Source organism: Jatropha curcas, chromosome 11 (assembly GCF_041381405.1).
Source record: "Jatropha curcas cultivar XTBG-Jc1 chromosome 11, XTBG_Jcur_1.0, whole genome shotgun sequence".
In the NCBI taxonomy this organism is placed as follows: Eukaryota; Viridiplantae; Streptophyta; class Magnoliopsida; order Malpighiales; family Euphorbiaceae; genus Jatropha; species Jatropha curcas.
Window position 1 is genome coordinate 12,578,446 of NC_143161.1, and position 144,179 is coordinate 12,722,624.

The following is a 144,179-nucleotide window of genomic DNA, read 5'->3' on the forward strand; positions in this document are numbered from 1 at the left end:
TTTGGAACTGGAACCATCGGTTTTGAAACTAGAACCGGTGGTTCCAGAAGCATGGCAACCCCTAGTTATAAAGGGTAAACAACTTTTAAATGCTACACAAATCACTTTTTCTTTTCGAAATATCATTTTCAATGTTTTCATTTTCAGTAGTTTAGTGCAATTATTTAGCACTAAAATTTGTTACTCTCATGAAAAGTGCTTCCATGAAATTCACATAATAATTAAGGTTTGAGTTGTCAAATCTTTATATGCATATGATCATCATACCAAATCCTTGCAACTAAATGTATAAAAATTCTATTTTAATTTATTTATGAGTAGATCCATACTAGCCCTTCTCTTAACTCACAAAGTTGATGAAAACAACTATGGTCGAGAGGATTCGAACTCGAAAACTCTCACTCTTCACATAGTGAGAAAACTAACCAGATCACCACCTGAATGGCTCTATTTAAGTATTAATTATAGTGATAAAATGACAAATATATTACGTTTCACCCCAAATTGGGTGATCGGGGGTGTAGAATATACCCCAAATAAAGTGTAAGTGTTCTCATACCAACCATTTGTATTATATTTTAGTTCCTCAATTTTAACTAAGAATATTTTAAGTTACTTTATTCTAAATTGAAGAATTGAAATATTGCTTAAAAATTTTTGGGTACAGAAAAATTTATAGAGTAGAAGTATATAATACTTCTACTTCTGCTTCAGAAAAAGTATATTACACTTTTTTAAAAAAATTAAATGTAGTCAAAATAAAGAAAATAAAAAATTTAAAACCATCTATTTATTTTTTTTTTTTGAAAAAGTAAAAATTTCTAATATAAAATTTTTTAAAATATAAAAAGGATTCCAATATATTTTCTTCTCTATTTTTCCTTTTCCTATTTTAGGAAGACAAGGTTGTAAAGTGTAAAGGTAAACACAGTATATAAGAGAATGAGGAACTTGGATGCTGTTATGGAACCATTGAGATGATATGCTTTATTGAGTTCCAGGTCACTTAATGCTTATCTTTTAATTGTTTGGTGAAGGTAGCTTTTGAAATGGTACTTTTCAACTTTTGTGTTGGTGGTATCATACTCATGCTAAAGAAAGAAAAAGATGTAGCTTCAAAATTTGATGAATGGAAGATTTTTTGCTTAGTTGAAAGGTGAGCCTTTTTGCATCGATGAGGATATTTTGTGTAAATACTGTGCGTGTATGAACACCATCCATATACCTTTACATTGTGGCTCAAATGATAACGTAAACTGAGCATGTGGAAAGAACTCTCGGGTTCAATCCTTAAATACAGAAACAACGAAGAGCCTTAACTGTGACTAAATTTTGAGCCGGACTTAGTCAAATCTTGGTAATAGGTCCGGATACCGGTGGTTTTGCACCAAAAGAAAAACACCAAGTGTATACTTTCCCATACCTTATTTGGAGGTTTTGCACAAAAAAAAAAAAAAAAAAAAAATTCAACCCATCCCTAAATTTAATGCTACTTTTCTGTATAAACTACCTGTAATGCTACTTTTTATATACTTAATTTATTTTTATATAATGAAAGTGGTCTCAAGTTAAAATTCAACCCATCCCTAAATTTAATCCTTCAGTCCCTAATTTATAAATGCAAATTCTTAAAAACCTAATAGGCACCCCAAAAGAAAATTAAGTTATTATTCAATCTCCAACCCTTGCCCTCAACCCCAAATCAATATCTATATACAAATATAATGAATAATCATAAAAAATTATATTTTATTATTAGGTAAAATAAGAAATGAGAAGATGATCTGAATTGATAATGGTAATCAATTTAGCTATAGTGGCAGTATTACTTATTTAGCATATTAGAGAAAGGAATATGTGCACATACATACAAATTCTTAAAACTCCAAAAAGTGACACAAAACAAAAATATATAATTCCAATTTTTTTCCAATTTCATAAACACTATTTTTTTTCAAGTTAAACAGATTAGAATATGAGAGAAAAAAAAATATTAAGAAAATTAAAAATGTTTAATCATTAAGTAGCCATCTATTTATTTCAAGAGAAGTATATATGTCTCTTATTAAATTAAAGTGATCGTAATTAAAAATTATTTCGGTAAAAAGAAAATAAAAAATAAAAAAATATTATTAAGAGTAAAACTTATTTTAAAACTCAACATATAATAAGAAATAAATTATATTAAAAAGTACCAATTTAAATTTTAAAAATCAATCCATTCTTCAACTGAATTGTCCATAATTTAATGAAATGTAATATTGATGAAAAAAAAGGGCTAAAATCAAGTCAATAAATGAAAATTACGAAGTAAATCATGCTATGATCCAAATATTGACAGTTAATGAGTTTATTCAAGTATTTTATTTTTCTACTGTTCTAAGTTGTAAACTTAAAATAAATAAATAATTAATTAATTAATAAAAGAAGTTACATAAACGTTCTATTCTCCTCAAATAAATCATCAATTTTCCCTACAACCATACAAAAAATATATATATATATATATAATTTTTTTTATTTCGCTCTTAAATAAAATATTATTCTATTTGAAATTTTATTTTTTAAAAAATTATATTCAATCAAATCATACTTTCTTATTTATCTTGCTGCTAAATAAAATATTTTAAATTATAATCAAAATTAAATTAAATATTTAAAAATAAAATATCAAAATTTTCAAATATCTCGTTATCATATATATTTACTAAAATTAAATTTAAAAAATATAAAATTTTAACTTTTAAATATCTTAATTATCTATATGCTAATTAATAAAAAAGATTACAGAAAAGAAATGTTCTATCCTCTTCAAATAAATCTAAATAAAATATTTTAAATTATAATCAAAATAAAATTAAAAATTTTAAAAATAAAATATATAAATTTTTGAATTTCTCATCGTCGAATATATCGAATATTTTTTTTTTCTTATTTATCTTGCTGCTAAATAAAATATTTTAAATTATAATCAAAATAAAATTAAATATTTAAAAATAAAATATCAAAATTTTCAAATATCTCATTATCATATATATTTACTAAAAATAAATTTAAAAAATATAAAATTTTAACTTTTAAATATCTTAATTATCTATATGTTAATTAATAAAAAAGATTACAGAAAAGAAATGTTCTATCCTATCCAAATAAATCTAAATAAAATATTTTAAATTATAATCAAAATAAAATTAAAAATTTTAAAAATAAAATATATAAATTTTTGAATTTCTCCTCGTCAAATATATCGAATATATTTAAAAAAGATAAAATTTTAAATTTTAAACTTCTTAATTATCTATATGTTAACTAATAAAAAAAAGATTATATAAAAAAACATTCTATCCTCTCCAAATAAACTAACAATTTTTCCTACAACCATATAAAAAAATATAATTTTTTCTTTTTTATCTCTCTCCTAAATAGAATATTATATTTATTCAATTTAAAACTTTATTTTTTAAAAAAATATCCAACCGAATTATACAAATGTAAAGAAAAAAAGAATATACTTTCTTCTCTTTTTATCTCTCCCCTAAATAAAATATTTTAAATTATAATCAAAATATTTAGAAAATAAAATATAAAAATTTTCAAATATCTCATTATCATATATATTTATTAAAGAATTCTTAATTATCCATATGTATTTATTTAAAAAATAAGTTTTATAAATTATATTCAATGATCAACTAATAAAGTGTAATTTTCTAATTGCGGCTATTTTATAATATTGCAAATTTCATTACGAGCGATATTGAAAATCTCATTATTCCCTTCTATTTTCACATTTATATATAGTATAGATTTTCTGTTATATTTATATTACGCTGTAGAAAATTTGATTTTTGAAATAATAAAATGAATAATGTAAAAATACAATTAGAGTGGGAAATGAAAATAGTCAACAAGCATAAGTGGTTTTCTCTTAGTGTTAATTTTCTTTTTCCTCCTTAAGGTTTTTGTCATACTTTTTTTTCAGAAAAGGTTTTTGTCATATTTAAAATCATTGAATGTGTTATTATCTCATATTAACTTTTTTTAATTAATATGTTATGTGAATTTTAAGTATGTCTTAGTCTTAGGCTAGAACAATTTTCACTATGAAAATTATGATTAATTTCAGTAATTTAATAATTATCATTTAAAGAAAAGGACTGCACCATATTACGCGGTCCATAATATTCTTGTACTCATTTAAATTTTATAAATTGAAAAAAGAGGGAGGAGGAGAAAGTTTTTATAAATAGGCATGGCCATTTTTTCAGGTTTTGGAACCGGAATCGGAACCAGGGGCGGTTCAGTTTTGGTTTCAAGTTTTGAGAAACTGTGAATCTTCGGTTTCAAGAACCGACAGTTTTTTCAACCGGTTAGAATCGGCGGCTTCACCGGTGGTTCCAGCAGAATTTTTTTACTTTTTTAAAAGTTTTTGTGAAATCTCCAAATTAACCATCCTAACAATTATATGACGACTAGTTTTTAAGGGTATTTATGGAAAGTTGATTTTTTGAATTTACTATAAATACTCATTATTTTTATCTATCCTCACACAAAGTTCTCTCCACTATTCTCTACTCTCCAATCTTTCTGAGCTCTCTCATTTATAATTGTTCAAATTATTGTCAAATAATTTCTCCAAAGTCCAATATCTAATTATTGTCCAAGCCTTTAAAAAAAAAGTTCAAGCCTTTTTTTAAACTTTTATCTTAAAGCTTTTTTTAATTATTTTATAAATATTAAAATTTTCAATTTACAACAAAAAAATGTTCGTTAATTTTTTTTTTATAATTATGCGATTCGCTAGAAAATTAATCTGAGAACCAGCCGAAACTGTCGGTTTTTGAATCGTAATCAGAGCCGTAACCATTCGGTTTCAAATCGTAATTAGAACCGTCAGTTTTTGGTTCGGTTCTAGTTCCATATTTTTTTGAACTGGAACCGTCGGTTTTGAAACTAGAACCGTTGCTTCCAGAAACATGGCAACCCCTAGTTATAAAGGGTAAACAATTTTTAAATGCTACACAAATCACTTTTTCTTTTTGAAATATCATTTTCAATGTTTTCATTTTCAGTAGTTTAGTGCAATTATTTAGCACTAAAATTTGTTACTCTCATGAAAAGTGCTTCCATGAAATTCACATAATAATTAAGGTTTGAGTTGGCAAATCTTTATATGCATGTGATCATCATTCCAAGTCCTTGCAACTAAATGTATAAAATCTCTATTTTAATTTATTTATGAGTAGATTCATACTGATCCTTCTCTTAACTCACGAAGTTGATGAAAACAACTGTGGTCGAGAGGACTCGAATTTGAGAACTCTCACTCCTTACACAGTGAGAAAACTAACCAGACCACCACCTGAATGACTCTATTTAAGTATTAATTATAGTGATAAAATGACAAATATATTACGTTTCACCCCAAATTGGGTGATCGGGGGTGTGGTAAGCCAAAATTTAAATTTCTTCCTAACTTTCTATGCTTCTCCACTTTCTCCAGCTTTCCAAACAAGGGGAAATTAGAATATAGCCCAAATAAAGTGTAAGTGTTCTCATACCAACAATTTGTATTATATTTTAGTTCCTCAATTTTAACTAAGAATATTTTAAGTTACTTTATTCTAAATTGAAGAATTGAAATATTGCTTAAAAATTTTTGGGTACAGAAAAATTTATAGAGTAGAAGTATATAATACTTCTACTTCTGCTTCAGAAAAAGTATATTACACTTTTTTAAAAAAATTAAATGTAGTCAAAATAAAGAAAATAAAAAAATTTAAAACCATCTATTTATTTTTTTTTTTTTTGAAAAAGTAAAAATTTCTAATATAAAATTTTTTAAAATATAAAAAGGATTCCGATATATTTTCTTCTCTATTTTTCCTTTTCCTATTTTAGGAAGACAAGGTTGTAAAGTGTAAAGGTAAACACAGTATATAAGAGAATGAGGAACTTGGATGCTGTTATGGAACCATTGAGATGATATGCTTTATTGAGTTCCAGGTCACTTAATGCTTATCTTTTAATTGTTTGGTGAAGGTAGCTTTTGAAATGGTACTTTTCAACTTTTGTGTTGGTGGTATCATACTCATGCTAAAGAAAGAAAAAGATGTAAGCTTCAAAATTTGATGAATGGAAGATTTTTTGCTTAGTTGAAAGGTGAGCCTTTTTGCATCAATGTGGATATTTAGTATAAAAACCAAATGTATACTTATATGTTGTGGCTCAATTGATAATACAGACCGAATATATAGGAAGAGCTCTTGGATTCAATCCCCATTGAACACAGGAAGGATGAAGAGTCTTAACTGTGATTAAACTTCGAACCAAATTTAGTCGGATTGAGTATGTAGGTTGTAGCTCAATTGCATGTTATTGTTGCTCATTTTTACTTGTTGCTCACACTCGCTGTTATTAGTATTTTTATAATATTAAATATTAATTATAATTTCCATTTTATAATGTTAAAACATGATTTCATATTAAAATTAATATGAATACAATGACTAATTAATAAAATAATAGTTAAATACATAAACATACACAAAAAGAAAAAAATCTATAGTTATCCATATCTATATTTCTATTAATCGGTGGATTATAAGCTTGATTAAGGGAAAAAGGATTTTGGAAAGGTCATATTATTTTAAGAATTTACATATTTATCTATAAAATAATATACTAATTAATTAATTATTATAAAATAGGTAAATGAATAATCTAATGAAAAATTTTAAAAAATGAAATACTTGATTCTAAAATTTTTAGAAAAAGAGAAAAATAAAATGTTGAAAAGAAGAGGGCGAAGTCGAGGTTTGAGAGTTCTTCTTTCTTTTAGCTTTATATAAATCGTAATCGTAATTTAGCAATTTAGGTACGGATATCTATATAATATATAGTTATTAATTATTCAGAATTTTTTAAAAAATATAAATTTGATAAGTCTCGTTACCATAGCGTAGTAGAAACAACACATGCCCAAGGAATTCTGGCTAGCCCAAATCTTAGGCAATTTGAATTCAACACTTGGATGAGCTATAGGGTAAGTCCTGTTCCACAATCAATACGGACTACACCAAAAAGTCAAATATAGCTTAATATATAAGAACATCCTGAAATTTATAAGTCTTTACAATTTCACCATATTTTTACTTTTTTATCAATTTTTTTTCCAATTTTAACCGTTTGTAGTAATAACACCTCAATTGCAATTAACAGTGAAATTGTAAATAAATAAAAAAATTATTTTTCAGATCGTCCCGACTTTGATAAAAATTAAACAAAATAAAAATTTTAAAAAAAATTTCCATTGTACTAAACAAATAATTTTGCACATTAAATTTTAATTTTTAAAATAAATTTGATAATTAATAATTTAATAATATAGATTTCTATAACTTATCAAAAAAAATTTCAATTATTGCATAAAAATTAAATTAATAAAAATACAAAAATTAAACTAATGAAATATAATTTCTAGTTACGATGTTTTGTTTATACCATCTATATTTTAAGAATGAAAATTCTAATTTTTGGATTGATAATATATTCAATTTATTGTTCATTTAATAAAAAGTAAATAAGTAACTTTTTAACTATTTTAATTGCATATATAATAAATATCATATTTTTAAATCTATAAATGTGCTATCCATTAGATTCGATTATAATTTGACATTCAAAGAACATTTGATATTTTATTTTTTTATCATTAATTTTTTAAAAAATGAAAATTATTTTTTATTTGTAATTCCATCCTTATTTGCAATTTTGAGAGTGCTATTGTTATAAAAGTCGAAATTAGAATAAAATTGACAAAACAATCAAATAGGGCGAAATTGTAGAAATCCGTAACATTCAGGATATTATGATACATTAGATCTTCCTAATCAGCAACTTGAAAAGAGTTTTTCAAATATTTATATCACTTGTGTTTTCCATATTTAAAAAAAAAAAAAAAAATTGATGTTTTGATTTCAATGTCCTCATAAAAATTTTAGTTATGAAACTTAACTTTTTATTTTTACATTATCTCATTAATTTTAAGAATACAAATTGATAAAACTTCTAGTTGTTAGCTATCAAAAATTAAGGATCGAGAGAATTGAGAAAATGAAAATATCTTTTTTTTTTTTGTTTTACTCATTTTTTATGTTTGATTTAATTAGTCTTTAGATGACAAAATGAAAATATCAAACGGAACCAAAATTTTAATTTTTTCTATTGAAACTCAAAACTCATATGAACACTTATATATATATATATATTCCTAGAAAGTGATATATCATTGTTATTATAAAATATACCATATAAATTAATAAATTTATTATATAAAAATTTTGTAGTAAATTTATTTAATTACACATTGTAGATTAACGCACGACAATCTTCTTTATCTTTGCCAATTGTCCATCTTGTTTCTCCATAAATGTTGAGAGCGTTGTAACTGAGTTGATAAATGATTATATGTATCCGCTATATTTTCAGTTACTTCATTGTTCACTGTGTCTTCATCCTCCACTTTTTAAACTACACAACCATGTGTCCATTTATAATTATATAGTAATAAAAAATATATATATGATTATTACTATTAATTTTTCGTATTTCTATTGTCAAATAGTTATGTCTATATTTTAAATGCAATAAATTATAGCTGAGATATAATATTTACGAATCAATACAACAGAAAACAAACAAAAAGTTCAATACCCTAATCATAAGTGGGCAATGTAAACAACAAACACAAACAAATAAACAAGTCGAAAAATTAGAATTGAAACTTGTGTAATTTTTTTAAAACTAAAAAAAAAAAAAAAAGAAATATCCAAAAAAAATACCTGAACAAGGTCTCCTTTTTCAAAGTTGAAGTTTATTCCTGCATCGAAAACAAAGTGCAATTATTTATTTAATCTTTAAATTTAATCCTCCATCAAAAACAAAGATAAGATGTAATGCCAAATAAAAAAAAAAAAAGAGAAAAATAAGAAAAATAAGAAAAAGTGAAAACAAAGAGTTATTAACCGAAGCCCATGTAAGTCAATTGCACTTCATATCAGGAAGAAGCAATTGTTATTTTTATCCAGTACAGAACAAATACAACGCCATATATAAAAAAAAAAAAAAAAAAAACAAGAAAATACATAAATTTATTAGATCTTGTAAAGAATGACTACTTCAAAACCAAAAATCCATCATAGTTGCATTTTCACTCAAACAAAACAACAAAGACAAGATAATGCTTATCTATCGAGTACAAAAGATAAATTTTTGAAACTGAAAATATGAAAAAATAAAAAATAAAAAAAAAAAAACGAAAGAAAACGCTTAGCTTAACAACGCTGATTCGAAATGTAATAAACTGGACAACTCACTCCTTCTCTAAAAAGAATTCTTCATAGTTCATGATTTTGAAGGTTGAGAAGGATACTCATTTGAGATGGAAGTGAAACTTGAGAGAAGAGAGGAGAGAATGGTGGTGGATGAAGTAATTTGGGAAAGTGAAATGTGGATGGATAGTTAAAATTGTAATTTCATAACAAACAGTAAATTTTTACACCAACTTTAGCTCATTTTCCTTCCGATTTGGAAAGTAAAGAGGAGAGAGTAAAATAAATTTTATTGTACACTCTTTCCAAAACAATTAAGTTTTTCAATTCGGTTGGTTTTTTGCTGAACCCCTGTAATAACTCCACCTGACCGTTTGAACGAGTAAAGGGTGGCTCTTACGTGATTTATTTAAGCAAAACAAAACAAATAAAAGAGGTAGAAATTAGGAAATGTCCAAAATATTTATTAAAAAAAAAAAAAAAAGAAAAATAATTGTCTTAAATATGTAAATTATTGTTTGGGTGGCATCCATTGTAATATAGCTTTCTTCTCAAAAATAAAAAATAAAAAATAAAGCTAATGTTAAGCTGTGTTCAACGAGGAAGTTGATATTTTGTCCCACCAACTACAGAGAGAGACTACAGTACAGCTACCGTACACATGTCCACACGCGTTTCCCCTTAGCCCAAAACCTCATCGATTACAGTGATGATTCTCTCCAAAACAAGAAAAACCTTACCTTCCTTCTTAGCTCTTCATGATTCTCAATTTTGTGGCTCTCATTTAACGTATTTTTCAAATTTAACCATCAAAAACCCAACTGAAAAAGGAGTTTCAAAAACAAATATTAGATTTCCCATATATAAAAAGAATAGTCAAAAAAAAAAAACTTTCAATTTATTTTTTTATTTTATTATAATTTTTTGAAATAATTTTAAGAATTTTTATTAAATTAATTTAATTTTTCAATACTATTATTTATTATTATTATAATTATTATTATTATTATTATTTATTTAAGATACAAATCTAAAAAATAATTTTAAAAAATTTGAAATAAGTCACCTAATTTCAATCCAAAACCCGAACAAATCAAAAGTAACAGTTCCAAAATCATCTTAGAAACTGTAAAAAACAGTTCGATTTCGGTTTTATATTTTCTATGATTGGAACTGACAACAGTTTTAAAATTATGATAATGTCTACAAAAATCCTTTAATTAATTATAAGACTATACAGTAAAATTTAGTGTTCACCATGATCATTTTAATTTTATAAAATTATTTTTAAGATAAAAAAAAAACATATGATTACAACAAAATTCTCTTACTTATCAGAAATATTGACGAGAATGCTTTATATGAATTATCTAATAAACAATTTACATATATATACATGTGCATGAATCTATATATGTTGATGAAAATTGGCAAGTTTGATTAATTATAATCATTTTTTATTAGACAAAAAGAGTCTTTTTCAAAACTTATTTTTAGAATATTTAGCAAAATAAAAAAAAATCACTAGAAAGAGGCGTTTCTTTTTTTAGGAAAAAAAAAATTGTAACTTGTACCTATTAAATTATATCTATAGTCTAATCCAACCCTAACCGACTTAGATGTCATTTAAGTCCATTTTTCTTAAGTTTATAGTCAATTATATATAATAAGCTAGCTTTCGATTAGATAAAAGAAAACAAAAAAAAAAAAAAAAAAAAAAAGAAAAACAACATTTTTTTGAATAAGTCAAAGATAGATTTATCCACATTGAAGATATTTTTGTCCCATTTGAGAAAATTTTGATTTTTGTAACTAAATAATTGAGTTTTGATTTGATAGTACAATAATTTGAATATTTAATAATGAATTCTATAGTTTAGATGTTCATATCAGCGGATAGTTAATTACTGCGGCGGATAAATGTTAAATAATATTCAAATCAGTTAGCAATTAATGCGAAAAGCTTGAATAACTGATGAAATTAGCATAAGCTTACTATTAGATGTTCGGTATCAATCAATTATTAGATGTATGAACCAGTTGAACCAAATCCATTCTTAACCGTCTTTCCATTAAATTTAGCATAATTTTCAATTAATCAAACATAAAATATGGGTAAAAGGTAAAAAAATTAGCATAAATTATTATTCATATTTAATAAATATATGAAACTAAAAAAATAATTTGTCTTTTAAATAATATGTAAGCTTTGAAGTAATTAGTTTATATATAAAATAATAATTAATTCGAAGGAAATAAATTATTTATTATGATGTCATAATAGTACTATTTTATTTTTTTATTTTTTTGTAATTTTGTTGACAAAAAGGGCATTGGAAAAGAAAACCCAAAAATAGTTGGACTTATTACGGCTGAAAATCGAAACGAGCAGACGGCTTCATCTTCTTCACATATAGTGCGCTGACCCATCTTTCTTTGTGGTCCATGTATGAATCTGGTCGAGGGTCATTTTTCACAGACATATACATGCAAATATTAAACTCTTCTAATTCTTTTTCTTATGCAGAAAACTTACATAATGCAATATAAAGAAAATTAAGTGTTACCGTCCAAACAATGGCTAAACAGCTGTCTTTAATGTAATTAATTTTTAATTACTCGTTGATTAGCGATTATGATTACCCATTTTGACTTAAACTTCATTATTTTATGTCGACCCTTGATTTCTTATTTCTTTGTTGGGTTGTTACAAGTTTCAGGCTGTGTTTTTGTAAGGGTGGTGGGGTCTATTGCAAATCTTGGCTGTGATGGTGCGGTCAGGTTTTTTGTCTATTTATCTCTTTCGCTTGGGTTTTGTCTTTGCGTTAAATATAAATTTATAGTTGCTAGTCTAATCAGTAATCAGTATTTTATAAGTTTGGCTTACGTATAATCTGGACTCAAAAAGTCTCTAAATTTGTCTGTAGATTTGATTGGTTGGTTCAATTTGATTTGGAGTTTTGGTGTGCTTATGAGTTAATAGCCACTAATTATTGTATAATAGTAAATACCCATTTGATGTTTTTAATTGTATGTTGTAATTAGGATATGGGTTGATTAAATTTCAAGTTTTTTAATGCTAATTTGTTGGGTATGTCAATGGCTTACAGGAATATGTATGAGTAGGACTATATAAGGTTGGTTGTTTCATATGAAAATGACAATTTGATTTTCATTGAAAGTAGAAAATGATTTATTGAATTTTCAATTATATCGTGCTAGACTGTTTTTGTATAAGAAAATACAGATGTGGGAGGAGGACCATTTAGTTTATTCCTTTATTGCAAGTTGAGGTTGTGGATGTGTATGTCAATATGTCCATGCTTTTTCCGTCTTTTATATTTGGTCTTTAACATGAATCTTCTTTGTGTTTGGCGTCAGAAACCAGCCTATCTTTGGAGCTGTTTTCTTCTTTTTTTTTTTTTTTTCTAATTTTTTAATAGGTTCTAATCTATGCCTCTTATTTAAATACTAATCTCCTAGGAAGGAGACAGTCCAATGACTCTGCCTGTAACTGAAGGACTTGTACTTTGAATAACTTCTGTATAATTGCTGATAGAACCTCCATTTTTGCCTTGATTTTAAGGCAATGAGGGCAAAGAGAGGAAAGCGCTCTGAGGTATGTTTTCATGCTTCTTTATATTGGCTTTACTTCTATTTCTGTTGCTTTAATTAGTGATGATTTGTTGATCCTTATTTTGGAGAGTTGCTTTTGATTGCAGGCCTTTTGGCCTTCCCTTGTCATGAAGAAATGGTTGAACATAAAACCTAAGGTGTATGATTTTAGTGAAGATGAGTACACTGAAACTGAGAGTGAAGATGATGGTACAATTCAAGCGTGGCTACCATAATCAATTTGTTCTTGATGCTTCTTGTGCTTGATCATGTTTTCTGCTATTTTTTACAGCTTGCTCTCTTAAAGATGAACGAGTTAATGTTAGCGAGGACCCTGCTTATATTACACAAGGGAACCAATCTTCATTCCCGAGTCAAATCTCAGGCAATAATCTTCTATGTCCATTGTTGAATCCACTTGTATTAAATTCATTTAAGTTCAAAAGCATATTTAGCTCTTAGAAGCTCAAAAAAATAATTAAAAAAAAAAAGATGTCTTCCTCTTCACTAGTTGTTCCCTTGTGATTTATATTGTTTAACTTCTCTACAACGCATCTGTTGATCTCCCTAATTTGACCTTTTAAGATTTTGTTACAACCTCTGATTGGCAATTTAATTTCTTAATTCTAACATTGCCTAAATCTGTTATAACATCATAATATTACTGATATTTTGTTCTCTATGTGAATCTTGGAAACATAAGAAATATTTGCTTAAAGAGGAGAGAATTTGAAGTTTTTCTAAACACACTTCTATGCTCCAAGTAATAGCTAAGAGAGTTTTTTATTCAATTATCTTGATAAATTCGAAACACCATCTTCTGATCTTGTCAGATAATATTTTTGATCCCCAATTATTATTTTAATTGTGAGGTTTCGAATTTTTATATCCAGATGCAGTCTCTAAGGGCTATTCAGTGAGACACAGGCGAGGAAAATCTGAAACTCTCCGTGCCCAGTATATAAATACTAAGGATGTGAGGTTTGGCTGTAATCTGCATATTTGTTTAAGTATATAAGTTCCGCATATTTCTTCAAATATAGTCTAAAGTTACCATTTAAGTAAAATTTTGAAATTTGGTTGTCTTGTAGGGTGATGATAGGCACATGGAATGTTGCTGGAAGACATCCATATGAGGATCTTGAGATAGATGATTGGCTTTGCACAGAAGAACCAGCAGATATATATATCATTGGGTTAGTATTTTCTAAATTTTTTTTGTTCTAAATGATACTAGGGAAAAAAAAAAAAAAAATATGTCCACCTATCCATTGGATTTACTGCTTTTTTCCTGAATCTCTGGGCCTGTGTCTGTCTTCCCCTGATGCATTTGCTTTGCGTTCTTGTCTGTACTGTGTGATTGCTTGTGTGAGCTTTTGTTTCTCCGATGTTATGTTTATAGAATCTTGAGCTTTGCTGATATTTCATTCAAGAAGAAAGAAGTTGGAACTTCTGTTCAACTAATTGAAGATTGTATACAGAACATGATAAATTGAGATCCAAAGGATCTTTGAAATATAAATAGAAATTGTTGAGACTCTAATGATCTCAAGTTATCATAAACATATTTGTGGAGTATTTATTAATGGAACCTTGTCAAAGGATTTTTCTAGGAGAGGGTTGAACTATTTAAGTTTTGACTTTATTGCTTATCATTTTCTGTCATCATCTATCCTTCCAAGAATCCCATAACAATTGTTTAAGAGTAACCATAGGCTCATAGCTGATAGAAAGTCTGAAGCTTTGATGAATCATAACCATCCAAATGGTGCTTTGCTTATGATTCAGTTCTGTTAGAGGTAAGTATCATCCTAGTCTGTGTTATGCATGTGATTTGCTGTTTTCCAGTGAGCTGCATACAGTTGGGATGCCAGAATACTATTTATACGCCTTCATTTTACCCCTAATATCATCCAAAAGTTGTCCTGGCTGCATCACAATTCTCTAAAAAAGGTTAGCTTGTGCTCCAATTTCCCATTTTCCGGAGTCTGAAGGCAAACAGCCTGAAACAACATTTATCATCTACTGTATTCCACACCTTCAAACAATTATCCAATATTTCAATATTTGGACAAGCAGATTTGATGGTTGATTTTTCACATTTATAGTCATATTTTTGGATTTTCATATGCTTCGTCTATCTAAAAGTTAAACCAAATATAGAGGGTTGTGTTTATGATTTGCAGCAATTCAAATTGCTGTCTGAGTGGATTACAGTGTTTTTCCCTCTTTGCCATAGTATCGGCTTTTAAGTAGCAAAGGAATTTCTGATGGCTAATAAGTTTCTACCTTCTATACGAGGTTTTAATATTTCATTTCTATTCATCAAAATTTAATATTTTATTTGTATTTTTCCTAACAGTTTCCAGGAGGTAGTACCTTTGAATGCTGGAAATGTACTGGGAGCAGAAAGTAACAGGCCAATTCCGAAATGGGAGTCAATCATTAGAAGAACTCTCAACAAATCTGCACAACCTGAAACCAAACACAAATGTTACAGTGCTCCACCCTCTCCGGTACTAAGGACTTCTTCTGTTGCTGATGAACTTGCAGATGAGGTTGATGGTCTGCCATTGGAAATGATGAGTAAGGAATATGCAGAAACTGCTGATGGTTTTGATTTTGAAAGAATTGAAAATAGTAAAGTATTCGACATTCGAAAAAATTTGCATTTGAAGAGAATATATGGAATTGACTGTGATGGTAGATTAGACTGGCCTGAACATCCATTAGATGCAACCCCACAAGTAATCTCTTCCAATTCCAGGCTGCGAAGGGTATTCAGCAGTTCTGCAAGGATGGGCTTTAATTGGTCTGAGGATCCTTCAGTATTTAGTCCTCATAATTTTGCAATAAACGTCAATGGACTAAGAAGATCTCACCACAGTTATGGGAACCTAGGATCAATGTGGGTAGAGCAGCAAGGAAAGCCTGAAGTTCCTAAAGTTCCTGAAGTTCTTGAAGTTCCTGAGGTTCTTAATTCTTTCTCTGATCCATTTGATGAGTCATCTGAAGAGGAAGATGATGACATTTTCCCAGAAGTACCAACGGAAGAAAATAATAATGGATTCATTAAGGACAATGGAATATCACGTCCCAAGTATGTACGTATTGTTAGCAAGCAAATGGTTGGGATATATGTATCAATTTGGGTGCGAAAGAGGTTAAGGAGACATATAAACAATTTGAAGGTCTCTCCAGTTGGAGTTGGTCTAATGGGCTACATGGGAAACAAGGTAATTGCTTTCTTCATTCTTGTTGTCCAACAGCATATTTGCAAAGATATCACATCCTCAATATAGTAAATAAAAAGTGGAAGTGGTGGTGCTCATATAAATTTTTGGCAACAAAATAATTAAATAAACAGTGAACCCTAAAATGTAAAGAAGCGATTTAACAATAATCTCTGGAATTATTGCTGTAATATTGCTGTAATATCATCAAACAATCAGGTTGCTTCACTATATGGTGGTGTCCTAATTTACTGCTTATGGTGAGAAAATGTGTTACAATTTATCCTTCACATTATAATGTGTTGCAATATGATTGGATGAAGATATAATTACATAATATTTAAAGAAGATAAAATATTAATACATTTTTAACTGATAATTAACTGAACGCGTTTTCCTTTCATTACCATATGTCTCATTGAGGGAAGCTGATGCAGGGTTCTGTTTCTGTTAGCATGTCTCTTTTCCAGTCAAGGCTGTGCTTTGTTTGTTCTCATCTGACCTCAGGTCAAAAAGATGGGGCTGAACAAAGGCGAAATGCTGATGTCTATGAAATCATAAGGCGTACCCGTTTTTCATCTGTCTTTGACACAGATCAACCACAGACAATACCATCTCATGAGTAAGCAATCTTTGGATAAGTTTCAATATGCTTAACATGCATTTCTTCATTTGGGCTTTACCATGTTCGCAGCTTTATGTTTTTTAATTCAACTAAATATTTTGTTAGAAATTGCATGGCGACATGTGTCTGTATAGTATATGTTATGTATTAAAATATCACCGATTAATTTAGTTACCACCAAAATGGGCTGCTATAATAAGCCAAGACTTAGGAAGCCTTAAGCCCAAAGTTGGAGGTCAAAGCCCACATTCTAGAATACTCCACAATTCTCCACACATGAGATGTAATGAAAATATCTTACCTAACTCTAGAATGTTCCTTGTAATCTAGACCGTCCATTTTTGTAAGCAAATCTTAGCCGTACATTGAGGAGGTGGAAATGCCTATAAATACCACCCCTCTCAATTGTAAACACCAAGCAAACACAAAGCAAAAACCAAGTAAAAACCAAGTAAGTAATCCTTTCCTTAAGCTTTGTGAATGTTTGCTTCTTATTAATACAATTATATTTGGTGTTTTGTGTTAGTATTATTTTGGTTGCCTTTTCCGTTATTATTTTTGGTATTATAAATTATTAATCAATCTTGGAGTTTATTGCTGCGCTGATATCCAACAAGTGGTATCAGAGCATTAATCCCAATAAGTGGTATCAGAGCATTAATCCCAACAAGTGGTATCAGAGCCTGGTTGTGGTGGTAGTTGTTGTAGTCGTGGTATTTTGTGGTGTTCATTTACAAGTGTAGAGTATCGTTACTCTGCTGGAATTAACAGTCGGGGACTGTTGTTGAAGCAAGATTCACAAGCAAGGATTGTGATCTTGATTGGTCAAGGACCGTTGTGCATTGGTTAGTGTCAGGAACACCAATATCTCATGGCGGATTTTTCTGGAGTTGCTAATAGCATCGAGAAGCTAAATAGCAACAATTACGAGAACTGAAGTATCCGTATGAGATATTATCTCATAGGTCAAGACTTATGGGATATCGTCAGAGGAGATAATACTACACCACCAATTGGGCATGCGAAAGCTTTGAAAGAGTGGGAGACAAAATGCGGGAAGGCGATGTATGTGCTGACAGTTGCAGTAGAAGATGAGCAGATGCAACGGATCAAGTCGGCTAAAACACCAAAGGAAGCATGGGACATTCTCAAGTCTGCTTTCGCCAAAAAGAACGAAGCAAAATTGCAACGGCTCGAAAATGAGTTATTCTCAATCTCGCAACAGAACCTCACTGTAAGTCAATACTTTTCTAAAGTAAAATCTTTATGTGAGGAGATTTCGAAATTAGATCCAGACAACGAGATCAACGAGACCAGGATGAGGAGGATCATCATCCATGGTCTAAGACCTGAATTTAAGGGTCTTGTGACTGCTACTCGTGGTTGGGCTACACAACCAACCTTAGACGAGTTAGAGAATATCTTGTCCAATGAAGAGACTTTAGACGAAAAAATGTCTAAAGTAGCTTTGAAGGATGATGAGAAAGCTCTCTTTGCTAAAAAGAGGGGATGGTGGAAAAGAAAGGAGCAATCAACAAGGATGGAGAAAGCAAAAGTGGAGACCATCACAGCAAGGGAGAGCAAGGCCAGGACAAAGGAAAGACGACTGGCGAGAAAGTGATTGTTGCTATAAGTGCAACAAAAGAGGACATTTTGCCCGAGAATGTCGAAGCAGACGAGTAGAAGGAAACACACATCAACCCAGAACGAGCAACAAAGTGAAGAGGAATGAGATATTCACAATTTCTTTGTTCAGGAGGAAGAAAATTCACCACAGAAGCCAGTAAAGATGATGATGAAAGGATCCGAGCAGGAGTCGTCATTAATATCTGTAAGTGATAGAATCAACTATGATGATGATTGGATAGTTGATTCTGGAAGTTCTAATCACATGACTGGAAACAAGGAGAAATTATCAGATGTATCCGATTACGATGGAGGTCGTGTTGTAGTTACAGCAAATAACACGAGATTGCCAATAGTTCATATTGGAAAGACAACCATTGTTTCTCCCTCCAGTAAGGAGAAAATGGAGTTATAGATGGTTTACCATGTGCCAAGGATGAAGACAAACTTGCTCTCTGTATCACAAATAGCAAGTGCAGGTAATTATGTGGTGTTCGGTCCTGATAATGTGAAGGTTTATCGTAACCTTAAATTAATCGGAGATCCAGTTATGGAAGGACGGCGAGTAGAATCAATATACGTCATGTCAGCACAAAAAGCCTATGTTGACAGAACAAGAAAGAGTGAGACAGCTGACTTGTGGCACGCTCGTCGAGGACACGTTAGTTATCACAAGCTTAAGGTGATGATGAAGAAGTCCATGCTTAAAGGTCTTCCTCAGTTGGAATGCCGATAAGACACTATATGTGCTGGATGCCAGTATGGAAAAGCTCACCAACTTCCCTTTGAAGAGTCAAAACATAGAGCTAAGGTGCCATTGGAGTTAATACATTCAGATGTTCTTGGACGGATCAAGCAACCTACAAACAGTGATATGAGGTACATGATTACTTTCATCGATGACTACTCGAGATATGTTTGGGTAGATTTCATGGTAGAGAAGTCGGAAGCTTTTGAAAAATTCAAAGCTTTCAAGAACAAAGTTGAGAAAGAAGTCGGAAATAAAATTAGATGCCTTCGCACCGACAATGGTGGAGAGTACAAGTCTGACGAATTCACTAAATATTGCCAAGAGCAAGGCATTCGAAGACAATTCACATGTCCAAGAACACCGCAGTAAAATGGAGTTGCTGAGAGAAAGAATCGACACCTAGTGGAGATTTGCAGGAGTTTGCTCCATGTGAAAAATGTGCCAGCTAGATTTTGGGCAGAGTGCATGAAGACAGTTGTGTACGTCACCAATAGACTACCTCAAGCAAGACTGGAGTTTACATCTCCATTCCAGAAACTGTGGAACATTAAACCAACTGTAAGTCATTTTCGCGTTTTTGGATGCGTGTGTTATGTCTTCGTTCTGGATGAACTTTGAAGCAAGTTTGACAAAAAGGCACTTCGCTGCATATTCGTTGGTTATGATGAGCAAAGAAAAGGCTGGAGATGTTGTGATCCTACAACTAACAAGTGTCATATTTCACGAAATGTGGTCTTTGATGAGACATCATCTTGGTGGTAATCTGAAGCAACTCTGCTACCAGACTCAAAAGAAATTCAAGAAAAAGTTGAAAAGAAGATAGGAGAGGGAGAGTTCATCCCAGAGAAAGGTCAAGGAGAGCCATCCAGAGTTCAAGAGAAATCGAAGAGCCCATGGAAGATAGGTGCATACGAACAACAGCAGCCAAGTCAAGAAGAACAAGATCCAGATTATCCTCCACTTCGGCGATCAGGTCGAGAAAGAAGGCCTAATCCAAAATATGCAAATGCTGCTATAGCAGAGATAAAGGAGCCAACAACTTATGAAGAAGCATCAAAGAAGATGGAGTGGACTACTGCGATGGAAGAAGAAATTGCTGCTTTGGAGGAAAATCAAACATGGGAATTAGTGCCAAAACCAAGAGATGTGAAACCCATCTCTTGCAAATGGGTCTACAAAATCAAAACTCGCCCAGATGGATCAATTGAGCGATACAAAACAAGACTGGTTGCTCGTGGATTTTCTCAGCAGTATGGCTTGGACTATGATGAGACATTTAGTCCAGTTGCCAAGATCACGACTGTGCGAGTATTACTAGCTTTAGCAGCTAGTAAGTCATGGCCTTTGTGGCAGATGGATGTGAAGAATGCATGCTTACATGGTGAAGTTGATCGTGAAATCTACATGGAGCAACCACCAGGGTTCAGAAGTCGTGAAAATCCTAACTATGTGTGCAAGCTAAGGAAAGCTCTCTATGGTCTAAAACAAGCACCGAGGGCCTGGTATGGCAAGATTGCAAAATTCCTTGTCAAGAATGGATATGTTATGGCACTAGCAGACTCCAGTTTATTTGTAAAAGATCGGGAAGGAAGACTAGCTATAGTGCTAGTATACATTGATGATTTAATAGTCACTAGCGACAACATCGAAGAGATTCAACTCATCTGAGAGAATTTGGCTACTCGTTTCAAGATGAAAGAGAAAGCTCAGGCATTTCCTTGGATTGGAGATAGAAGAAGCCAAGGAAGGTTTGTACCTCGGACAACAGAAGTATGCAAGAGATCTTCTGAAGAGGTTTGGAATGATGGAATGCAAGCCGATATCTACTCCAATGGCTGCTAATGTCAACCTGTGTGCTCATGAAGGGAATGATCTCGAAGATGCTACTATGTATAGAAAACTAGTGGGAAGCCTAATCTATCTCACTATGACACGGCCAGACATTTCCTTTGCAGTTGGAGTAGTCAGCTGATTTATGCAGAAGCCTAAGAAACCTCACTTGGAAGCAGTTCGAAGAATATTGAGATATGTCAAAAGTACAATCGATTATGGGATCTTTTACAAGAGAGGTGAAATTATCAAGTTGGAAGGATATTGCGATGCTGATTATGCAGGAGATCACGACACTCGGCGCTCGACAACAGGCTATGCATTTAGTCTTGGTTCAGGAGTAATTTCTTGGTGCAGTAAGAGACAACCTACAGTGTCACTTTCCACAACAGAAGCTGAGTATCGAGAAGCAGCAACAGCAGCTCAGGAAAGTGTTTGGTTGTCACAGCTTATGAACGATCTGCATCAACCCATTGACTATCCAATTCCGTTAAATTGTGATAATCGTTCAGCTATACAAATGGCTGAGAATCCGGTGTTTCATGCGAGAACAAAACACGTGGAGGTTCACTATCACTTTATCAGAGAGAAGGTTCTACAAGGAGAGATTAAAATGAAATATATCAAGACGGAGGATCAACCAGCCGATATCTTTACAAAGAGTTTAAACGCAAATAAATATGAAGATTTTCGCCAACAGTTGGGAATGATGAAGTAAGAGAAATTAATCGTTGAGGGAGAGTATTAAAATATCACCGATTAATTTAGTTACCACCAAAATGGGTTGCTATAATAAGCCAAGACTTAGGAAGCCTTAAGCCCAAAGTTGGAGGTCCAAGCCCACATTTTAGAATACTCCACAATTCTCCACACATGAGATGTAATGAAAATATCTTACCTAACTCTAGAATGTTCCTTGTAATCTAGACCGTCCATTTTTGTAAACAAATCTTAGCCGTACATTGAGGAGGTGGAAATGCCTATAAATACCACCCCTCTTCTCAATTGTAAACACCAAGCAAACACAAAGGCAAAACCAAGTAAAAACCAAGTAAGTAATCTTTTCCTTAAGCTTTGTGAATGTTTGCTTCTTATTAATACAATCATATTTGGTGTTTTGTGTTAGTATTATTTTGATTGCCTTTCCCGTTCTTATTTTTGGTATTATAAATTATTAATCAATTTTGGAGTTTATTGCTGCGCTGATATCCAACAAGTGGTATCAGAGCATTAATCCCAATAAGTGGTATCAGAGCATTAATCCCAACATTATGATTATAAATTCATACTAGGCCTTCTATTATAATATTCTCATGAATTTTGTTTCCATATACTTGAGATAGTTTCATGGGCTTCATCCCCATTCTGAAGATCTAATGTTGCTGATATTTTTGTCGCATGGATAGGAAGAGTGATTCAGAGCACTGATAAAATAGAATTGCATATCTGTGAGATGATGAAGTTTCGTCAAGTATACAATGTCCATCATAGATATAAACCTATCCTATGAAGTAAAAAGACTGAAGTATAACTTAATTGAAGGATAAAAAGTTCAAATGCAGAATCAATACATTGACTTGGTACAAAGAAAAGGGAAGAGTTTCAGATGTTCACCCATAAAAACTTTCAAGAATTATTGTGTGATAAAAAACAATTATTTTCTGATCATGTCTGTATGCTTTGCTGGTAATTTAATTCTTTTTGTCCCTCTAATAATTGTGTCTTTAATTTACTGACAGATGAACTTGTAATTGGATGCTTTTTCTATGCAGTCAGATATTCTGGTTTGGAGATTTGAATTATCGTCTCAATATGTTGGACACAGATATAAGGAAACTTGTTGCTCTGAAGCAATGGGATGAACTCATCAACAATGATCAGGTGAGAATGAGGTCCATAATTTTCTATGTTGGATACATTTTCTGTCATCTTTTGCTAGCTTTCTAAACAACATCGTGAATGATATCCTATGGCAGCTAAGCAAAGAGCTTCGCAATGGGCATGTATTTGAGGGATGGAAAGAGGGAGTGATAAACTTTCCCCCCACTTACAAGTATGAGATAAACACTGACAGATATGTTGGGGAGAACCCAAAAGAAGGGGAGAAGAAAAGATCTCCAGCATGGTAAGTTTACCGTGTGCTTTTTGATTGAAATGATATTGGCAGGAAGAACTTAAAATAGAAATTTTCACATCTTGTATGTTTCTTGATTGGCTCATTACGTACTCGACATCATATGTGCAGGTGTGATCGAATACTTTGGTTAGGAAGAGGTATAAAACAACTTTCTTACAATCGGACAGAGATAATGCTGTCAGATCATCGGCCAGTTAGTTCTATGTTTTTGGTTGAGGTTGAAGTCCTCGATAGTCGGAAGTTGCAAAAGGCACTCAATGTCAATAGTTCAGCAGTACATCCTGTAAATTTCCTAGTCGAAGGGGAATGATAACGTATCAGATATATGGTAAAGCAACATTTAAACCATGAAGTTTAAGGATATATGAACTTAATTAAAAAAAAGATAGTGATAAATGCTAGAACCTAGTAGAGTTCGTTAGGGCCCAAATGCCAATAACGTAAACTTCAGTTCGTAGTTTGTACAACTTCAGTTATAAAGAACATGACGAGCTTGCTGTTGAATACATCTTACTGATCATATGTAATTGTCTTTCAAGCAGGGAATTGCAGATCACTTACACAGATAGAAGTAATCTTATTTAATCAAATACCCCTTGACATGCTGTTCGGAAACACCTGCGACAAGAGACCAGCGTTCAAGAAACATTCAGAAGCTTGCTTTCAATCTTGCACTTTTGAGATGCAAGCAGGAATAGGAAATTACTTGTAAAATATTGAGTTATTTTACACCCTTTTCTTTTTCTGGTTTTTGTTGATATTACTTCAATTATATATAGAAGTGTGTGGGTTTTGCTAGTCACCAATGAATGTACATAGACAGGATTAGATTCCATATTTTGGACTTTGAACTTAATTTTTGAGCCAAATAAATGAAAGAGGGCTTCAAAAGATAAGATATTGAAGGTGTGTTTACTTGTAGAAAACTAGAGTAGTTTATTAAAATTATTTTTTAAGAAAACTAAAAGATAGAGTTTTATGTTTAAATTAGCCGGTTTTTTATTTGGAAAACTAGAAAATAAGGCCCTGTTTGTCATAGTTGTTTATTTTGAGTTTTCTATTTATTAGAGATGTGAAATGGTTTTTAGTTTTTGATTACTTTTTTTTTAAAACTATTTTTTTCTAAAATTTAATTTTCTTTTGTTTTTTTGGTTCATAATATGAAAAATTCTTCTAATCATCAAATATCTCTCTTATTAAGTCATTAAAAATTTTAGTTAATAATAAATTTTCTAAAATTCCAAAGTTTCAGATGAAATAATCAAAAATATTTTGCAATTGAATTTTAAATTTTCACTATTATAGTAACTATTGATTATTATATTGAATAAAAACATAATACTCAAATATTATAATAATAAATAAATAATACTAAATGACATTAGATTTATATAGATAGAGAAAATAATAATAAATATAAAAATAATACTAAGTAAAGAAGAGATAGAAAAAAAAAAAAAGCTAAGAATTTAAATATAGATAAAAATATATGCTTGTATATTTTGGATAAATAAATGACATTAGATTTATATAGATAGAGAAAATAATAGTAACAATAACAGAAAACACAAAACATAATTTTGTAAACTACGATTTGTGGTTTCATAAAATTTATTTTTTGTTTTCAAAACAGTTTTCTCAAAAATAAAGAAAAAAAAAATTAAATAAGTTTAAACAAACAGGTTTTGTTTATTAAAAAAAACGAAAATAGAAAACAAAAGCATCAAAATTTAACTAACTAAAATATGGAAAACAACTGTAGTTGAGCAAAATACATGTATTCCACCTTACATCACACTTGAGCAAAATACATGATACTATAGATGCCTAGGTTTTGACATGGTTAATACTTGAAACCTGACGATGAAAACGGATCATTCTCTCCAAGTTGATGCTCAGAAATAAAGAAATCTTTTTAGAGTTGGCCGATTTAGCTTGTTGGGTGTGTTTTTAGGCCTTAAATTGAGTATGGTAGTCTTATGTGGAGAAAAACAAGCAATGTCGTTTGCTTCCATGCCTAAACGGCACAAGAGAATGAATCCAATGTCTTTTGGCACATCCCAAGCTCTTAATGTCATTAGGTTCCAAGTGAGAATCGGGGTTTTGAATTCTAGGTTGAGTTTAATTTGAAAGTTGATGATTTTCAAATTGAGATTGAGAATTGGGGATTAGGGGAAATCCTAATTCAGTTAGAGAATTAAGAATTTATATATATATATATATATATATATATATATATATATATATATATATATATTTTTTTTTTTTTTTTTTTTTAATTTAATCCATTGAGAGGTTCAACAGGTGTCTCAAAATTTATAGTTACCCACCCGCTTTCTTTTTTACTTAGAACCAAGCCTCTATCAAAACACTATAAGCCATGAAATCTTGCTGTGGTGGAACCTTTAAGCTTCAAAGAAGTAACAAAGCATGAAGAACAGTGAAATATAATGAAGTACGAGTTTGGTTGGTTGTCAACAAACCTGATGGGAAAAATGCTATTGGAGTAAAATGAGTACATAGGCTTAATTTAAATCTAGATTAGTCTATTAACAAGCCTAAAGCCTTTGGATCAGACTTGTCGTGAAAGGCTACTAATAGCAACTCGGGGCAAAACTTGCATGATACTTTCGTTCCTCTATAAAACATGAAAACTGAAAATATGCCAAGTTTGCATGTGAAAAGCTACTAAAAATAATAATTTGCTAGTTGTTTCTATTTATGTGGACGGTATGTCAATTACATGTAGCAATCCAAATTTAATTTTTGATTTCAAGAAAGAGATGAAGGAGATATTTGAAACGTCAAACATTAAGCTCGTGAAATATTTTTCTTGGGATGTAAATAATCAAATCCTCAAATGATATTTTCATTTTCCAAGAAAGTATGCTCAAGAGTTGTCGAAAAAATTCAGAACGGAAAACAGTAAGCTATCGAGAACTCTGTTGAAATCAGAAATTGTCAAGGGCAGATGAGGGATGATAAAGCTAATGCTTCCTATTTTGGAAGTCTAATTAGAAGTTTACATTATTGGACAACTTCTAATCTTGATTTATTATTTGCTATGAGTTATTTTATCAAGATCTACGTAAGCACCAAGTAAAATCAGTTGAAAAAAGCACCACTGATTATGTATTTTCTATAAATTGTAGAGTTTTTTCTTGGATGTCTAGAAAGCAACACTTGATAGCTCAATTAAGAGCAGAGGGAGAGTCTGTTGGTGATGCTACTACTATTAATCAAGGTAGACAATCAGTTAGTGGCTACGTCCTTAACTTTAAGTCTATGCCATCCTAAGATGCTGCTAAATGGAATGATCTTATCGATGTCCATGAATGATATATTGATAAATCATAGATTGAACTGAATACAGTTTAATATGGCTCAATAAAGCATATAAAAGTAAAATATCATGCTATTAGGCAAGCTAAAAAAAAAAAAAAAAATGCAAAGTGTGTCTTATATAACAATTCAAGTTATCAACCAGTTGATTGAGAAAGTTTGTATAAAAGGATTAATTTAATTAAGAAAAGCACGTAAGGAAGAGTGTTAGAATTGCATTTATGTTTCCTTAACTCATAAAAGAAAAAGTTAAAATTTTGAGAGTAAGATGCAATACATTAGTTTTATGGTTTGAAAAGAAAAGGTATATGTATATGTTTGGTTTTATAGTACTAATGTTAGGTTCAATTACTATCTTTTTGAAATAGCTTGTAAACTTTAATATAAATAGCATTCTCACAAAGCTAAATGCAGTGAGTTCTATTCAAAAGAAGTTCTATTTTTCTTGGTTTTCTATCTATTTTTCTATCTGTAAGGTTAAAATAGTAGACTGTTCTCATTCTTTATATCCAGATTGAGCCAAATAAAAGTTACAAAATTAGGTTAAATTAGTTGTACCAACTTTCAGAAAGGAATTTTCTTGAGGTTCAAGTTTGGTTTGAAAAACATGCAAAGAACATAAAAAAAACGGTACAAGAAATCACAATCAAGGGTTGATCATGTACTTAATTATAATTACAAATTATCAGAATGTTGTTAAGAGACTCCTCTCAGATAAGAACCAATTCTAACCCATCTTCTCTTTACTTTGCCATACCCTACTGGTGTAAAATATTCTTGCAATTTATGAAATGGATTTCAAGAGAACAATACTGGTTTTATTACTAGCTTTAGCTTTGCAGAAAGGCACCAAAACTCATGGAGATAGTGAGCTTCTGGTTCTTGATTATTACAAAGAAAGTTGCCCTTTCGCACAAGAGATTGTTAGATATCATGTTGAGCTTGCTGCTCTTGAAAATCCTCGAATGGCTGCTGCTCTGCTCCGCTTGCATTTTCATGATTGTTTTGTTATGGTTAGGCCTCTTTGTTACTATCTTTCTTAATAATTTATTTCTGTTAGTCATATTCATGTCTTGTTGAAAAAAACATTCTATTGGAAATATATATTATGAAAATTTTATTATTTTCCATATAAATGTGACATATTTTAAGATGTTTTGTAAAACTAATTGAAATTGTTGTTTTGCATATTCAAATATTATTGTTTAATATATTATTTTAGAGTTTTATGATTAAAAAATGTGCATTCAACTTAAAATAATTTTAGTAACTCTTGGTAAACATTATTTAGGGCAGTAACTGTAAGTGACCCAAATCGAGTTGAGCTATGTTGAATTTGAATTTAGCTCTCATTAAAGGTGTATTTGAACTTGATCTTGCTCATTTGCAGTTTATAGCTAAAAAGAATTGTGATCCGTTTACAAGATACTGAGACATTGCTAATTCGTTTGTGTGATATTTAAATTAGGGTTGTGACGCATCAGTTCTTCTGGATAGCAACGGAGACATAGTTAGTGAGAAGCAAGCAGGACCTAACCTAAATTCGTTGCATGGATTTGAAGTGATTGATAAGATCAAATATAGTTTGGAAGAAGCATGCCCACTTACTGTCTCTTGTGCTGATATTCTCGCCATGGCTGCTCGTGATGCTGTTGCTTCAGTATGTACTGTTCATCATACCTCCTCCATATTTTCACATTATATATACAAATCTATATATTATTTTAGCTTTTTAGTTACGCAAAATAAAGGGAGTAATTTTATTTTAAATAATAAATACATAACCCAAGCTGAAGCTGGATTTTGAAGCTAAAGAGACTCGAGTTTAAATTTAAAAATAATCACTAGTTTAAACTTATGCAATTCATTTTGATTCATGAATCAGTTCATTTTAAAATATATTAGTCAATTCGTCGATAATCTTATGAGTCAGACTATTTATTGCCTAGGCATATGACGAATAAATACATACCTTATTTAGACAAGTATTTTTCCTGCAAAAAATAAAGTTGATTAGGGATTTTCATATGAATTAACATTGACTATTTTACAAATGTTTTACATTTCTAGCAATTGAGGCAAATTTAATTATATTTTATATTGTTGGTAATTGAATGTTAATAATGGGCATTTGACGAAAGAGAGGAGGTCCAAGATGGGAAGTCTGGCTAGGCAGGAAGGACTCCTTGAAAGCTAGCTTTGGTGGTGCCAATAAGTTTATACCTACTCCAAATTCCTCCTTGGAAATTCTCATTGCCAACTTTAAACAGCAGGGGCTAGACATAACAGACTTGGTTGCTTTATCAGGTAAACTGTAATCAAGGAACTATATATATATATATATATATATATAACATAAAATATAAAATAAATAAATAAAGATACAAAATATTTCTATCTATATGTAAATATTTGTTATTATATTGATGTAAACATATAATGTATATAAAATATACAAATTCAGTTTGATTTGATTATTTTAATTTTTTTAAAACTAATAAAAAAATCAAATAAATTGATATTAAATAAAAAAAATATGTTTTGTATTAATTATTTCAGTTCAAAACGAAAATGGTTAGTATAGTGCAGAATATGGGTTTAGCCTTGTCATGAAATTCAACCATTACCAAAAAGACTAAATTCCTAAAAAGAAAAAAAAGAAAAAAAAGGACTAAAACTAACAATTTGAGTAATTATCACTCAATATTTGGGTCTATTCAGCAAAATTAGTTGTTTTGATAATTATTAGCTATTTTAGTAGCTTTTTATAAAATGCTAAAGATTAAATGTTAAATGTTATATGGATTCATTTTTATAAAATGCTATTTTAACCTTTAAAAATTAGTTCAAAACAATATATTATGAAATACTATAAAAATAGCGTTTAGCTTTTTGACAAAAGCTATTGCCAAACACAGCCTTTTTACTCCAACCGATATTATCGGTTTCTAACAGTATCAATTAACTAACAGATTAACTAATTAATCCAATTTTTTAAAAAAAGGTTCAACATTTGCTCACTTTAATAACAAAAATGTTCTGTACACAGGTAGTCACACAATGGGAAAGGCAAGGTGCTTAAGCTTTAGGCAGAGAGTTTATGAAGTGAACCCAGAAGAAAACTATGACAAATACAAGAGATATACTACATTTAGAAGAATCCTACGGTCCATATGTCCAAGATCAGGAAGAGATGATCAATTGGCACCGCTTGATTATAATACTCCAGCTAGATTTGACAATCATTATTTCATAAACATTCTTGAAGGAAGAGGTTTGTTAGGATCTGACAATGTATTGGTCAAAGAAGATGATGAAGGCGAGATAATAAAACAAGTATGGGGTTATGCCTCTAATCAACAACTTTTCTTTGATTCCTTTGTCAATTCTATAGTCAAAATGGGAAATATAAATGTACTTACCGGAAATGAAGGACAGATCAGAGAAAATTGTAGGTTTGTTAATGCTTAACACAAAGTTCGGTCTATTTTTTTATTTTAGTGTTTCGCCCAAAAAATATTTGTAATTAAGTACATGTACTCATTGAAATTTGATTAAGCGATTGTGACAGATTTGTTAATCCAGAAAGCTGAGTCAGTCTTATGGGGGACCCATTGTTATATGCTGACAGCTTATGTGGATACAATAAGTCCACATCACCCAAATCTTAAATCACTTTGATTTTTACTCTTCATTTTGTGTTTCCACATTTAGGGTTTAAATGGTTTGGTGAATAGAAAATCTAATTTTGTTCTGAAGGCTTTTACACCTGAACATTTTATTTTGTTGGGAATATATATGTAGTGCCAACGAGGTATAAACCAAAGTAATGTTGGTGATTTGGGGTCTTTTGATTTTATAATTCTCAAGGAAGATGAAATTTGGAGAAGACAAAAAGTAGAAGATAGGTGCATATTCTTGCCTACAAGGCGTTTGTCAAATTGCTAGAACTAATTCCAGTATTGAGTACACGATTTCCTTCAAAGAGGGATCAATGCAATGTGTTTTAGTTTTCCAAATTTACTCTTGAAGACAAAATTTCATTCAAAGAAGGGGTAATTATTAGGATTCTATTATGATTAAAATGGATTTAATTGAAATTGAAATTGAATTATTGATTGATGGCAGTTGTGTTGATTAGTTTCTTTATTGGATATGATGTGACAATACTAAGTTGGGTGTAAATAAGAAATTATGCAATTGATGTACAATTCTATGGTCATTTTCGTCATTAATGCTCTCCTGCCGTTTTCTCCACGTGAATCCTATCTTTTCGTCTCTTTCACTTTCTTTTCTTTTCCATGTCTTTCCCTTATTTTCTATTCTATTTTCTCACCCAACAAACAGCATAGACTTAACTATCTTTTGTGCAATTCCTAGCATATCTTTAACTATCTTTGATAATGTCAAGAAGTAGAGACTTAATGTTGCCACTTCGCCCTACTTCTTGATGACTATATATGATTCAGTCTTAACAAGCTATGATTGTGAATATAGTTAAAGAGTTAGAACTAGTTGCTAAGGGACTAAACCAATCAAAAATCTTCAAACTTTGCGACTTGTGATAATTACACTCTAAATCTAATTTAACCCTTCAAATACCCAATTGCAACTTTTTGACACGATTACACCCTAATTTAAAATTGATCAAAATTAATGAATAAAATACATTAAATGTCAATCCCACATTTTATATTTGAGTTAACTTAATCCAAGAAATAAGTTGATTAAACAATATAAAATATCATATCCTAAACTTTTCGGGTTGTAACAAATTCCAAACATTTTTTATCGAATTGAATGAAATATGATTTTCGAAATCGCATTCCAAAACAACTTTAATCTCCAACAAATCAATCTTAACTTTCTATTATAGTTGCAGCTTGGATTGATTATGACAAATTTATTATCATAATTGCACTCTAATTGAAATTATATCAAATTTTCTATCACAATAGCACTCTAAATTGAAAATTTATCTCATTTGACTTGAAGCCCTAGATTATTAGAGAAGAATAGTATTATAGAGGGATGAAGCCCGAAATAAAGCAAAACACTTTTCATTGGCTTCATAAATAAGGTTTATGGCGAGAGAGAGGAGAGAGAAATTGGAGGCATTTAGGAGAGAGATGGAGAAAATAACTAACAATTGATGAATGGGAGAAAGATTAGAATGGATAGTTTAAAGAGAAATACACCATTTCACTTAACCAAGACCTAAGGTTAAACTAACCGAATACACTGAGGTGGAATCTGAAATTTTTATTTTTTATTTAATAAATTTACTATAATTTGAATTTATAATATCTGAAGGGGTTAAGATTATTTCAGAATGCACCCTTTTTTCCACTAATATAAGATTTGCACATTAAATAAGATTAAAAATATATATATAAATTTAGGTTGAGATTGCGGTAAAAAAATTTTGTATAATTTGAATTCAGATGCAATAATGACAGTCTACTTGCAATAGTTTGAATTTAAAATGCAACTGTGACAAAATTAAAATTAGGATGTCTTGGTGTTAAAGTCATTCTGGGATGCAATTGTTACATCCTGAGAAGTTAGAGAGTATTTTAAATGCTTTAGCTAACCCATTCCTCAAGTTAAGTTAATTCAAGTATGAACTAAATTATCAAGCAAATACAAAATTTTGCAGGTAGTTTTAATTGTACCATAAATTCGACTTTCTTTTCCTAATATCTTTTGACTTCAATTTTTTATTTATAATAGCACCCTAATTTCAAATTGTATGCATAAAATATTATTTTTGTTGAATTTGTGTACTCTCTCTCATGGTTAGATTAACCGAAAACTCACCGTTTAACAACACTCTAACTAATATTGGTTAGAAATTTAAAGTCATAAAAAGCCAAGTAAAATAATAAATTTTAGTTAGTTATAAACATAAAATATTAGTTTAGGTATTTGTTTTGCCATCTTTTAAGCATGAAATTTTAGTTAGGGTATACTGAAATTATACTTAAAGATCTCTTATAAAAATAGATTTTATTTATTTATTTTTAAGGAATCATTACTTGTTGTTAATATTGTATAAATAAATAAAAAGTATTTTATTTTTAAGATGAATATGTTATTTTTTTATTTAAATATTTATATAAATAAATATATATATTTATTAAAAAATAATATTTTATTCATTAAATTGGGTATAAATTGAAATTAGGATGTTATTATAATAGTTCAGGATACTAAGAGAAGAAAGTTAGATTTAGATTACAATTAAAACTAACTGCAAAGTTTGGAGTTTTTTTAATGATTTAGCTTCGAGTATGAGTCGTGGAACCCATATTTAACGGTCCATTCGTCCCATTTTGTTTACTTGTTATTCTTCTATTAATGTACCAAAATATTTGCAAGATTTCTAAATTCTTATATGGAACCAATTATTTTTCCCATGACAACCTTTATGATCCTTCATTAAATAAATAACTTTTATTAATATCATAACGAGTTAAGGATAAAAAGGATAAAAAAATTTTTATTAATGAAATTCTTAATATACGTGTTTTGTCAAAGCATACAAAAAAAAAAAAAAAAAAAAAAGGATGAAAGGAGTATTTTGTTCATGGAAAATATATAATTTTATCTCAACATTGTGGCATAATTGACTACTTTGTCCTTACATTTAAAAAATTACATTATTTTAAAAATTACATTTTAATGGATCCAAACTATAAGAATAAAATAGTGCAATTTTAAATATAAAGACGAAATAATTAATTATATCAAAATATAAAGTCAAAAATGTAATTGTTTCCCTTTTAGTCATATGTATATAAGGTTAATCATGTAATTTTATTAGCATTAATGACTTAAATCTCAAATAATAAACAGAAAAATGATTTCATTTAACGAACTCAAACTACAAGGATAAAATAGTATAATTTTTAAAATTACAAAAATAAAACAGTTGATTATATCAAAGAAAATGAGGACAAAAATATAATTTTTCCCTTATTCATTAACTTTGACTAATTTCAAATTAGGATACAATTGTGACAAAAAAAAATTCAAATTAAGGTATCTAAGGGATTAAGCTGGATTTAGGGTGCAATTGTTAAGAGATGTAAAATTCCAAAATTTTTGGATGGTTTAGCCTTGCCAAGGCTACAAACATTGCCATATACTTCTTGGGAGAAATGACACGAGCACCGGTTGTTAGCTATTATTTGGCAAGTTCAACAAGCATACATGAGACTATAAATTGATGAAGGATTAGAAGATATTCAACTTGGTATATGATTAAATGCGTCTATTTTGTAATTTCTTAAGGGATTGATGTCCTCACTCTATCTCTTGCAAATAGAGGCGGGCATCATGTTGATTTGGTCCAAAACAAACTAAATCAATGAATGAATCAAATTGTTATATAGAAAAAAAAATCAAAACTAAGCCAAACCAGTCAGAAGCTGGTGTCTTAACTGTCTAACTGTTGTTCATGTATGGTTTGAGAGATCAGAGGCTGGTGTGTCTAACTGTCTACCATGTGCGAGTTAGGATATAAGAATAAGTCTCTCTCCAATTCCTATCCTTGCCTCTCGTAAGGAAAGCTGCATACTGAATAAAAAACAGTGTGTTTCTGCTGTGGATTTAAATTTACTTACTCACCAAAATGAAATGATTGTGATTGTGCCTTTGTGAGCTCGTCTAAGAATCTGACAATGGTTTGCGAGCTCAGTTGTGTAATATGGACAGCACACAAATACCACCATTTTACTTGCAGGAACTCAATGCAATCGATGTCTTCCAAAGCTTGGAGGAACTCAAATTGAGCCGAAGCAGAATTTAGATTAACAACCATGCATACATTCAAGGGTCAATTTCACCTTTTGACCAAGTAAAATTTTAACCAAGTCTGAAAGGTTAGAGTAATCACATATTATCACATGTTCATGCAAAGATTAGACTATGTGGACCATCAAGATCCTATACTTGTATAAATCATGCAGCAACTAGACAGTCTAGATTCATACATCACATGAAAACAAGAGAAACTAAATGTGAAATGAAGCAGCAAAAGGAAAAAGACATCATAGAAGAAAATGAGAAGAAACAAAACAATTTAACAATGGACATAAGTAGAAGTAAATTTCACATCCTTTAAATGAGACATCCGTTTTAGTTTCACTTCTTTTCTTTTCTTCCCATTTGCTTCACATAATTCCATTTCTTTTCATTCTTTTCCCTTGCATCTTTTAGTACCCAAACTAAGTGAAAATGTTCTCTGAGTTTAGGAAGGTCCTAATCTAACTCTGGTTTACTCACTGTTTGCAACATTGGCTCTGCATTTTGTGGCAATCAGTTGCTTAAATGCAGAGGATGGAGAAGAAGTGGGACTGTTTCCTTCTTTAGACTATGGCTTCCTCATAAATGTAATGTGGACTAATAATAAATTTTCTTTGGTTTAGTCATTTCTGCAGGGCCTTGGAGTTCTATCCTGACCATACAGTTTCACCTAAAAAGCTTCAAGTTTTTGCAGGAATTTAAAATACTAATCATGAACCAGAAATATAATCCTGTCTTAATCAAGCATTAATCGATTAACCAGAATTTTCAGTATGCAGTATCCTTCATTGTTCTTTCCTTTATTTTTATTTTTATTTTTTGTTTTCTACAGAATCTTTCATTTTAATATAATGGGTTGAGAAACATTAGATTCGCCCTCTAGACCAACATAACAGTAATTTCATCAAAAATCAACTTGCAATTCATCAATTAACCGAAGGCTATCCAAAGTATCTAATGAAGAATTTTAAATAATACACAAAAGAAAAAATAAAATTCCAACTTAGAACGCTTCCAAAATAAAGCGATTATACTTGCATGAATCCATTATATTTCTCAAACATTATTAAATTAGAATATGCACAAGAAAGGATGCATATAAGGCCAATACTTCATAAGCAAGCCTATAATAGTTATTCCAAATATTCCGTATAATTTTACCTAACCTCAAAGCTCAATACTATACAGATTCTAAACAAGCAAAAAAGTAATATATTGCAAGACATTTCCAACCTTGTTAAGAAGCAGCAGCTTTGATAGCCTTTTGCAACTCACTTTCCAGATCAGTTGCCCGATCTGCAGGCTTCTTTGGTTCTGCTCGCCCATTACCTTCATTTTTTTTGCTCCTCCATTGTTCAAACTCTCCCAACCTATCAGTTGAAGCTGGCACCACATTCTTTACAACACCATTACTCACTCCACGCGATGTCTTTGCTGAGACTCCAACTCTCATTTCTTCTAAGCACCTCCGCATATCCTTATTTTCCCTCTCTATTTTGTCTAAATCCCTTCTCATCCAAAAACACATTCCTTTCAATAACTCCAAATCACCTGCACTATTATTCTCATTTTCTTTTATTTCCTCAACCTTATCAACCCTCTCTATCCCAATCTTATTTACTATCAAATAAGGCCTCTTTATCCCCCAATCATCAGGCAAATTCACACTCCACCTCAGATTCACCTTTACCCTTTTACTTAAAGGCAAAATTGTCCTTGCCTTGACAGCAACTCCACTCAAAATACCAACTTTCTTAGCATCTCTCCACACTAATTGCCTATCTGCAAAAAACCCAATTCCAATATCACTCGGGTTAGCATTTGCGGACCTTTCTTTATCTTTGCTAGTAAATGGCTCCAATTTCACTTCTTGCCAACCCAATGGCACATCTGGAGCAAAACCATTTACGAACTCAGAATTTGAAGACGAGCTATAGTCCAAATTGGACTCAGATACCAAGTGGGTCCCAGAATCAGAATCAGGGTTAGGGTTTGAAGAGGGAGATGTTCTTTTGTGAAGAGAGAAATGACCAAAGTTGGGCTTAAAATGAAGAGAGAAAGTAGGGATGACAACATTAGGGCTTGAATTAGAAAGAGAGAAATTAGCAGAGAAAACCAGAGGGGAATTTTGAGGAGAGCCAAAGAGGCCTAATCCTGATTTAAGAGATAGAGAAATTGGAGAAAAGAAAGCATCTGTAGTAGATGATGGATTGTAGGTGAATTTGAGAGAAGGACCAGAAGGAAAATTGGTGGCAACAGAGAAGGAGAAATCTGAAAATGAGTTTGCAGCGGTGGAGAAGATAGAAGTGAAAGGCTGGTCGAACATTGAAATGGGTATTTTGGCTTTTAAGCGAGGATTATCTTCATCTTGAAGATTGAGGGAGAGCTTCATTTTTTTCAAAAAAAAGTTCTCGCTCTTTCTATTAACAATCAGGAGGTGGAAGAGAAAGCGGCCAAAGAGAAAGGAATTGAATTATGCATTCAGATGTAGAATGAAGCTTACGATTTGTCTGGTCCCATTCGGTTTCTACAAACGAGTGGTTGAGATTGAGTTTAATCTAAAATGAGTGAATATAGTTATCACTCACAAGTCGAAAAGATGATTTTGATTTTGGAGTTTTTGCAAAATTAAATATATCTTCTTTACTACAGAGCAAATCCTATTGAGCTTTGAATCATGAAAATCAAAATTTAAAAAAAATAAAGTGTTGATTGATGTTTTGGGTGTATATAAAAACTAATCCAAATACCCCGTTTTTCGCCGGTGTTTATATATTTTTTAAATGGCTAAACGTTTCTAAATATTCTCGATTTGATGACCTGTAACACTAAAATGAACTCACTCCCAAACACTCAATTTTAAACTATAATTGCAACTTCAATTAAAATTAACATTAAAATATAATAAATGTAGGACCCATATGAGTTAATTAACCCACCTTGGATAGGTTAACTAAAACGCACCGTTCAGGAATAGGAGAAGTTTAACCCGTCTCCGCAAGCCGATGATTCCATATTATTTAGAGTCCATTGCTATTGGTTCTTCTGGAGCCATAGATCGGGGAGCCTTTGTCTCTGCCTCTGCTGGTAATGGCGGCCCTAATGGCCTTACAGTAACCAAAATAGCACCTTGCGTTACAACAGTTGGCGCTGGAACCCTTGATAGGGATTTTCCCGCTAATGTGAAGCTTGGAAATGGAAAAGTGATTCCTGGTATGAGTGTTTATGGTGGGCCAGGACTCCAGGTAAATTGTATCCCGTAATTTAAGGAAAATAATTAATTCAGTTTTGACCAAACTAATTAAATCATTATTCCAGTTTGGCAATATCAATTAGTGGTCCCTAGTTTACCTCCATCCATTTTCTCCAGATTTTTCCATTAAAACTTTTTAAAAAAATTAAAATACCCTAACACATAAGAAGAGAAAATAATTAATTCGTCCCTGAGGTTTAACCAAACTAACTAAGTCATCCATGTAGTTTAACAATATTAATTAATGATACTTGAGGTTTACTTCCGTTAAATCATTTGATCATTCTGTTTATTTTCTCTTGATTTTTCTGTTAAAACCTTAAAAAAAGACTAAAGTATCGTTATACTTAAGAAGAAAAATACTAAACTAACTTAGGTTATTTGCTTTATAACGGAATGACAGTTAAGTCTTAACAAATTTATAACTGAAATTTTGCAAAAACAATGTTTTGTTTTCCTAAAATATTCTTACTATTCCTATGGTCCTATCTTCGTTTCATTAGTTGTAGTTTGTAATGGAATATGTAAAATAACTTGTTCTCTTGAATGTTGATATCTAAAATTAAATGCCTATTATTTTTATTGAAATTAACTCGATGTATATTTTTCTTTTTTTCATCTTTTTGCGAGCGGCTCAAAACAGTAAAGTGACACATTATGTTGATCATTTTTTTTTTTTTTGGGGGTAAATATCAAATAATCAATGTATACCCTGACTCTTCGTTTTCCCTTCACGACAAATGAAAATTCTAAACTAAGTTAGTTTAATCTTTTTCTTATTAAATCTCATGTATTTTAGTCTTTTTTTTAAGGTTTTAATGAAAAAATCTGGAAAAAATAGACGGAATGACCAAATGGTTTGACAGGGGTAAACCTCAGGATTATTAATTAATATTGTTAAACTACAGGGATGACTTAATTAATTTGATCAAACCTCAGAGACGAATTAATTATTTTCTCTTCCGAAGTGTCAGGATATTTTAGTTTTTTTTTTAAGGTTTTAACGGAAAAATCTGAAGAAAATAGACGGAAGAACAAAGTGATTTCACGGATGTAAATTAGAGACTATTAATTAATATTACCAAACTGCAGGAAAGATTTAGTTAGTTTAGTCAAATCTCAGAGACAAGTTAATTATTTTCCCTCTAATTTATTCTCGTAGTGAAGGTAGATGGTTACTCTAGTTAATTATGTTTAGAAGGTTATTTAGATCCTAAACTTGTTAAAGGCAAAATAGTGATATGCGACGGAGGAATAAATTCAAGAGCAGCTAAAGGTAATGTTGTTAATGGTAATGATTTTAGCTAATGGGGTTTAAGATGTGAACGTTTAGTTGCAGATTTTCATGTATTGCCTCCAGGTTCAAACTCCTAATCACGAAGAAGAGCTATGGAGGAGAGGGAGAGGAATCGTTGAAGAAGAGAGGGTTGGCCTTTGGGTTAGAAAAACTAGACCGTGCCGTTTAAAACAAACCAAAGTTTGGTTTAGTTAACTTCAGTGGGTCCCGCCTTATTATATTTTAATGTCAATTATGACCAAATTTGTAATTAAGGTGCAACTTCTATGCAATTTTAAAATTGGAGTGTCTGAGAGGGATTAAGTTATTTTAGGGTGCAATTGTTATAAATAAGTCTGTCAATATGAGAGTATGTGGAATGGTTTAAAATTTTTTAAATAAATATTATTATTGAATTATGTTATTATTTTTTAAAAGTTTTTGATTTTTGAATAAAAATTATAATATTAGTTCTATTTATTTTATTTTTAAAAATCAAATTATCTTAGATCTAAAAAATGTTGAGTGTTTAAAGGAAAAAACGTATAACACACTCATCTCTTATTTATTCTATTTGGATGATTGTAATTGTGAAATTGAAATAGATTGTGAATTTAAATTTGAGTTTTAAATGTAAAATAATCACTAGTATGTCAAATATTGAGATATAATATTTATTTTCTATCAAATATAATTATCTTTTTCGTGTGGTAAAAAATAGGATGTTTTATTTAGATGCAAAAAAGAAAAAAGAAAAAAAAAAAAGAATAGGCTAAAGATGAAAAATGGAAGTTTCTTGTCTCCATGCAATGATAAATTTGTCTCTCTTTGAAAAATGAAGAGGCTAAAGAAACTTATTTTTATTTGAAGAGAGGATTCTTCAACCTCAGCACTTGTTGTTCGATCAATAGCTTTTCAATAATCTTCATATTGTTGTTATAAACATACCACATTGCATTCATAAATTAAATGCAAAGCATCTACCACTAATCAAACACAACATCAAACATCTTCAACTCCAACAATTTTTATTAAACGTCATAAAACCTAAACCTAATAAACACATATAATGCAAAACCTAATCTAACAAATACAGATTATATACAAACTTAACATATTATATACAAACTTTGATTGGAGAGTAGGAGAGTGGGACGCTTGAAAAACAAAATCAGTATAAATATACAAGAGGTAGATATATTTATATAGATATAGATAAGAAAAATTTTAAAAATTGTAATTATTTAAATGTAATTATATTTAAAAGTAAGTAGATTAAATTTGAATTTATTAAATTCGATTTTCAAATAGAATTCTAATATGAATATAATATGATTAAAGTTTAAAAGCAAGTAGATTAAATTTGAATTTGTTAAACTCGATTTTCAAATTGAATTCTAATATGAATATAACACTTCAAAATTTTTATTGTTAGTTTTTAAATTTAGGAAATATCCACTCAAAATGTAGAAAAATAAGAAGAAAACTAAAAAATTCCTTAGAAAAAGAAAAATAAATAAGGACACTGCAAACCATTATTTCGGTTTCTTTTCTTTCTTTGCTGCTACTAGAGCCGATGAAAGCTTGGTTTTTGTAATTCCATTGTTTTCTCTTCAATTCATGGACAATTTAAGGATGGCAACTTTTCAATTTAAATTTGCTAAAAATCAACTTAATGAAACATATCAAATAAATAAGGATTTTTCTTATAAAATCAGTTCGATTCCGAATTTTTCTTATAAAATGTTGACTTTTTTAAAATTTGGGCCTGGGCCTACTAATTTTTTAGTTTTTGGACCTATTTTTTTCGAAACCCAAAGTCCTAATATATTAATTAAAATAATTAAATTGCCTAATTTTAAAGACATGTGAAAAATATAACATAACTTATTGTAACTAATTAATGTATTTTAGTATTAAATTTAGTCATATTTTATTCTTTTTGTTTAAAATTATTTATTAATTTCTTATTCTTTTTGTAAAAGCCAAATTTGAACTATTTTCTATTTGATATCAAAGTTGTTTTTAACCTATACTTTTAATTTTATTTAATAAATATATCTAAAAATATTATATATAAAAAATCAGTTGAACCGTATTGAATCCAATCAAACCTTTTGATTTAGTGAACTCCTACCTTCACCGGTTCACTAACCGGTCCGATTCTCAGAACACTGCTTAGAAGAGATATTAAGGCATTTGAGTATTTTCACCTTGATTTAACAGAAAATACCCTACAAATTGGACAGAGGGACTACTTAGGTTAACAGATGCAAATGTCGTGTAGGCTCTGGATATTTGTCTAAAACGCAATGACTAAAATAATTTCGTCAAACCTAAAGGACTAAATAATTAATTTTCTAAAAATATTTTATATTTATTAACAGAGAAATTACTATCTCTGTTCTCTTTATATAGAGAAACTTTCTATATGTTTTGTGAACAAATTAAAGTTATACTACCTGTTTTGTGAATTTACTATGTCGAAAGGAATAATGCATTTTATGGATTTTAAAAGTCTCTTTAGAAGTGTTGAAAAAGTTTGATTTGAGTGTTTTCAGTATAGAATAAAAAATGACAAAAATTAATCTTATTGAATTGAATTAATTCATCAATTTCAAAAAATCAAAACAATTTTTAAAGTTAAATTGGCTGAAAAAAGATTAAAATTGACATTTAAATCTTTTTAAAATAAATTTAGAGATTCGATTAGCTAAAATGATTAACTATAATTTTTTTAATCTTTCTTAATAAATTTAGGTGTTAAATTGGTCTTTCATTCCTAGAAATAAAAGTCAATTTGGCCCATAAACTTGTTTAGTGAGATCAGGTCAAATTTGACCTTTTAGGCCAATTTAACCATTGAATTTGTTTAAAATAATTAAAAATGTCAGATTTAATTTTTTAGGCCAATCTAATTCCTGAACTTATTTTAAAATTTTTACAAATTAATGAATTGATTCAATTTCATAGGATTGACTTTTCCTTTTTTTTTTTTTTTTACTAAATACATCATTTCAAACTTTTAACACTTTTGAATTGAAGTTTAAATCCATAAAAGTGTCATTTTTCTAACACAATAAATTTACACATGCAGTATTACTTTAATATGTTCAACATGAGAAATACATGGATTACATATCAATTTTCAAAATGTCCAAATTATATATTATATAAACTCAAAATCATCGGTTAAGATAAAGAGGATATAACATACTTCATATATGATTTTCCTTTATTTCATATTTAATTAATTTTTTGATAAATTATACAACTCGATCTTAACTATAATCTTAAATGTCTATAATACAATGAAGAATCAATAGCTAAATTAACCCAAAATATTAAACTTGATCTTTTTAATCATTTTAAACAAGTTTAATACATAAATTGACTTAAAATCTTAAATCTGATCTTTTTAATTATTTGAAAGGTTCAAGAGTTAAAGTGGCCAAAATAGTCAAATATGACATTTTTTATCTTGCTAAACAGACTCAGAGGCTAAATTGACCTTATTCCTTCATTCCTATATTCAATCATTTTTATCATTGTGTATATAGGAATAAGAAAAAATTATAAAGTGTCCCCATATTATGTCAAAATTAACTATTTTGTCCCTATATTTTTTAATTTGATTCCATCCAATTATTCTGTCCTTTTGTCAATATTTTTTATTTTTTTCATTAAAAGCTTATGAAGGATACAAATACTTATAACTCCCTATTAAATTTGCATTTTCTACCACAAAAATCCAAATTCAATAGGAAAATCTCTTTAAAATTAAATTGTAAACACCAAGTGTCAAGAAACTAACCCGTTTGGCAAGTGAAGCGGCCACCATATTTGAAGTAGCAATTGATAGAAACAAAACAGAAGATTCATATTATCATAAAACATAATCCCTCAACCTGTCTATCCAAAACCCTCATTAAATTCGCAAAAAGAATTGATTACACTTTATTCAAAAACATGAAAAAGCTGTAATTAATTAATTGCCTAAAGCAATCGTACGAAAACCCAAACAAAAGCCCATCGGCAACAACATTTTCACCATTGTTAGCTCCAGAATGTCAAGGTGGTTTCGGTGGCAGAGGGGAGAGAGAAAGAAAAGAAGAAAGGGAAAGAACACAAGAGTATATCGGTCTTTTCCTTTAAATTTAATAGTAAAAATCTAAAATATTGACAGAAGTGTTGACGCGTGTTTTTTATGCCCCGCCTGATCCAATGATGATACGAGGATGAATGGGTCAATACCATCTAGAAGTCTTTTAATCCAAGGATTTAAACAAAAATAATAATAATAAACAAATAAATAAATAAAAGTAAAAAATAAAAATAAAAATAAAATTGCATCACAGCAGCTGTGTGATGCAGCTGTGCAGCATAAAAATATAAAATTAAAAAAAAAAAAAAGGAAAAAAGGAAAAACGCGTAGCTACAGTAGCTGTGCTACTGTAGCACGCGTTCCCCTAACTTAAAAAATAAAAAAAATAATAATAATAAATAAAAAATAAAAAAAAAAAGAGAAAAGAGGAAAAACGCGTAGCTACAGTAGCTGTCCTTCTGTAGCACGCGTTCCCCTAAAAAAAATAAAAAATAAAAAATAAAAAAATCTGCTACAGTGCACTGCTACGGTGTTTTGTACTGCACTGCTACAGTGCAATGCTACAGCACTGCTACAATGCTTTTGTACTACACTGCTACAGTGCTTTGTACTACACTGCTACAGTGTCCCAACCTCTATAAATAACCCTCTCTCTCACAATTTTCACACACTACACTTCTACACCACACTTCTACACTACACAATCTACAATCTATAATTTCTATTACACTTCATAATACTTAAATTTCTTTTCAAAAATTCTTATGAATTAATTTTGAAAAGAGATTGCTATTAGATATTAATTTTAGGTGAATTAAAAATATAAAAAAGAGAAAATAGCAAAAATAAATATAAAGAAACTCACTTAAATCCTTGGATTTAAAGCTTCTAGGAGATTAAAAAGACTTTTGATCCATTCATAATCCTCAATCTGAGTATCAGGTAATTTTCTTAACATTTTTTTACATATTCTTGTATTTTTATTATTTTTATGCTTTTAGTAATTTATATTTCTTTAAATTATAGTCTATTTATATTTGGTCATTTTATATTTTCCTAAGTTATATTTAAGTTGTATTCTTTTTACGCACTGTTTATTACTATTCATCATACTGATTATATATTTATCCGTAAGAATTTTATTATTTTTTTGGTTGAATGCAAAAATTAAAATTAAAAAATTAAAATATGAGTTAAATATTGAGTAATAATTATGAATGGTTTTATTTTTATTAGTTTATGGACTTAATTTTTCATTCGATTTATATATTTTTAGATCCGGTTTAATTATGTGTTTATTTATTTCATGTGTTTATTTATTTGGACTTTACAATTTATGTTTAAAATAAAAAATAAAATTAAATTTGTAGATTTATTAATAATTTGCATATTCAGAAAATAAAAATAATTATAATGCTTAGAATTAAGTTTGTAAATTTATTTATGTTTAAAATTAATTTACATGTTTATTAATAATAATTTGTATATTTAGTGTTAAATAATAATTATGTGTGATTTTATTTTTGTAATTTTTGTATTTAATTTTGAATCGGTTTATATAATTTTTTGGATTCGGTTTGTCGCCGCCTTGAACCATAAGGCAAGAGCGGGTTATTTATTTATTCCATTTAATATTTTTGATTTGGTTTGTCGCCCGCCTTGAACCATAAGGCAAGAGCGGGTCTTTTATTTATTTGGTTGAATTGCTTTGATTTAATTGGTTTAAATTGAATAATTGTTATGTGATAATTAGATTTGTTTGGGACGATTAAATAATTTTCCAAATAGGAACTCGGTCCGATTTATTTGGATTGGGTTTAAATAAATAAATAATTTGGCTTTTCTAACTAAAATAAATTAGAAATCATAGGTTAATAATAGAGGCCGGTTTTTCGGGCGTCGGCTTCCAACGGGCCGGCGTACCCAATTCCCTTACCCAGAATCACATTGGTGTGCCTGACCAGTATTTTAAAATAATTTGGCCTTAAAACAAAATTGGGTTTAAAATGAAGTCATTTTTATAAAAACGGTCCCATTGCCTAAACAATGGGTGGCGACTCAAAATTGTTTATAAGACCGATTTATCGGCACCATATCCAAATAAAAAATATTTTATCCAAAAACCACAAAAAAAAAGATGTTTTCGGGTCCTTCGGGGGGATTTTCGGCGAAAATTTTCGCCGAAAATCCCCCCGAAGGACCCGAAAACATCCCTTTTTGTGGTTTTTGATGAAATGTTTTTATTTGGATGCGGTGCCGAAAAATCGGTCTTATAAACAATTTTGAGTCGCCACCCATTGTTTAGGCAATGGGACTGTTTTTATAAAAATGACTTCATTTTAAACCCAATTTAGTTTTAAGGCCAAATTATTTTAAAAAAGACTGGTCAGGCGCATCAATGCAATTCTGGGTAAGGGAATTGGGTACGTCGGCCAGTTGGAAGCCGACGCTCGGAAAAACCGGCCTCTATTAACCTATGATTTCTAATTTATTTTAGTTAGAAAAGTCAAATTATTTATTTATTTAAACCCAACCCAAATGAATCGGACCGAGTTCCTATTTGAAAAATTATTTAATCGTCCCAAACAAATCTAATTATCACATAGCAATCATTCAAATTAAAGCAATTAAATCAAAGCAATTAAACCAAATAAATAAAAAGACCCGCTCTTGCCTTATGGTTAAAGGCGGGTAACAAACCGAATCAAAAATATTAAATGGAATAAATAAATAACCCGCTCTTGCCTTATGGTTAAAGGCGGGCAACAAACCGAAGAATAAATCAAATAAATAAAAGACCTGCTCTTGCCTTATGGTTCAAGGCGGGCGACAAACCGAATCCAAAAATTATATAAATCGATTCAAAATTAAATAAAAAAAATTACAAATGCAAAATCACATATAATTATCATTTAACACTAAATATACAGATTATTATTAATAAACATGCGAATTAATTTTAAACATAAATAAATTTACAAACTTAATTCTAAGCATTATAATTATTTTTATTTTCCGAATATGTAAATTATTAATGAATCTACAGATTTAATTTTATTTTAAACATAAATTATAAAATTCAAATAAATAAACACATAAAATAAATAAATACATAATTAAACCGGATCCAAAAAAATATATACAAAAATCGAACGAAAAATTAAATCCATAAACGAATAAAAATAAAACATACATAGTTATTACTTAATATTTAACTCATATTTTAATTTTAATTTTTTTTAATTTTTTATTTTAATTTCATTTTTTACATTCAACCACAAAATAATAAAATTTATACGGATAAATATATTAATCAGTATGATGAATAGTAATAAACAGTGCGTAAAAAGAATACAACTTAAATATAACTTAAGAAAATATAAAATGACCAAATATAAATAGACAATAATTTAAAGAAACATAAATTAATAAAAGCATAAAAATAATAAAAATACAAGAATGTAAAAAAAATGTTAAGAAAATTACCTGATACTCAGATTGAGGGTTGTGAATGGATCAAATGTCTTTTTTATCTCCTAAAAGCTTTAAATCCAAGGATTTAAGTGATTTTTTTTATATTTATTTTTTGTTATTTTTTCTCTTTTTATATTTTAATTCACCTAAAATTAATATCTAATAGCAATTTCTCTTCAAAATTAATTCATAAGAATTTTTTAGGAGAGAAATTTGAATATTATGAAATATAGTAAAAATTATAGATTATAATTTTTTTAGTAGTATAGTGTTGAGAGAGATAGAGGGCGAGAGAGAGTGGGCGAGAGAGTTGAGAGAGTGTGTTATTATAGGGGTTGGGACACTGTAGCAGTGTAGTACAAAGCACTGTAGCAGTGCTGTAGCATTGCACTGTAGCAGTGTAGTACAAAACACTGTAGCAGTGCACTGTTACAGCACTGATACAGTGTTTTGTACTACACTGCTACAGTGCTTTGTACTACACTGCTATAGTGTCCCAACCCCTATAATAACACACTCTCTCAACTCTCTCGCCCACTCTCTCTCGCCCTCTATCTCTCTCAACACTATACTACTAAAAAAATTATAATCTATAATTTTTACTATATTTCATAATATTCAAATTTCTCTCCTAAAAAATTCTTATGAATTAATTTTGAAGAGAAATTGCTATTAGATATTAATTTTAGGTGAATTAAAATATAAAAAGAGAGAAAATAACAAAAAATAAATATAAAAAAAATCACTTAAATCCTTGGATTTAAAGCTTTTAGGAGATAAAAAAGACATTTGATCCATTCACAACCCTCAATCTGAGTATCAGGTAATTTTCTTAACATTTTTTTTACATTTTTGTATTTTTATTATTTTTATGCTTTTATTAATTTATGTTTCTTTAAATTATTGTCTATTTATATTTGGTCATTTTATATTTTCTTAAGTTATATTTAAGTTGTATTCTTTTTACGCACTGTTTATTACTATTCATCATACTGATTAATATATTTATCCATATAAATTTTATTATTTTGTGGTTGAATGTAAAAAATGAAATTAAAATAAAAAATTAAAAAAAATTAAAATTAAAATATGAGTTAAATATTAAGTAATAACTATGTATGTTTTATTTTTATTCGTTTATGGATTTAATTTTTCGTTCGATTTTTGTATATATTTTTTTGGATCCGGTTTAATTATGTATTTATTTATTTTATGTGTTTATTTATTTGAATTTTATAATTTATGTTTAAAATAAAATTAAATCTGTAGATTCATTAATAATTTACATATTCGGAAAATAAAAATAATTATAATGCTTAGAATTAAGTTTGTAAATTTATTTATGTTTAAAATTAATTCGCATGTTTATTAATAATAATCTGTATATTTAGTGTTAAATGATAATTATATGTGATTTTGCTTTTGTAATTTTTTTTATTTAATTTTGAATCGATTTATATAATTTTTGGATTCGGTTTGTAGCCCGCCTTGAACCATAAGGCAAGAGCAAGTCTTTTATTTATTTGATTTATTCTTCGGTTTGTTGCCCGCCTTTAACCATAAGGCAAGAGCGGGTTATTTATTTATTCCATTTAATATTTTTGATTCGGTTTGTTACCCGCCTTTAACCATAAGGCAAGAGCGGGTCTTTTTATTTATTTGGTTTAATTGCTTTGATTTAATTGCTTTAATTTGAATGATTGCTATGTGATAATTAGATTTGTTTGGGACGATTAAATAATTTTTCAAATAGGAACTCGGTCCGATTCATTTGGGTTGGGTTTAAATAAATAAATAATTTGGCTTTTCTAACTAAAATAAATTAGAAATCATAGGTTAATAGAGGCCGGTTTTTCCGGGCGTCGGCTTCCAACGGGCCGACGTACCCAATTCCCTTACCCAGAATTGCATTGATTCGCCTGACCAGTCTTTTTTAAAATAATTTGGCCTTAAAACTAAATTGGGTTTAAAATGAAGTCATTTTTATAAAAACGGTCCCATTGCCTAAACAATGGGTGGCGACTCAAAATTGTTTATAAGAACGATTTTTCGGCACCGCATCCAAATAAAAACATTTCATCAAAAACCACAAAAAGGGATGTTTTCGGGTCCTTCGGGGGGATTTTCGGCGAAAACAGATTGGCGACTCTGCTGGGGATACAACCACTAGTCCCCGATTATTTTTAATAATTAGTTGGTTGTGATTAGGAATTAACTCTAAAAACCTATGTCTTCTAAAATTGTAAATAAATTTGGTTAGAAAGCCGTTGGAAAATTTTTAATCGTCCTTGTTTGTTTATTCGCTTTCCTTTTCCTTTATAGGATTTTTGCATTCATTCGCATTTCTCTCTTCTCACCTCATTCTACCCATGCTACCCTTCGGTACTGGTGTTAAGTTTGACGGTGGATCTAGCCTAAACCATGCGATTTAGGTGCATCCATCCGAGAATTAACATTACTACCAACCGCAAGCCTAGTACCTTAAAGGTGCGTCAAAAGGAGTAGGCCCAACAAAGCCTGAATCCTGTTTGCGGAACCCAGACTTTGTTAAGCCCAATAAGACTAAAGCCAGTGCATATAGTTGAAAAACCTTAGTTACTTCCCCTAAGGTGTACCCGATTCTGTTTGCTGTTGTTATGCCACATTCATTTCCGAGAGTTTATATCGTCAATCTCAAAACCCCCTGTTGGTTGTCGAGATTAGACCAATTCCTAGGAAACAGATGTCGAAATTTATACCAATGGAATCCGTGTGTGGGAGAAATAAGGTTAGAAGGCATGCATTTCCCAACTCCCGTTCCCCTGTATGATATAAATTGTACATATGTTGTGACATTCATGCATCATGTAATACTTTTTGTTTCAGCCATTCATTAATAAGAGCTAATTTTCAGTATGGATGTATGACCTCAATTTTGAGAGTGGACCTCTAATTCGTTTTGAATAATATAATGCAATCGTTTATAGTGAATTGATACCTAAAAAAAAAGAGAGCTATAAGGGGGGTTGAGATTCCTTTGAATTTTCACATATCCCGCATTATTTGAAAATAAGCGTGAGATTGCAAAAAAAAAAAAAAATTGTAATTAATCAAAATAAGATCCTGCTTGGGACCATTTGTTCCAAGGCAAAAAGTAAGGACACAAAAAAAATTTTTCCGCTTGGAAATTCTTTCATTCCAAGGCAAAAATTAGGGACTTGAGAGAAAATAGCCGACTGTAAAATCCAAAAGGAATGGTCGACGACAGATAATGCCAGAAATGTTTTAGTGCAAAGTAAATAATTGCTATGTTATTCATGCTGAATTTTAGGTCCAATCATAATAAAACAAGATCTTATTTCCATACTGATCATTAGCACATTAGATTTGCATTTCTCATCCATGTGCCTATATTCTTCATGCATATAAGTGCAAAGACAGAAAAAAGGCAAAGCACCATTCACATCGTCTTCTCAAACAAGAGAAGTAGATGCCTTACAGCAAACACAGGAGAATTTGCATATCACAGTTTTTGACATGGGACAACAACTGCACACGATCCAGGCAAACCAAGCATGCATGGAATGGAAGTGGATGAGATATTTCCAAAAAAATAAAAAAAATAAAAAAAAAATAAATAAAAAAAATAAAAAAATAAAAAAAAATAAAAAAATCTTTTTTACTCTGTCACCTTCAGGTTCGGGAGGCCTAGGGATTTTCTGTCCTTTGTTTTTCATTTCTTTTTAATTTCTTGTGTGTTTTATGCATGTGCATTTTGTATTTTATGCGTGTATTCTCCCACGATGAAGACATTGTGTCTTTCAAGTGTGGAAGAGAACTATATTTTCATTTCATTTCACTTATAAAAAAAAATCGATTGACAAAAAATAATAATAAAAAAAAAAACTTTGACAAAAAAAAAAAAAAGGGTCAACTTCTTTGCCTTAGTCCAATGTTTTAGTCTCTACATGTTGATTGGTTCGTATTTTGCTTGTTGAGATAGAAGTCTTGAATAATATACCATGATTAAGAGATTTAAATGCTTTTATGAACTTAGTTATTAAGATATGACATATAAAATATTTCTTTGCAAATATTAATCTTTAATTTATCTTTGACTTTAGAGAAACATGAATCCTAACTTAAATGAAGAATAGGAAGGAAAGGGAAACTAAAGTCATAATACTTGTATGTTTCAAGTCAATAAAGGATGAGGGTATTTTGAAAAACAAAAAAAAAATAGTAAGATGGAGGGAATAATAGAAATCTGTTCTAAAACGAAGTGGTACGGAGCATAAAATGCAACCACTTACTATTTACATTCCCACACCTCTCCATATAAAAAAAAAGAAAAATGTGGTATGGAGCATAAAATGCAACCACTTTGTGAAAAAGAAATAGGTTACCTAAAAATACCTTGAGATAAGAAGTAATACATAGTGTGCCAAAATTGTCCTAAATACTTCCCATTCTACATTCTAAGGAAGGAGGATTGCCTACCTCATATTTTGAATGACTAGATTTTATATAACTATATTGAAATTTTAGATGTCATATTCATTTATACCACTTGGTTCATAAACACTTCAATCTCTTATCTTTGGTAGATTACTTAAGAAATCTAAATCAACGAGCAAAAATAAACATGATCAACATGGGTTCAAAAAAAAAAATGTTTTTGCTTAGGGACAAGCAAAGAACTAAGTGTGGAGGAATTGATAGCCTCGGGCAAATTTTGTTATGCTATTTTCATATGATTTGCATGACTGCATGTTGTTTTTATTGTTGTTTTTATACATTTTGTGTTTGCTCGTGTTGTTATTTTAAAGTGATTATAGGAATACAATTTGAAAAAAAAAAAAAAAACAAAAAAATGCGTAAATTTTTGTCCTTAGCTAAATAATCCACTTTAATGTGCTTTCATTTCTTAATCCAAGGCAAGCCCAAGTGCTAATCCAGCAAATAATTTCAAAAAAGATTTTGTTATTGTCTTTTGATTGTCTTCAAGAATCAATAAAGAGAAAACTGCTGGAATTATTCATTGAAAAAAAAAATAATAATAATAAAATTTCAAAAAAAATTTCAAAAAAAAGAGCAGCTGCAGCAGTCATCACTTTGGTTGGATCATCAAACACCGATGGTCATCACCAGCTGGCTGGCATTTGCTTTCGGTGGTGACAAATGACGTCTAGATAAAGCGGTGGACCACTCTTGCAGTAGATGGGCATTTATGCCCGCATTAACTGGACCACTCTCGCAGGTGAGTCGGATGCCTCCTTTTTATTTCTGTGGCTTTGGTTAGCTTTCATTTTTATGGCCTTTTATCCATTTTGGAATAAAGTAGATGGCCATTTATGCCCGCGTTAACAAGGTGGACCACTCTTGTGAATGAGTGGTATGCCTCCTTTTGTGGTTTTGTTTTCTCTGTGCATGAACAAAGCAAATAAAAAAAAAATCAAAAAAAAAAAAAAAAAAGAGAGAAAAGGGTAGCGGTGGAAACATCCAGAGATGCAGCACATGGACAAGTGGTATCCTAAAAAAGCTGAATAAAACAAAGTCCCAAAAAAAAAATCAAAATCAATCAATTTGGAGTCGGTGTGCGGCTCGCCACACAAGGGGCAAAATCACCAAATCTACCAAATTACCCTCTAGCAGGTAAGTTTTCTTTCAACACCACATTAGGAAGGGTATACCTGAAAATTAACTAAAATTTTTTTAAAAAAAAAAGAAAAAAAATGAAAATGATAATAAAGTTTTCAAGGTATACTTCAAAGATAATATTTTTGGTCCCGAGACGGAATTCCAGACTGGGGGCAAAAATTAAATCTTTTGTCCTGATGCAAAATTCCAAATGTCAAAAAATTCATGATGCATGGGGGCATGTGATGCTCCAACATCTAACAAAGGCAAGATCTGTTTGTACACAGAAATTGCTCTTTTCTTTTGAAAATGTTTTCAGGTCAAGCAGTGATGGAGTATTACGAAGTTGTTTGGATCCTTTTCTCGGTTCATGATGATGTATTGCGAAGCGGATCGAGTCAATCCTTGATCGAGTCAATGATGGTGTATTTCGAAGTTGACTCAAATCCTGATTAGTGATGCTGTATTGCGAAGCTAATTAGGACAATTTCAGTGACCGAACAGTGATGATGTATTGCGAAGCTGTTTGGACTCTCTTCCCGGTCAATGATGGTGTATTGCGAAGTTGACCAGGGCAACCAAAATCTCGATTAGTGATGATGTATTGCGAAGCTGATCGAGTCAATCCTTTTCCTGATTAGTGATGATGTATTGCGAAGCTGATCAGGACCATCTTAATGACCAACCAGTGATGGTTTCTCGAAGCCGTTAGGTCCCACCAAGCAGTGATGATGCTGTTTGAGTTTTCTCCTCCCGATCAATGATGATGTATTGCGAAGTTGATCGAGTCAATCCCTTTCCTGATTAGTGATGATGTATTGCGAAGCTAATCAGGACAATCTCAATGACCAACTAGTGATGGTCTCTCAAAGCCGTTAGGTCCCACCAAGCAGTGATGATGTATTGCGAAGCTGGGTCCCTTTCTTGATCAGTGATGGTGTATTGCGAAGTTGATCAAGACATTCTCCATACTAAAAACTCCGAAGCCGATTAAACTGAGCTGAGGAGAAATTGCTCTTCTCGACAGAACCCTTGAACGTGGCCAGATGACTGCCAATGCTTAGAACGCTAAAGTAGTTCGACTGGAGCCTTTAGGTCTTTTCAACAACAAAATCCTCCCTAACTGATCAAACTGAGCTGAAGAGGTGGACAACAAAGCCGATCAAACCGTGCTTTGGATTCTTTTCAAAATCCCCTGAAGCCGACTACACCGAGCTAAAGAGGTAAACAACCAAGCCGACTATGCCGTGCTTTGGTCTCTTTTCAAACTCTCTGAAGCCGACTACGCCGAGCTGAGGAAGTAAACAACCAAGCCGACTATGCTGTGCTTTGGTCTCTTTTTAAACTCTCTGAAGCCAACTACGCCGAGCGGAGGAAGTAAACAACCAAGCCGACTACACCGTGCTTTGGTCTCTTTTCAAACTCTCTGAAGCCGACTACGCCGAGCTGAGGAAGTAAACAACCAAGCCGACTACACCGTGCTTTGGTCTCTTTTCAAACATTCTCAGAAGCCGACTATGCCGAGCTGAAGAGAAATTGCTCTTTCTTTTGAAAATGTTTTCAAGTCAATTCAACAAAACCTTGAAACTGGAGCCTTCAGGCCGATCAAACCGAGCCTCGGAGGTATCTTTAAAGCCAATCAAACCGAGCTTTGGAGAGATCACAAATTCGACAAAATCCTCTAAAGCCAATCAAACCGAACTTTGGAGATGATCACAGATTCAACGGGAGCCGACAAAGCCGATCAAACTGAGCTAAGGAGGTGACCAGATGATCAAGTCCAACCAAAATCCTTCAAGCCAATCCGACCGAGCTTCGGAGGTGTCTTCAAAGCCAATCAAACCGAGTTTTGAAGATGATTACCAGATTGAAGGCGCGTCAGTGGATCACTTTAACATTAATCGTTTATACAATTAATGCTAAAGTGTGGGGGCAAACTGTTGATGCGTGTTTTTTATGCCCCGCCTGATCCAATGATGATACGAGGATGAATGGGTCAATACCATCTAGAAGTCTTTTAATCCAAGGATTTAAACAAAAATAATAATAATAAACAAATAAATAAATAAAAGTAAAAAATAAAAATAAAAATAAAATTGCATCACAGCTGCATCACAGCAGCTGTGTGATGCAGCTGTGCAGCATAAAAATATAAAATTAAAAAAAAAAAAAGGAAAAAAGGAAAAACGCGTAGCTACAGTAGCTGTGCTACTGTAGCACGCGTTCCCCTAACTTAAAAAATAAAAAAAAATAATAATAAATAAAAAATAAAAAAAATAAAAAAAAAAGAGAAAAGAGGAAAAACGCGTAGCTACAGTAGCTGTCCTTCTGTAGCACGCGTTCCCCTAAAAAAATAAAAAATAAAAAATAAAAAAATCTGCTACAGTGCACTGCTACAGTGTTTTGTACTGCACTGCTACAGTGCAATGCTACAGCACTGTACACCACACTTCTACACTACACAATCTATAATTTCTATTACACTTCATAATATTTAAATTTCTTTTCAAAAATTCTTATGAATTAATTTTGAAAAGAGATTGCTATTAGATATTAAATTTAGGTGAATTAAAAATATAAAAAAGAGAAAATAGCAAAAATAAATATAAAGAAAACTCACTTAAATCCTTGGATTTAAAGCTTCTAGGAGATTAAAAAGACTTTTGATCCATTCATAATCCTCAATCTGAGTACTAGGTAATTTTCTTAACATTTTTTTTACATATTCTTGTATTTTTATTATTTTTATGCTTTTAGTAATTTATATTTCTTTAAATTATAGTCTATTTATATTTGGTCATTTTATATTTTCCTAAGTTATATTTAAGTTGTATTCTTTTTACGCACTGTTTATTACTATTCATCATACTGATTATATATTTATCCGTAAGAATTTTATTATTTTTTTGGTTGAATGCAAAAATTAAAATTAAAAAATTAAAATATGAGTTAAATATTGAGTAATAATTATGAATGGTTTTATTTTTATTAGTTTATGGACTTAATTTTTCATTCGATTTATATATTTTTAGATCCGGTTTAATTATGTGTTTATTTATTTCATGTGTTTATTTATTTGGACTTTACAATTTATGTTTAAAATAAAAAAATAAAATTAAATTTGTAGATTTATTAATAATTTGCATATTCAGAAAATAAAAATAATTATAATGCTTAGAATTAAGTTTGTAAATTTATTTATGTTTAAAATTAATTTACATGTTTATTAATAATAATTTGTATATTTAGTGTTAAATAATAATTATGTGTGATTTTATTTTTGTAATTTTTGTATTTAATTTTGAATCGGTTTATATAATTTTTTGGATTCGGTTTGTCGCCCGCCTTGAACCATAAGGCAAGAGCGGGTTATTTATTTATTCCATTTAATATTTTTGATTTGGTTTGTCGCCCGCCTTGAACCATAAGGCAAGAGCGGGTCTTTTATTTATTTGGTTGAATTGCTTTGATTTAATTGGTTTAAATTGAATAATTGTTATGTGATAATTAGATTTGTTTGGGACGATTAAATAATTTTCCAAATAGGAACTCGGTCCGATTTATTTGGGTTGGGTTTAAATAAATAAATAATTTGGCTTTTCTAACTAAAATAAATTAGAAATCATAGGTTAATAATAGAGGCCGGTTTTTCGGGCGTCGGCTTCCATCGGGCCGGCGTACCCAATTCCCTTACCCAGAATCACATTGGTGTGCCTGACCAGTATTTTAAAATAATTTGGCCTTAAAACAAAATTGGGTTTAAAATGAAGTCATTTTTATAAAAACGGTCCCATTGCCTAAACAATGGGTGGCGACTCAAAATTGTTTATAAGACCGATTTATCGGCACTATATCCAAATAAAAAATATTTTATCCAAAAATCACAAAAAAAAAAGATGTTTTCGGGTCCTTCGGGGGGATTTTCGGCGAAAACAAGAAGGACATAACAGTTGGACGGAATCAAAATATAATAAAAAGTATTGTATTTTAAAAAATATGGGAATAAAGTAGTTAATTTTGGTGTAATAGCGGAATATGTTTATAAGTTTCCATAAAAATAATGAAGTTGATTGGTTTGTTGTGGACATTTAATTTAACTTGATCAGATCTTCTTATGTTTCCATCTTCGGCTTCCATATGACAGTAATGATTTTTTAATGTAATGAAATAAGATGGTTTCCTAAACTAATATTCACAAATTATATTAAATTTTTTACTCTTTCTTTCTATGCAAATTCCTATTGTTGTAATTGATGAAACTCGAAATTCAGTGACGCACCCAACCCAAATAATTAGGAGCCAAAAGATAATTCTATTTAATTGTAGGAAACAAAACTAAATTTTTTTAAAAAAAATTTTCAAACTGAAAATTTAAAATTTTAATAATTTGGGTCTAACTCTCTGTGTCGTCCTTGTAGAAATTAATATCGTAAAATTAATCAAAATTTTATACCCTTATATCTCATAATGTTTGTTCTGATTTGACTTGCATACAGATTTAAAAAATTTTAAATAATATAATTTTTACTTTTTTTCCCTAATATACCTTATGTTACTATTAAGGAATAAAATATTTATCATAAATATGTATTAAGAATAGGATCCCGTTAATATTGGAATCACCACATATTTCCTTAAATTGTATATAGAAAGTCTTCATCTCTTTGTATAAATTGATGTACATAGCTTTACTGTAAAGATACAAAAAAACCATTACAGAATACAAACTATTAGGTCTTCATCCTAATCTTCTATTTTTATTTCTCATTATCATTATCATTTCTTATTATGGTATCAGAGCAAGAATCCACAAAGTTGGTTGCCATGGATTCAACCAATCCTTATTATGTTCATCATTCAGACCAACCAGGACACATGTTGGTATCAACTAAATTAAATGGTGTCAACTATCAATCCTGGAAAATAGCGATGATTCACGCACTCAGAGCAAAGAAGAAACTTGGATTTGTTGATGGCACGCTGGAAATGCCATCACCAGAAAAAAATCCGTCCGAATTCGAATTATGGAATCAATATAATTCCTTGATCCTCACATGGTTAAGTCACTCCATTGAGCCAGAAATTGCAGCACGAACAGTTCATGCAAAGACAGCTCGTCAAGTTTGGGAAGACCTCCGCGACCAATTCGGTCAAAAGAATGCACCAGCTATTTTTCGAATTCAAAAGGCGATAGCAACAATGTCACAAGGAACGATGTCAGTGGCTTCATACTACATCAAACTCAAGGCATTTTGGGATGAAATCGAATTATATCGTTCACCCATAGTCTGCAATCAAACTAAAGAGCATCAAATTGAGAAAGAAGAAGATAAGTTAATGCAATTTCTCATGGGATTGAATGACTCATTCAAAACAACAAGATCCAACATTCTAGTCATGAATCCCTTGCCTAATGTTCGACAAGCATACTCCCTTGTTGTACAAGAAGAAACACAGCAGCAGATGAACTCAGACCATGGGGAAAACTTTTCAATTGCAGCAGCAGTACAAGGCCAAACTTCCAACTGGAAGCAATCGAAAAGTAAGTTCTGTGAACATTGTAATAGATCTGGTCATACCATAGATGAATGTCGAACTTTGAAGTATCATTGCACACACTGCGATAAAGACGGACACACGGAAGATAGGTGTCGAATAAAGAAAGGGACATGGAGCTCAAATGGACGTAATGGCCAACCACAACGAAGCAAAAAGAATTTAAAAGGTTCCTATCCGTCAGCAAATATGGCAGAATCTTCTCGAATGCCACATGGCAGCAATGAATCCAATGGGAATCTTGTGCAAGGCCTCACTGCTGAACAAATACAACAATTGGCTAGAGCTGTTGCCTTGATCAACAATGATTCTAGTAAAAGTGAAGCATTTGTAAACGCTACAGGTCTGTCCACTTATAGTTCATCCATTAATTATGCTTTTATTAAACCATGGATTTTGGATAGTGGATCCACTGATCATGTTACATCAGAAACACAATCTTTAACGCAGACCTCTTCATCATCCATACCACATATTAACCTGCCCACAGGCTCAACTGCTGCCATTACATCTACAGGCACAATTGAACTTAATAACGATATCACTCTCAAAAATGTCCTTTGTGTACCTTCCTTTAATCTTAATCTCATATCTGCTAGCAAGATAACCAATGAACTAAATTGTTGTGTTCTTCTTTTTCTGCATGGTTGCATTTTGCAGGACTTGGCTACGGGGAAGATGATTGGCTCGGGTTAACAACACGGAGGCTTGTATTACATATCCCCTCAAAAGAACCAAGCACATGCTTTTCAAATTTCTGCTGATTCTAATTTATGGCACAAGCGTCTCGGACATCCTTCTCCGGCGCGTTTGCAACTTGCATCATCATTGTTATCTATCAATAAAAATTTAATTCTCAATCATAATTGTTGTGATATCTGTCCTAAAGCTAAACAGACAAGGTTACCCTTTCCATCAAGCACAATAAAAACTCGTTCTCCATTCAATCTTTTGCATTGTGATATATGGGGCCCTCATAAAACACCAACTCATTTTGGAAAACGTTTTTTTCTCACCATTGTCGATGACTACACTAGGTGCACATGGTTGTTCCTTATGAATCACAAATCTGAAACACAATCCCTCTTAGAATCCTTCATCACTTTTGCGCAAAATCAATTCAATACTTCCATCAAAACCGTTCGTGTTGACAACGGGTTAGAATTTCTTTCCATGCGCAATTTCTTTCTTAAAAATGGTATTGAGTTTCAACGTACTTGTGTCTATACTCCTCAACAAAATGGAGTAGTAGAGCGTAAGCACAGACATATTTTAAATACAGCACGAGCACTCTTATTTCAATCTCATTTACCATTAGAATTTTGGGGGGAATGTGTTTTAACTGCAGCATATATAATTAACCGATTGCCATCACCTCTGCTAAAAAATAAATCCCCATTTGAGCTACTATATAATCAGCCACCTTCTCTATCTCACCTAAAAGTTTTCGGTTGTTTATGCTACGCAACCATTGTCTCACCCAAACAAAAATTTGATCCCCGAGCTCGACAATGTGTCTTCATTGGTTACCCACACAATCAAAAAGGGTATAAGCTCTTTGACATAGACAATGGAACTTTTTTCACAAGTAGAGACGTCACTTTCCATGAAAATATTTTTCCCTTTTACAAACAGATTACTCCAAAACCATTACCGCCTTCACCAATAATTTTACCCACCTCTGACATTGATATACCAGAACCAAGACTAGAAATTTCAACCCTTCACAATGACTCTGAAAATTCAACTGCCCTACTTCCTTCTTCTACCCAAGAAATTCCAGCAGAACCCACACCTAATGTCCGTCGTTCTAGCCGCACAACTAAACCACCCTCATGGCTTCAAGATTACGTGGTGGGAACTCAAGCCAATCATTCAACCGCTGTCCAAGAATGGCCAAATGGAACCAGGTATCCCATTCAAAATTATCTTTCTAATTCTCGTTTTTCTCCTACACATAGTACATATCTTGCTAATATTACAGGCTCCAAAGAACCTAGCACTTATGCTCAAGCTATCCTTGATCCAAAATGGAAGCAAGCAATGGATGAAGAACTCACAGCCCTACAATTAAATCAAACATGGACATTGACATCTTTACCTGCTGGGCACAAACCCATCGGTTGCAAATGGGTATATAAAATTAAATACAAATCAGATGGTAGTATTGAAAGATATAAAGCGCGCCTTGTCGCAAAAGGGTACACTCAAATTGAAGGTGTCGATTATTGCGAAACATTTTCTCCAACAGCAAAACTCAACTCTCAGATGTCTCCTTACAGTCGCAGCTGCTCGAAATTGGTTCCTTCACCAGTTAGACGTGCAAAATGCTTTTTTACATGGCAACTTGCACGAAATTATATACATGGAATTGCCACCAGGGCATCGTCGACAGGGGGAGAATATTGTATGTCGACTCAACAAATCTCTGTATGGTCTCAAACAGGCCTCTCGGACATGGTTTTCGACATTTTCCCATGTGATTAAATCTGCAGGATACCAGCAATCCAAAGCAGACTATTCTTTATTCACAAAACAGCATGGCTCATCATTCACTGCTATTTTGATTTATGTGGATGACATTCTTTTAACAGGAAATGATCTCAAAGAAATGCAACACCTCAAAGAATGCCTACTGAAACAATTTCGTATCAAGGATCTAGGAGACTTGAAATATTTCTTAGGCATTGAATTTTCACGTTCCAAAGTTGGCATTTACATGTCTCAGAGAAAATATGCACTTGATATTTTACAGGATGCGGGACTCACAGGTGCTCGCCCAGATAAATTCCCAATGGAACAACATCTAAAGCTAACACCGGATGATGGTGAATTGTTAAAAGACCCAACCAAATACAGGCGCCTTGTAGGGCGGTTAATTTATCTCACGGTAACTCGGCCTGACATAGTGTTTTCTGTAAGAACATTAAGCCAGTATATGCAAGCCCCACGGCGACCTCATTGGGATGCAGCAATCCGCATCTTGAAGTATATTAAAGGATCACCAGGACAAGGATTGTTATTGCCATCAAAGAATAATCTTACACTGAAAGCTTATTGTGACTCAGACTGGGGAGGTTGTCAAATAACTCGAAGATCAGTGTCTGGGTATTGCATTTTCCTTGGATCTTCTATTATTTCATGGAAATCAAAGAAGCAGGCAAATGTGTCAAGGTCATCAGCAGAAGCCGAGTATCGCGCGATGGCTAATACATGTTTGGAAATTGTTTGGCTACGATATATATTACAAGACTTGAAAGTGCCATGTGATTTGCCTACTACACTCCTTTGTGACAATCAGGCGGCCTTGCACATAGCAGCAAATCCAGTTTTCCATGAGCGCACAAAGCACATTGAAATTGACTGCCACATCGTGCAAGAAAAATTACAAGCTGGGATTGTAAAGCCTTCGTATGTGCCTACACAATATCAACTCGCAGATATTTTTACGAAAGCATTGGGCAAGGAACGTTTTCTGATACTTCGACACAAGTTGGGGGTTCATGATCTTCACCTTCCAACTTGAGGGGGAGTATTAAGGAATAAAATATTTATCATAAATATGTATTAAGAATAGGATCCCGTTAATATTGGAATCACCACATATTTCCTTAAATTGTATATAGAAAGTCTTCATCTCTTTGTATAAATTGATGTACATAGCTTTACTGTAAAGATACAAAAAAATCATTACAGAATACAAACTATTAGGTCTTCATCCTAATCTTCTATTTTTATTTCTCATTATCATTATCATTTCTTATTAGTTACTATCCATTAAAATTAAATGATATATAGAGAATAATTTCCAAAATTGATCGAACTATAATCAAACATTTTGACTAAAGTTTTCTTGGAAGATTGGTTGAGATTTCAATTTTGTTTATATTAAGATTTAACTAATGATAATGTGGTAGTTTGAATATTATATCCGTTGACAAAGAAGTATATTAAATAAGGGTAAAAAAAAAAAAATTATTTACTTTTAAAAGAGGAGACATAATAATAATTTGAGACGGATGAAAAATAAAATTATAATAAAATTAACGAAAAAAAAGAAGTTTTTGTAAAGTAGTTTTTGAAATAATATAAATTAGTTTTTGTAATTTCATAATTAACTAAAAAAAAGATGAAACTGAAGTGGAATTTATCTCTTCAAAATGTTGAATTTGAGGCCATGACAAAATTTATCAATAATCATGTATAATTTGTCTCTTATGTTTAAATTATATCTTCCAAATTCCATCAATCCAAATAAACTCCAAGGTTGTTCAGATTAATAATATGTGAAATCTATTGTTTTTGTGAAATGAAATGTTAAATCCATAGAACTTTATATTCAATCGTTAGTTAAAAAAAAACAAAATCTATAGTTTTGAAGGGAATTAAAAATAAAATTAAATAGTTTAAATTTAATTATTAATAACATAATGATAGAATTGAAATGGAATTTTTCTCTCTAAATGGAATATACAACCGCTCGTAAAATGTGAAATCTATGGATTTTATAAAATCATGGGATGTAAATATATGGAATTTCACTTTCGGTTGTTTGGATAAAGAGAAACCCTATAAATTTAAACAGTATTTTTAAATGAATTAAGTGATTTAAATTCAATTATGAATAAACAATGATAGAATTGAAATAGTATTACTATATATTTTTTATGTTATTCTTCTTCTTCTCTCTCTTTTTCTTTGTTGAATGTATAATTTAAATGTGCGATTTATTTACAGAAAATAGTTTTTGTTATCTATTTTTTGTTTTTTTAAAAATTCTTAAAATATAAAAACTAAAAAAATATAAAAATAGAAGACGCATTTACTTTATCAATAACAGATTTAGTACCCTAACTATAAGAAATTAAATTAAATAAAATTAACCAATACCCTAACTATTAATTAGTTCTCTAACATCTATGTATATTATCCATTGCTTACACAGGTCTATCATGTGTGCATGTCCATCTAGTTTGAATGGAAATTAATTTATACAAAAAATTTATGGTTTTGATACAATTTTTTGCAAAAAAAAAAAAAAAAAAAAAAAAAAAAAAAAAGGGGAAAAGAGAGAAGAACAAAGTTGGGTGTTGATACAATCCCAAATTGATTAGTCTTATACAGATGAAAAAGAAATTCAAAAGTTTTAATTATATTTTAAAATTTCAATTCAAATCAACTTCAAAAGATTATTTTTATTTTAATCTTTCAATTCCAAAGATGATTCTTAAATAAAAATTTATTTTAAATACTAAAATGATAATTGTAAGATATATTTTGTTAGCTTAACCAATTATCTGTTTATAAATATTGAATATTAAAAATTCTTTTTCTAAGCAATTAGCTACCTATAGAAAACTCAAGAAAAAGGTATAAAACTTAGAAATTTGTGAAAGAGAAGTATAAATACTAAATAGGGGGATCCCCACGTCAGCTTTTTTTAAATATTTTTTGCTTCAGGATTATATAAATATATAGATAAAAGATAATATTTAAATTCAAAAATTTTAAAATTATTTTCATAATTTTCATAATTAAAAGAAATAAAATATTCTAAAACTAATTTAGAAACTTTTTATTTTAAGATTTTTAAATATGTACTTATTTATTTATAATAATAATAACAATTTTTATCATTTTGTAAAATTATTTAAAAATAGATGTTACTATTATAAATGTATCATTATGTAATAAAAAATTAATTACATATTAAAGTATAAGATAAAATTAAAAAAAGTAAAAACATTTAATTAAGTTGTTTAAAAATTTCTTATGATTTTCAATAAAAATATTTCTTTTCTTCAATGGAAACATGAATTTTGTTATAAAAGAGAATTATGGAAAACAATTTAAACCTATTCTCTTAATCTTAGTTTAATTTTGAACTGCAAAACTGTTTTCTTATTTTACAAATTAAAAGGTAATATATTTCAGCACAAAACTCTATTTTCTAATTTTCTTAGGAATTTTTTTCTAAAAAGTACACTAGTTTTTTATAAGTAAACAATCTTGAAGGGTGTATAATCAGTCAATTCAATGTCATATCAAGCCAAAAACTAAAATTGAACCACATTTTTCTGAATTAAATTGAATTGAATTGAACTTATTTGATTTGATTTTAGTTTTTAGGAAAAATTTATGACAGCTTATTTTCGCAAGTGTACGAAATCGCTACAAGTAATATAGAGTGAGTAGAGTATCGTATCCACAGGGATTGTATACCAAGTACCAAAATTATGTTATCTTGTTATTATTTAAACGATAAATGAGAAAATTGTTTATAGAAATTAAATTCAACAAGTAAAAATAAGAAGTTAAGCAAGCAATTATTGATTAAAGAAATCAAGGAAGTAAAACTACTAGGGGTTTTGATTTCACTTAACTCTATCCAATTTATTTCATTAGTTCATTGATCAATTTAATTATTCAAGTAGGGGAAACAACCCAAAAATCACTAACAAGCTCTCCCGATGTATTGTTAGCTATTTTAACCCCGTCTAATTACCTATCTTCCAATAGCGCAATCAAACATGAATTAAATCATTAAGTTTTACGGTTTGTTTTGTGAATTCATAACCTAAGGTCATTAACTTATGAAAACCCCCCATGAGTCAAACCATATAGCTTCCGCATCAAGTTATTATTCTCATGTGTTTTATTAACCTTTTCATATCAAAGATCCTTCTTCCGATAGTGATAATTGAAATAAATCAATCTAGGGGAAAATTCTGTCTAGAAGCATTAAGATTATTAATAAATCATAACTTGAATAAGGAAAAATAAATCTAATTGCATAAATTGGAAAAGAGATTAAGCTACATCAAACCCCTAGTATAAAAGTTTAGTTACACATAGTACTTAAATAAAACTCAACAATACTTGATAAATATTCCATGATCAATAAAGATAATGAAAGAAATAAACAAGATTAAGAGTTAGAAATAAGAACTAGAGAGGGATTGCTTGGAAGGCTTCCTTGAACTTTGCACAACTCTTCAATACTTAACTTTAAAAGAAAATGAAACTAACTATAAAAGAATTAATGTAGAGTGTGGGAAAGATGGAATTGCTGGATGCCTTTGGAGTGGTTCCTTCTCTTCCTTATATAGACTTCTTGGGGGGACAAGCCTTGTGTTTTAATGAGTAAAGTTCAACTTTGTGAGGTGGAAAAGTTGTAAATCAATCCATGAATTGCTCTCAATTATGGTTTTCTCAATTTCACATGGTTGAACTTTGACTAGCATGTGAGGAAAGCATCCAAATCATCTTGTGACAATGGTAGAAATTAGTTGGCAACTTTTGACTCAGAATATAGAATTTTTGGTTTGCACGGGCGTGTTGCCTGGCACGACCTGGGGCGTGCCAGTCTTTAAAGTCTTAGAAACTTTGGCACGGGCCGTGTTGCCTGGCACGGCCTGGTAAGCTAGCGCGCACGGGCGTGCCGTCTGGCCGTGCAGTCTTCTAGAAGTCTGGTTGATAGCGCGCACGGTCGTGCTACATAGCACGGGCTGGGGCGTGCATCTCTCTGGAAGTCAGGGGCATGTGAGACACGGGCGTGTTCCTCAGCACGGCTTGGGCAGGCTAGCGCGCACGGGCGTGCTCTTCGACACGGCTTGGTGCGTGCATCTTTCTGTCTCTTTGGTTTGTCTCGCCTTGTGCCAGACACGGCCGTGCTTCTCGACACGGGCTGGGGCGTGCCAATTGTGTTTTGCTTCATTTTTGTTCTTTTCTTTGCAAAATCCTACAATTTTCTTTCCAATCAAGTGAGTTGTGATTAAAGAAAGCTTTTGAATAAAAACATATCAATATTACATAAAAACTAATTTAAATAAATTAAAAGTAATAGAAATTTAAATCAAAATTACAATAAAAACACTATAAAAAATCAATACTATCAAAATTCCCCAAACTTAAACTATTGCTTGTCCTCAAGCAATAAAATTCTAGTAAAATAGCATGGAATAATTAATTGCAAATTTAATCAATATCTAAATTAATCATAAGAATAAATTATATATATTTTCTATGTAAATTATTTCTAGCCAAAATTAATTATAACATATTCTTTTTATTAAACATGAGTAAAGAACATTTTATCTCCTTTCTTTAGAATGATAAGTATTAGGACAAATTTAGCCTACATGTAATATTTCTCATCTCAAGGCATTTTTAGGTAACCTCATTTTATCGTTTTAATTGGTTGCATTTTATGCTCCATACCACTTATTCAAGTAGTTGCATTTTATGCTCCATACTACTCGGTTTTAAATGGATTTTCGTTTTTTTTTTTTTTTTTTATTATATATATATAAAACCTTCATCCTTTATTGATTTAAAACATACATGTAAGACGGCTTCAGTGTCCTTTTTCTCTTTATTCAAGTTTTAGATTCAAAATGCTCTAACAAATGGTTAAGTCTAAGAAGTATGTTTAAACCCATTTATGGTTTAAAATAATTTACTTTGGAAATATTATTAATTTATTCAAAAGTTCAATTAAGATAGATCAAATTTCATGCTAATAATTATTCCATACTTATTTTATTGAAATAAAAATAAAGTTTTATAATTTAGATAAAACGTCCAGCCCCCTACTTAATTGAGCACATTGTCCTCAATGAGCATTTCCCAAACTTATGGAATTCAAATAATAGGAAGTTTAGAAGTGTACCATTGTTGGGGCAAGAGAATGCAATGGAGCGTGGTAGATCATCCAAGCTAGGAGGTGGGAAACATAAAATAATAATAATAACCAAAGTATGGAAATGGCCAAAAGATGCAACTGAACTAACTAAAATCCAAAATGTGCATACCAAAGCAATGTCAAAGGTGTGATAATTAGAAGAAATCAGAGAAAATAACAAAATTATGCAAAAAAAAAAAAAAAAAAAATTCAGGCCTCGGGTGGAGGAGGAGGAGGCTGTAGCAACTGGATCACAGTCTGAAGTTGAGTGGCGAGACCCTGGTAGTGACTCTGCAAGGTGTCCAAGCGAGAGTCGATGCTGCCCTGTGTGATCTCAAGAGACTGGAAGCGATCAGTAATTGTGGACTCCATGCCGGTAAGTCGAGTATCAAACATGTCCATGCGAGAAAACATACGTGTAAAAAGCTCATCAGTAGAAGGGCCCTGGAATGAAGGTCCAGCCCCAGATGTACCTGCACTAGAAGTAAAACCAGGGAAAGGAGGTGGCTGATCCTCCTCAATGTCAGTAGCTGCAGGTATGTCCTCGTCAGTAGCTTCCGCTGGGGCACCTATTACTCTATATGTATCGCCGAATTTTTCTACAAGCTTCATATGAATCATTAGGTCAATGTCTAATCTAATCCCTCGACCACCTCCTAAGCTATCATAAATCGGTCGAGCTGGATTCCATATCCTCAAATAGGTGGCAATGCGTGTAACAAAACTACCCATCACAATGGCTCCCTTGTTGGCGCGTGCCACTTGAGCCCATTTTTGGCATAGCCAATAACCCACATTTAGCGACACTCCATTTTTAATAGCCCATAAAAAATAAAGTTCATTGCGCCCTACAACTCCTTCACTCTCATTTCATCCGAAAATAGTATAAACCAAAAACTTATGGATGTATCGTAAAGCAGGGCTTTTTAATTTTGACGCTTTGGATGATCTAGCACTATAAACACTGCTGTCTGCTAACTCGCCCCACCTATGACGATCCATAAAATCATTCGGGACTTGGGTGACCGCATTTTCAGTAGGAAAACCAAAAATGTGACTAACCTCATCTATGGATAATTCAAAATTTCGTCCTAGGAGTCTAAATGTGATTTTATTCCTAAAACTGGCAGCTGGAAATTTAATTGATGCAGAAAAGGAGCTTAAAAATTCTAACGTAAAGGGCGGATACACAAGGTCTTTCATTTCAATAAAGGCAACCCACCCCACACGTTTCAATGGTTCAATCACAGCATCTTTAAGCCCCACAATCGACAAAGCATGCTCATCAATAAATTTATTTGGTAAGATGGGGCGTAGTAGAAGTTTATTGTACCTTTCTAACTGGTCACTGGAACCCATATCAAATGGAGGCAGTGGTGTAGTGTCCGAAGAAGGTGTGGAAGATCTTGTGGTGGAGCCTTGTCTATCGGCTACTGAGGAAGAAGGACGGCTGCGCTTGTACCTAGGAGGCATGATGCGAAGAAAATTGAAGAAAATCAGCTAGGAGTGTGAGAAAATAAGAGAAAATGAGAGAAAAGGAGAGAATTTTGAGAGGAAAATGCTACTGGCGGCTAGGGCGTGCTAGTGTCAATGAAACAGCGTTAGGGCGTGTCTTTTAAATAAGGTGGCACGCACGGGCGTGCAAGGTGACACGGTCCAGGGCGTGCAGTCCTCTGGATGGCTAATTTCAAGCGGGCACGGGCGTGCAAGGTGACACGGTCCAGGGCGTGCACTTCTCTGGAAGTCATGTACATACGCGCACGGGCGTGCTGAGCGACACGGCCTGGAGCGTGCACCTCTCTGTATGTCTGACGCGTGCGGGCACGGGCGTGCGACTCTGCACGGTCGGAGGCGTGCACTTCCCTGGGTGTCCTGCAGGGTACTTATCTCACCTAGCACGGGCGTGCGACTCTGCACGGTCTAAGGCGTGTAAAATTTTTTTTTTTTTTTTTTTTTAGGGGATAGGCTAGCTAAGTTACACACCAAGATTATCTCAACCTTTTGGCAACTATAAAGAAATAAATAAAGTTAATACGAACTCATAAAATAAAATAATCATCATAAAAAAATGGGTTGTCTCCCATAAGCACTTTTGTTTAACGTCGTTAAGTTCGACGTTCCAAACCTGATTAGAGCTTACTCAAGATTTATAATGGTTTTAACTGGATCAAAATTTTCACCTTGGTAGACCTTCAGTCGGTGAGCATTAACCTTGAAACTGCGGTCACTGTCCATTATCTCTACTGCTCCATGCGGGAAAATTTCTTTAATAGTGAAGGGATCGGACCACCTCGAGCGCAGTTTTCCTGGAAAAAGACGAAGTCTAGAGTTGTAGAGTAATACCTGCTGACCTACCCTAAGATTCCGCAAAATAATATGCTTATCATGTCATTGTTTGGTGCGTTCTTTGTAGACCTTGGCATTTTCATAAGCGTGGAGCCTCATTTCATCCATCATATTCAATTGAAGCAACCTCTTTTGACAAGCTTCTTTAGTATTAAAATTAAGAAATTTGATTGCCCAATATGCCTTGTGCTCCATCTCGACAGGAAGGTGACAAGCTTTACCGTATACCATTCGATATGGTGATATGCCAATTGGTGTTTTGAATGTAGTTCTATAGGCCCAAAGAGCATCATCGAGCTTCTTGGACCAATCCTTCCTTGATTGGCCAACTGTTGTCTCCAATATCTTTTTGATATCCCGGTTCGTGACTTCTACTTGTCCGCTTGTTTGAGGGTGATAAGGAGTACCTACACGATGTGTAACGCCATATCTGGAAAGTAGTGAGTCAAGGTACTTGTTACAGAAATGCTTACCTCCATTGGTGATTATGGCCCTCGGGGTACCATGCCGTGTGAAAATGTATTTCTTGATGAAGCTCATTACACTTTTGGCATCGTTATTGGGAAGGGCAATAGCTTCTTCCCATTTTGACACGTAATCCACTGCCACGAGGATGTACTGATTTGAGTATGATGATGGAAAAGGTCCCATGAAGTCCAGCCCCCAAACATCAAAGATTTCGACTTTAAGAATGCTATGTAAAGGCATCTCATGTCTTCTTCAAATGTTGCCTAACCTTTGACAGCGATCACAAAGACGTACATAGTTAAAAGTGTCTTTAAATAGATTAGGCCAATACAAACCGCTTTCCAAAATACGTGCTGCTGTTTTGTTTGCTCCAAAATGTCCTCCACATTCCATTGAATGACAGAATTTAAGAACACTTTCCATTTCACCTTCCGGTATGCACCGCCGGAATAGCTGATCACTACAGTACTTGAACAAAAATGGCTCCTCCCAATAGTAGTATTTGATATCATGGAAGAATTTTTTCTTCTGTTGATAAGAAAATTGGGGGGAACGATTTTGCAAACAAGATAATTGACTATATCAGCATACCAGGGAGTTTGAGTTATTAGCAGAAGATGTTCATGAGGAAAACTCTCATTGATTTGTAGCTCGGTTGCATCCTCTTCTCCTAATTCTAACCTGGAAAGGTGATCAGCCACTAGATTCTCGGTTCCCTTTTTGTCTCTAATTTCCAGATCAAATTCCTGCAGTAAGAGAACCCAACGAATTAGTCTTGGTTTAGCATCTTTCTTTTCAAGCAAATATTTGATGGCTGAGTGGTCTGTATATACTATTGTTTTAGCTCCTATTAAATAAGCCCTAAATTTGTCAAAAGCAAACACAATAGCTAATAACTCCTTTTCAGTAGTTGCATAATTCAATTGGGCATCATTCAATGTACGACTAGCATAGTAAATGACATGCAACTTCTTGTCCTTTCGTTGTCCAAGAACAACTCCAACAGCATGATCACTAGCATCACACATGAGTTCAAATGGAAGAGTCCAATCTGGTGTAGTGATGATAAGTGCTGAGATCAACTCCTTCTTTAATCTGTTAAAAGCATCTAAACACTCTTCGTCAAAATTGAAAGGGACGTCTTTAACTAATAAATTGCAAAGAGGTTTTGTGATTTTTGAGAAGTCCTTGATAAACCTTCTGTAGAACCCTGCATGACCAAGAAAACTCCTTATGCCTTTCACTGAGTTAGGAGGAGGTAGTTTTTCAATTACCTCGATTTTGGCTTTGTCTACTTCAATTCCTTGCTGAGAGATTTTGTGTCCCAAGACAATACCTTCACTAACCATGAAATGACATTTTTCCCAATTCAATACAAGATTAGTATCTTCACATCGTTGCATTACTAAAGATAGATTATAAAGACATGCATCGAAAGAAGAACCAAATACAGAAAAATCATCCATGAATATCTCAATGGATTTTTCGACCATATCAGAAAATATGGACATCATGCATCTTTGAAAAGTTGCAGGAGCATTGCATAGTCCGAAAGGCATCCTCCTATAGGCAAAAGTGCCATAAGGACAAGTGAAAGTAGTCTTTTCCTGATCTTCTGGAGCAATGGGTATTTGGAAATACCCGGAATAACCGTCCAAGAAACAGTAGAAAGGATAACCTGCAAGTCTTTCAAGCATTTGATCAATAAAGGGTAAGGGAAAATGGTCCTTACGTGTTGCTTTGTTTAATTTTCTGTAATCAATGCACACACGCCATCCCGTGACTGTTCTAGTGGGAATTAACTCATTGCTTTCATTAAAAATAACAGTCATAACTCCCTTCTTTGGCACCACTTGAATAGGACTTACCCAACTACTATCGGAGATTGGATAGATAATGCCGGCGTCCAGGAGTTTTATGATTTCAGCCTTTACCACTTCCTTCATGTTCGGATTCAAACGTCTTTGATGTTCGATTGAAGGTTTGTAGTCGTCTTCCATTAGGATCTTATGCATGCACACACTTGGGCTTATTCCTTGTAAATCAGAAATTGACCATCCTATTGCCTTTTTATGCTTTCGAAGAACCTGCAACAACCCTTCCTCTTGATCAAGCGTTAAGTGAGAGGAAATAATAACAGGAAAAGAATTGTTCTCACCTAGAAATGCATGCTTCAAATGAGGGGGAAGCTGCTTCAAGTCTTGGTTAGGTGGTGTATCTTCTTTTTCTTTTTCTTCTGTAGTATTTATGCTATATAGAGTTTTATTTACACATGTATCTATTACATCTATTCTAAAACAATCGTCAGTGTCCATGGGAAATTTACAAGATTTTAATACATCAAAAACAACTTCTTCTTGACCTACCCTCAATGTCAGTTTCCCATCGTGCACATCAATTAAAGCTCTTGCAGTTGCAAGAAAGGGTCTTCCGAGGATTAATGATCCTTCTCTTCCTTCATCAATATCAAGGATGACAAAATCAACTGGAAAAATGAATTTTCCTACCTTAACTAATACGTCCTCTACAATTCCTTTGGGATATTTGATTGATCGATCGGCTAGTTGTAGCGACATCCTTATTGGCTTGAGCTCCCCCATACCTAGCATTTTAAAAACTTCATAAGACATCAGATTTATGCTAGCTCCTAAGTCAGCTAAAGCCTTTTCAAAGTTTAAATTTCCAATATTACAGGGGATAGAAAAACTCCCTGGATCCTTGAGTTTTGGCGGCAATTTGTTTTGAATAATTGCGCTACATTCTTCAGTCAGTTTTACCATTCCTTGATCATCAATCTTTCTTTTCTTGCTCAGGATTTCTTTTAGGAATTTTGCATAACTAGGCATTTAAGCAAGAGCTTCAGCAAAGGGGATGTTTATTTGAAGCTTCTTAAAGACGTCCAGGAATTTCATGAAGCTTTGATCATCTTGCGTCTTTTTTAATCTTTGTGGAAATGGAATGGGTGGAACATAAGGTTTTACCTCTTCCTTTTCCACTAGATCGATGATAGGAGCCTTTTTCTCTTCTACCTTCTCCTTTTCTTTCTCTTTTCTAGGTTTGTCCTCCAATTCTCTTCCACTCCTCAAGGTGATGGCTTGTACCTGCTCTTTAGGATTTTTTTCTGTGTTGCTAGGTAACGTACCTTGAGGTCTAGCTGCCATCATGTTTGCAAACTGTCCCATTTGAATTTCCAGATTTCTTATTGCAGCTTGTTGGATTTTATTATGTTCTCTTGTTTCGTTCATGAAATCCATGTGTGATTTGGAGAGGGCAGTAAGGAGGTCATCATGAGACTTCTTTTCTGGAGGCAAGAAACCTGGTGGTGCATTTAAAGTGTTGTTAGAATTACCATATGAGAGGTTCGGATGATTTCTCAACCTGTTATCGTAAGGATTCAAATATGGGTAATTCCTCCTCTGTTGGTTCATCACATAGTTCACTTGCTCCAGAGTTTGTGGATTAGCAGAATCTAACAAGCATTCTCCAACTCCATGCGGTTCATTACATCTGTCACAAGTTTGCATGATAGAATTTACAGACTTAGTGGTTAACAAATCTAACTTTCTTACCATGTTGTCAACCTTTGCATTTAGTGCGGTGATGGCATCAATCTCATAAATCCCAACAGTCTTTTTTCTTTCAGAGCTGCTTTGATAATGGCTATTGCTGGCCATTTCTTCTATCAAATTATATGCCTCGTCGATCTCTTTTCTTTCGAAGGACCCTCCTGCAGCTGCATCCAGAGTAATTTTTATGTTAGGTGACAATGAATTATAGAAAGTTTGGACCTGTAACCATTTGGGCAGGCTATGATGAGGACATTTCCTCAACAAATCCTTAAATCTTTCCCAAGCCTCATACAAGCTTTCTTGATCCTGATGAGCAAAGGTCATAATCTCATTTCTTAGTTTAGTTGTTTTAGAAGATGGAAAGAATTTAGCCAGAAATTTCTGGGCTAATTCTTCCCAAGTGGTAAAACTCCCAGCAGGACAAGATTGTAACCATGATCGGGCTTTGTCTCTTAGAGTAAAAGGAAAGAGTCTTAATTTAATGGCATCTTCAGAAACACCATTTTGTTTGAAAGTGTCACAAATTTCCAGGAAATTAGTGATATGAGCATTAGGATCTTCACTAGGAAGTCCTCCATATTGAATAGAAGTAGAAAGCATTTGTAATATTGCTGGTTTAATTTCAAAATTATTTGCCTCCACTCTTGGTCTAGTGATGCTGGAGGTGGCTCCATTAAGAGAAGGTGTGGTATAATCTCGCAATGTGCGGACATTTGGCTGCTGTATGGCTTGAGGATTTGCAGCAAGAGGTATATTTGGAAGTTGAGGATTAAGTCCGTCCATGTTTGTTTGTTGTTCGGATCTGGGTTCTTGTGCCCTCCTTGCTGCGTTGTTTCTTCTGCAGGTTTTTTCTATTTCTGGATCAAAGATCAGGGGTTCTGTTCTTCTAGATCTTCTTTGCATAAAACCTGAGATGGTTTATAGCGAAATTAAATGACTAAAATGAATAAGTAAATGTCTAAATTAATAACAAGATAATTCGTATTGATATTGGTATTGCCAATCCCCGGCAACGGCGCCAAAAACTTGACAGCTTATTTTCGCAAGTGTACGAAATCGCTACAAGTAATATAGAGTGAGTAGAGTATCGTATCCACAGGGATTGTATACCAAGTACCAAAATTATGTTATCTTGTTATTATTTAAACGATAAATGAGGAAATTGTTTATAGAAATTAAATTCAACAAGTAAAAATAAGAAGTTAAGCAAGCAATTATTAATTAAAGAAATCAAGGAAGTAAAACTATTAGGGGTTTTGATTTCACTTAACTCTATCCAATTTATTTCATTAGTTCATTGATCAATTTAATTATTCAAGTAGGGGAAACAACCCAAAAATCACTAACAAGCTCTCCCGATGTATTGTTAGCTATTTTAACCCCGTCTAATTACCTATCTTCCAATAGCGCAATCAAACATGAATTAAATCATTAAGTTTTACGGTTTGTTTTGTGAATTCATAACCTAAGGTCATTAACTTATGAAAACCCCCCATGAGTCAAACCATATAGCTTCCGCATCAAGTTATTATTCTCATGTGTTTTATTAACCTTTTCATATCAAAGATCCTTCTTCCGATAGTGATAATTGAAATAAATCAATCTAGGGGAAAATTCTGTCTAGAAGCATTAAGATCATTAATAAATCATAACTTGAATAAGGAAAAATAAATCTAATTGCATAAATTGGAAAAGAGATTAAGCTACATCAAACCCCTAGTATAAAAGTTTAGTTACACATAGTACTTAAATAAAACTCAACAATACTTGATAAATATTCCATGATCAATAAAGATAATGAAAGAAATAAACAAGATTAAGAGTTAGAAATAAGAACTAGAGAGGGATTGCTTGGAAGGCTTCCTTGAACTTTGCACAACTCTTCAATACTTAACTTTAAAAGAAAATGAAACTAACTATAAAAGAATTAATGTAGAGTGTGGGAAAGATGGAATTGCTGGATGCCTTTGGAGTGGTTCCTTCTCTTCCTTATATAGACTTCTTGGGGGGACAAGCCTTGTGTTTTAATGAGTAAAGTTCAACTTTGTGAGGTGGAAAAGTTGTAAATCAATCCATGAATTGCTCTCAATTATGGTTTTCTCAATTGCACATGGTTGAACTTTGACTAGCATGTGAGGAAAGCATCCAAAGCATCTTGTGACAATGGTAGAAATTAGTTGGCAACTTTTGACTCAAAATATAGAATTTTTGGTTTGCACGGGCGTGTTGCCTGGCACGACCTGGGGCGTGCCAGTCTTTAAAGTCTTAGAAACTTTGGCACGGGCCGTGTTGCCTGGCACGGCCTGGTAAGCTAGCGCGTACGGGCGTGCCGTCTGGCCGTGCAGTCTTCTAGAAGTCTGGTTGATAGCGCGCACGGTCGTGCTACATAGCACGGGCTGGGGCGTGCATCTCTCTGGAAGTCAGGGGCATGTGAGACACGGGCGTGTTCCTCAGCACGGCTTGGGCAGGCTAGCGCGCACGGGCGTGCTCTTCGACACGGCTTGGTGCGTGCATCTTTCTGTCTCTTTGGTTTGTCTCGCCTTGTGCCAGACACGGCCGTGCTTCTCGACACGGGCTGGGGCGTGCCAATTGTGTTTTGCTTCATTTTTGTTCTTTTCTTTGCAAAATCCTACAATTTTCTTTCCAATCAAGTGAGTTGTGATTAAAGAAAGCTTTTGAATAAAAACATATCAATATTACATAAAAACTAATTTAAATAAATTAAAAGTAATAGAAATTTAAATCAAAATTACAATAAAAACACTATAAAAAATCAATACTATCAATTTAAACTTATTTTTTAAATCAAATGAAACCAGAAATCATAAACCGAATCGGACCAATTAACTCCAAAAACTAAACCAAAAAATTGAACTAGATTGATTTTATTTGATTTTTTTCACCTAAACAAAGAAATCAAGCAAATATATGAAATGTTAAATTTATTACTTAATACTTTATTAATTTTTTCTTTTTGTTTTTTTCCCACCTCTACTTATACCTAACTCAAGCACTTACAAAATTATATAGAGTTTTAATAGTGGTCATTGTATGTTGTGTTAGCATTGACAATGCCGTATATAAATTGCAATATTATTGAAATTGAAAAGATCACAAATTTGTCTTCATTTCACATTTCAAAATTATCAATTTAAGCAACTCATCTCTATATAAATTCCTTCATCAATTCATTTAGATCACTACGAAAACAATACAAAAACAAAACCAAAAAAAAAAAAAAAGAAAAGAAACATGAAGCAAATTTGCTCCACCATCTTTATGATTTGCTTTCTCATTCTTGTGATAAATGGTGCAGAATCTCAAACTTGCAGGCCTAGTGGCAAAATTAGAGGTAGAAAACCTCCCCCAGGGCAATGCAACCAAGAACATGAATCTGATTGTTGTGTAAATGGAAAATTTTACACAACTTACAAATGTTCACCACCAGTAACTGGTCATATAAAAGCAACACTAACATTGAACAGTTTTGCTCCCGGCGGCGACGATGGCGCCCCTTCTGAATGTGATAATCATTACCATTCAGATAATGAGCTAGTAGTTGCACTTTCCACAGGATGGTTTGCTAACAAAAGAAGGTGTTTGAATTACATTACCATAAATGGTAATGGAAAGAGTGTTAGGGCTAAAGTAGTTGATGAATGTGACTCTACCATGGGATGTGATTCTGACCATGATTATCAACCTCCTTCCTCTAACAATATTGTTGATGCTTCACCAGCAGTTTGGAAAGCCTTAGGTATCTCTGATCCTGACAATGTGGGAGAGATGAATATATACTGGTCTGATGTTTAAATTTTTTATTTAACCTATATATATATGTGTGTGTGTGTGTGTGCATGTGTGTATCATATAAATATAAAGCTATGTTTGATTGAATGTAATGCAATTTAATGTAGTCAAAGATATAATGCAATGAAAAATATAGTCCATTATTATGTTTGGTCATTTAATTGAAAAAATTTATAGAATGTAATCATCATTCTATTTTTTATGTTTGTTTATAAATATATAATGTAGTTAGGAGCACCACCTGCATATCATTATTAATACAAAAGAAATATTTGAACCAAAAGCTATTAATTTTGCAATTACATATGTCAACACTGAATAAAAATTTATATGAGAATTTTAAATATGATATTAGATTCAACTCTACCATGACATCTACCACCTTGTGTTAATAAGATTTGACATATGTGCTACTCTACTCAGTTTTTTTGTTTTACTACTTTTCTGCCACTCAAGTATAACATGTCTATTAATCCATATCCACTGGTAATACATGAAGGTCTAAGTTATAGTTTAAAGATTGCACATGATTATAAATTAGATACGAAAAATATTAACACTACGTATATGAGTCTCTCCCCACCAATTAGCTTAAACTTTTAAGTTAGATATGAGTGTTTCTAATAATGTAAGCCAATATTTGGTAGGTGAAATAGAATGAAATAAATAATATATATATAAGTCTCTCTCCACCTATTAGCTTAAATTTTTAAGTTAGATATGAGCAGTCACTACAAAAAAAGTGATATAAGGGGACTGATGGGTGTCAAATCCATTAAAATTAATTACTGAGATCGTAGCAAGTGTAAATTCGGGTCGAATCGTAGAGACTGAAATATTAAATTTTATGTTTATAGATAAAGGGAAGGGGGGGGGGGGGGAGAGGTTGTGACAGGGCAAATTTGCAAGTGTACGAAATCGCAACAAGTAATAAAGAATGAGTAGAGTATCGTTCCCACGATGATTGTATACCAAGTACCAAAATTGTGTTAACCTACTATTATTTAAACGATAATAAGAAGAATATAATCTAAGAATTGAAATTCAAGGAAATAAAGGAGAATAAAAAGAAATCAAGTAAGAATATTTGATGAAAAAATATCAAGAATTAAAAGCTACTAGAGATTTTGATTTTACTTAATTTTATCCAATTTATTTTATTAGTTTGATAATCAATTTTAATTGTTCAAGTAAAGAAAACAACCCTAAAATCACTAACAAGCTCTCCCGATGTGTTGTTAACTATTTTAACCTGGTCTAATTACCTATCTCCTAATAGTGCGATTAAACATGAATTAAATCATTAAGTTTTATGGTTTATTTAAAATTCATAACCTAAGATCGTTAACTTATGAAAACCCCACATAAGTCAAACATATAGCTTCCGCATCAAGTTATTATTCCCATGTACTTTATTACCTTTTTCATATCAAAAAACCTTCTCCCGATACTGATTAATGAAATAAATCAATCCGAGGAAGAAACTCTGTCTGGAAGCATTAAGTTCAATAATAAATTATACTTTGAACAAAGAAAATCAAATCTAATATTATATATTGAAATAGAAATTAAGCTACATCAAATCCCTAGTATGAAACTTTAGTTCGACATAGTAATTAAATAAAACTTAATTAGACTTGAAAATAATTTCATAATCAATATGAATAATGAAAAGTAAAAATAAGATTAAGAGTTTAGAGATAAAAATTAGTCAACAAATAGCTTGGATGGCTTTCTTGATTCTTTACACAAACTTGAATGCTCGAAGTCTTAAAAGAAAGAAAACTAAAAAAAAGAGTAGAATAAAGATCTAAGATCCAAGATTTGATGATGACCAATTGGTGTAGTAATCTCTCTTTATATAGACTTTGTAAGGTGTGTTTGAATTTGAGTAGGAAACTAGCTGGCTTAATTAGGAAGAAATATTATTTGAGTGGCAAACTGATTTTGTGTTGTATTGCTTCCCAATCAACAGTCTTCTTTGACCAAATAGGGCTGGAACTCAAACAAGGTAAGTCTTTTATTATTCCCATGCACAAGCCATGCCCAGGCTTCAATTCTACAAGGGCTAAATAATTAAATTCGGCCCACTTGAATTTTTCAGCTTTCTTGGAAACACGGCCATGGCATTTGACATGGCCAGGCCGTGTTCTTTACTGACTTGACCATGTTGAGTTTTTATGTCCAAATTTCAGCTCCAATCTTCTTTGATGCAAATTTTAGCTATTTTCTTGCTAAAAACTTTCCAAATCAAGCTTATCAAGAATCAAGGAAACTTAATTAAAAATATAAATAAATTTAAACAAAAACTAATTAAAGTAATTAAAAACATTAAAAAACACACTAAAAAACCATATTATAAATACTATAAAAATAAGACTTATCAGGTTGGTTTACAATACTTAATCTAAAAAAATGAATTCAGAAATTAACAACTAAATTTTAATTGTAAACTCAATCTAGACAATGATTCAGTTCAAAGTAATTCATAGTCCAATGCATGAATTGATCACAGATAATACATATGCAATTATCTCTTTTTGAATACTTAACTAAAACTTACCAAACAACATGATAAATCCCTTAACTTCTCTATGCATGCTAATCCTAGCCCGAAACAAAATTGACTCTAATTACTAAATGAATTTGTATTAAGCAATCCTTTTCAATTTATTAAAAGCTTTAATGGTAGAAAGTGGTTAAGCTTGAACAACAATTTATGACGCATGAATTGTTATATTCACCCTACTGTTTCTATAAGTTGTTATTGAAAATTCGGGACATAATCAATAAAACCTATTTGCTATAATTGTTCAATCTTGCACAACAATTACAACTTATGAAGATGAATTAGCAATTAATATTATCAAACAATTAACTAACAGGCCTTCTTAGTAAATCATTCAATAAATTAAACACAAGGAATACAAGAAACAATAGATATTCAATTAAGAAATAAGTAAGATTAAGAACTTGATCTTATAACTCGAGTATATGAATTTTGAATCCCTTGAACTGAATTTGGAGAAATTAGTCACTCATGTTCATTGGTTATAATCTCCAAAATAAAATAGCACGAAGAAGAAAAACTAAAACTGACCCACTCTCCCTAAGAATGATCTGTACTTAAAAAAGAAAACTAGAATAGAAAAATATCTCCCCAAAATATTGAGATAACAATTATCCTTGAATTAATGAAAAGAATATTTGAATAAAGGAGGCATATTTCCTCTATTGAATTCACGACCGTTTTTGAATGGTTTCCTTATTAAATCAGCTTTGACCCCTTCATACAAAAGTAACTATTCATCTCAGCTTTCTAACTAGCTTGACCTTGCCTAATTTCATATTATCTATGTTTAGTTTTGTGGTTACGAGCAACAACTACGGTCTTGAGCCTGTCTCTTAAATCTTATATATGAAAACTCTATGTCAATAAATATGACTAAAATATATACGTGTATATTTATTTATTTAAACAATTAAAATAAATAAATTGTAATACGTATAGTAATAGGATTTTCAATTTAATCAATTATATTTATTTATTTAACTATTTAAATAAATAAATCATAATTAAAATATTAAGTTTATTTACTCTAAAATTTATCTTAATTAATTTAGACATAAATCAATTAAGTCAATACTTAATAATTTAGGTAAAATTGTAATTAAATATAAATTATAATTTTACCCTTAATGTCCAAAAACTTATTTGTAATCAAGTCATACTTGATTCAATTTCTGATTTTTACTTTCTCATATCTATTCTTAAGTGTGTGACATATTAGGTTCCAAATATATTGGCAACAAATATAATTAAATTAATTAATTAATATTTGAAGGTCATGTATATTGTCTAGCAACATGTCATGACTATTCTTAGAAAGTCAAATAACATTTCAGAACCATAATTTATATAGATAAATGGAATTATTTTCAAATGTTTATTTTTAAAATTTTTATTAGAGTTACATAATGATTTAAAACTAATGGAAAGACTTTTTATTTGCAATTTCATCCTTAATTCAAATTGAGGATGTTGTTACTAGAATGTTCAAAATTGGAGTGAAATCGATAAAAAGTTAAAATAGAGTGATATTGTAAAAACACATAAAGTTCGAGGTATTTTGATATATTATGTCCTTAAAATAAATAGATAATCAAGTAAGGCATATTTCACTTATGACTTTTGACTTATTTTAGTTAGATTGTTTAATTTATAATTCAAATCAAATACAATTTTTAACTTATGCCTTTCTACTTAAAAGTAAGTTTGACTGACTTTAAAGCTAAACCAACCCTAATTGCAATTTTAGCAAAAAAAAGTTAAAGTTTTTTTTCCCGATTTGGCTTGATTTTTAAGAAGTCTCAAAAATTAAAACTATTTAATTAACTCGAATAAAAAAAACGAAAAATCCAACTAAATCAGTTGGATACTTGGATTTGATTTTTTCACTCAAACAAAGAAATCTACAAAATATATGAAAATTTTAAATTCTATCACTTGATTCTTTATTAATGTTTTTTCATCTCTACCTCTATCTTATCGAATTACGTAAAAATTTATATATAGGTTGAATAGAGGTCATTGTCATTGTTAATATCAACGGCACATGAATGGCAAGATTATTGAAATTGAAAAGATCACAAATTTGTCTTCATTTCACATAAAAAACTTATCAATTTAAGCAATTCATCTCTATATAAATTCCTTCATCAATTCATTTAAACCAATACAAAAACAAAACCCAAAAAAAAAAATGAAGAAGCAAATTTGCTCCACCATCTTTATGATTTGCTTTCTCATTCTTGTGATAAATGGTGCAGAATCTCAAACTTGCAGGCCTAGTGGCAAAATTAGAGGTAGAAAACCTCCTCCAGGGCAATGCAACCAAGAACATGAATCTGATTGTTGTGTAAATGGAAAATTTTACACAACTTACAAATGTTCACCACCAGTAAATGGTCATACAAAAGCAACACTAACATTGAACAGTTTTGCTGCGGGTGGCGATGGTGGTGGCCCATCTGAATGTGATAATCAATACCATTCAGATAATGAGCTGGTAGTTGCACTTTCCACAGGATGGTTCGCTAATAAAAAAAGGTGTTTAAATTATATTACCATACATGGTAATGGAAATAGTGTCAAGGCTAAAGTAGTTGATGAGTGCGACTCTACCATGGGATGTGATTCTGTCCATGATTATCAACCTCCTTGCCCTAATAATATTGTTGATGCTTCACCAGCAGTTTGGAAAGCCTTAGGTATCTCTGATCCTGATAATGTGGGAGAGATGAATATATATTGGTCCGATGCTTAATAATGTAATTTACTGTTTGTGATAATTTTATTCCCACATATATACACGTATAAATAAGTGTTATTGCTTGTTAAAACGTTTTATTTATTATTCTAATCTATATATTATACACTTGCATTCAATATAACCTCCTTATATTTAAATACAACCAAGGAATTATTATTTATTAGTCGGGTTAAATTCATAGATAATATATAATTTTGATGAATTTAATTGGAGAATATACGACTAATCCAATGGGATAATCAGAAGTTATAGTAACAATAATTAAGCCTCAATTTCAAACTAACTGGAGTCAATGTGTGAACCTTTTGTTTTATTTTGTTGTATTTATAACTAAATATGTACTAATGCTTAGAAAAAGTTGGTTCCAACCACAAGGAGGGAAGGATCAGGAAAAAAATCTGATAGTTCATTATTAAAAATAATTTCTTAATAGCATTTCTAAAAATTTTTCATATATGAACATTTTCCGAAATTTCTTCTAAAATTCATTATATATAATATAATATTTTAAAAATTATTTTTTTTTTGTAGTAAATAACTGTTTAACTCATAAGATATTTAGCTAGATTCATAGTACATAAAACTTCTCACCTTCTTATCTATGAACACACAAAACTAAAAGTCACGTTAATATACAAAGGAGGGTTCGCCGAACCTATCGCTTCTTTGTAAGGAAAATTTTCACTCTATTTTGGCATCTTATATGGTGGATATTGATCAACCATTTTCTTACGAGGAAATTTTCAAAGCTCTATCGGATATGGCACAGTTTAAGCTCCTGGGCCGGTTGGATACCTAGCAGCATTTTTTCAACGCATGTGGCCGATAATTGGCTCTTCCATTAGTAATTTTGTCATTAACATCTTGCATTCCAAAGGTGCAAAACCCAGAGTTTGTTTCCCAATTTAGGCCAATAATGTGCTCTACAAGCTTATTACTAAAACTCCAGTGAATAGACTCAAAGTTATTCTTCCTTCCTTGATAGGACCATAGAAATGCAGATTTGTTCCTGGTCGACAGATTATGGATAATGTCGTAGATTTTAAGGAGACTATGCATTCTATGCGTCTGGCAAAGGGTAACAAGGGGTATATAGCAATTAAGGCCTATGATCGTCTTGATTGGGAGTTTATTCAATGGGGGTTGCAGGATATTGGTCTATCGGACCACTGGGTTTCCAACATTATGAAGTGTATCAAGTCATCTTCCATGTCTTTTTTATGGAATGGAGAACAACTTTAGGATTTTTTTTTTTCCTTCTCGAGAAGTTCGCCAAGGGGATTCTCGTTGGCCTTATTTGTTTGTGCTGTGTGTTGAATATTTGGCTATTTTTATTCGTAGTGCTGTTCAGGATGAGCATTGGCTTCCAGTCCCTACTTCCTGAAGAGGACCTTTTATCTCGCATTTAATGTTCACAGATGATATGGTTCTCTTTGTTGAAGCTTCTTGATTTATTTTCGAAAGTGTTAACTATAGCAAAACTTGTATTTTTCGTTTCACCTAATGTTGCACAGGATTTGGCTGCCGTCTCTTTGATATCTCAGGGATCCCTCTCACAGAAACATGGGGAGCTATTCAGGAGTTCCCTCCATCCATGATCGTGTTTCTTCACATACTTATTCTTACATCTTGGATCAGATGTGTGAAAAATTGGAGGGATGGAAGGCGAAGGCTCTTTCATTAGCAGGGAGAGCGACTTTGATTCAATATGTTATTTCATCCATTTTAATTTACTCGATGCAATGCAACTTCCCTGTGTCTCTTTGCAATGAGATGGAGAAGTTGTGTTGTGATTTTCCGTGGCATGGAAAACATTTTGATTGTCGCGTGCATTTGATTGGGTGGGATACTATTCAAAAGCCACGTCAGCTGGGGGATCAGGATTTTGTAAGCTACGGTTGGTGAATAAAGCTTTGGTGCGTAAATTGGGATGGTGAGCTATTTTTAATCCTAATGCTTTATGGGTGAGATATTTATCTAGCAAGGACATGGCTGGTCGATTTTCTACGGAGTGTAAGCCTAAAATTCGGTCCTCGCACATTTGGAAGGTATTTTTGTCAAGGAATGGAGGTTGTGCGTAATGTTTCTATGAAGGATGTGAGGAATGGGATAGGTACTAGCTTCTGGCATGATTGGTGGTTACCATGTGGTCCTTTATTCAGTATGCTCAAGGTAGTTTGACTCGGCTAGATGGTAAAGCGGTTGTCCGTCACTACTAGAAGTCTCAAGAAGGGTGGATCTGGCCATACCTGAACGAAATCCTTACTCAGCATGTTTTAGATCTTTTAATGTTCGAGCTTTATGGAGATCTTTAAGGGTGGATCTGGTCCGTTACATGCTCTCCGAGATTGCCACAATGTTCGAGCTTTATGGAGATCTTTGAATGCTGATAGTGTTATTGGGAATTTTTTCAATATCAGTAATGTGGTGGAATGGCTATGGGTAAATATTCAGGAGTCAGAGTCTATGATGGGATATGTGCTTGGAAAATCTTATTTGTGTCTTCCCTGTGGTATATCTAGAAGCAAAGGAATGAGTTGATCGTCAATGGGGGTCAGCCCAATCTTTTTGTGTCTAAGCATTTCTTGTTTACTAAAGCGCTAGAGATTAGTAAGGCCTGGGATTCACTTGGTCTTGATAAGGAAAATCCTACTGGATCTCGTTTATCATTTATTTCATGGCAGCCTCTTCCTTATTCTCCGATTGTTGTAAACACTGATGGATGCAGTGGCAGGTGGTGATTATCCCAGTGTTTAGGGAGGTTAATACTGTGGTGGATTGCATAGCTAATGAAGCTCTTGCTAGTTCAACAGGGCCATGTGTTGCTGGATCATCCTTCTTTTGCAGTCAAGTAGCTCCTTGATGCTGATTTCGCCGGCGTCGTTTGGCCTCGTTTTGTTTCTTAATTAGACTTAATTCCCTCCAATGCATTTAAAAAAAAAAGAAAAATAAAATAAAATAAAGATAAAAATAATATAATTTTTCTTTTTTTATCCCTCTTTTAAAATAAAATATTTTTAAATAACAATCAAACAATAAAATCAAATATTTAAAAAATAAATTTGAAAAACTTAAAAATTTTTCAAATGTCTTAATATCACATATAGTTATTTAAATAAAATAAAATCAAATCGGGTTCAATTCCCACTAAATACACCTATAAGGAGAGGCGAAGAGCTTTAATCGTGACTAACTCCCGAACTGGATTTAATCGGTTTCTGGTAATAGGATTTGGACCGATGAATTATAAAAAAAATAAAATAAAATTAAAAAATTAAAACTTAAAAATTTTGAAAAGCTTAATTAGTTGTATGAATTTATTTAGAAAATTAGTTGTAAGAAAATATATCCAATAAGTTCATAAAAAATATAATATTAAATATAATCCACATTTCCGCTTTATTCTATGAGTTACTTAAGCATAAAACATATTTTCTGATTTACCAAAAAACATAAAAATATTTCACTCTCTTAGAATTTATGTAATCTTTATTACTTTCTTAAATATATTTTTAATTTTGATATAGATACATATATATAAATTAAACCTTTCAGAATTTTTGATTTTACCTTCTTAAATAAAAAATTTATAATATATAACATATGTAAATGGGGAATAATGAAAATTTTTATGATAATTTTATTTCAATTTCGAATTTAAAAGTATCATTTTAGTTATATTTTAATTAAAAATTAAATAATAATCTATAAATAATTTGAGAACTTTTTGTCAATATGAAATAAGATAAACTATTAAAAAAATATTAATAATATGTTTAAAAAGAAAATTTATTAAAAATATTAATAATCAGAACATTGTTAACTTTGTTTTGTCCTGCAATGACGAAATTGTCCTTTTTCTTTACACCTCTAGCTATGCCCTTACCTAATACTTACAAACTTATGTAGAGTTTTGATACGGGGCATTATACGCTATGTTAACATTAATTAACATTACATAAATGACAATATTATTGAATTTAAAAAGATTACAAATTTGTCTTTTCCTTCACATTTTTTAATGAGCTCATCTCCCTATATTTATAAATTCTTTCACCAATTCATCTAAACCATCTCAAAAACAATACCAAAGCAAAACCAACAAAAAAAAAAAAAAAAAAAAAAAAGGCATATTTGCTCAACCATTTTTGTTATTTACTTTCTCATCCTTGTGACAAATGGTGCAGTTGCAAGCCTAGTGGCAAAATAAGAGGTAAAAAGCCTCCTAGAGCAGTGCAACCAAGAATATGAATCTGATTGTTGTGTAAATAGAAACTTTTCACACCTTATAAATGTACACCATTGGTAAACAGTCATACAAAAGCAACACTAATATTAAACAGTTTCGTTATATATAGGTGGTCTATCTGAATGTGATGATCAATACCATTCAGATAATGAGTTGGTGGTGGCACTTTTCACAGGATGATTCGCTAACAAAAAAAAAAAAAAAAAAAAAAAAAAAGTATTTAAATTATATTACCATATATAGTAATGGAAAGAGTGTTAAGACCAAAGTAGTAGATGAATATGACTCTACCAGGAATGTGATTCTATCCATGATTATCAATCTCATTGCCATAGCAATATTGTTGATGCTTCGCCAGCAGTTTGGAAAGTCTTAGGTATCTTTGATCTTGACAATGTAGGAGATGTAGATATATACTGGTCTGATGCTTAAGTGTTTTATCTAATTTCCTAAGTAATTTGCTTTTTTTTTTTTTTTTTTTTTGAAAATTCCTATGTAATTTACTGTTCAACACAAGTGTGTGTATATATATGTCGTATTATTATAATCTTGCCTTCAATAACATCTTTTATTTATTTATTTATTATATCATCTCTTTTTATGTAGGAGCTCAGATTAGACCTCAGTTCCTCTTTTGAATTTGCCAACTAAATTTTTGTTAAAATATTATTGATTTTATTTTACAGAAAAATAATAAAAAATTTTGTCTCAACTGAATCACAATTTCAATTTTTTTAGATCTAAATACATAATAAAATTGAGTGCAAGTAAGTAATCTATCCATTGTTTAATATTCTTTTTTTTATTTTAATATTTTTACCATGAAATTTTTCACGTCTCTACGGCATTTTCTCTCTAAAATCAGCCTCAGTATTCAGTTGCGATTATTTTATTAACGGATCATGGCAGTGTAATTTGACTTGGAACCGTAATCCCAGACCATCTGAGTTAATGTCCTGTGACCAACTCTTATAAATCTTAAAAGATTCTTCTGTTCTCTTGGGTAGGAAGGACAAGTTGGTTTGGATCTTTGATAAAAAAAGGCATTTTCTCAATTAAATCCCTTTACTCTCAGTTAGAAGATAAGGAATTGGGCTCCTTAACTCTCAACTACAATCTGAAATTTCTTTGGAATTCGTTCCTCCCTTCCAAAATCTCTTGATTTGCTTGGAAGAGTTTCATTAACAAAATTCCTTGCAAAAAGTCAACCTTTTCAAGAGGAAAATCATTTCTTCTGTAGATATTCCCATTGTCTGTTCTGTGATTTTCAACTGGAAGACACTGATCATTGCTTGCTTTCTTGCCCGAGGTCGTTCAAAATCTAGAATTTGATTCTTAATTGGTGGGGGCTTCCGGGACTCTTCCATCAAAATTAATAGATTTAGCTTGAAAATGGAAAAGTCTAATCTCAAAAGGAAATTCTTTAATATGAATCTCTATCTTTTACTTGGTCTTATGGACCATTTGGTGGAGGAGAATAACTTTCATTTTTAAGCAAACATGGTTAGAAGATGGTCAGTTACTGGATAGAATTAAAGTTAGAAGTTTCGAGTTGATTAAAGCTAAATTTTCACTCTCTCCTATTCCTCTTAGTGACTGGTGCCTCTTTCCTTCTTTGGTGCACTAATGCAAATTTTTTAAAACGAGGAGGAAAAATAGCAGTTAGTATTATTTCTTCGCAAATCTGCTTTTCCCTTCTCATGAAAAGTAGCTCCAGTTTTTGATAAGTTTTTGGTGATCATTTGTTTTGTGGTTTTGATTTTGCAGTAGGTTTTTACTTCTTATATCCAGGCTAGGTCTTTGGATGTCCTGGGGAAAGCTTGATGGCTTGTGTTTAGCTCTTTGGGATATGAGCTTTTTCTACTTGCAATTTTATCTTTTCTACTATCTTACTATACAGCCTGGCAATAGACACAGGTTTGAATTCTTTTCTTCAATATTGAAAAAAATTATCTTAATATAGTTCCCTAATTTTTTCACTTAGCTTCTTATGAGTTATTATGAGTTATTTATATTTAAATTTTTTTTTTTTGGATATCGGGATGGTCACCCCTTAGGACTAACTAGTGTACAGACGTAGTTCCTGCTCTCCACCTCGGGTGTATGCAAATGTCCCCTTCACATGGACCGAGTAAATCTCCAATACACATGGGGTTATGAGCCATGAGCATTGGCAGGCTTAATCACAAGCAGGGGTTAATTAACTGCTTGAATGCTCTCGGGAATCGAATTTAGGAACACCGAAAGTTTGTCCAGCGTGGTTTCTATTAAGCTAATCCTTTGGGGGTTATTTACATTTAAATTGGTTGCCAAAAAGTCATCTAATTCCAATTGCATTTCAAAATACTCACTCCTACCATCCATATAGCCTGTTTGCTTTCTCCTCACCTGTCGCCTTGCAAATATGACAATGTCGCTTTCAAGCATTTCACCAAACACTGTCTATGTAAAATGATTAAAACTGAATAAGTGTCATATTAGTGAATTTTAGAAATAAAATAATTTTTTTCTCATATTTGCCATTTGCAAATGACTAACGTTAATTGCTACAATTTTCCAAAATCTCTTTATTTATTGTAAATAAGGATAATATTATAAATTTACTTAAATAATTTATTACAAATTAGAAAAATTAAATAACTTTCTTAAATGGCGAGAGAAAAGTGTAAATGTGAACTTAGTTTAGGACCACAATAATTTCTGTAAATATGCTATTATGTAGATGTTTTAATGTAATTGTCAGATCTATCGTATGGCTTCTTCATATGCTATGATTCTTGGCCCATCTATTTGTATTAAATGGTCCAGATTCTAAATCTTCATACCTTGATTTTCATTTTGGCCCTACTAGAGAGATTCACCATGACAATTTCCTTTGTATATTATACAAGATTACTAATTTGAAGTACTTTCTTAAAAAATAAACTTAATCCCCTTCTCTTCTTAAACAACAGAATTTTCTATCAAGGTCTGGAGTTGATTTATCAAAATGTAAATGCTTTTCTTTAACCATTTGTCTTATTTATTATTTGAAGTTTTGCCTTTTCCAGTATAAATTCTTAGCTTCAATCATGTATAAAAATATATAACAGCATAGCAATGCGCATTTTAAAATAAGGCCATAGCAATATAAATTCTTAACTACGTGTTTCCTTAAGATCTCATTTCTGGAATCCACAGGCTAGGAAAGCTTGGCCTTAATATTCTTACTAATTTAAATAAGCAAAGCTAAATTTTGCGCTGTTTGGTCTTGATTTTTGCAGTTACTGAGTTGCAGAGACAGAGAATATTTTCCTATTTTCAATTTCTGTTTTTTCTTTCCACCATATCATTTTAACAAGAGAAGTCACAAGCTATTTTCCTATTTTCATGTAATACAAGAGTTTAATCTTTCCTATTTTCATGTAATACAAAATATAATTCTGTCTCTAATAATGATCAAATATCCGTTGAAGGACTTGTGAGTTGGTTCGAACTTTCCTTGGGCTCCACGGAAGGCAGCTGCAAAATCACATCATAACTGAAGAAAGAAGCCGGCTGAAACATTATCCTCTGTTCTTCTTCTTCTTCATTATTTGATTCTTCAACATTATTGTTCCAACCCCACGGTGTAAAAAACGACTTGTCAGGAGTCAAGAACGACATGAATTGCAAGCAATCAACTGTTGCTTGGGGTTGTTGTAACCCTAGTTCTTCCTCTAAAAGCTGCTGGTGATGATGAATATAAGCTTCCGATAGCTCTTCCGAACATTCTTGTTGCTGCTCCTCCTCATATGATGGACTCATCTTCAACTCTTGCTGCTCCTCATATTCTTCCTCTAAAAGCTGCTGGTGATGATGAACATAAGCTTCCGATAGCTTTTCCGAACATTCTTGTTGCTGCTCCTCCTCATATGATGGACTCATCTTTAATTCTTGCTGCTCGTCGTATTCTTCCTCTAAAAGCTGCTGATGATAATGAATATAAGCTTCCAATAGCTCTTCCGAAAATTCTTGCTCCTGCTCCTCCTCATATGGTGGACTCATCTTTAAATCTTGCTGCTCGTCATATTCTTCCTCTAAAAGCTGCTGCTGATAATGAATACAAGCTTCCAATAGCTCTTCCCATAATTCTTGTTGCTCCTCCTCCTCATATGGTTGACGCATCTTCTTCTTCTTTTGTGAAAAAGTTGATGCGATTGTATGTGTTTCACCAATGGATAGGATTATATATAAGGTTTTGTGGGATTTCAATTGCAATGAGGAGAAGATAAATAAATCTCCTGCACCAAGTAGGAATAGGAAAAAATAATAGAACAAGATCAAATTTTAATTAAAAATAACAGAAGCCTTTTCCTGATAGGAATTGGAAAAAATATTTAAAAAGAAAAAGGTGGAAAATAAAATTGATTGGTTAGGGCCTAAGGGTTGTTCTGATTCTGCAAAATTGGAGCATTAAATAAGAGTTTTAAAGAAATGGGCCAGAAAAAAAAAAATAAAGGATTAGGACAGTGGGATTTGTAGACTGTTGTCCATTTGCATACAAGCTCGAGCATTTTATTCTGTAGAAGAGAGATTATTTCTTTAATTAAATTTTGTCTTTCGGATTTAATAATTTTTATTTTTTACATATGTCGAGCTTCCATACATTCAGCATAATTTTAATGGTATAGTTTCTCACGTTAATCCTATCGACAAAACTGCCTTCTTCCTAATTAGATTGACATATTGAATGTTCGTTGAATTTTCGTCAATAATATAATGAAAAAACAATAGAAATCATATACTTATTTTAAAATTGAGTGTTCCAAAATTGGCATAATTAATCAAAAGCATGAGTATCAAATGATTAATTCTTGGGTTTCTATTAATAATTAATTTGTTTCAAGTGATTTACTAATTTACATTAATTGAAACCATTATCATCTTTCGTCTTGCTGGGAATTAGATATGCCAAACTTGAAAATTTGCTCCTATAATTCGACTATGTGAGTATGAAATTTAACCCCATCTATTTTTTATTTCTTAATTTTATGAATATATGGGAATATGCATTCTATAGATACATAGCTTAGAGATACTTTTTGGATCTATAGTCTGCAGGAATTCCAAATGACACTGGGCAACAATTGGTAAAGAAATACAATTTTACGGATTTTAACATCAAGGAAATGAATATCTTGTCTGTTGTGTGTTAGCAAAAGTTCTGATGCATAAATTTGACCATGTACTTTTGCCGATTATTTTTGTAGTCTTTGAACTTTGTGGGAAACTCAATATGACCCTATATTTTTATATTTCAATAATAACTATACATTTCATCAAAATAAAATATGAAAATGCAAAGTCACGATTGAACCGCCATAAGATTTTTTCGTTTTGGTGTACGATATAATTATTACTAAAGTGCAAAAGTGTATAATTACGATTGAACGACGGAAAATTTAGAAATAAATTTATGTATTAAGCAGTTAACAAAATACAAAGTTCTATATGCATATATGCATATCTTTTACCATATTTATTTATTTATTACTCTTGCATTTCTTCAAGATTGACGGAAAATTTAGAAATAAATTTATGTATTAAGCAGTTAACAAAATACAAAGTTCTATATGCATATATGCATATCTTTTACCATATTTATTTATTTATTACTCTTGCATTTCTTCAAGATTGCTGCATTTATTAGTGATTAGTTCATTTCTTAAATATTGTGCTTATAAGGATTTTTTTCTTTTTTTATCACGCGCAGGTTAGGAGCGGAGGGTGTTCTTCAAGACCAGAGGACAAGCATCAGAGTAGAGATCACATTTTGGGTAGGATATTTTGTAAATGGTGATTTTTGGCATGTATATAAAGATTGTATTATGGAGGTTGTATATAATAAGTTTATAATGTATTAAGAGTTATGATTATTGAAGGAAATAACATTTTATTATATTTTTGGTGTATGATGATTATATATTCCTTGAAAAGAATGTGTTTAGACTATGATGCGTATGTTGATGGATATTTAGAAGTGCTTGTGGTATGTTATGTTGAATTGGAGTTTTGGGGTTTGGAGAAAATTGGAAGTGTGTATATTTTCTTTGTGTGGCAAGTTAATTTTTAGGGGAAACTCTTGTGAAATTTTCGTAGGAATTTCCTTAAATATTATTTTCGTTAACAAAAAAAAAAACAAAACAAAATGTTAATTACTTGCCTCCTTATGAAAATTTAACCACTTCTAATTTGTGATCTAGCTTTAATAAGTGACATAAGACGGTGCTCCGGCACCGATTGTGGCATTCGCCGTCTGGTTCTCCGGGATTGGCAGGTGGGTGTTACAAAAAGCTATATTAAAAATACTATAAAAATAACACCTAATCACTACTAATGCAAAAATATTCATAGCTTTACTAAGATTAAGCAAATAAGTAAATAAATATGCGACTAAGTGAAAATGGTTATTTGTTTAATCTCCACACCCTACTACTTTAAACTATCCGATTATATACTTTAACAATCATATAATGTTATAACTCACATTTCCTTTACCAACATTAACTAAGATCTCATGTAACAACTTAAAAAATCCGTGAATCACCATCTTCACCAAGCAACATTATAGGTATAAAATTATCTGTTAAGCATAACCAAATATGTATACTTTAACTAACCAATTCTTAGCAAGAATTGAATTTATAATCTCAATACACCGTAACCTTTCCTTTTCGTTAAGCAAAACTTAACCAAAATAACTAAGTTAGCTGCTACCACAACAACAAATAAAAATTCAAATCGTCACTCCATTTGATCACTAAGCCTTTATATAACAACCATGAAAAATATGCTTCTATTATCATATATGAACCTAATTAAATCAAAAACTATGATTTCTCTAATCGGAAGCTGCTGCCATTTATCAAATTCTAAGCGTCTAAATGGAAATTGCCTCAACCACACCAAATCACCCAAAAAATTAGAAAATTCATGAATTATAAGCTAAAAATGGTCCAAAATCAGTTTACCTTGTTGTGAAATGCATCGAAAGACGAATTTTTCCAATTAAGGTGATCGGTAGCAGCTCCTACGCTCAAAATCTGGTCCTGCCAGCGTTAGCTTGGCCAGAAGAGAAAGCAATGGAGGATCAAGGACTGCTAGCAACGAGAGAGGGCTTGGTCTCATCGGCTTGTTTGATCTCTCCGAAAAAATGAAGGAAAGCAGATAATGCAACTGTACCGATCGTGAGCCACGATCGTAGCTCCACCAGCTTGCTGCGTTTGTCGGAACGGGAAAGGAGAGAGCAAAAAAGGGAGACCCAAGCTTCGTCGCCGAGAGAGAGAGAGACTAGAGTCGCCCAAAAGTCAAGGAGCAGGTGACGCAATTTCCCAATCGAGTCTCCTGCGGTTGTTGCGCTCGCCAGAAACAAGAGAAGGGAGAGAAAGAGAAGCCGGAGTCACGTGGTAAGGAGGTGACGGCGGCAAGGAGGTGGTGACGAAGGGCGTTGGCTTCAAGTGACCGAAAAACGAAAAGGGGAGGGGGGGAGGGGCTGAGGTCGTCGCTAAAGGGACAGAAGGCTTCTAGAGATTTCTTGTTTAGGTTTTAGGGAATGGTTTGATTCGAATCGGGTTTGGTTCGTGATGGAGAATCAGTGAATGTTAACCTACCAGAGAAATCAATATTTTAGCAGGAAATAGAAGAAACAGATTGAAGGGAAGAGAGGGATTAATTTGTATTGTTGAACTTGCTGAATTACAAGAGTTTAGGGAAAGCAATAAAGGAAACAAAAGATAAAATGATTGGCTGAACCAACCCCCAGGACGAGCCCGATACAGCAAGAATGCTGATTACATAGATGACAGAAAAAAAGATACCCCTTTCCCAAACTGTACACTATATATGCACAGAATTAGTAACAAACTATGCTGACGTGTAACTGCTCTTTTCTTCCTTCCCAAGGATGATTCTCTTAGCTGGCTTCCCTTTCCTGATATATACCCAAAATGCCCTTTCCGTATCAGCTATGCGCTCATCATTGCCACCCTCATGAGGAGCAGCCTTGTCCTCAAGGCTGAAGTCAGGAAACTGAGCCCGGAAATCTGCTTCGTTAACCCAAGTAGCATTCTCTTCCGTTTGTCCATGCCACTGTACCAGGATCTGTGAGACAAGTTGCCCATTCTGTTTGGAGGTCTTCCTTGCACACACTTTGAGTGGCTCCAACATAGGCTCAATTTCTGCTTCCATAGTGTCCGGTAATTTTCCCGCAACTGCATGATCTCCTATCACCTTCTTTAATTGAGAAACATGGAATACCGGGTGAATACGAGCAGTTGATGGCAACTTGAGCTTATAAGCAACAACCCCGATCCTTCCTAAAACCTCGAATGGACCATAGAAGCGAGCAACCAGCTTAGCATTGATACGATTTGCTGCTGTTTGTTGCCTATAAGGGCGGAGCTTGAGGAAAACTTTATCCCCCACTGAGAATTGAACAGCTCTCCTATGCCGATTGGCATACTTAACCATGAACTGCAGAGATCGTAACAAATTGTGCCGGAGTTGACGAAGTATCTCATCTCTATTTTGCAAATGTTGTGGTAATGCCTCCACACTAGTTTCTCCGGGCAAATAATGTTGTAGTGTAGGTGGGGGTCTTCCATAAACAACCTCAAATGGCGTCTTCTTAGTTGCACCATGGTAATTTGTGTTATACCAATATTCTGCCCATGCTAGCCATTTAGCCCATTTTCTTGGCTGTTCGGATGAGAAACACCGTAGGTAGCATTCCAGGCTTCTATTTGTGACCTCGGTTTGCCAGTGAGTTTGGGGGTGGTAAGATGAGCTAAAAGAAAGGGTAGACCCTTGGAGCTTAAATAACTCTGTCCAAAAATGGCTGAGGAAGATCGGATCTCGGTCACTCACAATAGTTTTCGGTATGCCATGTAGACGGACAACCTCTTTTGTGAAAACTTCAGCCACCTTTAGTGCTGTAAAAGGATGTTTCAAGGCAATGAAATGGGCGTATTTGGACAGCCTATCAACCACCACCAGTATGCAATCAGCTCCTTTTGATTTTGGAAGCCCAAATATGAAATCCAAAGAGATATCTTCCCAAATTCGGAGAGGAATGGGCAACGGCTGCAGTAAACCTCCCGGGGATTTAGCCTCATATTTTTGGGTTTGACAAACCAAACAAGCTGCCACAAATTCCTTGATTGCGTCCATCATCTTGGGCCAATAAAAGTTTTCAGCAATTCTCTTGTAGGTTCTAAGTGCACCGGAGTGACCCCCCATAGAAGTGGAATGGAATTCATTGATGAGCTTGGGTATCCACTTAGAAGAGGACGGAAGAACTAACCTTCCCTTGTAGAAGAGACGGCCCTGGATGAGAGAGTATGGTGGTTGACTTGATGGCTGGGATGTTAAGGCCGAAACAATTCCGGACAGTTGTTGATCTTGATTAATTTCAGCTTGTATCTCATCCCAATCTACCCATTGAGCTCTAGACAAGGCACAAACTTCCATGTCTTCATTGCACCTTGATAAAGCATCCGCTGCCCTGTTTGTTTTTCCGGACTTGTACTCAATCATAAAGTCATATCCCATGATTTTAGCTGCCCAATATTGTTGAGCTGGAGTGGATACCTCTTGGTGCCACAAATGTTTCAAGCTTCTTTGATCTGTTCGCACCGTGAATTTCCTTCCAATCAAATAAGGCCTCCAATGACAGATAGCCAAAACCAATGCCATCAATTCATTCTCATAAGCAGACCGGGATAATGCCAGATCTCCGGTGGCCTTACTAAAGAATGCTATAGGTCTGTTTTGTTGCATAAGAACAGCCCCTATACCGGACTTGGATGCATCCGTTTCCACCACAAATTCCTTGGAAAAATCAGGCATAGCAAGGACCGGAGAAGAGGTCATTGCTGCCTTTAATTGTTCAAAGGCCTTTTGTGCTTTTGTTCCCCAAGCAAACTTTCCCGCTTCCTTCTTAAGTAGCTCCGTCAATGGCCTAGCAAGCTGCCCATATCCAGCGATAAATCGTCGGTAATATCCAGTCAAACCCAAGAATCCCCTCACTCCCTTGATATTGGTTGGAATTGGCCAATTGAGTACACTAGTCACTTTGTTAGGATCCATAGAAACCCCTTTTGCTGAAATTATATGGCCCAAGTACTCAACAGAGGTCCGGCCAAAGGTGCACTTCTTGCTATTGAGGTGGAGGGAGTGAATTTGTAGGAGCTGAAATACTATCTTCAAATGCCTTTTGTGATCTTCCCAATGCTTGCTATAAACCAAGATGTCATCAAAAAACACAAGGACAAACTTCCGTAGATGAGGTCGGAAGATGTCGTTCATAACAGCTTGAAAGGTGGCCGGGGCATTGGTGAGCCCAAATGGCATGACTAAGAACTCATAATGCCCGGTGTGTGTACGGAAAGCTGTCTTCTCAATGTCAGGTTCTGCTACCCGGATTTGAAAGAACCCACTTTTCATGTCAAGTTTGGAAAAGTAGTTGGCTCCATGAAGTTCATCTAGTAATTCTTGGATCACCGGAATAGGGTATTTGTGAGGAATGGTGACCCTGTTGAGCTGCCGGTAATCAACACAAAACCTCCAGCTTCCATCCTTCTTTTTTACCAGCAAAACTGGGCTAGAGAAAGGGCTCGAACTTGGCTGAATAACCCCAGCAGTTAGCATCTCTTGTACAAGCCGTTCAATCTCATCCTTCTGATGGTACCCATAGCGATAAGGCTTGACAGATACTGGTCCATGTTCCGGTTGGAGTATAATTTGGTGATCAGCTGATCGTTTAGGAGGAAGAGTAGAGATCTCAGAGAACACATTATTGTAATTGGTGAGTAACTCTCCGAGTTCAGCTTGTTGTTTCTGGTCAATTAGCTCAGTAGTGGCTGCCAGGGTTTTATCTATGCGCACAGCCCATAAAAGAGCACAGAAGTCAGTATTAAGGAGTTTAGAAATAGACCTGCTATTGGTATGTTGACGAACAAGGGAAGGATCTCCGGAGAGGAGTGCTTCGCCATCTGGATGTGGAATTTTCATCGTTAACTTTCCCCAATCAACTTTTACCTCCCCAAGAGTCTCTAGCCATGCTACTCCAAAAATAATATCCACTCCGCTGAGTGGAAAAATGTAGAAATCTCCTGCAACTTCCAAGGTTCCCAAATCTAACAGTAGTTTTCAGCAAACCCCAGAGGATTTGAGACGGTGACCATCCCCCAATCGCACAAAGAATGGGATTGTTGGCTCGACAATTACCCCCAACTGTTTAATCAAGTGCATTGAGACAAAATTGTGGCTAGCTCCACTGTCGATCATAATGACTACTGCTTGCGTTCCCAATTTACCATGTAGCTTCATGGTTTTGGGCCTTGATATTCCCCCAGCTGAAAATAAAGGCAATTCAAGGTGGGCAAAATGAGCTTCATCAACCTCTAGTGGAGGTTCTGCAACTGATTCATCTCCCATGTCAAAAGTTGGAGGAGGTTCTTTTGTTAAATCCTGATCTTCACCACCAATTAGGGCCATGAGGGATTTGTTTGGGCAGACATGGAGAGGGGAGTATGGTTGCTTACATCTGAAACATAGACCCTTCTCTCTTAATTCCTGGTATTCCTTGTGGGAATAGTGTTTGATGCCTCTGTTTCTGGCAGCAGCAGCGGTGTTTGATTTGGTTGTTGGGGCTGGAGGTGCGAGCTGCTTAGTAGAGTTCCTGTAAGATCTGATGGGAGTGGGGTTGGTAGTGATGGGTCGGTTTATGGGTTGGGGATTTAGGTTTGATTGATGGGTTCGGGTCAAGAGTGGAATTACAGATTTTGGGCTTAGGCTTAACCCTCCTCTTAAGGTGTTGTCGCCGGAGTTGAAGCGAGATGAGTGTCAATTTGAAGAATGGAACGACAGCTCAATCTCAATTCCTTTCGCAACTTGCATCACCGTATATAGATCGGGAGCGTCTTTTGGTTTGATTCCGACTCGTATTTCGCGATTGAGACCATTAAGGAATATGGCAATAAGCTGCGACTCTGAGAAGTCTGGAGTTTCTGCTGCTCTCGAGACAAATTCATTGATATAGTTGACAACCGATTCTTCTTGCTTGGTTGCGACTAAAACCTCATATGGGTCTGTAATCCCTCCACCAAACTGTTTAAACAACTCGGACTTCATGGTGACCCAATCCAATTCCGGGTTCCGGTGTCGTATAAAACGTAACCAGTGAAGGGGATGTCCTTGCATTCCAATAAATGCCTGAGCTATCTGCTCAGAAGGGGTAATGCAATGGAGTTCGAAAAATTGCTCGGCTCTGGCTGTCCACCCAATTGGGTCGGTTCCATCGAAGGTAGGCATGTCTGTTCTTTTGTGATGGAAATTGAATGAGGGTAGTGGGTTTTGGGTTATGTTTGTGGTATCGTATTGATGGGTCTGTGATTGTGGGTTTGGAGAATTTTGGGTAGACGTGTTGGAATGGGTTTGTGGTGTCGCTGGTGTTTTTGTGGTGGTTGGTGTAGAGGTTGGAGATTGAATAGGCTCCTTTCCCTGTAGAGCGAGGAGGAGTTTTTTGATCTCGTTAAAGTTTTGGTCGGATTTCTGGGAATAGGTTTGTGTATCGAGCTTGAGAGCATCTAATTGCTGGGTTTGGTTTTGCATTTGTTCGGTTAGGGCGGCAACATTCTTCTCCAAGGCTTCTACTCTTTGATCCATTCTTGTCTTGGGCATCTATGACGGATCTGACAGGTCGGACCAATGATGGAGAATCAGTGAATGTTAACCAACCAGAGAAATCAATATTTTAGCAGGAAATAGAAGAAACAGATTGAAGGGAAGAGAGGGATTAATTTGTATTGTTGAACTTGCTGAATTACAAGAGTTTAGGGAAAGCAATAAAGGAAACAAAAGATAAAATGATTGGCTGAACCAACCCCCAGGACGAGCCCGATACAGCAAGAATGCTGATTACATAGATGACAGAAAAAAAGATACCCCTTTCCCAAACTGTACACTATATATACACAAAATTAGTAACAAACTATGCTGACGTGTAACTGCTCTTTTCTTCCTTCCCAAGGATGATTCTCTTAGTTGGCTTCCCTTTCCTGGTATATACCCAAAATGCCCTTTGCGTATCACCTATGCGCTCATCAGTTCGGTCTAATGGATTTTAGTGTGGTTTTCAATTATTTCATGGGTTTCTCCAATGGTTTATTTTAATTCATGGGTTTGGTTTAGCAAATAAGGTATTTATTATTAGAAATCATTTAAATAATTCAGAAACATTAATATTTAAATTTTTAAATGAAAAACTTTTGAAAATAATTTTTCGGGTCGTTTTAGTCTCTCCTCCTTATAAAAATTCGTCCTTGAATTTAGAAATAAATCAAGTAGGGAAAAATGTCACAAGCAAAGAATATATAAGGGTAATAAAGAAAGGTTACAATCCATAAAAGAGAAATAGGTTAAGTTCAATTACCACCAAAATAAGAGTTCTTATGCAAAAGGAAAAAGGTAAGGATATTTCTCTTGCATCTCAGGCACCACTTCCCATGTGCACTCCTCCACTGAATGATTCCTCTATAGGACTTTGACCATAGGAATCTCTTTAGACCGAAGTTTATGAATCTTGAGGTTGAGAATCCTAACTGGCACTTCCTCATATATTAAATCTTCACTCATTTGGACCTCTTGCAGCTCTAGCACATGAGATGGATCGGGAATGTACTTAGCATAGATACATGGAAAACTAGATGTGCATGAGAAAAATCATTAGGCAAATCTAGCTAGTAAGCTACTTCCCTAATCCTTGCAACTATTGGGTAAGGTCCAAAATATATAGGAGCTAACTTCCCCTTTTTGCCAAAATGAAGGACACCCTTCATAGGAGATACTTTGAGAAAGACTAGATCACCCTCTTGAAACGTCACTTCTTTATGTTTAGGATCTCATAACTTTTCTGCCTATCAAAAGCTATTTTGATTCTGCCTCAAATGATTGGTACTCTCTCAGATGTGACTTGAATTAATTCAGGTCCCACCAACTGTTTATCTCCTACTTCCTCCTAATAATAGGAGATCTGTACTTCCTACCATATAGCGCTTCATAAAGCGCCATGCCTATGCTAGCTTGATAACTATTATTATAAACAAATTTAATTAATGGCAAGTGTGAATCCCAATGTCCTTTAAAATCCAATGCACACATCCAAAGGATGTCCTCCAAAGTTTGAATAGTCCTTTCAGATTGCTCATCAATCTATGGATGGAAAGCCAAACTAAAGTTAAGTCGCGTTCCCAAAGCTTTCTGCAACGACTGCCAAAATCTAGAAGTGAACTGTGTTCCCCTGTCAGAAATGATAGAAATCGGAATCCCATGAAGACAACTATCTCCTTTATGTATAACCTTGCCAACCTATCAGTATTATAGAAGGATCTCACTGGCAGAAAATGAGCTGTCTTGGTAAGTCGATCTAGTATCACCCAAATTGAATCATAGCCTCCTGGTGTTTTCGGTAGTCCTACCACAAAGTCCATGGTAATTCTTTCCCATTTCCATTCTGGTATCAGTAATTGTTGTAGCAACCTAGAAATTCTTTGATGCTCTGATTTTACTTGTTGACAAGCAAGGCATCTAGACACAAATTCTGTCACATCCTTCTTCATTCCAATCCTCTAATAATTATCTTTCAAATCCTGATACATTTTAGTAGTACCCGGATGCACATTATAAGCAGCATAGTGGCTTCATCTAAAATCTCCTTCCTAAGATTATCAACATCGAGTACACAAAGACGAGTACTATTTTTAAGTACCCCATCATCGTTTATCACAAAGTTCCCTAACCCACCAGCGGCCACTTCTTGCATAATTCTTTAAAACAGTGGGTCTCTACTTTGTGCAGCGTTGATTTTATCAAACAATATTGGTCTTACTCTAAAATGAGCCAACAAACAATCTAAAGTAGAAATTTCCAGTTCAAGGCCTCCATCAAGCATTTCATCCAATTCCTGGATGAATGGTCTCCTTTCCTTTGAAATATGAGTTAAAATTCCTAAAGATTTCCAACTTAGAGCATCAGCCACTACATTAGCTTTTCCAGTATGATGCTGAATGGTCCAATCATAATCCTTAAGGAACTCCATCCAGCGCCTCTGTCTCAAATTTAGATCTCTCTGATAAAAAAATATACTTTAAGATTTTATGATCAGTGAAGATCTCACATGACACGCCATATAAATAATGTCTCCAAATCTACAATGCAAAAATGATGGCTGCCATTTCCAAATCATGAGTGGGATAATTTTGCTTATGCTTCTTCAACTGTCTAGAAGCATATGCAATAAGCCGACCATGCTGTATTAGGATTGAACCCAACCCCACTCTAGATGCATCACCAAACACAGTATACCCTTCATTGCCTGATGGTAAGGCTAACACCGGAGCGGTGGTCAAACACTCTTTGAGCCTTTGAAAACTTGCCTCACAAGAATCAGACCATATGAACTCGGCATTCTTCTAGGTTAGTCTTGTTAATGAAGCTGCTTTTCTAGAAAAGGCTTGCACAAAGCGATGGTTATAGCCAGCCAAACCCTGAAAAAGTCAGTCTAGGCCAGTCGATAATACCTCAACTTTCTTAGGATCAACCATGATTCCATCCTTAGATACCACATGACCTAAGAAATTCATGCTTTCCAACTAGAATTCACATTTAGAAAACTTAGCATATAATTGATGCTCCCTCAGATTTTGTACCATAATTCTCAGATGATGCATATGTTCAGCTTCAGTTCTAGAATAAACTAGGATGTCATCAATGAACACGATCACAAACTGATCCAAGTAAGGCTTGAACACACGGTTCATTAGGTCCATAAAAGCCGTTGGAGCATTGGTGAGTCCGAAAGACATAACTAGGAATTCATAATGCCATATCTGGTTTTGAAAGACATTTTAAAAATTTTTTGCTCTCAGATCTTTAGTTGATGATAACCAAATCTTAGGTCAATTTTCGAGAAACAAGTAGCTCCTTACAACTGATCGAATAGATCATCAATCTTGGAAAGTGGATACTTGTTCTTCATCGTCACCTTATTCAACTGCCTATAATCAATAAACAGACAAAGAGAGCCATCTTTCTTTTTCACAAAAAGGACCATATCACCCCAAGGCAAAGTGCTTGGTCTAATAAAGCCTTTGTCTAACAATTCCTACAACTACTCCTTAAGCTCTTTTAATTCTGCAGGTGCCATCCTATAAGGTGGCATAGATATAGGCTCTGTGTCGGGAACTAGGTCAATGCATTCAATTTCTCGATCTGGAGGAAGAACGGGTATGTCACGCCCCGACTTTAATCACCAGAGGAATTGTTCGCTTTGGTGTAGTCCACAGACGCCCTACACTACCGTGTAGTCCCCGCACGCCCTACACCTCACGGTTTTGTCCCGCAGGTGAAATGGGAAACTTCCCAGGAGGTCACCCATCCTAGGATTTCCATTAAGAGAGCACGCTTAACCCTGGAGTTCTTCTAACTCTCCAGCCATTCCACCAAAAGGCGCCTCTAATGATTAGTTTCCCCCTTTTCGATATATGATTCGATTCATTCATGTGTCCCGCATTCCACTACCCTAGCTAGCCTGCCATCCTAGGATTGCTTTGCCGGGTCGGGATGTCACAGGGTAATTCCTCCAGAAACACATCCAAGAACTCATTCACAATCGGCCTATCTTTTGCTTTATGATTTTCTGCAATACTATCCTTCACCAATGCTAGATACCCTTGGCAGCCCTTTTTCAACATCTTTCTAGCACTTAAAGCAAAAATTAAATTGTAAGCAACTATGCTTCTATCCACTCTAAATAACAGTAGGGCAGTCCAAAATGACAGCATTGGCATAAACGAGTTCACTTAAAGGTGTTGATACCAACAAAGGAAAGTCTAGCTGATCGGACATTCTATCTATTTTAGCGGCAAACCCAGGAGATAAAAATGAATGGGTGGCACCAGGATCAAATAAAACTCGTGCCTCAAATGAACAAATAGTAAGAATACCTGCCACCACGGCATGAGATGCCTGAGCATCCCCCTGGGTCAGATGAAAAAGTGATGGTTGTCCTCCTGTAGATTGCTATGAAGCTTGTCCTGAGCTCTGACCTCTGCCTCTAGCAAAAGAACTGCGGCCTTGCTGGCTTGCAAATCTCCAGCCAAATGCAGAAGGTGCGATAGTAGGGGGTCTAGACACTACCCATAGAAGACTGAGATGGCCTTGGTCGTAGCTAAAGAAATGGGCAATCTCTAACATAATGCCCAGTCTAGTGACATCTGTAGTAGGTGTTAACATCAAAATTACATCCCCCTATAAGTTTTACAACATCTGTGACACACTGTCCCACTAGATCTACTGCTGCTAAAACCAGAACTGTATCCACGCTAGAACTACCAGTAGGAATACCCTTTTTTTGCCCAAATTTCTTTCTATCTTTCTTCTTACCCAAACTTCCTCTTTCTTAGAATTCAGGACCCGGATGCTGCGTACTCATAGCAAAGGATCCACTCACCTTTGGTGCACTAAGATTCCCAAATGGAGCTGCAATCCTGCCACCTCTTCTGCCTGAAATCACCCCATCAGAAATATACTTAGTCTCCATTTTCCTAGCTGAATCAATCACAGCACTAAAATCTTGTTCCCTCTACTAGAACATAGTAGCATATATCGAATTTAGTCCACTAATGAACCTGTATATCTTAGTGCCCTCATTTAGTATGGATCTCGAAGCATATCTGCATACTCATCAACTGACATATCTCCTTGAACCAAAGACTCAAATTTCCTCATTCTGTCTCTCCTAGTCCCTTCTGGTACAAATTGGTTCATAAAAAGAGTAGAAAATTGTTGCCAAGACATATCGGTGACAGAAGGCTAAACATAGTCTCTAAACTATATCTCAGTTATACCCTCCATCCTACGGCCTGCAAATACAATGTACCTCTCATTATCACAGCCCAACTCAACACAAAACTCTTTAATTTTGGCTAAAAATGGATGAGCATCCTCGGTCCCTGTGAACTTAGGCAGCTTATACTGAATGAATCTGTCATAAAGAGTGTGTCATTAGCTACCCTCAGACCAACTGAGGTGGAGCCAGCTGAAATGGCTGAGATGCTGGATCGGGTAAGGGAGGAGGTATCTATTGCTGTTGCTACTGAGTCTGAGGTACATGAGCCTGAAAGAACTGTTGTTATTGCATCAGCATGTTATTCATAGTAGTTATGGCCTGCTGAAGTCCAGTCATCAACATGTTTACTTATAGGGGGTTTCCAGCTATATTTTCCTCATTTTGATTTTGCTGAACTCTTTCCTCTTGATTAAACACATTTCTAGCAGGCCTACCCCTTCAGTGTCTAGCTGGGGCTGGATGCCAGGAAGAAGCCTCATCTGGAGTATCTCGCTCCGCATTATTAGATGCTCTCTTCCTAGTGTTCACCATGCTGAAATTCAAAGCATAAAACAAAATCATCAAAACATAACAAGTCCTATCCTACTAACATAAAATTCTATCCCTTAGCTTAATTCTAATAATATGACTATTAAGACGGTCAAGCTGGGATTTAAGAGGCAAAGAAAACTACATCAAGACATAACAGAAATAACTTCGCAATTTCATCTAGAAATATTATCCTAAACTCTGATACCAACTTTGTCACGACCTGAAATCATGGGCCAGACCGGCACTAGGGCCAAGGTAAGCTTAAGACCCCCGAGGTCCATAGTAAGCCTAAACCACAAAATCCGTACATGCCAAATTGGTTTCTGGGAATAGTAAGCGCATATTATTATATATATCAAGTAATGACACATTTCTAACCCAATCTCAAACATCTCAAATAAAACATAGTTCGGGCCTATCTGTTATACGCCACGTTCATATGATGGGCTACTAGTTCATACATGCCTTAGATAAATAATTTAAGACATTCACATATTCATAGATTAGTATATCTATTCTAATACATGATTAGAGGTACATAAATCCTACAACCGGAGTTCAATAATATTTAGAAGTAGTGAAGTTCTTATTATATATAATAATACATTAATTAATGAAGTACAGAAATTTAGAAATTTACTTTTATAGCCTAGCGGAGAAGGTTGCAAAGCTTTAGCCGACTTGAAGGGAATCCTACCTCCTGAGAACTTAAATAAGAGAGGAGTGAGTTTTGCAACTCATTGAATAATAATAAATAATACATAACGCATGTATTTACGTGAAATGCATTCTAAAATACTAAGATGAACACACAATCGGTCAAACATATGGCACAACATCAGCACCTACAAGTAATTTTACCTTCAAGTAATCAAACAAGTTGAAATTGATCAGTGGCGTCACCGAAACTCCCGAACAAGTCGTCCTCATATATGGCCTACCCCCTCAAACATGTGCACTAGGGAGCCGATCCCTCATACATGGTTGATCGGTCTAATCCTCACTTGACTAGCCTTCTCATTTTTTTTATACTCTCTTTTATTTTCCATACCAACAGGAGGCCACCCTATGGTTTATCCATATCAATCATATATAGATGCACATAGAGGCATTGATCTCCCCATACGTGGTCGACAGTACCATTGACTGCCCTCATAAACTCGTGATGACCCACTTCATCCCAATTCCACACAAACAAGGTATAACAATTTTCACAGCATAAGTAATCAAAGAATTCATTCAACATAATGCACCAAAGCAATCCTTAATGCACAAACATAGAAGTATAATTATATATTAACAATAAAATAATAGTATACATATAAATATAGATACTAAGTTATTTCGTTTATACATATTTCTTTGTAAAATAAATGATATTTGTATGCAATTATGATATGCACTATTTATTATTACTCACAGTGTTAGAGAATAAAAAAAGCTCTAACTCGGATTTTGACTCGAAGGAGCAGTAAATGGGCCCAGACGATCTAAAGAATTTAAGAATACAAGGAAAGAATTGCATCAGACAAATGACAAATTTAAATAAAGAATTATGGAATTAGTCTAATAAATTATTATCTACGTATCTAACTGTTATAACTAGACTAGATTTTGTCGAAATTTCGACAGCATCTCCCTTGAAAATTGAACTATCCACCTATTTAAATATCAATAATTTTATTCAATATTCATTAATTCCACATTGTCCATCCGCCGGACAATCAATCAAGTCAAATTAATTCTCCCTTCTTCCAACAAAGTAACAAAATAGTTATTTAACCATCCATACAATACCTTAGCTTTTCTTAATCTGAGCTTTCAACATCGATACAAATCAGTTGCTACTAATACATAAATATTCATAGCTTTACTAAGATTAAACAAATAAGTAAATAAATATGCGACTAAGTGAAAATGGTTATTTGTTTAAACTCCACACCCTACTACTTTAAACTATCCGATCATTTACTCAAACAATCATATAATGTTATAGCTCACATTGCCTTTACCAACATTAACTAAGATCTCATGTAACAACTTAAAAAGTCCGTGAATCACCATCTTCACCAAGCAACATTATAGGTATAAAATTATCTATTAAGCATAACCAAATATGTATACTTTAACTAACCAATTCTTAGCAAGAATTGAATTTATAATCTCAATACACTGTAACCTTTCCTTTTCGTTAAGCAAAACTTAACCAAAATAACTAAGTTAGATGCTACCACAACAACAAATAAAATTTCATATTGTCACTCCATTTGATCACTAGAGCCTTTAAAGCTAAAGAATTCATGTAACTACTTTTATTCTTACATTAAGAATTCATCTGAGCTGTATTAATAATGTTTAATACATGAGTGATCTGATGATTGGGTTGATGTTACTTGAGATTTGAGACATCTTGTAGTATTGAGACGATGATTAAGGAAGTGCTATCTTATTTTGCAGGTTTTTGGTTTAAGTAAATTTTTAGAGGAAACTTTTGCAGTTTTTCCGTAGAAATTCTTAAGATACATTCTTAAGTGTTTATAGTTTGTTCATGATTCTAAAAAGCATAAATGATAATAGCATGTTAAGATAGATTTGATTGTGGTATTTCGTGCTTTTGGCATAAAATGTCACATCTTTTATGTAGTCCTACAGGTTTAGATAAGGGGTGTTATAGGTGTGCACTGAATCTGTTGTAGGACTCTATCTATGCTCTCTAACCAACACTCTACAACTATAGATTCATCATCCTATCTTCCCTTAAAATAAACTACTCCGCACTTTGCCTTGGCGACAACCTCACATCAGGCCCTGCCACATATTAGCTTTCTATTGGATCGCGTTTCGACTATGCTTTTTGACGTTTTTGACTTTGAAATTTACTATGAATAGGCCCTCTAGCCTCATTCTCACACACTCTGAATTCCCCGACTGTGTTGACTCCGGAAAATCTCTATTCTAGCATTTTACTTTTGTTTACTTGAACTTTCTTGTATTATTTTGAAAAATTACAAAGAAATCGTATTTGGCATATTAATTTGAATCCTAAGTCTTGATTTCTATAAGCTATATCCCGTGAATGCTCGAGCAAGATTATCTTTTGATCTTGTTTGGTTTCTGAATTTTCTTGGTTATGACTTTCACTTCGAAAGCAAATCTATGCATTAAGCCAAATAATAAACATTAAATAGACTGCAAACCAATAGTTGAAAAATCATTCAGAACTTAATTCAACATGTTAACATTCCGTATGCCTGTTGTAAGCTAATAACATAACCAAAAGCCCTTCTTCTCTCGTGAACATGAGATGACCTTAAATAATACTTTCAACTTCTTGCTAATGTAACATAATGGAAGTCAATAGGTGCGGCGCCAGAGAACCCTATGAATCAAAAGTTACTGGACACGGATGCAAAATTATAATGACCATGCAAAAGAAAGTCTTCATTTGATATTTTAATTAATCCCTTCAAAAACCTTAAAAAAGTTTAAAATGTAAAGCAACAATAGTCAAAAGCCAACAAACTCTAGCATCAAAAACTCAAATAAAATTTTCAAAATGCTATCAAAATACTGTTCTAAACATTTCAACACAATATCATGCAACTGTTTGAGCTGCTGCTGCCTGCCTCTTTCTTGCCTCCTCGATGATCGAGAGCTTGATACCCTTACCCTTGGGAAGAGAGACCCACGGTTTGGTCCCCTTTCCAATAGTGAAAACATTGCCCAAGCGAGTGGCAAACTCGTGGCCAGTTGCGTCTTGGATATGGATAGTCTCAAAACTACCCTTGTGCTTTTCCCTATTTTTAATGACACCAACTCGCCCCCTGTTCCTCCCTCCAGTCACCATGACAACATTTCCCACATCAAACTTAATGAAGTCAGTAATTTTATTACTCTCAAGGTCTAGCTTGATGGTGTCATTAGCCTTTATTAGAGGATCTGGATAGCGAATGGTGCGGCCATCATAGGTGTTCAAGTAAGGGATGCCCTTTTGGCCAAATTGAACAGACCGAACCTTGCAAAGCTTAAACTGCATAAACCAACGCAATTAAATTACAATCAAAAAATGTCAGATGCCATACAAACAGAAGCATTAAAAATACTAAAACAACTAGCATTATTTCTATCACACTAGTGCCAAAATAAACATTAAATATAAACTGAAAAAAAAAAAGAACAAAAACTTAAGCCACAAGTAAAGAATCAAACCAACCTTAGCCTCTTCATCTCTAACAGAGTGGAGACGGAATCTGCCTTTAGTGTCATAGAGGAGACGGAAGTTCTCATTTGTCTTCGGAATTGATACAACATCTATTAGACAGATCAAAATGAACATTACAAACAGACATTGCATCATGCAAGTAGGTAAATTGATGAAGTAAATCATGTTATTTCAACAAGCTAGGCATGAGGGATCAATCTTAAGCTAATCACAATGAACATCATGCTAAGACGCAAAAAAAAAAAATCCATATGGTATTGTATTTGGCCAGAGTAAGTAAAATTCAGTGAAAGAGGCCCTTAGCTAGCCATCCTCAACAAGCACCCACTTACACAAATAAAATCTACTCGCATTTGGAACATTAAATCAATTAAAACAAAAGGAGAACAAAAATATACGAAAAGAAAAACTCATAGTAATGAAGGTGAAATGTACATACCCATGAAACCAGCAGGGTAAGTTTTATCTGTCCTAACTTTCCCATCAACAAGAACATGTCGTTGCATCAGAATAGCAATAACTTCACGGTATGTGAGAGCATACTTCAGCCTGTTTCGCAGAATAAGGATCAAAGGCAAGCATTCCCTGGACTTATGAGGTCCAGATGATGGTTTGGGTGCCTAATGCCACAATAAAGACAAAAAAAAAATATAAAACGTAAGGGGCGGAAATACAGCAACAAGGAATACATTTAAAAACAAGTCACAGATTAGTAACATACAAATGCACCACCAAGTTTGTCTAGCATCCAATGCTTCGGGGCATTAAGCCTCTTCAAGTGTTTCTTCAACCCTCTTGCCTGTAATGCACCAAAAAAACAGTAAATAAAAACAAATGACAGAGCTTGGAAATCTACAGCAACTTATACATGTGATGCTCCCATTCAAAGTGAATGCACCAACAATCTATCAAATAACGAAAACAATATGAATCTATTTCTATATCCTGCATAGTAGATCGGTTAAACAGTTCAAAAGCACCAAGCAGGACAAAAAAGAAGCACCCACTCAACCAAGACGCAGGAATGCATAAAAGGATAAAAAATGCTGAACTACAATTTTTGGAATTCTCAAAATCCACTTAACAAACTTTATCCAGATCTAAAACGAAAATATAAAATCAATCTATTTTTTCGATCTGATAAACCTAAAAAACCCGTAGGGTAGAGAAACCTAACATATTCATCTCTGTTTCTCCATAATCAACAAGATCAGACAAAATAAATATGCAAATCCTACAACAAACGCCATATCCCTGCTAGAGATGTTAGAGAGCCTGTTCGCTTCCGCATAGGCAGGCAAACAATGCCTCAACACAAGATTCGTGATGAATACAACACTGGAAAGGCTGAAAACCTAAACCATACTGACTTAATCTAACATTATCGAAGTAAGGCTGGAGAAATTTTACCATTTTTACGCTGGTTTCTTCTCTCCGTCCTCAGAAAGAAAATCGCCGCCAGCAAACTTCGCCCAGAGTGTTAGGGTTAAGGGTTTATGCGGAGAGCATAGGAAGGCTATATATACGCTTAACGTTTCCATTTTTTAATTATTTTTTATTAAAATTGATTGAATTACTAAAATGCCTCGACATCATATCAAATTTACATTCCAATTCTTATCTTTTTTAGCGCAATGCATATCCGATGTCTTTATATGATAGTACTCTTAAATTACCATTTTGTTCAGATGTCAAAATTCATTATTATATTTTCTATTTTTTTTTTTTTAGTAAATTCATTTTTTTAAAAGCTTAGTAAATTTATTTGATGTATGTTCCTGTTTATCTTAATAATTATTGTGTATGTTCCACATACATATTTTTTTATATGTTATTTATTATTCTCACTTTTAATTTATCATTTTTAATATATTTTGTTCATTTTTATATATTTGTATTGCTTATATTTGCATAAAACAGTTAAGTAAATAATAAGTTCTTGAGATAAAGATAAATAGTTCTATTATTCAATTTAATTGGGTATTTTATATAGTTGTAACATACATAAGTTGTATAAATTTGGAAAAATAATTATTTCATCCCTGAGATTTGCCATAATTATTTAAGTAGTTCCCGACATTTATACAAATATTTATAACGTCCCTGAGGTTCACTTCCGTCATAATAATCGGTCATTCCGTCCAAAAAATACATTTTTTTTGTTAATTTTGAAAGGAAAAGACGAAAATTATCCTTTATAAATTTTCATTGATATTATTGTCAATCTCTTTCAGCTAAAATTCCTAAAACTCAAATTTTCACCATCTAACTCAACCCGACACGATCTTCATTGCCACCACTGTGTCTCTGTCAACCATCATCTCTATAACGAGATCACCACCAAAACTAAAACCCAACATCTAAACTCAATCAAGCCATCATCACCATTCATCCATTTATCTTTCTCTCATTGATTAGAGGATTTAGGGTAGTTTGGTCATTCTATTAAAAATTAACAGTAAAAAGTGTATTTTTTGGACGGAAAGACTAAGTAATACGACAGAAGTGAACCTCAGGAAAGTTATAAATATTTGTATAAATCTCGGGGACTACTTAAATAATTATAACAAACCTCAAGAATGAAATAATTATTTTCCCTTTTAGTTTTGATGGTGATCTGGTTATGGAGATAATGGTTGACAGAGACATGGTGGTGGCAATGAAGACCGTGTTGGGTTCAAGAAGATGATGAAAATTTGAATTTTAAGTATTTTAGAGGAAAGGGATTGACAATAATGTCAATGAAAACTTATAAAGGATAATTTCATCTTTTCCTCTCAAAATTAACGAAAAATATGTATTTTTTGAACGGAGGGACCAATTAATGTGACGGAAGTGAACCTTAAAGACATTATAAATATCTGTATAAATATCGGGGACTACTTAAATAATTATGGCAAAACTCAGGGACCAAATAATTATTTTTCCAAAGGATAATTTCATCTTTTCCTCTCAAAATTAACGGAAGAGTGTAATTTTTGGACGGAATGATCAATTAATAAAATGGAAGTAAATCTCAGGGACGTTATAAATATTTATATAAATGTCAGGGACTACTTAAATAATTATGGCAAACCTCAGGGACGAAATAATTATTTTCCCTATAAATTTATTATGCACAAAGGCACTATTGTATAGCTACAATGTTTGAATTTTGAATTTGTACAATATTATTAATTGATATTTTGAATATATTAGAAAATTATCATTATTAATTTAGGGATAAACATATCTTTCAGGTAAATATCACGCTATTAAATATCAAATAGTTGGTTTATTAATATTCATTTGGAGATAATAAAAATTAATATTTTTAATAATACTAATGAATACATATTTTTAAAGTTTATTACCCTATCAATAAAGATGACAGACTAAGGTGTTTGGTTTTCCTATTTAATTAAATATATATGAAAAGAATTATAAAAACAATATATAAATATAGTGCAAATAAAAATAATACCCAATGTTAAGACAATAAATCTTGAATGTATTCTTGATAGTAAAACCAAAAGTTGTTAGATAGTCTTTAAAAAAAAAAAAAAAAAGAAAAGAAAGTTGTTAGATAGCAAAAATTACAAATACTTGATAACCAAAAATGATTAAAATTAAACATATGTATAGTTGATATGTTATGATAAAACTTTTCTATAATAGGATTATAATTCCTAATTAGAATTTCCTAATTAGAATGAGATAACACTTCTCAATTAGTATTCTAAATATATAGTTGATTTAATAAATTTATAATATTAAAAATAATATAATTTAAAATATATGTTAAAAATAAAATAATATATTATCAACTTAATCTAGTAGAATATATTTATTGTAATTAGATATTAATTGTTTATTAGTATATAAATCAAATGTGAGTTTTTTTTTTTTTTTTTTTTTTGAAATTCAATTCTCAATAAAGATGTTCTTAGCCATTCATTCTCGTCAAACCAAAACCCAAACCTTACCCCTAACACACTCTACTCCCTTTCTCCATTGAATATTGCAATCCCCCATCCCTAACACTGCTCCTTCTACCAATAAAGAACCTAACCAAACTATCATTATCTTTGAACCTAAAACCCAAACAATACATATCTGCATTTATTATCAACTATAGTTAGCTTAATTAACTTATATTAATTAGTGAGTTAGATTTGTAGTTGGCTTATTAGCTATTTTGTTGTCAATTATCAGTCTTGGCAAGAAGCTATGAAGATGGCATTACTATCAAAGAATAAGCTTTCCTTTATAGATGGCAGTATTATTCCATCTAATGTTCTTGATCCGATGTTTCTTGTGTTGCAGTACTGTAACACTGAGGTTCTTTCTTGGTTGGTAAGGTCTTTATCCGGTTCTATTGCTCAGAGTATCATCTGGCTTGATAATGCCATGGATGTATGGAAACTTTGAGATATATTTGATAGAGTTGATTCTTCATGAATTTTTGATTTGCAAAAGCAGATTTATTCTTTCCAATAAGGAGATTTATCTGTTACAAATTACTTTACCAAATTAAAAATCCTTTGGGATGAGTTTGTGAATCTTATATCTATTCTTGCTTGCACTCTAAGCTCTGCTGCGGCAAGCAGCCGATTCTTATTGCATTCACCAAGAGAGTCTTGCTCGCTCCTGAACTCTGCGGCGAGTTCAGCCACCACCTCCGGGCCTGAGCTCTGCTCGAGCGTAGTCAGCCAGCTTCGTGACTTTGCTTAGCAAAGGGATAATCGGGTAGAGCAGGCACCTTTCGCCGCTACAAAGGCTATTATGGATCACACCTCGTCCAGTAACTAGGCCAGTGCCTTTACTAGCTTTCTTATGCCATAGGAGAGGCGGTTGGAGAAATCTTCTTGGTCTAGTCTTAATATCTTTCAGCCATTCTTTCCAGCCCAGCCTATATACCCCTTAGTCTATCGAACAGTTCTCTTCCAATACTTTTTCAGTGATCTAGTTAGAAAACTAGTTTGAGTGTTCCTACCTATTCTTATGGTGCCTTATCTACTGTACGAAACTATCAAGAATCTTGATGTGTGATAAGGTTTTTAACTAGACTCACTAAGAAGTTTTTGACAAGTAGATCTCATATTTTCTTAATAGAACCAATGCCTCCCATAAATAGAGTTTTTGGACTTGTTTTACAGCAAAAAAGGCAATTAGATCATGTTGATTTTCATGTTCCTTTAGAAACAATAGCCTATGCTATTAGATCACAAAATCAGACTTTTCTAATTTTGGAAGAGGAAATAATTTCAATTCTTCTAGTAGAAGTAATATTTTTGGGAGAGGTGTTTTTGGCAGAGGTGATTTTCTGCTAGAAGTTGTTATGATAGCAGAGGTGGTCATAATTATAAGAAGCCAATATGTTCATACTATGGAATTATATGACATATTGAAAATAGATGTTACAAGAAGCATAGATATCCTCTTGGATATCGAGCCAATTACAGATCCTCTCAACCATCTGCTGATGGTGTCAATTCTGAAATTCTTTTTTCAGATCGTGATAATATGAATTCAGTAGGTTCTTCTCTTGCAAATCATGTTTCACTTGCTTCACCAGACTCCTTTATGTTTACCAAGGACCAATATCAGCAGTCGCTTAATATTTCAAATGCATATACAGCAGTCTCTATGCCTAATCAGGATATACACATAGCTACTAGTATGTCTTTATCTCCTTCCACACCTTTTTTTAAAAATTCTACAGCGTGGATACTTGATACAGGTGCCTTTGATCACATTACTTGTTCTTTAGACTTTCTCATCAATCCCAAACCAGTTACCAATTATTTTGTGAGATTGCCAAATAATGAACTTATACCTGTTATTCATATTGGCAAAGTATCTTTTTCATCCAATCTTGTCCTTCCTAATGTTCTTTGTGTGCCTCAATTTCACTATAATTAAAGACTTTCTCTTTGCCCTTTGCATCTTCATCTTTTCATGATTTCAACCAGCAAACTCATCAAACATTCTAATTGTGTTCTTGTTTTTCATTCGCATTTCTATATCATTTAGAATCTGCTACAATGGAAGATGATTGGGTTAGCTAGACAAGAAGCTGGACTTTGTCACCTTGTTCAACCTGTTTTCCATGATAATAGTTCTATTAATTCAATAACTCATTGTAATAGTCCAGATTTTGATCTTGGGCATTTCTGATTAGGTCATTTGTCTACTTTTAGTTTGGAATTTTTACATTCTATTGATGACAAGATCATTACCAATTCTTTCTCACTACGTGATATTCGCCACTTCGCTAAGTAAAAAAGTTACCTTTTCCTTTAAGTAACTCTTCTACTGTATCTTGTTTTGATATGATACATGTTGATATATGGGGACCAACTTCATGTTCTTATAGGGATTTTCGATATTTCTTAACAATAGTTGATGATCATAGCAGATTTACATGGTTTACTTCATGAAAACTAAATCTAAAGCTAGGACTTTGGTTCAACAATTTTTTTTAATTTTTTTTCAAACACAATTTAATACTAGTTTCAAAATCATCAGATAAGACAACCGTCAGGAATTTAATATTCCTCAATTTTATAGTTAGTATGGCATTGTCCATCAACTTTCCTATGTTGAGACACCTCAACAAAATAGTATCGCTGAAAGGAAACACCAACATATTTTAAATGTTGCTCGAGCCCTTAAGTTTCAAAGTCACTTACCTTTAAGTTTTGTTTTCCTGAATTTTTTTCTTATGTTGTTCATCTTATAAATCGAATTTCAACATTTTTTTTAGAAAACCAAACACCATTTCAAATTTTATATAACGAACCTCCAAATTATTCACAATTGAGACTGTTTGGTTGTTTATGTTTTGCTTCCACTTTAAAGCAACATAGAACCAAATTTGATTCAAGAGCTATTAAATGTTGTTTCTTGGTTTCCAAACTAGTATGAACGGTTATAAACTTCTTGATTTGCAATTTACCATAAAGTTTTATCTCAAGGAATGTTTTTGTTTTATGAATCTATGTTTCCATGTTCTCGACAAAATTCAGCTGCAAATTTCATTCCTTGTTTACCTGCAAATACTAATCATTCTTTGTTTGATTTTCCTATGTCTCACCCTTTTGTTCTTCCTTTTGTAAATATTGAACAACATTCTACCGACATGCCTTCTTCTATTTCACTTTCTATTAGTCTTCATTATCCCCCTATTGATATTGATATTTCTGGTATGATTCTCAACATTCTATTATGCCTTGTTCTTCCAATCCTACTTCTCATGGTCATGATTTTTCTGTTGTTCCTTTAAAAAGATCTATTAGATTTAGAAAATGTCCTAGTTACCTTCACGATTATGAATGTAATACAGCTTATCTTGTCCAACCCCAATCAACATCTTCTAAAGCAGTAGGTACATAACGCCCAACTCCAACCACCAGAGGAATTATCCGCTTTGGATCAAGCCAATTGCATCCCATATTGGATTGGCAAGACCTGCATGGTTTTGTCCTACAAGTGAAATAGGGAACTTCCCAGGAGGTAACCCATCCTAGTATTTCCCTTAAGCAAGCATGCTTAACCCCAGAGTTCTTCCAACTCTATAGGCCATTCCACCAAAAGGCACCTCTAATGATTAGTTTCTCCCTTTTCAATATATGGCTCAATTCATTCTTGTGTCCCCCATTCTTCTACCCATAGCTAGCCTGCAATCCTAAAAGCTAGCTAGGAGCTTTGCTGTACCTGCCCTTTTTGGATCACTTTATCAAGTCGAGATGTCACAAGGCATTTCACATATTTCCCCTAATTCTTTAGATAAAGATTTTTCTTATTCTCACTTGTCACCCACTCACAAAACTTTTTCAATCTTTGTTTCCAAACGAATAGAACCTGTGACATACAATCAAGCTATAAAATATCCTAAATGGTAGGCTGCCATACAATCTGTATTAGATGCATTGCAAGCTAATCATACTTGGCAATTAACTGATTTAGCTCAAGCTAAATAGGTTATAGGGTCTAAATGGGTCTATCAAATCAATATTATGTTGATCGTTTAATGATAGGTTTAAAGCCCGTTTAGTTCCCAAAGGTTACACAAAACGGGCTAGTTTACACTATATATATGCATTTTCACCCATTGCAAAAATGATAACTATAAGAGCTTTTCTAGCTATTGTTGCTATCAAAGAAATGGCAATAGGCACAATTAGACATTAATAATGCCTTTCTCCATGGAGAATTACATGAGGATGTTTACATGACTCCACCACCTAGTTTGACTCTTACTTATCCTCATCAAGTGTGTGAACTCACAAAATCTTTATATAGACTAGCAAGCAAGTAGGCAATAGAATGCCAAACTTATTGCTTCTCTACTTTCACTTGGATTTCATCAAGCAATTGCAGATTCTTCTTTATGCATCAAACATGCTGCTAGTTCTTTTGTTGGCTTGCTTGTTTACATTGATGATTTAATTGTTGTTAATGATTGCGTGACATCCTAGGCGAATCCCACGTCGGCTAAGCACAATGTGAAAATGATGTACATAAGGATGAGCAAGCTTTAGATTAGCAAGACGTGTTTTGGGCTATGAGGAAGTTTTAGCTAAGGAATAATTTCGTGCAAGCTAGGCCCAAAGCGGATAATATCTTGCTAGGCTTGGAATGTTACAAACTTGGTATTAGAGCTGAGCCTTGTCCCTCTGGCTAGTGTTGGGTAAATCTCAGCGAGGATGCTGAGTCCTTAAGGGGGGTGAAAGTGACATCCTAGGTGAATCGCAAATCGGCTAAGCATAAGGTGAAAGTGATGTACATAAGACATAAGGATGAGCAAGCTTTAGACTAGAAAAGATGCAGTTTAGGTTATGAGAGGTTTTAGCCCAGGAACAAATTTGTGTGGGCTGAGCCCAAAGCTGACAATTTCTTGCTAGGCCTGGGAAATTACAGATTGTGTCACTGAGATCTCATCTATTAAAGAGTTTTTGCATCCTACCTTTAAAATTAAGGACTTGGGTTCCTTGGAAGTTTTTTTGGGTCTTGAAGTTGCAAGAATTGCATTAGGCACTAATTTATGTCAAAGGAAGTAAACTTTAGAGCTTCTTAATGAATATGGCTTTACTACAGTAAAACTAGTTCAAACTCCTATGACACTTGGTCTCAATCTTACAGATTTTTCCACTTCTCTCTTGTTTGATATCACTTCTTTTAGAAAATTTATTGGGAAATTGTTGTATCTTACTTATACTAGGCTTGACATTTCATTTGCAACACAACAATTATCTTAATTTCTTGATAAACCCACTGTTATTCATTCACAGGCAGCATATAGAATTCTCCACCACTTGAAGGCTGCCCCTAGTTAAGTTTTATTTTTTCCTGCTGCAAATGACTTTAAACTTTAAGGTTTTTCTGATTTTGACTGGGCTTCTTGCTCTTTAACTCGAAAATTCATCACTAGTTATTGTATATTCATTGGTTAGTCTCTTATTTTATGGAAATCTAAGAAGCAACATATTGTTTCCAAGTCTTCCTCAGAGGCTGAATATTGAGGTTTAGCCACTGCTACTTGTGAGCTTCAATGGTTTAAATATTTGTTTGATGATTTTCGAATACCTTTCTCTAAAGCCTTGTTGTTTTGTGATAATGCATCAGCTAATCATATTGTCAATAATCCGTATTTCATAAGCACACGAAACACATCGAGATCAACTGTCACATTATTCATAATAAAGTCCAATATGGATTTCTTCAACTTTTACTAGTCACTTCAACAAATCCGTTAGCTGATTTCTTTACCAAGGTTCACTATGTTCCTACATCTTACCGTTTTATGCCCAAGCTTGGAGTGATAAATATATACACTCTAACTTGAGTGGGGTATCAACTATAGTTAGTTTAATTGACTTATGTTAATTAGTGAGTTAGATTTGTAGTTAGCTTGTTAGCTATTTTGCTGTAAAGATGCCGAGTCTGCATAAGCGGATATCGAAAGGAGTCTTTTGTACATAAGAGCCCAACTCAATATTCCTTGATTAATCAATACAATCATTGTTCTACTTTTTCTTCGTCTCTTTTGTTTCTTGCCTACCATTCCCAATGTCCAAACTCATAACAAAGAACTAAACTCATCCTAAACAATACCTAGCTCGCAACAGACTACCATTCCTATTACGCAAACTGATAATATAGAAGTAAACTCAGCCGTCCCATCTTCTACCAATCCCAATAATCAATCAGATTATTTTACCCAACCCCTAAAAGATTCATCTCAAAAAAAAATCTTGGAAAAGAATGGAACAGAACAACTAAGGAAACCAAAATTCCTTAGATAAATATAAAATTATTAGTAAACGTCAAGATGATAATTTGCTTTTGGAATAATTATCAATGGACTTTGATCTTTGTTTAAAAAAAAAAATAGAAAAAGGAACTCGTGGATTGCAGAGATTGCTCAACAGTCCTGTTGACAGCCATGAGTATTTTAGCTTGGAATTGCAGAGGGCTTGGGAACCTCATGCAATTTAGAATATGAAACAGCTTCTCAAGCTGCAAGCACCCATAATAGTTTTTCTTTCTAAACTAAAATTATAATGCTGAAATGGAGGCTGTGTAAACAGTTTGGTTTTAAAAATTATACTATTATTTCTTGTGATAAAACAGTAGGAAGGAAGGGAGTTTTGTGGCTCATATGGGCTAATAATTTTATAGTTTCATATTTTGTCTTCTTCCCTTAATCACATTGATGCTATTGTTAATGAGTGTTGGAGATTTACAATAATACATGGTTGGCCAGATGATAATCAGAAGCACCTTACTTAGGATCTTCTTCGACAATTAGCTCAAGTTTCAAATTTGTCGTGGAGACTTTAATAAAGTAATGTTCCAAAGTGAAAAAATAGGTGGTAACCCAAAGGATCTCTGAAAACTCCATCAATTTGGTTCTTGTTTTAATAGTTTTCAGTTATTGGATGTAAGATTTAGAGGTTTTTCATTTACTTGGTTAAATGGGCAAAGTGGGGCTCCAAACATCCAAGAGTGAATCAACATGTTTGTTGCTACTTCTACTTGTATTAATATGTTTCCTAATTACTCTATTGTAAGGACAGGATCAGATCATTGCCCCCTTAAATTATCATGCATGAGGAAGAGGAGACATTTTCGCTTTGAAGTCATGTAGTTAAGGGATGAGTCTTGTGTGGTGGTAAGCGAAAGTTGGTTCCAGTCTTTAGAACCAACCGGTAGACAATTCATTAAGAGTAAGATGAAAGAGTATGGTATTGCTTTGAAAAAATGAAAGAGGACACACTTTGGTTTTGTTAATCATCAAATTTGCTAATTATCAAAAGGCTCTTCTAGCTCTTCAGTCTAGCCCGACTATAATTAGTATTTTGGAAAAATAAAAACAAATTGAGTCAAAAATGAAAGAATTGGTATATAAGGAGGATACTGTGTGGAGTTAAAGATCCAAAATCCAATGGTTAAGAGAGGGAGATAAGAATACACCTTTCTTCCACTCAAAAGCAAGTTTAAGACAGAAAAAAAATGTTATTTCACTTAAGTATAGATAAACTGATATAGACCTGCTTTTTTTTTATGACATGCATTGCGCATTATCATTATCATCATTTACTTGTTGTTTATACTCATTAATATATTCTTTATAATATTAAATATAGTTATAATTTTCCTCTTATATTGTCTAATTTTATAATGTTAAAATATAATTTTATTTGTGGCGAGGGGACCAGAGACGGTGGAGCATGCAATTCTCCTTTGCCTAGAATCTCAACAAGTCTGGCTTTATGGCCATTATGTTTTAAATTTTCTAATCCCAATGTGCACATTAAAATTTCATTGTTTAACTTGGTGAAATGCTTCCATAAAGATCAGGTGCGTTTAATTTTTATTGTTGCATGGGCTATAGGCCTGCCAGGAACACTTGGAGGTATTCTCACATAAGAAGCAGTCTACCATTTAGATCATGCAAAACACAATCAGCTTGTTGAATGAGTTCCCATCTTTTCATATCACTTAAACTAAGAGCAACCCTCATTTGATGGCAGAAATAATGAATGAGCTTGGAGGCCTCTAGCCGCAAATTTTGTAACACCCTCCGCCCAGTCCCGAGAGACCCGACGGCGGATGTCACATTCGGTGCCGGAGGCACCGTCTTAACTTAACATATAAATCAGAAAATCCTAGTATGAATTAGAAGTGATTGAATATTCACAAGTTTAACAAGTAGTATTTTTTTTTTTTTTTTAAAATGATTTGGGAGAAACCTACAGAAAAACTGCAAGAGTTTCCCCTAAACATAGACATTGACAAACAAGTGAATGCAAAACACTCCCAATTTCAAAACTCCAAACCCCATCAAACGCCAAAAACAACACAATAACACTCTTCTAAGGTCTAACTACAACATTTTCGTATGCATCAATTAGATAAGTTCCAATAAATAAGTTCCAAGTTTATCTTCCAATAAATACACCCAATTAATTTCCAATAATATACTTAAAGTATAAATTACATAATAGAGTCTCCAAAAATGGACTACTTATACATGCCATAATACTTAATTACATAACACACTAATCAACTACCAAAATATCTCTTCAGCTCTGATGCTACTCTTTTGGTCTTCAATCAGCAAATATAGACTCCAACCTACGCGTGATAAAATCAACGCGCTGAGTATAAAACTCAGTGGTGCTCATAAAACACAACAAACCAATGTTGCGATGGCAACACACTTAAAATATCAATTTTCATCAAAAGATTTACAATCATAAAATCATTAACGCTTTAATATACATTTACATTTATAACAAAATGATCAAATAAACTATTAATATTTTATTCGTTCAAATCATAAATTCATTATTTGAAATTGTAGTACACCAATACATATACTGGTTATTTAGAAAACCATGTAACGTAATATCCTGCTTTGACAATTCATTTAATAACATATAATCATTTATTTCCAAGCTACCTGAAAAATATGTTTACAAGGGCTCACATACACTTAGGAGAAAAAGAAGCAGATAGGTTTTCAGAACAGATTCAGAATGGCCTTAGGTCGCCAACAGATTCAAAACATATAGAGCGCGTCCGCCCTAACAGAACAGAAGGCACCCACGTGCTTAGCATATGATCATAGCTTCTTATCAAAATGGCATCAAATGCCGAGCATGCTCATCATACAGAATAAAATCAAATCACGCATCAAATTCACACCAAGTATATTAGAGCCCAAAATCCATTTTTTTATTCTTATTTTTATTCTGACTTTCCATTGCTCATAAAATTTATTTTCTGTAGTATTCATAAAATTACAATGAAAACTGAATTCATTCATGAAACATCTCATACTTAAACCAAAGTACTTAACATTGGAAATTTCCAGCATAAAAGCAATCTTGCCCTTTGCTGAGTTTTTAATACATAACTTGAGTTATATATCTCCAAATTGAATGAAATTAGATTCATTAGAACGATAAGACACAATTATACAATTGTTATGAAGGAACCATAACCCAGAAACATCTGTAAGATAGGAAAAATAAGCTAGGAACACAGACTAATAGTCCAGACCGGATTCAGCAGAACCAAGTCCAATGTTTATTGAATTTCTCCGTAACCAGACACTCAAATTAAACCAATCCAACACCAGGGCAATCTCAAGACACAGGGTAATAACTCTCATGAAGAGCTCAACACCTAATCTTGCCATTATGGTGGTCAAAATAGTCACTCAATCTATTGCTGCATGTGGTACGTTACAACAGAGTCAATTTAGATGTTTTAGTCATAAGGTGAGCTATATATATCAAAATTGGACACAAGAGGATGGGTTGGAAAGCTAAGAAGTATACCTACAACTTTCATGAAGGACTCAAATACAGAGGGAAAATAAAACGAATAGAAAAATAGTCCTTAAACACACCCATTAACATTTTCCCTTGGTAAAATTCTGCCACTTTTGGAAGAAGAAGAGAAAAATAAGTTCTTCATAAATTCAACATATAGATAGGCTTAGAAAACACTCAAGAACACATTTATACAACCAAATTCCAACAATCAAATCATTTCATACAAAATCCCAAATTTTCACAAAGTAGTACAAACTTCACAAATCCAAAAATTGAAGTAAGGTTAGTGTGTTTATGAACACAAACCTTTAAAACAACTTAAATCAAAGCTCCTTAAACCTTGGTCTTGCCTTTATCTTTGTTAGAAGGCTCTCCACCCTCTACATGTAATAAACTCAAAATCAAAACAAAGAAAACAAAGAAAAGAAGAAATTGGAGCATGATTAAGTATGTATGTATATGCTAAAAGAAAACTCTAAATCCAAAAATAATGAAGTTTACTTCACCTAATGAATTCTCCAAATTCCTTGAAATTAATCCCTAAAAACCCCTTCTCAAGCTTTAATCTCTAGATTTTCTTACTTTATTCAAGGTAAATGGAGTGAATTTGGTGAATTATTCAAGTAGAAAATGGAGAAAACAAAGAGAAGAGAAAGAGAGGCTAAAGGTGAAATGGAGGAGAAGAAGATGAAGTTCACGTTAAATGGAGAAGAAGAGGAAGAAAAATATTGCTCAAATAATGGAGTTGACTAAAGGGTAGTTTGGTCTTTTCACCAAAATTGGATGGCTAGGATTGAATGTAAATCTAATCTAATGGCTACAAATATTCTCTAAATTAAATTCCTTCAAAATAGTATATAACACAACAAAATTCTCAAATTTACTCCATAAAAATAATTCTTCTAATTTCCTTAATTAATATAACACCATTTCAAATTTAATCCATACAACTATTGCCTCTAATTTCCTTAATTAATATCACATCTTAAGTTACTACTCACTAATTCTCTAAAATTCTCCAAAAATATTCATTACTTACTTTCTACCCATAAAAATCATGCATGCATGCTCCAAAAATGTGACATAAAATATTAACCATATATAAAAATTTTTCTGGACCAAAATAATACCGACTCCCGGACCGACAGTACTATTCACAGACAGATAAACTACTATTTCAACACAGGAAAAATAGGGCATTACAAATTTAAACTTAATGTGGATGGGAAATTGCTTTTGATTTTTATGGTTTCGGCATAGTAATCAGATATCATTGTGGACAAGTTTTGGTTGTTGCCACTAAGAAGTTTTGGGCAATACTTCTAGTGGCAGAAGCAGAGGCTGAAGCTTATATTTTTTGTTTCCATATTGCATCTGATTGGGTTTTCGAAGTTTGGAACTTGAGTCAAATTGTATGGTGGTGATTGTGAGACTTTCTAGTGTATATGTTCCTGCTAATGCCTTTGGTATCTGAAGTTTGCTATTTTTTCTTTAAATCATTACTGTATAATTATGTGCATAGAGATGGTAATCAACTTATGCATAGCCTCGCAAAGGAAGCACTACCTCAGTTAGAAGATGAACTACTTTGTGTAGAGGAAATTCCTCATAGATTTCTTTCTATTATTTCAAATGACTATGTTCCTGTTTCTATTTAGTTTCTAATTTCTTTTTAAAAAAAAGCATAATTTATTTGTAACAATTTTAAATTAAAATTTGTCTTTATTTAAATTATATTCATATTATAAGTGAATAATTTCTTAAACTACTTTTTAAATATGACCGTTGCCTTGGTGAAACTTAAAATAAGCTTTATGGTTAAATTTCTTAGGCAGAGGTTCAGGAGGGGGTCTCAGTGCTAGCGGTTGTAGCAAACCCGCTGACTGGACTTTCTCAAACACCTTCGACGGAGGAGTTCTAAAATTGGAGAATCTTCTAGGTTGCATACTGGTAGACCTCAGATCTAAGGTAGCTTTGTTGCTTGAACTCGGGGTCTTCTCAGAAGAACTAGACCCTTGGAAACCTGACTTGTTGAAGCTCCCAAAGTGGTTCCCTTACTTCTTGTCTTCTCTTAGCTTATCCTCTATGGCCATAATCATGAGAACTTGGCCAAAGGCATGTAATACAACTTCTCTTGGAATTTGGCAGGGTTCCCTTGATGAAGATTTTGATTTGTTCATTGGTGTCGGGTCGATTTCTCATTTGTATGACCTTAGCTCTCCATCTGGCCATATAATCAGTAAAAGATTCTTCACTTTTCTACACTGTAGCTTCTAAATCTCTCAGATTGACACTCATCTAAAGGTTATAGGCATATTCCTTCAAAAAGACTGTAGTGAGCTCATTTCAGTCCTTCCTTACTTTCTTCTCCAGGTTGTAATACTAAGTCTAAGCTGACCCGGTCAAAGACATAGAGAACATTTTCAAAATCTCTTTTGATGGCAGACCTGCCAACTCCATCACAGCCTTGTGTTTCATCACATGGACTTTTGGATCTCTCATACTATCATATTTTGAAACTTTGGGCATCTTATAGGTTAGGGGAAGAGTGTTCTTCAGCTCGAGTTCTTCATCCTCATCATCATCCATGTCGACATACTGGTCCATGCCCCTTGACTTCATAAAGACATGGAGCTTTTTCAACTTCTTATCTAGCTTCTCAAATTTCTCAGAAATGACCGGTTCAGACTCGGCCTTCTTGGTAGTACTTTCTTGGCAAAGAATTCCTCATCTTGCCATGTATCATGTACGTGTTCCTTTCCCTCAAACTCTCCTTTGGCCTCATCATCCTCTATAACCATATGGTCTTTGCCTTTATCTTTGTCAGATTGCAAGAGTTTTTCCAAACTGGCAGCCACTATCTTCTCAACCAATTTTTCAATTTCTGAAAATCGGAATGCTACTTTCACCAATGTTAGTAGTAGAAATAGAAGTAGAAGCAGCGGTTGGAGTTGAAAATCGACTTGAACCTGAAAATTCTCAATCTCAAAGCAAGAGCCTAAAGAACTATCCACTGAATCAAGAAGGTCATAAGGGATTGAAGGTTCTTCAACTCTAACTAGATGACTATCCATCCTCAACCATTTGATCTCTTGTGGAGCTTTCTCTCTTCGTAGTGCTATCTTGACTGTATAAATCAGATGTTACAAAACACAACATGATGCATGTATGCATGAATGCATAAATATGGTATGACATACAAGAATACAATCACGTAACACGACATCGTGAAATACAACTGATGTTGTATTCTATCATAGTTGATCATAATTGCTTGAGACAGATATTAGAGAAGGGCTCTCGAGAACTAATAGGATCAAAATGTGCCCTATTTTGTAGCCAAATATTTATTATGACCTTCTGTTTATTTCTTTTTTTTTTTTTTTTTTTGAATCTCTTTCTTTTTGCCTCAAGTGTGAATGTACTTGAGCAGGGTTCTTTATTTGTATACATTTTTATTTTTATTTTTCTTCTTTTTTTTTCGGCACTAACAATATTTGGCTTAAAATAGACTAACTTTCATTACTTCTCAAAAGTTGACTTTTTACGTTGATAGTTCTTTTTGCCCTAACTAAATATTTACAACTTTTTAAAACTCAAAGCCCTAAGAGGTTTGATAAGGTTTGGCATCCTCTAAGGTGAAGTGTCCAATTTTCAAAAGGCAATTGGCTATGTTACGCATGAGCGTGAAACGTGCCTCCACACCTTGGAAGAGGGTTATGACCTCGAGTTGAGCTTGCTTAATTTCCAGCAAGAGTTGGTGCACCTCTTCTAATTGGTCTTCTTTATTTGATGTCGGAATCGGAGGAGCTTCCCTCTTAGGTGCTTGAACTTCGTTCTTATAGTCAACATTTGAAAGAGCTCTTTTTGGCTCGTTTTTGCTTCTAGCACTTCTCTTAAGTCCTTCGCCCTTTGGCACTTTGAACTACGAGATTAGTCCATGATAGAATATTCTTATATGGCTACAATAAAACAAGTTAAGTGATGCATGAGAAAAAAAACACAACACATTATAGCATGAATATACAAACAAAGGGGAACGAGAGTTGGAAAATGCATGATTTCGACCCTTATATCTCCCACACACGGTTAAGAAACTGGAAAGAGCATTAGGTATGATATTGGGAAGGTGTTAGGCATCCAAATCACCCGGTTAAACCGGTCTCCTCGTTGTCCATTAATTAACAATAATTAATAATAGCATTAACTATAATTGAGATGTAAAACCTTTTTATGCAATTTTGAAAAATGTGTCAAACATGCATATTACCAATTACATAAAACATAAAATTTAAACCATCCAAAAAAGGGGAAGGAGGAGAAAAGAGTACAAACCATATCCTAAAATACATTCTACCTTTAACCCCATTAAAATTTTCCAACCAAACTAATTATTACATTTAAGCAATAATAGGACCCATTTTGGGTCCTTTAAATTTGGCAAATATAAACCAAAGCAATAAGGAATCATTCATAGAACATAAACACAAGCTACAAGTGACAATCACAGAAACATAAACCATCCATTGAACCATACAATCATACAATCAATGGAAATATGATCCATGTCTAGTTCACAACTTAACATTTAATGGATTAGCATATGAAACATAAAACATTAAATAAAAGGGCATGAATTTAAAGGACAGAAAGTAAAGAGTGTATAAAATAAAGGATGAAAAGTTAAATGCAATAAATTTAAAGATTAAGACAAGATTAGAGTTCAAGATCTTGATGTTCATCATGAACGATAAACAAATACATCCATCACTATTCTGAATCTTATTTATTGGTGTTTATTCAATCCATTTGTAGACAAAAACGCATTTCAGATCAATAAAGTCTAGTGCTTTGCCACTAGATCTCCAAATCGGGTCTGTTTTATTGATTTTTAACATTCTAGGCCTCTAAAATAAAGTGTCTGGCACCACAGGAGAAGGTGCGTGTGCCACACGTAGTGGTGCTAGGTACTTTCGCTAATCAGGTGGCCACAGAATGATACAGAGCTTCAGGAGCGTGTCTGTGAAGAAGTGACGCAAGCCACTTGCTTGTGGCGCATGCCACACGTAATGGCTTATACCATTGCTGTTCTCAGTGCGACACTTCAACACAGACAGCCCTATTTGGTTTATCCCTGGGTTTTTCTCACACTCAGGCTTAAGAACGGTCATTTAACACCAAAATAAAAAGAACAAGAGATGGAGAAAGAGATTAATGGCTCTCAAAAATTACCTTTTGAAGATTTCCAAAGAGTTTCGAGAGATTGGATGCAAAAACCCAAAAGTTGAGTTCTTGGATCAAGATCCGTGTTTTAGATAAAAAATGAACATGTTTATGGACTTTTAATCAATACTTAAGGGTTTTGTAATTGACAATCATTGAATAGCAACATAGATCAAAGTAGAAAACACAAGTTTCCTTTAATTTTTGGTTGAGTTTTCAAAATAAAAGAGTTTCCTTAAGTTTTCAAAAAAAAAAAAAAAAAAGTCATCCCTTTGCACTAATCCCAAGGCCTATTTATAGGCAAATGGGATAGTGTTGCCCCATTTTAGGGCTTATGTGGCAAAATGCCACTGGTGGACCCTAAAATCGGGTCGGGCCAATTTTTACAGAATCGCATTGAGTGGCACGCAAAATGAGGTAGGCCACCGGAAAGTGAAGCACTTTTCGGGCCCGGTTTCGTCACGAAACGCCAGTGACCCGAAAAAGTAAAAAATGGTTAGACGCGTGCATTGTCTTAGCCCTGGACCATTATCCGAAAACCAGAGCGATTAGAAATCCCGATCCAATCTTATGTTGAAAATGGTATATCATCACTGGGCCATCAGGGACAAAATTTGAGCGTCCACAGGCAAGTTTTTTTCAATGAAATTATAATAATTTTATCAAATGGAAGGCATTAAGTAATTAATTTGTCAAATTTTAAATAATTATTTTTCATATTAGTGGGGGATTTCAAAATTTTTATGGGGTTCCATTGAGCTGCTCTAGTGTACCTTTTGTTTTATCCAAGAAGTATTAGATAACCCAACTCACAAAAAAATTAAGATTAGAATAATAAAAAGATAGTTATGTCCCTTCTACAAATATGAACCCAATGGAACCAGACTTTATACATTTGGCAAATGATAATAGGCCAATCTATGGATACAATGTGAAAAAATTACAATAATTTATTATTTCTCTATTCTTTCTGTTTTTTTTTTTTTTTTTTTTTGCAAAATGACATCAGTATTTTTACTTTTCTAATATATTTTATTAAATTGATTTGATATCATTGACAAAAGGATCCATACACCGGGAGTAAATAAATTTTTTCTTATGCTTTAACTTGTAAAGACAACAAATTCTGATAAACAGTTATAATAGAAACTGTGGAATCTCTCTCTCTCTCTCTCTCTCTCATCAAAACCTAAAACCTAAAAATTCTCTTTTTTTTTCTTCAACGAGTGGCCATCGGTGAGCTCTCACTGGTGGTCACCCCTTTCCTTTTTTGTTTGTTTTTTTGCAAATAATCATCAGATTTGTTTACAGATCTGAATTTTCATCACCCAAATATTGGGATTGATTGTTGCTTATATCTTGGAATTTTATTCTTAAATCTAGTTCTGAATTATTGTTATCACCACTATGTTGATTTTGTCTAACGTCTTTTATTATTTGGATAGTTATGGAGAAAGAAGTGCAGATCACATCTTCATTAGAATGAAAAAATTTGAAGGTAATCAGATTAGACTTGTAAAAAGACCAAAGAATCGAACAGTGGCCATGAATAGCCACCAAGTGGAGTAAGCGATCACCTATGACATAAATATTATGCTTTGTCAATTCGATTAGATACTTCAAATCAAGATTGCGTTTTTTTATTCTTTGAATATAAGTGGTTTATTATTAAATTCTCTACACAAAAAATATATAAACATATTGATCTGTATTTCATATTTATATACAGTTTTCAATTAATGAAATTTTAGTTTACTTTTTCTAAAAAACAATAAAAAAAGAAACTGTGGAATCTTGATTCAAATTAAATGAAGAAGGAAAGTACCATTTTTATGTCAATATTAAAACCAAGGCCTCAAGAGTCAATATACACCATTTGCTATTAGTCTTTGTCTTCATAATCCTCAACTCATTAAACGATAAATGTATCAGAAATACCAATCAAGAGCTTAGGTATAAGTTCCATGACGAATACAAATTACTATTGTGGCAAAAACTGTTTCTGTCATTTTATTTTTCTTTCCAGATTTGTACTATTTTGGTATGAAACTAATCTTATTTTTAAGTTTTACATTCCCTCTCTCTTTTGCCTTTGTTAGTCCACCATTTTCAATCAATCTTAGATGTTCAGTTTTTTTTTTTTTCTTTTTCTTTTTCTTTTTTCTAAATAATGATTTTAACACATATTTTCAGTACTCTTTTTACATATTTATGCCATACACTTAATAATTTTTGAAATAATCACTGACATAACGAAAAATTCAATGTTATTGTGTTAGAGTAAAAAAAAAAATCCAACTGAATTAATACAATAAATATGGATTTCTTTTTTGAGCTCGAGTGAGCTATTACTAGTCCTTCCTCCCTCCACCAATGGACATAATAATACAAAATGACATATTCATACGAGATTCTAAGTTCGAATTAACTAATCAAGTCATATTGAACCAAAAATTCAAATATATATTAATTAAACAACTTGCAATAGTACACATCACTTAATGCAACATGAACTTTGTGAGAGAGGCACATATGTAACCATCCTCGTCCTTATTATGTTACAATACTCTCTTTTGAGATTAAAAAAAAGTAAAGAAAAAGAAAAAGAAAAAGAGAAAACATTCTCTTTTTATTTACTACAATGTAGTGATTTATTATGAGGATATTAATAAACTTTCTGCTTGCAGAAAAACTCAATTAATAAAGCTGATCTGGATCAACCCATTCTTCTTTTTGAAGTTTAGTCACTAAATCCTTATCAAGATGGAATGCTCTTGTCAAAACATCAGGATTTACTGATGGGGTAGCTCCAAATATTGTATTTGCAATAGTAACAACTCCTGGGTTTTGGCTATTCAATACAGCTAGAGCGACTGCAGGAGTCTTGCCAATATTTAACTGGAAGTGAATGAGTCCAAGTGGAAACACAAATGCATCACCTGGCTTTAAGATTTTGGCGAAAAGGCGGTGATCAGGATTTCCTGTAATAAAACCCGCGTAAAGAGTTCCTTCTAAGACAGTCAGTATTTCTGCAGCTCGAGGGTGAATATGGGGTGGGTTTAGACTGCCATTTGGTGCAAAATCAACGCGGACTATGGATAAGGCATTAGTGTTGAGTCCTGGAACTTGATCTACGGTTAAGAGAGTGACACGTACTCCTAATTGTTTTGAGGTTTGTTTACGAACGTTAAGCCCTGTAATAAAGAAATCGTCTGCTGTCACTTTCTCTGGATCTTTGCAAAATTTTCCATTAACGAACACTGCATCAAAGTAATGGAGTTAGTTATATACTTAAAGACGATGAAAAAAGAAAGAAAGAAACACAATTAGCTCACACTTACCACTATGTTTGGTATCATTGGTTGCAACACAAATGTCCTGGAGAGGACTAGGGTCATAAGCCATGGCAGAAGAGAATGCCAGAGCCACGACTGCAAGAGCTACAAGGAAATTAGCAGTTTTCATTATTGCTTAATTATAATTCTACAACTTGTTATTTGCTTCGATGAGGTGTGAGAAATCTTGCATGGCTATTTATAGATGAAGGCTTTTAGTTCTTAATTTTAAAAATATTTAATATTTATCAATCACCAATCAGGAATCACCAATCACCAATCAACTTATAATATTAACTTAATTAACTTGGCTTTGAAAGCTATATAATATCAACTTACAGCTAATAATAGCTTAACTTCACCGTCAATGTAGTTTTCTTTGACTTATGAGACCTTAATCACCACGCACAGAAGTCTCTGCTGTCCAACTGGAATTGCCCATAATCATCAAATTCTGACCTCTTTTATTCAACGTGACTGAAAATGGCTAATTTTTTAAAATTTTATATTTATAGATTGAAAAAAATATATATAATGATAATAATATATTTAAAAATAAAATTATACTCTTATTTGGTATAACTTAACATTTCAACTAAGAAACTTTTATTCACTAATTATCAAATAAATTTTTATAAAACTTATTTATAAATCTAAATCTTCATTTTTGTTACAAATGAAAATTCGTTTGAAGCATCACATTTTTAATTTTGTGAACTTGGTTATACTTAGAACAAATTCTACTGAAATTGATATAATTTGCAAATAAATTCCAATTTTTTTTAAAACAAGCTAATAAAAATAATAAGTTTTAAGTACAGATGAGTAAAACTATATATTAAGAATGATTTTTATAATTTATTAAATATAAAATTCCATTTTACAAATAAATTTTTTACCAAATTTATTTTGAATAAAGTAAATTCCATATGGATTTATTATTCCAAAACAACAATGAGAGGCAAATAAGTGATGATTTGTATAACATTCTACCGTTCAAAAGGCATAAATGTTACCATATTATAAAAGAAAATGCATTATATATTTATGGATCAGAAAACTTGAACATAAATTCCTGATCATATTTATTTAACAATCTATCAATTTATTCATTTAGCATAAGTTTTTTTTTAAAGAAATGAAACTAGAAATTTCATTAAGTGAAAACTGTATATAAATATGAGATACAGATCAATATGTTTTTATATTTTTGTATAGAAAGTCTAATAATAAACCACTTATTAAAAAATAAAAATAAAAACATAATCTTGATTTGAAGTATCTGATCGAGTTGACAGAGTACTTATGCCATAGGTGATCGCTTGCTCTACTTGGTGGCTATTCATGGCCACTGTTTGACTCCACAGTCTTTTTACGAGTCTGATCTGATCACCTTCAAATTTCTTCCTTCTACTCGATAAGAGATTTGCACTGTTAACACATGGTAACAAAGCTTGGATTTCTACAGAAACGGGCTGTTAACACATTTTTATATTTTATTTATAGTTTTATTATATATCTGGACTTCAGAAGAGTGATCATGTTTTTTTTTTATTATTTGTATTAATTTGAAGTTTTTAATGAGATCCAAATATATTTATTAAAAAAAATGTAATAGTCAAGAGAGTAAAAGTTATAAATTGGCTAATATGAATGGCAACAATAATGACTTTATTAATAGCAATAATACAGGGGCACAATAAGAAACTTAATTAAAACTCATCTTTTTTTAAAAAGTAAAAATAAAAAATATTGAAAACCCAATATAGCACTTAAGGACAACACTGCATACAAAATATAGCACTTAAGGACAACACTGCATACAAAAAATTCAAAGGGTCTGCTACAATATTTAACAACACATAATATTTAAATATGCCATACATAGGGGTGGTAGCGCAATGAGTCTCGCGAATTTTGAACTACCCGTAATCATATCTGTTTAAAATTTTATTACCCGTTTCCATTCCAAACTTGTTTAAATATTCATTTAAATATCTGAACCTGTTTAAAATTTTACTACCCGTATCCGTCTCAAACTCGTTTAAAGTCCCTTTTAAATGGGTAGGATACCAATACATGTTAATCTATCTAAATCCAAACTTATTTAAAATGTATTTTTTACTAATAAATGGGTACTCTCATCCAACGGATCGGAACGGGACGGGTACCCTAAAATACCCGTCTCACTTCCATCCCTAGCCATACAACTAAGAAGATTCCAAGAACTCAAAATAGGCCATAGAATTAGCTTCATTAACTAATAAAAAATCAGACCCATAGAGCATGCTTTAAGGCATAATAATGTCCTGAAGTAGAGAATCAAGATGGTTTATCTTCGCACAAAATTTTCCAACGATCATGCCTGACATTTGATTAACCACATAAATAAACTTTCAAAGATAAGAATATATATAAATTTTAAATGTGAGAGAACAAGTAAATATGAATCTTAACCACATATGACAACAAAGAATTTTGACAATTTGACTGCGTTCATACATATTGATTATTGAATAAAGCAATTGCACTAAAAGCATAAATTTATTCTCAACTTAGGGCATGTTCGGCAATATTAGCTTTTAGCTTGTAGCTATTTATATAGCGGTTTAAATTAGAAATGATTGATAAAATAATTGTTTAGTTAGCTATTTAACTTAAAATGACAAACGAAAAACATTATATATTTAATTAGCTGAATTCAACGAAAAAATGGATGTGATTGTCAAAAAAAATTTAATTAATCTATGTGAAACGCTAAAATTAGAATATTTAATCTTTCATAAAAAGCTTCACCGACCTCTAAAGGCTATTAAAAGCTATGTTACTGATCAATACAATTAAAAAAATAGAGTTCTGATTTGGTCAAAAGCTAAAAGCTAGCATAAAAGTTATTGTCAAAAAAGGCCTTAATATTTTAGCTCCTTGTAACTAACATGCATAAAATTTAGCAACAAATTATGCTTTTGGCTATTGAAATTCAAGAACTACAAAAATTTGGTTCAAAGTGAGATCAAATAATATGACTCTTTGAGAAGAAAAAAATGACAATCACCGAAACCAACATAAATTGACAAATAAAAAAAATTAGAAAACCATATAAACCACTTATTCCAATTGACCTTATTGTAATTATCACTAGCACCATTATGCATAGAGGCTTCCCTGTTGGCTCAAGGTCAATTTCTAATCTCGGATTTTGATGATTAATACAAAACAAATAAATTTAAATTATGTTATTTGTGCTAATTTTATTTTATGCAGAATTACTATGGAAAGAAATCGTACAAGGCAAATCCTACATTGAGTGTGAAGATATTCGAAGATCCTAGTAACTAGGTATTTAGGATACTTTGTAGGATAGAGAGAAAATCCATATATAAGCAGATAAATTATTTTTCTCTCAGTCAAAAACATTTTCGGAAATTAGATTTTCTCAAAATAAATTCCTTTATTTGTTTTCGAAAAATATTCCTTAAATCGAAGTGATTTAATTTCCTAAAACTAAAGAGATTTCCTCTCTAATGTTTTTGGTAATAAAATCATACACTTTTTCGGAAATATATTTTGAAAGATCTAAAGTACTTAAATTTATTTTCTTACCTTATAAAACGAAGGAGAATCTTTTTCATTTTTAGTAAGAGTATCCTTCCGTAAAAATATTTTCCAAATAATGCTGCTGAAAATCTTTTATTTAAAGGAAAGCAAAATCGTGTTTTATTCTCTTACCAAAAAGGATAAAATAAATTTTTTGGTAACAAAGATTTTCATATCTTCTAAATAAGGAAAGAAGATATTCTGATTTCAAAATAAAATCTCTTTCCAAAGGCAACAGCTTCTTAGCTCTCTATATAAAGGAGCTTTTCACGTCTTGAACATTAGTGAAGTAAGAGTTTTTGTTTTAAGAGCATTCTCTCATTGATTAAATCTTTATCTCTCAAAACTTACTCTCTACCCCCAACTTTCTTTTCATCTCTACACTTAACGTTTTCAATATTTAAAGTGAAAAGAATTTTTACAATTACTTTTGAAAAACGGTTCTGTGTTCTAATTGATCTTCTAATCTGATAAACTGTTTTTCCTGTGCTTATCTATGCGTTTCTTTCTGTCTATTTAGATTTTGTAATCTACAGTAGACAGACTTTTATTTGATAAACAAGTGTGTAATAGCTTAGGTTAGAAGCTATTGTGATAGAGGTTATCAAGCGACCTTCTCCTTGTGTGAGATTTTAATGTCTTGAATTGAGTTTTCTGTACTCTGCCAAAAACAGAAAGGGTTGAGGTTAACTAGACCCTTTGGAAAATCTAGTGGTACAAAAAGGGTAGATCTAGGTGTTGATCTATTGTCTTGTACTGTTGGTTTGTCTCTTACCCTTTAAAAGAGATAACATAGTTGAGGATCTCAAGATGCATTTTGGGGAGTGGATGTAGGCGAGTTAGTGCCGAACCACTATAAATCTCTGTGTTAATCTTTTTATTTCTGAAGTTTGCTTGATACTGTCTTTATAACACCTTTGTTTAATTTTTAGAAACGCTAAAATTGTTAATAATTCAGATGTTCTAAAACAGTGATAAGTCTTATCTTTTCTAAACATTAGAACTCTGGTATTCTAATAAAGTGAATATACCATGTTCTAACTGTTGTTCTATTCTCAGTATAATTCACTGATTGGGTTTCTAATCTACATTCTAAACTTTATGAGGAACTACTAATCTTGATAGCTTTCCATCATAATGTCGTTCTGATATTTGATTAAGGTTCTGTGAAGAAGTTCTGAATTCAATAATTGTCTTTCACATAGCTTTATATGATTTTTCAAATTTTATGAGGAAGTTCTAATTTCGATAACTTTCCTTCATAAAGAAGCTCTGATATTGAATAAGTCAGTGTGAAGCTGTTTTAATCAATAGCTGCACTTTGCACAGACTTTCTATCTTTTATAATTAGAACATTGTGAGGTGATTCTAATTCATATTCTATTCTCACAAAGTTCTGTGTATTTTCCGATGCACTTGGAATTCTAATTTTTGTTTAGAATTTCTAAAATTTATTTCAGTTTTTAGAAAACCCAATTCACTCCCCCTCTTGGGTTGTGCCATACATATACGGGACCCACATTCCCAACTACAGCCCTTTTAAAATGTTAAAATCAGCTTTGTATTAATGATTCTTCCTAAAACAATCCAAAAGTGTTAAAAGCATCCAAAGATAGACTCAAGTTAATCATATATGGCTAATCCATACCTGTTACCCCAACCTTTGCGACTTGTTACAATTGCACTCCAAATCCAACTTAACCCCCCCCCCCCCCCATATAAACCACTTATTGCAATTGACCTTGTTGTAATTATCACTAGCACCATTATGCATAGAGGCTTCCCAACTACAGCCCTCTTAAAATGTTAAAATCAGCTTTGTGTTAATGATTCTTCCTAAAACAATCCAAAAGTGTTAAAAGCATCCAAAGATAGACTCAAGTTAATCATATATGGCTAATCCATACCCGTTACCCCAACCTTTGCTACTTGTTACAATTGCACTCCAAATCCAACTTGACCCCCCATATAAACCACTTATTCCAATTGACCTTGTTGTAATTATCACTAGCACCATTATGCATAGAGGCTTCCCAACTACATACCTCTTAAAATGTTAAAATCAACTTTATGTTACTGATTCTTCCTAAAACAATCCAAAGGTGTTAAAAGCATCCAAAGCTAGGCTTAAGTTAATCATATATGGCTAATCCATACCTGTTACCCCAGCCTTTGCGACTTGTTACAATTGCACTCCAAGTCCAACTTAACCCCCCAAACACCCCAATATCAAATCTTTGTAAAAATTGCACCCTAATTTGAAATCCAATCAAAATTAATAACAAAAAACAATAAACGTGGGACCCACTTTAGTTAGCTAACCACCTCAGGTTAGCTAACTTAAACGCACCATTTAGGATAAGAGGATGGATCCCAAATCTTATTCCCTCTCTTCATTCTCTCTTCTCTCTTTGATCACTCTCTCCTCTTTCATGAAAATCTCAAAGCAAATATGACATATTCTCACCAAAATCTTACAATATTCTTTTTTGTCTCAACAATTTATCTTTGTATTAAAGATAAGCAAGACAGAAAATGGTGTAACCTCTTGTTATTATTGTATAGAGTAATCTAGGGTTTTATTTTTAATTTGGCTAAAGGACGATTTGCATTTGGAAAAAGCTGGGAATGAAGATGGGCTCTAATTCAGAAATTAATGAGGTGTCTTTCATTTCAACCAGAAACCAGACAGGTGTATTTTGGAGGCGCAATGAAGAAGCACATTTATACACCTCAAGGAATCGATCAAATCCAGGACGTAGGTTTTATTGCTGTCCAAAACAGAGGGATAGGGCAAATAATTGTAGGTTCTTCATGTGGCTTGATAATGATTACTCTCCAAGGGTTATTCAAGTCATAAATATGATTTATGGAAGGTTAGATGCTACAAAAGCTAAGTTGCAAAAGGTGGAGGAGAAAAAATTAAAGCTAGAAATGGAGTTGAAGTCACTAGAACAAAAGTTGAGAATGAAGAAAGAGGCAGTGAAACACATGAATGCAAAAATGGAATTCTTAGGAGCAGAAAATTCCAATTTATCTAATTGCCTCCATATCCAAGTGCAAAGGAAGAAAATATTTGTTAAATCTGTTATTGGCACTTGTATTACCTTGATTTTGGGTTTATGGATTTATAATTATTTCAAGAAGAATGTGAAATTGATGTTCTTGCGCTGATTAGTTTTGTTTAGGAGATAATTTCTATGTATTTCAATTGAAAGTTGATGTATTTTGTTTGGTTAGCACTAAGTATAGATGCTAATAGTTGTAGCTTCTGCTGTTAATTGTAACATCTGTGAACATCTGTTGTTCTACAGAAAATGAAATCCAATGTCATCTTGAATGTCCAAATGTATCTCTATTTAACTCAACATTATTAGAGCAATTAAATAATAAAAAAAAGGAAAGAAAGAAATATAAAAAAGTAACTAAATATATTGCAAAAATTTCCAATTTTTACAAAGGCATAGATTTATGGATGCTGGTTATTAAGAATATAGGACTGATAACCTAACATCCACCATATATGAACCAAATACAAGTTGCCTATTTTTCATCCACAAACTAATGCCAAAATCACCTGTAATATTGCCTAACTATACCAAAAAATGCGAAATATGTCCAACACATCAGTCATTGGTGGAAAACCAAAAAACCAATTCCACCTTCTCTTTGTGACATCTCGACCCGGCAAAGCGATCCTAGGATGGCAGGCTAGCTAGGGTAGTGGAATGCGGGACACATGAATGAATTGAATCATATATCGAAAAGGGGGAAACTAATCATTAGAGGCGCCTTTTGGTGGAATGGCTGGAGAGTTGGAAGAACTCCAGGGTTAAGCGTGCTCGCTTAATGGAAATCCTAGGATGGGTGACCTCCTGGGAAGTTTTCCATTTCACCTGTGGGACAAAACCGTGAGGGCGGGTGTTTGTGTTGGCCGGATTAGGCCGGGGCACAACCCCGTGGCCAAACCGGACAATTCCTCTAGTGATTAGAGTCGGGGGTGACAGTTGGTATCAGAACCGGACCCCCTCCAGTAGATGTATGGTTCGAGGACGAACCACGCGGAAGCTGGTGGGCCTGTGACATCCTGACCCGGCAAAGCAATCCTAGGATGGCAGACTAGCTAGGGTAGTGGAATGCGGGACACAGGAATGAATCGAATCATATATCGAAAAAGGGGAAACTAATCATTAGAGGCACCTTTTGGTGGAATGGCTGGAGAGTTGGAAGAACTCCAGGGTTAAGCGTGCTTGCTTAACGGAAATCCTAGGATGGGTGACCTCCTAGGAAGTTTCCCATTTCACCTGCGGGACAAAACCGTGAGGGCGGGTGTTTGTGTTGGCTGGATTAGGCCGGGGCACAACCCGTGGCCAAAGCAGACAATTCCTCTGGTGATTAGAGTCGGGCGTGACACTCTTTCTATTAATGATAATCAAAAACTTGCAGCTGAATCCAATTATAAAAAATTCCATGTGTCACCTTGAGCCAATATCTTCCTTTGCTATTAACAAAAATATTATAATATAAACTAACTAATTATGTAGCTTCAGATTCAATTACTGTGTCATTTCTTGGGAAGAAAAAGGTGGCTAACTAAGGTGACTTGAGTTAACCTCTGTCCTTTGTTCAACTAAGCTAGCATTATTTAACTTCTTTCTTCTTGGCCTAATTTTTTTCCTTATTGCAGCCTGTGTTGCATTTTTTCCACTAACAAACTGTACATGTTTCATCTGGCATCTGAGAAGCAAAATTAATCATTTAGAATATTAAATGAACACAATATATTATACAAAAGTACCAATGTCCTTGTCTGACCTACTGCATCTCTTTTCTCATGACAGAACTAACATCTGCTACAACTAGTGCATTGCTTGATTCAGCAATTATTGGATTTTTTTTCTAGGCCAACCAACTTTCCCTCGCAACTCATATGCAAAATAGTATAAAAGTTCAAAAGGCTACAACATATACAATCGTATGATCATCAAAGCATAATCACAAATATATATATATATATATATATATATATATATATATATATATATATATATATATATATATATATATACAAGCTAAATCAGTATATAAACAATAACATATGATCAAATCCAACAACATTACATTAAATAAACAAAAAAAAAATAGTAGGATTTTTTGTACAAATGGCACTTACACGCTTGGGGCTCGAGGTGCAGGAGGCTCTTTTATCTTTGGACAACTTCTCTTGTTGTGCTCGTAATCCAAGCAGTGCTGGCACTGCATCTGAATACCATGCTCACCCACCTTACCAGAGTTGGATTTTTTAGGTTCTTCATCAGCTAACTTCATCCTTACAGTTTTCCTTCTACCTGGTTTTTTCTTATACTCTGGTGGAATGATGGATGACTCTGATACCAATTGATGTAGAACCCCAGGTTTATAGTCAAACCAAAACCCTAACACACAAATCAAAATTGAACATACACCAATAATAAATCCCAAACTTAAGGAACCCCTAAACAATAATGTATGGAAACGCCAATAATAAGTTGATTTAAAACAATAAGAACAACAATCACACTAGTATGCCCTTTATGAAAGCAATTCTTAATGCAAAAGCAAGAACAAAACTCATGAACTCACTTTGGAAGAAATTGACCAAGCCTAGAGATTACTCTCAATCTGATCAATTATCAATGATCTACTTTACAATGAGAATAAGAAGGCTTTATATAGCCTTGGACAGCCCCTTAGAGTTCCCAAGCTAAAAGGAAACTAATAGCCAATGGAAACAAACCCTAAACCCAATAAGAAAAAAAAAACACTTTTTTTACTTAAGCCCAATAGAAAGAAAGCCCAAAAATATTAAATTAACCCATTCTAGCCCAAAAATATTAAATTAAGTCCTAAACATTTAACCCAAACTAATGGCCGACCAATTATAAAGTTAAGTCTAATTATTTATTACAAAGCTAATTAGACATGGATTATGGCCCATTTGTGCATTAGGCCCAAATCTGTCTGAAATGTCTTCTTTAGCTTTCAATGAAGAATGATGAATCAATCTCCTCTACAAATCTGCCCATGAATGTTGAAATTGCTTCCTTGAGCTTCTTTGATATTGCTCGAGTGATTGGTCCTTGAGGAAGTGTCAATTCATCCTTCTTCTTGTCTTGTTTAAATTGTGATGCCTTGATCATGCTCATATCATTCCCTCCCCTTATGAAAGGATTCATCCTGGAATCTGAATCAAAGACAAAAGGAGACAAGTCAGCAATATTAAAAGTGGCACTAACACCATACTCCCTTGGCAAGTCAATTTTGTATGCATTATTATTGATCCTTTCCAAAACTTGGAATGGTCCATCTCCCCTTACATCAAGCTTAGGCTTCCTCTTTTGCGGAAATCTTTTTTTCCTCATGTGAATCCAAACCCAATCTCAAGTTCAAAGATCATTTGTTTTCGCCCTTTATTTGCTCTTTATGCATATAGCCTATTCTTTTGCTCAATCTGCTCACGTGCTTTATGGTGAATAGTTTTAGCCTTTTCCGCCTTCGCTTCGCCATCTAAGTTCGTAAGCTTATTCAATAGTAAAGGCAACAAATCCAACAGGGTTAAATGATTAAAACCATCAACAATCTCAAAAGGTGAATAACCTGTAGAAGAGTGTACTGCCCTATTATATATATCAAACTCAATAAATGGCAAACAATCTTCTCAAGTTTTCAAATTTGTACCAACAATAGCACGCAACATAGTTCCTAAAGTCCTATTAACCACTTCAGTTTGGCCATCTATTTGTGGATGATAAGTAGTAGAAAACAAAAGTTTAGCACCCAATTTTCCCCCATAGAACACGCCAAAAATGACTTAGAAACTTAGCATCACGATTAGAAACAATGGTTCTAGGTACACAATGCAAACGTACAACATTACCAAAGAATAAGTTAGCAATATTTGTTGCATCATCAGTTTATGGCATGCAATGAAATGAGACATTTTGCTAAATCTGTCCACTACAAGAAAAATGCTATCTCTACCTTTCCTTGTCCTAGGTAATCCCAACATAAAATTCATGGAAATATGAGTCCAAGGTTTAGTAGGCACAAGCAAAGGTGTATACAAACCATGAGGCATAGTTTTAGATTTTGCATGCTTATAATCAATACATGCAGAATAAACTTTTTCAACAAGTTTTAGCATGTTAGGCCAATAATAGTGTTCATGCAGCATATCCAAAGTCTTTTGCACACCAAAATGCGCCATCAAACCCCCCACTATGTGATTCCCTAACAAGCAGCTCACGAATAGAACATATTGAAATACAAAGTTTTTTACCCTTAAAAAGATATTCATCATGCCTATAAAACTTATTAAAAGCTTCATTTTTATATGCTTTTTACACCTCACCAAAACCAGCATCATCAACATACATTCCTTTAAATGCTCAAAACCAAGTAATTTAGAACTAAGCAATGAAATTATTGCATATCTCCTAGAAAGTGCATCAGCAACCACATTTTCTTTTCCTTGCTTGTATTTAATCACATACGGAAAAAGTTCTAAATATTCCATCCACTTACCATGTCTTTTGTTCAACTTAACCTATCCTTTCAAGTACCTAAGCGATTGATGATCACCATGAATCACGAACTCTTTTGGCAGCAAGTAATGTTCCCACACCTCAAGAGCTCTTAACAAGGCATAAAACTCCTTATCATAAATGGAATAGTTCAGGTTTCCTTCGCTCAGCTTCTCACTGAAGCATGCTATAGGACGTCCTTCCTACATCAAAACAGCACCAATACTATCTCGGAAGCATCACACACTCTACCTTTTACCGCTCTTGTTTTGTTTCGCACGATTGCACTTTAGAACTAGGCTTAACACAAAGTACACACCAAAAGCAATTGACAAGAAAATAATGATATCCTAACAAGAATGAAGAGTTCAAGTCTAGAGGCAAAGGACCAAGATGAATAAAAAAATAGAAAATAGCACACCAAAAGTAGAAAACGTGTACTATAGATCAATTTTAAGTTCAACAAGGTGCAAAATGTTGAATTTAGTGTAAAGGAACCAAAAATAGCAAGACACTTCAAAATCAGATAACTGAGAGGAAAATAAAGCAATGACAAGACGGATGCACTAAAATGCAAAGTTTAATCAAATCCTAATTATAAGACTAAACTCATGTTATGTATGACACAAAAGAACAATTCAACACAAGTAACAAGGAAAATTAACCCAAATAGCCTAGAAATGAACTAAGGTGTATTTATGTGTAGTGTAAGCCCAATTTGTGTTAAAAAGCCCTAAGAGTATCCTCGAAGGTAATTCAGCCTATACTATGTCAAATAGGTTTCGGCCCACCTAATTTAGTAAATAACACAACCAAACAACCCTTAAACAATGGTTTTCTTTCCCTTTATAGTATAGGGTTTTTGCAAAAGCTTTATATGCAACTGTCTTTGAATTTTTTTTTCTAATTTTTTTTTTGTTTTTTTATATAATAATCATGAAATCAGAAGCTAAAAAACATGAACTGAATTAAACTAATTGAAGAAGAACAACCCAATTCGAATTTGGACAGAAATCCAATTCATCCAATAAGAATAAAGCAATTAAAAGGACTGAAATTAATAAAATGAAATTAAGAATAAGATAACTAAGAATTTACCTTAGTATATGCTCTGATACCAATTGATGCAGAACCCTAGGTTTATAGTCAAATCGAAACCCCAACACACAAATCAGAATTGAACATACACCAATAATAAATCCCAAAACAATAATGTATGGAAACGCCAATAATAAGTTGATTTAAAATAATAAGAACAACAATCACACAAGTATGTCCTTTATGAAAGCAGTTCTTAATGCAAAAGTAAGAACAAAACTCATGAACTCACTTTGGAAGAACTTGGCCAAGCTAAGAGACTACTCTCAATCTGATTGATTATGAATGATCTACTTTACAATGAGAATAAGAAGGCTTTATATAGCCTTGGACAGCTCCTTAGATTTTCCAAGCTAAAAGGAAACTAATAAACAATGGAAACAAACCCTAAACCCAATAAGAAAAAGCAAAACACATTTTTTACTTAAGTCCATTATAAAGAAAGCCCAAAAATAGTAAATTAACCCATTGTAGCCCAAAAAGAAGTCATAAACATTTAACCCAAACTAATGGCCGCCCAATTACATAAGTTAAGCCTAATTATTTATTACAAAGTTAATTAGACATGGATTATGACCTATTTGTGAATTAGGCCCACATCTACCTGAAATGTCTTCTTTAGCTTTCAATGAAGAATGATTGTCAATCTCCTCTTCAAATCTGCCCATGAATGCTTGAATAGCTTTCTTGAGCTTCTTTGATCTTGCTCGAGTAATTGGTCCTTGAGGAAGTGTCAATTCATCCTTCTTCTTGTCAAGTTTAGATTGTGATGTCTTGATCATGCTCATAGCATTAGGCCATATGTCTTC

At 32.8% G+C, this 144,179-nt stretch overlaps 8 protein-coding genes, 1 long non-coding RNA gene and 1 other non-coding gene across 14 annotated transcripts; 6 read left to right on the forward strand and 4 right to left on the reverse strand.

Annotated features, from left to right (window-relative positions):
• Positions 1-8,660: 8,660 nt before the first annotated feature.
• LOC149492595 (uncharacterized) lies at positions 8,661-9,783 on the reverse strand. Its single transcript, XR_016318890.1, has 2 exons — positions 9,378-9,783; positions 8,661-8,881 (listed from the first exon to the last, which is right to left on the reverse strand). It is a non-coding gene; the product is annotated as an uncharacterized LOC149492595 (long non-coding RNA).
• Positions 9,784-11,842: 2,059 nt separating this feature from the next.
• IP5PII (myo-inositol polyphosphate 5-phosphatase 2) lies at positions 11,843-24,047 on the forward strand. 5 transcript variants are annotated; one of them, XM_037637016.2, is made up of 13 exons: positions 11,843-11,932; positions 12,053-12,113; positions 12,816-12,951; positions 13,055-13,157; positions 13,240-13,332; positions 13,841-13,928; positions 14,039-14,143; positions 15,310-16,183; positions 16,618-16,802; positions 22,785-22,893; positions 22,989-23,137; positions 23,258-23,477; positions 23,692-24,047. In XM_037637016.2, the coding sequence occupies exons 3-12, from the start codon at positions 12,922-12,924 to the stop codon at positions 23,457-23,459; spliced, it is 1,938 nt and encodes a 645-aa protein (XP_037492944.1). In that variant the 5' UTR covers positions 11,843-11,932; positions 12,053-12,113; positions 12,816-12,921; the 3' UTR covers positions 23,460-23,477; positions 23,692-24,047. The 5 variants fall into 5 exon arrangements, with proteins under 5 accessions (XP_037492944.1, XP_089572515.1, XP_037492945.1 ...); XM_089716389.1 differs by lacking the exon at positions 11,843-11,932 and having other exon boundaries at positions 12,040-12,113; XM_037637017.2 differs by lacking the exon at positions 11,843-11,932 and having other exon boundaries at positions 12,057-12,103.
• Positions 24,048-26,926: 2,879 nt separating this feature from the next.
• Positions 26,927-30,079, forward strand: LOC105645234 (Peroxidase superfamily protein). The gene is made up of 4 exons (XM_012230782.4): positions 26,927-27,504; positions 27,960-28,151; positions 28,633-28,798; positions 29,541-30,079. Exons 1-4 carry the CDS (start codon positions 27,283-27,285, stop codon positions 29,960-29,962), a joined length of 1,002 nt encoding a protein of 333 aa, XP_012086172.1. The 5' UTR covers positions 26,927-27,282; the 3' UTR covers positions 29,963-30,079.
• A 5,241-nt stretch (positions 30,080-35,320) lies between these two features.
• Positions 35,321-36,985, reverse strand: LOC105645091 (hypothetical protein). The gene has a single exon (XM_012230607.4). It carries the CDS (start codon positions 36,690-36,692, stop codon positions 35,538-35,540), a length of 1,155 nt encoding a protein of 384 aa, XP_012085997.1. The 5' UTR covers positions 36,693-36,985; the 3' UTR covers positions 35,321-35,537.
• A 320-nt stretch (positions 36,986-37,305) lies between these two features.
• On the forward strand, positions 37,306-61,109 carry LOC149492596 (uncharacterized). Its single transcript, XM_089715882.1, has 7 exons — positions 37,306-37,513; positions 56,826-57,116; positions 57,234-58,147; positions 59,219-59,801; positions 59,866-59,950; positions 60,032-60,411; positions 60,661-61,109. The coding sequence occupies exons 1-7, from the start codon at positions 37,306-37,308 to the stop codon at positions 61,107-61,109; spliced, it is 2,910 nt and encodes a 969-aa protein (XP_089572008.1).
• Positions 61,110-72,884: 11,775 nt separating this feature from the next.
• LOC119369700 (small nucleolar RNA R71) lies at positions 72,885-72,991 on the forward strand. The gene has a single exon (XR_005177273.1). It is a non-coding gene; the product is annotated as a small nucleolar RNA R71 (small nucleolar RNA).
• A 2,910-nt stretch (positions 72,992-75,901) lies between these two features.
• On the forward strand, positions 75,902-76,462 carry LOC105645081 (kiwellin-1). The gene has a single exon (XM_012230596.1). It carries the CDS (start codon positions 75,902-75,904, stop codon positions 76,460-76,462), a length of 561 nt encoding a protein of 186 aa, XP_012085986.1.
• Positions 76,463-81,222: 4,760 nt separating this feature from the next.
• On the forward strand, positions 81,223-81,786 carry LOC105645072 (kiwellin-1). The gene has a single exon (XM_012230585.3). It carries the CDS (start codon positions 81,223-81,225, stop codon positions 81,784-81,786), a length of 564 nt encoding a protein of 187 aa, XP_012085975.1.
• A 26,134-nt stretch (positions 81,787-107,920) lies between these two features.
• LOC105645063 (40S ribosomal protein S4-1-like) lies at positions 107,921-110,205 on the reverse strand. The gene is given in 5 exon segments (NM_001305996.1): positions 107,921-108,531; positions 108,715-108,812; positions 109,163-109,343; positions 109,445-109,522; positions 110,134-110,205. Coding segments are annotated over 5 exon segments (795 nt in total). The 5' UTR covers positions 110,137-110,205; the 3' UTR covers positions 107,921-108,096.
• A 20,015-nt stretch (positions 110,206-130,220) lies between these two features.
• Positions 130,221-131,272, reverse strand: LOC119369485 (germin-like protein subfamily 1 member 13). Its single transcript, XM_089716759.1, has 2 exons — positions 131,120-131,272; positions 130,221-131,038 (listed from the first exon to the last, which is right to left on the reverse strand). The coding sequence occupies exons 1-2, from the start codon at positions 131,241-131,243 to the stop codon at positions 130,476-130,478; spliced, it is 687 nt and encodes a 228-aa protein (XP_089572885.1). The 5' UTR covers positions 131,244-131,272; the 3' UTR covers positions 130,221-130,475.
• Positions 131,273-144,179: the final 12,907 nt, after the last annotated feature.

Coding starts and splice junctions, on each gene's coding strand:
- IP5PII (XM_037637016.2), top strand. CDS start 12,922: ATGAGGGCAAAGAGAGGAAAGCGCTCTGAG. Junction 16,184..16,617: donor TGGGCTACATGGGAAACAAG/GTAATTGCTTTC, acceptor AAGCTGATGCAG/GGTTCTGTTTCTGTTAGCAT. Junction 16,803..22,784: donor CAGACAATACCATCTCATGA/GTAAGCAATCTT, acceptor TTTTCTATGCAG/TCAGATATTCTGGTTTGGAG.
- LOC105645234 (XM_012230782.4), top strand. CDS start 27,283: ATGGATTTCAAGAGAACAATACTGGTTTTATTACTAGCTTTAGCTTTG. Junction 28,152..28,632: donor CTCGTGATGCTGTTGCTTCA/GTATGTACTGTT, acceptor ATTTGACGAAAG/AGAGGAGGTCCAAGATGGGA. Junction 28,799..29,540: donor AGACTTGGTTGCTTTATCAG/GTAAACTGTAAT, acceptor TTCTGTACACAG/GTAGTCACACAATGGGAAAG.
- LOC105645091 (XM_012230607.4), bottom strand. CDS start 36,692: ATGAAGCTCTCCCTCAATCTTCAAGATGAAGATAATCCTCGCTTAAAA.
- LOC149492596 (XM_089715882.1), top strand. CDS start 37,306: ATGATTCCATATTATTTAGAGTCCATTGCTATTGGTTCTTCTGGAGCC. Junction 57,117..57,233: donor CATTGAGCCAGAAATTGCAG/CACGAACAGTTC, acceptor CAACAATGTCAC/AAGGAACGATGTCAGTGGCT. Junction 60,412..60,660: donor AAAGCTAACACCGGATGATG/GTGAATTGTTAA, acceptor CAGACTGGGGAG/GTTGTCAAATAACTCGAAGA.
- LOC105645081 (XM_012230596.1), top strand. CDS start 75,902: ATGAAGCAAATTTGCTCCACCATCTTTATGATTTGCTTTCTCATTCTT.
- LOC105645072 (XM_012230585.3), top strand. CDS start 81,223: ATGAAGAAGCAAATTTGCTCCACCATCTTTATGATTTGCTTTCTCATT.
- LOC119369485 (XM_089716759.1), bottom strand. CDS start 131,243: ATGAAAACTGCTAATTTCCTTGTAGCTCTTGCAGTCGTGGCTCTGGCA. Junction 131,039..131,119: donor CAATGATACCAAACATAGTG/GTAAGTGTGAGC, acceptor ACTTTGATGCAG/TGTTCGTTAATGGAAAATTT.